This window comes from Clinocottus analis, unplaced genomic scaffold, assembly GCF_023055335.1.
Source record: "Clinocottus analis isolate CAN_PGR_092001 unplaced genomic scaffold, fCliAna1.0.p SCAF_13, whole genome shotgun sequence".
Lineage (NCBI taxonomy): Eukaryota > Metazoa > Chordata > Actinopteri > Perciformes > Cottidae > Clinocottus > Clinocottus analis.
In genome coordinates, this window is record NW_027175854.1 from 1,100,304 (window position 1) to 1,244,482 (window position 144,179).

Consider the following 144,179-nt stretch of genomic DNA (forward strand, 5'->3'; position numbering starts at 1 on the left):
TGACGACACTGAATTCGAACGTTAAACATCAAAGAGTAACGTTACTCGCGCGTGCAACACACCACGTAATGCCCACAGAGCAGACCAACACAGCGGGGGTCTGCACAAAAAGTTTGAAAAACTCAAAAGGAATTGAAGTTACCTTGTTTATCTGACGTAGAAACACCCAGAATCGGAGGGGAAAACGCAGTTTGTCGGGGGGTAAATACGAGACTTCCTCCCTACGCAGCCTAAACACGGAAAACTTCGTCCAGACAAGCCCCTTTGTCCTGCAACCATCCGAGGAATTTGACATTCCTGACGTCACGCAGATTTAATTACTTCCTTTTTTTTTACAGGTGCGTTATTGTGGCATTATAGTCATTGCCATTAATAAGATAGCGACCGAACATTGGAGAACTGTTAAGAAAAATATACAAAAAAAATATACTAACTCAGTGTTGCAGTGGGTTTAAAGCCAATAGCTGTGCTGGCTCACTCGTTCTTAATGTTTTGCTGGTATTTAAGAGATTATTTGTTTCTACATTAAGAGCAGGACTTTACCAACCTTTTAGAATCCTAAACCCACCTAAAATGGTAATGTCCATCTATAACACACTACAGGCCATTATTGTACAGGAGTTACAAGCATTTAAAAGTAATAATTTGAAAACCAAACGTTTAAACTTATTTTGAAGCATACCTTGATATGCTAAAATTATTTCCCCAAAATGTCTGCTTTCACAGGAATTTGATGCATGGTTTTAATATGACAAAGTGAGAATACAGAATCAACAGTACATTTATGAAATCACAACTGCTTTATTTCTTTTCTTTCAATAAGCTCTTTTTTTCCTTTTTTTCTTTAACAAGGGAGAGTAATGACCAAATATCTGAAAGGATAAAGATCAGGTAGGATAAATAGAATGCTGGATCAGCTGTAAAAAGCACTGGTCCTTTTGACAAAATGAAATATGCATCTTAAAAGTAAAAAAAAAAAAGAAGTCAGGACAACATTTTGATGCAGGTACAGTGATGAGAAGCATCAGGATCTTTTTGCGGGGAGGGATGAGAGGCAAAAAAACAACACTTCAAGCCCAAAAAACCGAACAAGTGAAAGCCGTCCATTCTGAGAACACAGTGACCTTTTCAACGTTAAATCCTTTATAGTGCCACAATATCTAAAATTAAATGTGGGGTTTAAGCCTCCCCTCGCTGACGAGGCTTGACTGTACAGTAAAATATGCATATACATATATACCAGTGAAACACTGTCAAAGATAAATCGCAACATTTTGTAGTGTCATGGAGCGTTATGGTAAGCAGTAACATTTAACCAGTTTTGGCTTTGTGAGTTTCAAAACGAGTGTCCATTACAAAAAACAAAATAAATGGTTCCAACAGCTTCACATTTTCAAATAGAACAAACACTTTAAAAGTCCTTCGTAGTCCTCTGGAACTGCAGCGCTCACAAATAAAGCTTAAGCAAATTGTATGTTAATTCAACAAGCGATGCTATGCGCCCCATCATTTGTGATCCATTTGCTTCTAACAGAAAAAAAAAAAGATTTGGACCCTGATTGTGATTATAGTTCGGCTGCATTTATTGCTCGTGCCAACTCAGAGACCAGATGCTGAATAATCAAATGGGGATGAATCCGTTTCTTCACAAGTCTCCACAGAACTGTTAAATGGGATTTTAACGGAATTAGAGAAAAGTCTTTTAAGAGCTTTTAAAGAAGAAAGCTAAACGCCCCAGACTGAGGGATGTAAAAACCATCACTTACATCACATGTTCATTAACAGATTTGATTCATTACAACCCAAACACAGCAATAAGAAAGCAAACATTTCAATTAGCTATTTTTTGGGGGGGAGGGTGGGGCGCCTTTACAGCAATTGCTAATGCAACCCCCTCCCACCTCCCCCTCCGCCCACACAAAAACTTCACAATGAGCCCAAAAAGAAGAAATTGTTGCCAGCTTGGTTGAGCAACATCCACAGTCGATGGCAGCACGATGAATGCTGAGTTCAGGTACAGTCTTTGCGGAAATGTTGCTTGGTTCTTAAAAAGGTGTCCCGCAAGTTTACACACGTTCAGCACGTCACATGCACACGCTGTATCAATGCCGGTGAAGTTTCATGGAAGCAACATGATTTTGGTAAAAATGTTCTACCTTTTAGTTTCAATTTACATACAGAAGAGAGCGAGCAAAAGAATGTAAATGAAAAGAACCGAGTTTCACCACAGTTCATGGGCTGGCTTGAGGACCCCAGAAGATGCATTTCTAGAGCGATGCACTTGACTTTTTGCCATGATGACATGCAATGATGGCCAAAAATTGAAGGATTTTTTTCTTTCTTCCTGGGTTAATAAAATAAGTCCTTGAACAATAGCAGGAATGGGTGATGATCTTTATAATTACCAGCAAAAATGCCAATGAAAAATGAGGAAAAAAAAGTGCCCCACTGCATTTCAAATTTGTTTTAAAAAAAAAGAAGATGTGAACAGACTTTGCTTCTCATAGTTGTATCAAGAGTCTGCCTGGTCTTAACAGCTCCAGTCCATAAAGAGGGAGTAAATATAGTTTGGCAAAATGGTATGAAAAATGAACCATCTGTCTGAGTTGGCCATTTTCCTTTCTCCCATTTGGAGAGAAACACAACAAAGAAAAAACAGAAATATCTTTTCTCTTAACCAATCTCTTAAAAGTGACTAATAATAAATTAAAGAGGACCTTGAAGAGATCTGTTTAAAAGACTGTGTGTGTCTATGTATATATTTATATATATATTTATATATCTCTATACGCGGTGTGAAATAATAGTGTCCAGTTCTGATAGTTCAAGAGGGGTATTTCATTATGGTGTCTGCATGTATGCCCCTTGCCACGGTGCCTTTGGGATAAGATGGGTCTTGGAAGGCTCAGACATTAGTCAAGGGGCTTGTGTCGGCAGGCTGAGTGGTGTTGAGGATTTTAAGGTCCATTGTTATGCCTTGCCCTCCTCTACTTTGACAGCCTGGGGTTTGATGGCTCCAGAGCGTGCTGGTTTGGCTTGCCCCGTGGGGGGTAGGGGCTCCTGGAGTTTGCTGGTCATGCCCCCAGATGGTGTCTTGCCCTCACCCACGGCCTTGCGCACTTCTCGCATGGTTTTATTCTGCAAGAAGACAAAGGCAGAGTGACTGAGACCAACAGCAGCACATTGAAAACACATTCATGCAACAACACTGATAGCCCGAGGCTGATACTCCGCCGTCCGTCTGCATAGTTTGTCAATTTCAGCAGTTACTTTTCCAATTCATGCTTCGTCTAGACAAGCAGCGTTTTACAGCGTCATGAAGCAGGAAAGAGTCTCGGCCGTTCACTCCAAACCTAATTTACCCTTAAATGTTAATGCAGCGTGAACACCACAAACTCTACAGAGATAATTATTTAGTCTTATCTCTGACCTCATTTTTAAGACACTAACAAACACAATGACCACAACTACTTTACACTCGTAAAATGTTACTGCCAAATTATCACTTAAAATAAAATCAGCCTCAGACTATTCAATAACATGTGGACATGTATTCATATTTGATTATATACAGGTTATATAGTGTTACCACATGGATTAAGAATGCTGCAATGCATATTTTAGATAACTATTTGTGAAACTCTTTTATACAGTTTACTCTAAAAATACATCAATATTATTAACAGTACATATTTACACTATGGCAGATACAATATGTTCACTATAAATCTACACCTGAAGTCAAAAGGCGCACACATACAGGTAATGCAAATAGAGAAAAAGAAAATTGATGAAATTAAATTACCTATATTTATAGTGGGTGGCTCACCTTCATGCCATCCTCTGGCCCTTTAATAGGGGGCTCGGGGACAGAGGGAGGGGTGGAGTGGGAAAGGTCACGGCCAGGATTGGGGTAAGGGGGGGGGCGGATGAGGACAGGCTTGTTGACCTGCATGACTGGTCTCTGAATGGGGTTGGGGAAAGGGCCAGTGTGGGGGGGGCGCATGTGCATCACCATGCTGCCCTGAGCAGTTGGGACCTATTGGTGCCGGGTAAAGGAGGGGGGTAGATAAGGGGCGGGGAAATAAATGAAAACACAAATTTAATTAGCATGCCAGTATTGAATTGGTTCAGGAATTTTTGTTCATCGGTGCAATTAAAAATATAATTTTGCATACTGTATTCAAAACGGCAAATAAAGTCAGGTGAGGATGCGTTTAACCAATCATGTTATTCAATTGTTATTCTTAAAAGTGAACCCTGGGCTATAATTTTGAGATGCAGGATGTACACAAACAAGAAAATACCTGCTGAGCATAATGTGGAGGCAATGGGCCTAAAGGCCCGCCAGGACCAGAGGGCTTCCCACTGGGGCTGGCAGACCCAGGCCTGATGAGGGGAGGGAGAAAGTAAGTAAAAGAAAGTGTTATTACCAGGAATTTCCATAAATGTGCCTGTGTGACATGCAGTCTGTCACTTGTTGATGAAACAAAGCTTCATGTCTGACAGTTAAGGTCTATTATTTGTAATAAGTAATAACTTACCTGTAGGATCCGGACATGCCGTGGGAATGATTGGGCTTCTCAGCAAACTGAAAGCCTTTCATTTCCATCTGTGAGCCCTGAGAAAGACACATCGTCAATGAAAATAAACAATATTGCCTTTTTAATCGAAAAGATATATGAATAATTATACTGATTTGTCTGCATGTTTTTGTCTGACATCCATTTTTACATTGAATGAACAAGTATTTTTGGTTGGGCATCATAAGGTCGGTAAAGTCACACCTCTCGGCCGCCAGTCATGACCGCAGCCTGGGAACCAGGTGGCAGCATTCGACGTGGGCCACCGACTGACAGGTTCGGTCCCTGCTGCAGCTGGATGGACTGCGGGAGGATGAGATGCTGATGCTGATGTTGATGCTGCTGAGCCGAGCCATAGCGCAGCTGAGAGCCAGGTAGGGGCATGGTCACCTAGTGAAAACAAGGACTTCAATGCAAACGCTGTTCTCCAATGATGGTGCGATCATGCCATGGAAGCTTATACTTGGGGAGCTGACAGGAATGTTAATTAACAGCATCACTAGGAACCACTAACCTGGATGAGCTGAGAGTCCATCAGCTGCGAGGAACCCATACCCGGGCCTTGGTTCATCTGGTTGTCATAGACTAGCTGCTGGCTGCCATTCATCGGCTGATAGTGGGAGCCTGACTGTGTCTTGACCATGTCTGAGGGCTGCATGCCAGGGAAAGCAGAGTAGGGCCCCTTGAGAGTGGCTCCGCCTGACAGCACCATGGGGCTGGGCTGTGACAGGTTGGGGTGCATGTAAACCTGGGACCTGAAAAGGAACGAGACACAGCAGGCCAGCAGAATGAGTGAAATGAAAACTAAAAAAACTAAAATGGTGGTGCTACATATGAATGAGACCATTGGAAATTCTATAATAGATTGAGGTGACATGAGGTGGCAGTACCTGAAGGGGGGAATAGAGTTGAACATCTCCTGGGACTGAGAGACGGGTAGACCTCCCCGAAGCCCCAACTGAGCCTGAGCCTGAAGCGATGTGTGTAAAGAGATGGGAATCTGCTGGGCTGCGGCTGCCTGGATGGATAAACAAATGGAACATGATGACAATTCTGCTAAAACACAAACAAGCCTGTTTGTCTGACTGTGTGTGTGTGTGTCTGTCTCGCTACCTGTTGGTAGGTCTGCTGCTGGCTCATGCTGGAAGGTACCATGCGGGGCTGGCTAGGAAAAACATGACCATCCAGATACAACGGGGGAATATGACTACCTAAAAAAGAGAAAACGGGCAGAAACGGACAGTTTAGTTCCACTCAAAGATTAAGCCCTCATCAAGTAGAGAACATTAAATGCAGTTTTACCTTGCATGGACATGGAAGGTGCTACTGATGCCACAGGCATCGGAGGCATTGAAACGCCTCCAAAGGAACTGTAGCTAACACCACTGGAGCCGATGCTGCAGGGCGGCTGAACACCAGAAGCAACTCCGCCAGGAGAGCCCTGCTCGGGTAAGGACTGGGAGTTCTCCCACGCTTTGCGTGCCGATTCCATCTGAAGAAGAAAAAAAAAACAATTACGGATTTGCCTTAAATGTTCACACTATGTATTATTTTACAAGGAAGTTTTTGCATTAATAGACAATTCTTTTTTTCTTATTTTTCATATGTATGAAAATGTATAGTTTGGTGTTAATTGGATCGTAATTGAAATACCTTGAGAGTGAGGTCAGCACTGGGGAAGGACATGGGGTTGAGGTTGATGCCAGGCTGCAGGTGGTTGGAACGCAGCATGGGGATACTCTGGTTGAGAACAGTCTGTTTAAAAACCAACAGAGGTTTAGGATAAATCAGTTGCAAGTCCTGTTTTTAAAGCAAAAAAAAGCCACTATTCCATAATCAAAGCAATCTATTCACAATTCCTGTGGCTATTGTAACATCAATTGTTAATGCATTTGGATTACCATTGGTTATTGTATTTTAAAAAAAGCCACCACAAAAGTACAGATATATTCACTTACATTAGTATTTAGTGCATCCTGAAGCTTGTTGACAGGATTGGACACGGGAACTTGGGTGGAGCCCGGCGGTAGGCTGAAATCTGAGTCTTTGGCACTGACGCCAAACTCAATCGGAGGCACCGGCAGCACAGTGTCCACGTGGAGGTCCACGCCATTGACAGGCGTTATCGGGCCACCTTCCAGCCGATCAACACCTTCTGATCCCTTGCGGTGCTTTAGGGAGCGTTCATTTCCAATGGGCCCTGGCTTGTGCTGTTCTTTACTCTGCTCCGGACCAGCATCAGAGTCCTGGCCAAGAACAAGACAAGGCAGCAATTGGTTGACATCTCGCAAGGTTGTAGCCAACTTGTTCATTTTTAATAATAAAAAAAAGGCAAAACAAACAAAAACCAGGATTCACAAATATATTTTAACGGCAGCAAACAAAGCAGGTGCAGAATATATGCAGTGTAAGTTACAATGAGCATGGTACTACCTCAGAGTTGGGCTCGCTCCCAGTGTAAGACACCTGCTTAGTCCACGAGTCTCCTCCTGAAGACTGCACTGAGAGAGCTAAAGAGAAGCAGGAATTTCATTAGTAAACAATGCAATCAATGTGTCGGTTTTAACACAATTTCCCCCAAAATTGATACGTATAGTTGTGACTTTGTGTGTTACAATAAAACAAATGTGCTCTGAATGTGGTTACTGCTTCATAGCACTGACAAAAGCATCAAAAACAAAGCATTGCAACATAGTCGGGTCTTTCTTCTACCGGAGCTGTTGGTCTCCCAGATTTCAGTTCCCAGGCTGTTGGAAGACAGCGCCTCCTCCGGTTGTTCGATGCTCATGCTTCCCTGCTTTTTTGCAAAGCGTGGCGGTATCTTGGATGCGATAGTCCGGTTCTTTACTGGAACCTTAGACAGGAAAGAAAAGAACAAGTTGAGAAACTACAGTTTGTATTTATCCCAGGCATGATTACAGAGCATATGTGAACTTACAGCAGATCCCTGCTCCTTCCTCCTTCTGTCATCCTCCTGTGGGCGTCTTTGCTTTTTGGACATGGCATCCTGGTATCCATCTTGATTTGAAACTGGTCCCACTGAGTCCCCCTCAACTACAGAACAGACAGGTGGTCAATGCAAAACATTATCTATGTTTAAAAATGTGTGAGTCAGCTATGCAATATACATTATAAGTTTGTTTTTAAAGTCAAAATAGAGCAAATATTTTAATTTTTTTAAATACAGAAATTTGCTCTAAATGTCAGTTTTGAGCTTAAATTAGAGCAAATTTCCATCCTGGAAATATAGAAACGTAGCAGCACCAATCATCTAGGTTTTTTTTCAAATGTATGTATCGTTCAATAGTTACTTTTTAGAATTGTTCATTTAATTTCTATCAACATGGAGAACACAAAAAGAGAAATAAAAAACAATAGACTCACTTGGGTAGCTGTTGAGCTCATACTGGGACAGAGGTTCAGTCATGTCCGTCTTCATGGATCCTTGCTTCAGTTCCTTGTCCAATTTCTTCCCTGAGGGTTCATTGGGTTCCCGCTCCTCTGGTTGCTCGATGCTGTAGACAGGGCTCGACTCATCTGGGCTTCTGCTGAAAAACAGAAAAAAAGGATGCGGGTTGTGATTAGAGACTCTGAAAAATAACCAAATATCTTAGGAACTTGTGGCGAGTCTCATTTTGGCACAAACCTAAAGATCGACAACATTTCAGTTTGCAAATGAAGTTCAGCAAAGGCTACAGGGGCGGCCAGAAAAATAAACGGGATGACTTGACATTCAGGCTCAGGGGGAACGCTCTGGCGAAGCACAGATGAGCTACAGCCCCATCTGGGACAGACGGATGGTTAGAAGTGCTTAGTACCTCAGGCTTTGCTTAATAGCAGGGGAAAAGTACAAACTATAAATACAATTTGTACTTTCTAAAACCATGGAGCGGAATAGAAGCGTGTAAAAATCGGTGTTCAGTCACGTCACTGTGAGCGTGTCAGTCAGACTATAATTAGGTGAAAAATATATAGGAGAAACCCTGCGTCGTTAGTTTTAAAGTAGTTATAACTACCAGACCGTAGGCAAGGCTGGTCCGCAGCACATATATGCTTCATTCTTAATGACCATACATATGGGTACAGCATACTTCAAGTTTGTTCCATTATATTCACCTTTTACAAGAATTCCCTCCATTCTGCCAACTGTCACTCCTGTTGGAGGAGGTGGGGGGATTATCAGACGTACGTCCCATCTTGCCGACTTCTAGCAGCGACGGCTCTCCTTTCCTGTTCTGCCGTTCCACCAATGGTCTCTGGCTGGAGAAGCTTCTCTTGCAAAGTTCCCTCTTCTCGCCAGAGCCTGGCTCACTATGGCCAGAGTCTGAGGGGACATCACCATGTCCTTGTGGAGCTGTGCCTCCACTTCCACCTCGCTTCTCCCTCCAATCGAAGTCGCTGTTCTCAGATCCGGTCTCCCATTCCTCTGCCTGACCATGCTGGCTTGGGCGTCCACCAGGGTAGTGGCCGCTAGGCCAGTTTTCTTCCCCACTGCCTTTGGGGCGACCAGGCCAGGGGTTGGCGGGGTTGGCAAAGTCTCCATTTATGTACTCGTCACTTGTCCACTGGTTTGTCCCGGGCTCAGGTTGCTGTAGACGACGGAAGCGCGGAGGCTTGTCTTGACGGGGTGGACGCCGTCTTCGTAACATCTGCCGATCAGGGTTGTCATTGTCAAAGTAGTACTCGCCTTCACGGTCTTCTGTGCCGTTTTCCATGAAGGAGCCAGTTAATTTAGGCGGGTACTTGAGGGCCTCGCGTTCAACAGGGGGAGGTCTGCGGGAGTATGTCGGCTCAGGTCCAGGAACATAACCATTTTCTTGCATGGAGCCACCAGTGCTACTAAACTGGGGCCCGCGGCCTCTCCATGTAGAAATGTCCCTGGGCCCGCCAAAGCCTCGACTGTAACTTCCAGTGGTGTTCAGTCTGGGAGGCAGGATGCGACCTCCAAAACCCCTGCTGGATTTGGGATTTTCTCTGGAATCTGGGGCTGTCTGGTCGTCTGCGTACACCTTGTTGGACCTCCAAGAGTCTCGATCGGCCTTACGGACTTCTCCAGACTCGGTGTAACTCTCTCCATTTTCAGATCCCTTCTCGCGGCGCCTCTTGGGCAGTTCCTCATACTCGGAGGCTTCACTTAAGGTCTCGCTGACATTGCGCCTGCGGGGCTTGCCCCTCTGGAACTCCTCCACATTGACAAGGTCCCTCGATGCTCTGCCTCTGCCCGACCGCTGAGCGCCACCACTGCTGTTGTTATTGTTGTTATAAGCCCCCCTGAGATTGTCTCCAACTCGGCCACCACGGGTTCCACCTCTTGAGCTAAATTCCCTGAATCCTCGACTGCGGCCTCTACCTGTTCCCCTGACTGCACCAAAGGCCTGTTCTTCGTCAATGAAGATCCAGTTATTGCGCCGTGGTGCTTGAGGCTCCCCAATTTCCTGGCTCTCTCTGGGTGACTGGTTCTTGCCAATGTCCCATGCGCTCTCTTTGGGAGAGTCGACACTGTGGGTGCTCAGAGGCCTGTCCGTTTTGGTGGGAGCTGGTGACTGCCGCTGCCTCTCTTCGGGCTGTTTCTCGACGACAGGTGATGCTGAACGCCTGTTGCTGGCAGGCTGGCTATCTTTCTTCAAGTCGTAAACATTGGTAAGAACTTCTTTCTCCAAGCGGTAAGGGACAGGCTTCTCCTCGGGCTCAGGTTTAGGCTTCTCGTTCTCTTTATCTTCGACTTTGAGAGCCTTGAGTACTGGCTTCTTGATGGGACCAGTCCTGCGAGTCAAGGTGCGCCCACTGCTCTCAGATGGCTGGCTAACATTACTACCGGAAACGGATCTAGGCTCGGACCACTGGCTTTGGACATTGAGTCCACCATCTTGTTTCTGGCCTCCATCTCTTTTCCAATTGTCCTTTGAGCCATCCGAGGTCTCATCGTGAGATTCACTGGTGTCTTTCTGATTCTTGTCTCTACAGTCTTGTTTTGGGTAATCACTATCTGCATGAATCAAGGAGTGGTCCTGAGCAGTGGTCAGCAAGCCTTGGTCATGGTGTTGGTGTTCTCTGTCCGGGCCTCGGCTCTGGTAAGCATGATGGGGGATATCATCTCGGGGGTGGGGCAAGCACTCATTGGTCCTCTCTTCATAGGAGTCCTGTTGGGTGCAGGCCATATCACTTCTGTGGACAAATAAAAAATAAAAATGAAGAATGACAAAAACTGTAAGCAGGGTTTTACATGGCAATAATGGTTTGTGAATCCAGTTCCAATGAAAGAATGCCCTAGTCCAAGCACTGCAGAAGTCTAATATCTAACCTGTCATCTTGCTGACCACTGTCTGAGCTTTCGTGCGGTCTCTGGTAAGGTGGAGTGAAGCTGCGCAAGGGGTAGCCATCTTGGTTCCACATCGGGTAAGGCTCAGTGGAAGGGGCTCTCCTCTCCTGGTGCAGGTTTGAATGGCATCCCTCATCAGAACCAGGGCTGTTCAAGTGGTCTTGATGCATCATGGGTTTCATCATTCCTGCTGGAAACAATCAATTTTTGAATTTCAGAGCTTTTCAATGAAAAAAAATAAATCAGAGGAAAATGCGATTACAGATTTGAAAGCATCTGCTCCTTTTAACGAGTTATTGCTCACCTGAAGAGTGGACAGCACTGGGGTAGTAGTCCACAGGAGATCGTCCTTGGGTCATACGGGGATCCATGAAAGGAGGCATCATCATCCAGCGGGGATCGAACCCGAGGACATGTGGGGGATAGTAGCCCCGCTGGCTGTGGCTTGAGCCAGACGGAGCAGGGTGACCTGACTGCTGCCAGTGCTGCATCTTGTATACTTGTTCCTGTAGGATGTATGCAACAAATACACTTTTAAGAGATTGTGCAATTTAAAAAAAACTGATTTCTAACATTTAGCTAAAGCCAATGTGAGATTTTAGAGTCTTCAAATGTGGACTTTTTAAATATGGACCCCCTTTTATTTATTGAACATTTTATGAGAATGTGAACCAATCCTTTAACTCCACATTCACAATTGAAAACACCCGATTCTCTCCGCAAGAATCAATAACTTGCACTATAAACAATACAAAAAACATAACAGATGTTTTGACACGTTATAGGTGGAAAGGTTTTCTTCTATTCATGTGTCCCAGTAAGCCATGGTAGTGAAAGAGTGCGCCAGAGCAGTAAAGTATATTTCATCCATCATCAACTGTGAAACATCTAACAAAATGTCTTTTGTTAAAATGCCTTTGAATACTTAACCAACTCTTGATGTGAACTGGAAAGTGGAAACTTTGAAATATTGCAACGTGTATGCATCTACTTTTTACAGAATCCATTTCCTGTTCATCTTGCATGAGATAAGACATTAGCTCCAAAAAGAAACCGACAAGAATATAGACAATCCAAAAAAAAAAAATAGGTTAACAACCTTCACAAGGCTGTTTGCATGCGATGACATAGAGGGGGCTACTTCCATGAACTCTTGAGAGCCCTCTTCTCACAAAGCAACCACTGTGACATTGACGATTAGTCCGTTAGAAGGAGCATCAGCCGGTGCTCACCTGCTGTTGATGGTGCTGTGGTTGTGGCTGCTGCGACTGTGGCTGCAGCTGCGGCTGCTTTTGAAAGCGAGGTGGGATAGGTTTGGAGGGTTGACGTCCACTGTAGTCTCCGGAGGGGGAGACGGGCTCCTGGACATCATCCTCACTGGCACGGTAGTTAGAGAAAGCGGGTTCCTCGCGATAACTATGGCCAGGAGAGTTGTCTTGGGCACACTCACTTGCATCTGGAAAGCATGACATCACAGTACAGGCTAAGAATTTGCCATTATGATCTACAATAAGTAGACAAATGTACACATATACAAGCAGTTTTTCTCTTACCTTTTGTGCTGTACTGCCAGTTCTCATTGTGGCTTTTACTCTGTTCTCTGTCTGGGGAAAGTGGAACCTCTTTGCCTTCTCCCTCTTTCTGGCACTCCTCTGTTCTTGATGTCTGCCTTTCAATCTTCCCAAACTTCTCATCCAGCCTTTTGAGTTTTTCAGCACAGGCTGCCAGCCGTTCCTCCCGAGCACGCCTCTCCTCCTCGTCCCGGCGTCTGCGAGCTCTTTCAACAGCCTCCAACACCTCTGGTGACACAAACTTTGCCCTTGCTGGAGCCTGAGACTGGCGCTGGTGATCATCTAGGTCAGCCAGCGGCTCACCTTGGATTTTCTGCTGGACCTAGAGATATAACAGAGGCAGTTAAAGGGGGAGGTGTGTGTGTGCAGATATCTATATTGTCTCCTTTTAAATAGGAAATAATATTATCAAAGTGTTCATGTTTGAAGGTGATCATCTGTTTAACAACATCCAACATTGACAATTTTAGGTAACAAAACAAAAAGGACCCCATTTCTTTAAAAATTTACACCGATGGTTCAATTCTAATTTAACTTTCAGGAAAATTGTTAAGATTTAGCAGTCATATAAATTGTTAAAACATGGGGGGGAAATGGAGGATGGATGACATGTAATCTATGCACCATAGACCATTAGGCCTTAAGGATATCCTAAATGACATCGTCTGCCAAGCCCATCCACTCACATTAACAACTAACAAGCCCGAAAGACTTGTTTAGTGAAAGAAAAAAATCAAAAGGGCAACTCGGCTTGGTTATTTTAGGGACAGATTTTTTTCACATTGAAAATGGCCCAAAAAACAGCTGCATAGTCTGCATTTCTATTACGTCTGCCACATCATTTTCAGTTGCCAAACAAGAGGCATGGCACGGGAAAAGTAGTCAGATGCACATCTCTATGGTTACTGCAAGGTCATCCCTCCCAATTCAAAAGGACCGTCTAACTCGAGGGTGTATGAAGGCACACTGCTACTCATATGCCATGCAGTGTTGCCTTATCCTACACAGCCACAGAGGGTTTAAAGATGACCAAGAGGTGTTATAACTGTGAATAAAATCACAATAAGTTAATCTTAGAGAAGTCCTCTCAGTGGAGGAGGATGGGAGTGGAAAAACACTGTGTGTTGTTACCAGGGTGTCCGTAGAGAGATATCTGATGTTGGTCTTCCTGGGCTGCTCGTGATGGTGGTGTTGGTACGAATAGCTCTCCTCAGGGCCCTCCGGAGGGTAAGGCACCTCACCTGAACTCAGGGAGGATATGCAGTCGCGCTGGCTCTCTCTCTCCTTCTCCCATTCAGTCCTAAAAGATATTGCATCAAAATTGAAAAAGGAAACCTTCAAATTAAGTAAACAAAACAACAAAGGGTATACTCTTATTTAGAGCAATAATGAGCCATCAGCAAAGAGATCTCACCACATCCGTTTTTTTTCACCAGAGGGGTCTTCTTCGTCATCACTGAACTTAAGCTTCTCACCATAGTCAACTTCCTCATGGAGTCCTAGACAAACAACAAACTAACCGTCAGCAGCAGTAATGCAGGATGGGATGTAGCACATTGGAAACAGGCATTGGTGTCCTATCTGCGAGCTCTCAGCTGGGGAAACCGGAAAAACAATGTGGGAGTTCCTGCATGTAAACAGAGCTCCATTGCATTCATACGGCCAGTGATTGCGTGGCATTGAACATTCAGATCGTGACGAGAAAACCTAATATGGTAAAAACTACTCAAGACAGAATCGAATGTAAACTTTATGGTTGGCCTCCGAAAAGAGGGGGATGAAGGAAATTCACACGAGTCTCAGAAACACTGACCTGCCCACCCATCCTCGGTGTCATTGTCAAGCTCATCCAGATCCTTCAGGTCCTCTGCATTGATGATAGCTGGACGTTGCGGTCTTTCACCAGGCCTGCGGATGGGCTGAGAAGAGGGTCGAGGTGGAGCGCGAACAAAGCGGTTCTCTCTTCTCACATCACCACTGCAATCAGAGATGGTAGGTCGACACATTAGCCCGATCTTGGAGCCCATTGGCATTCGCTCTGACAACAGAAACCTCTGGGGGCCGGAGGCTTTATTTCTGTGCTTTCGGTGTAGTCAGCGGATATTTATTTTTTTCCGAGCACTGCTTTTTTTTTTTTTTACAGTTTGATTAGCATCAAGCTACAAGACGGGAGTAGAAGTTGAGAGATGACATCTAGAATCTGTTTGTTTCACAAGTAGCCAGTTTACTAATCTAAATCATTGTCACACAGCAGATGGGATGCATTTCTGCCTTTTTTGCTCTCCACACGCACTGTTTACCTGCATTCGTCCAAAGACAAAAATCCAAAAATCCTGTCTAGCCTTTAGATTTTACATGTTAATTGTCAAACGCTGCAAACGTTTTGGGTCAAACTACTAAATTAATGCTCTCACATTGTGACTGTACTTACTTGACAAGCTCAGGTTTGGCGTAGCCCGGTCTAAAAGCAGGTTTGTTGTCAAATCGGGCTGGAGCTGCTACAGTGGCAGGAACGTGGTCTGTACCTGGGGCTTCACGTGTCCCTTTGGAGCACATCTGAAAACAGCAGGTTGAAACAATGTGTTTGTAGCAGAAAAACAATGAGCTGTCAAAAGGATGCGTATTGTTCTGGATATTTCCAACAGCTAATGTTTCACAAGTAAAATCAGCATACTGTCTTGGGAAGATTTCTTTTCTTTCTTCACACAAACAATGACCTAAAAGGATAGTACTTACAAATGCGGGCAACATGTCATGGTAGACAGCATTCGAAGTGTGATTAAGCTGATACTGCAGAGCAGTAGGGACGGTTGTTCTGCGGATAGGCTGGGCGGGTCTCAGCGAAAGCTCCTTGGGGTCAAGGACTGGTGACTGAGCCGTCACCACACTAGAAGAGGTCGTGCCGGTGGCAGAAGGGGGGTGAGAGGAGGCGGGAGGGCTGCCGCTCTCACCCAGGGCAGTGAGCTTAACCTCAGGATCTGCTGGCAAGCCGAGGGTCAGGGACGAGGGCTGAAGGTTCCTGCCACCACCTTCCCTCCAGCTCGTCACATCTTAAAAAGTGGGGAGAGTTTCATTTCAGAAACAGCTAATCTTCCCAAATGGTCACAAGAAACTTTTTAAAGAGACATCTATTCTCCCCTGTACCTCTTCCTTTTAGTGTAACAATAAGCACCATTAAATTCTAGACCTAAACCTTGGTGCCAATTTCAGAATTTGCTTTCCAGCAGACATCATTTTATCTATGACATGGCCAGAAATGTTGGAAGTTCAGACTTACTCTGGGGGCGGAGGCTTGGTCCGGGCCCATACGACGGATCGAAGCCGCTTCTTTCCTTGCCAGCCTTGTCCTGTTCGCCAGCTGCCTTCAGCGTGGGAAATTCCTCGTGAGAGAAGGGCTGAAGTCGGTTTAAGGCCCTTGAACCTGATGTTGTCATTGAAAGAAGTTGGATTTAGAAATACATTTGTCTGCTACATTCAAAACCGTGGGTCACAATCTGGACCGAATAAAATTCACCAATAGCCAGTCATTTCATTTTAAACACGCATCACGCTCAACTATAGATTAAGCCGAGGCAACTCACCATCTCTTTCTACTGCCCTTCCATTTAGCTGGGCCCATTGCTTTGGTCCACCTGCGTTTGTGTTCTGTGGAAGTTCAAGAGGGACAATGTACATTGATGATGAAGTAAAGGAAACAAAAGTCACAGCCTAATATCCAAACACTCTCTCTGATTGTTGAGACGTTGAGAAGAAGAAATCCCATGTTGTACAGAACCAAAGCAACACATACACACCTCCTGGTTGGCTACCGGTGAGGGCTTCTGAAGATTGGAGACAGATTTCTGTGAAGCCAGCTGTGGCTGCAACTCCGGCAGCTGTGGTGTTGATGCAATAGAACTACAAAGAAGTTGTCAAATTTTAGCCACAGCGGACCACGGGTACAATGACTTGGCAAACGGCAAAAGAATCACAAGACTTTAGATTGACTTGTGCCGACAGACTGGACCTGCAGGCAACAACTATCTCTCATCATAAGACAAAAGCTTTGAAACGGCTGACTTTTACGAAGCTCAAAGCTTTATTAAAATGTTTCCTGAGGTTGCCTTCTGATAAGGATAAAAGCGTTTCAAGACAATATTGGTGTCTTAGAACGCAGCTTTCCCTTGCACACAGCCGAGTTAACTTGTTTTCTTTCATTGCTCCACAGCCTACACCTTTATCACTGAAAACCATAAACTAAAATGTCTATGATATATGCTAAAGTATCTTAAAATAACAAAATAATTACTTGTAGTGCAGTGTATTTACCTGAATGGTAATATAATGATATAAGTGGGTAGTTTAGAGTGTTTGAAACATTCTACCCATACCTCTTTTGATCGGGTTGTTCCTGCTTGTTCGCCCATCCTGTACCGTCTTTCGGCACAATAATCACGTTGGGATCGTTTCCTTTGTTTTCTGACTTCAAGCTCGGCAGATGAGCAGGTGGGGGCATGCGCCGGGCTGCGGCCACTTTGCCAAGACTCTGCAAGCCATGTCGCGGAACTACTGGGAGAGAAAACATAGATGGATGAATCGATAAAGCAAGGGTACTGAGATTAACAATGGTATTGACAAGAGATGCGAAGAAAATTATGAAGTGTTGAGGAGAGACAAAAAACGTACCTGCGTTTTTTTGATTTTCTGTTGATTTTCCCTTGTACTTGTCAAATAGGCTAAGTGTGGAATACTTGCTTTTCCCATCCTTGGACTTGGTTATTTGCCCCAAACGATCGGACATTGCGATGTAATGTCATCGAGTATGGAAATTTTTTGTTGCGCCTCTTCCCAGTGCCTTCTGATTCTATAAAAACAGGAAAAAAAGAACTGTCAACATTAAGTACAAACTGCAAGAAACACTGCAAGAAAAACAAAAAGAGGATTCAACCTTCGAGGAGGAAGAAGTTAATCTTCGGGGCTCCAGACGGCAACCATTATTTATAAGTGTGCAAGTAACAATTTCACGTGGTCGCATTCATGCGGGGGCATGACGTCATCTATTTCATATCTGCCTCTAAATTCTTTGCAGTGTAAGAGTTTACAAAACAATCAATTTAGCTGGTACCATGTTCTAAAAATGAAGCAGCCTACAGCTGAAAGAGGCTGACGGGAAGGTTGAGACAACGTTATGTTCCGACTGAGACGTCACTATTGATGAAGAGAGACTGACATACATCTATCTGCCTATAGTCTGCACATTGGCAGTCAGAGGGATGCTGTATATAGCTTTTGCAACTTATTAATATGAATCTTTGAACACAAAATGCAAACTAATGTGTGGTGAAACAGTAGTCGCCTTTCATTAGTGCTAATTCTTCGGTGTGTAAGGGCCCTTGGCCACACATTGATCAACTGCTACCTCAGCATATCAGAGATGCACAGAAAACAGCTTGTGCCATAGCGACTCTGATCACAGTTGACACAACATGGCTTGGAACAGGTACCGTAACAAAAAAAACAAAAAAACTTTTGTGCTCAGGTAAACAATGATGTGATACCTTTTTTTATGTATGATATAACAGCTCACATGTGTGGATTATCCAGAGTAAAGGGGAACATTGTTTCTATTGCTTCTGGACATTTCAAAAATATTTGTTCTATGCTTTGATCACCACAAAATAAACCATCTGTTTGGCTTGATACCACTAATAGTAAGGGGTGGTACTTTTAAAAAGGAAATGTTCTTTTAAAAGGATTCATCATCTGACTTGCTACTTAACGCAAACAAAGTTAACTAATACCATATTAGCAGAAAAGCTTTGGATTGTGGGACATATGTTCAAGTTGAACCATGCACTCAACACACAAGGTTAAACCTATACAGTAATGAGCTTATCTATAGTTCACGTCTGACAAAACCCTGAAGTTACATACTTGAATAACATGAAATTGTTAGCTCTAACACACTTTGTTACCACAAAGAAACTTTATATATTTTCAAGAATATGCAACAACATACAACACTTACTACTGTGGCTTATAATAGCACTAACTACAGAAGAACAAAACATGTAGATAAACAAAATTATGCAAGACGCTGTAAATACTAAATTGAAATAAGACAATTCATTCATTCAGTTTACAGTTGAGCTCTTATTTATCGCATATTTCAGGACTAAATGAAATATTAATATGACACAATCGTCAAGTGGGTGGAAACAAACTACAACAAAACCAGTAAAACATGAGCCACCAACTTGTTATGCATAAAAAAAATTAAATGTTGCGATACGTGGCCAAAAATGTTCTTAAATAAACATTTGTATGATGGCAAACGTTTAGGTTGCGGTGACATTTCGAGGCGATATATTCATACAAGAACCAACACAAGGCAGATAAAGACACAAGGCTTCAATAATCTGGACTAAATGCTCGTGTTTCTTTGTTTGTAAAACTCTCGTTAATGCAATAAAAGCCCTCAACGTATGTTTTAAATAGCATGTACAAAAGCATCTGCAAATAATTATGGTCGCTTCATCCAAATACCAGACGACCCATAACGTTAACTTAGGTTATCGAAGGCCGCTCCTTTGCAGCTCCGCATAGGCGTTTTTACCGGGATTTACCAGCATAAATATCAGCCCATCAAGGTCGATTTAATGGAATATTAAAACAGATAACGCCATTCTATTATATTTTCATTTCAGATGAAACCCTATAATTTCGATAAAGACCTCCAAAATGAAAAAACCTCGCGTTAGTTGACATTTGGGTTAGAAATGGAAGCTAACGTTGTGACAGCGTACGTGAGAAATAACTTAACGTCGTTTACCTTTGCAGGGTAATTTCAAATCAGACCATTAACAAAAAACTAAACAAGTACCACACATAATTGTATAAGCTGTACGTATAGAAAGATTTCAACTGCAAGCAAAATAACGTTTGACCTCCTTCACGTTAGCTGGAGGTGGCGTTACCTCTTTCGAAGCTAATGCTAATTCCGGCACATGACATAAGACAGCAGCCAAATCGCAGCACAAAAACAAAAACAGAATCTGTTCCAAATGTTGTATTGAATATAAAAATTAAAAAACAGACGAAACATAGTAATGTCAAAGTCCCTTGAATTAAAACGTAGAAACACAAACGTCACAAAAGGACCATTGCTAGCCATCACTGGTAAAATAAGCTAGCTGGAGACTGGATTCAGCGGCTATGTAAACATGGTCAACAGTGGAGCAGTGTATCATATCGTATTTTATTTATTTTACCACGTATTATGCTGTTCACACACGGCCAAATGTACAATGTTAATTATACCCAAGCTAGCTTGTAGATATAACAACACACGGCCACTTGTTCTTATTCACGTTTGCTAGCTTCGCCAGTCTTAGATTTTTGGAAAACTGGTGAAACAGCAATGCAGTTTAACTTCAAGTCAAGCTAGTGTTTCAAAAACAACCCCAGCAGGCCGGGGGGTTGCAGAGCGTTTGCGTTGGTGCATGTCAATAATAAACACACTGGCTATAAGGGGAAATCTCTGTAAAAACACTCAGACCGATGTTAACATTATTCGACCGTTCGTTTTTTTTTTTTTTTTAACAGAACAGTCTCACGACAGCGATGGGAATGTAGGGCAAGGCGATTAAAAATGGCTGCTGCCCAGAACAAAGCAACAATAAAACTGGGCAGCAGAGAAGACATGTAAAATGGGAGATTTCACACAACCACCTGCCTCCATAACTCACCAACTCAACGACTTAGTGTATCTTCTGATCAGTGGCAGTGATATAGTTCCACAAAATGTTGTCTATTCAAAGGATGGATGGAGATTGAAAAGCCCAATCTTCATAGGTTGAACCGATTTCAGCGGTGTTGCTGGGGTTCTACCCGGCCTGGAAATGATCGCGGCAGTGTGTAGGCTGGCTCGGCTCGACTGAAACGTCATACGTCACCAAACGTCGTTGGCACAACACAACGAGCGCCCCTGCTGGTTGACTTCAGCAACTGCAGAAACGCCAAATTCAATTTTTAGCTCGCTTCAATCATTTTTTAATCAATATTTTATTACAAACTGCTCTAAATGTCATTGCAGGCATATTAACATTTAATTAAAAATAATAATATAAGATCAAATAGGAAGTACCCAGTGAATAGATGAGGTAGATAACTGCAGGGTAGGTAGAGTCACATACTGTTAACTTATATTTATCTATAATTATATGAAAGTAGGCTATTCACAGATCATTTGTCTGTTGCATGAACTGCATAATTACATAACTGCATAACTGCAATAAATAACATATGCTCTGCTGTTGAAATACATCACCTGTTCTTTTAATAATATATACATTTTGATGGGGATGGCTTGGACTGCATTTATAGATCACTTTTAGTCAAAAACTAGACGTCATTTGCCTCTCATTCACAACTACATTTCTGTAGCCATACAGTAATACTGTAATTTAAAAGACGTGTGGGGAAATATTCATCAAATGTAATAATAATCTAAAAAGATCTGTATTGAATACACTCAAAGATATAGGAATCCATGTCACATGTATTTTTTTAGTCATATCTTGGTTGTGACTGACCCTTTTCACTGGTCTCTTACAGAAAGTGGTCTTTTTATTGAGTTGAAATATTTCCATCTAAAAAAGGAAAAGGAATTAAAATGTGTTCTGTATTCTAGCTTTTACATTCAATTTCAGTGGGATTAAATGGTTTCCTCTCTGTATTCTGCATGTTTGCTCAATTGGCTGATATTCAAAGGTTGGGGTCTGTAACAGTTTTTTTGCTGCTTTGAATCCTTAAGAAAATCTAAAACAATATTTTTCCAGAGCATTATAGTCAAAACAAGCAGACGCCTCTAGAGGGAGCACTTGTCTTACCCTTCACCAACCATTCATTTAAAATATCCACCAGCAATACTGTATGTTTTTATTAATTCAAAAATCAATAATATTGATGTTGTTTTTGCGAAATATTTCACATAAGTAACATTGCACTCATTCAAACTGGAATGAATGGACAAATTATGTTTATTTAAGCAGTTAACAGTGTTTCCAGTGCAAATCATTTTTTAAAAAGTTAATTTACAAGAGATGTCTGTATGCTATATTGCAGACTCTTGACACATGCTTTTATTAGCCTGCAATGCTTTCAATGGCCACAGTAGTGGTCTTATCCTATAATGGAGGAATCTTTCTGAAAATACAGAACATGCAAATGTCACTGACAATTACCAGAGTACTTGTTTTGGCATTATAACACGCTCAGAACTACATACCTGCAGCAGACACAGAGGTCAATGGCACCTGGAAAAGTTGTGGCGTCTAATGTTTCCCCATAGCATGACACAGACAGAGCACCAAGACACACCAGTAGGACGTGTGACCTTGTTGAGCGAGTGCACATGAACGCTGCAGGAACAGGCCTGTAAGCACTACCATACCCACAGGGATATTTTTGGGTACATTCAGGGTTGCAGAGGCCTTGATTTTGGTGCAAAATCAAACAAACATGTACTGGAACAAGTTCTAAATTAGTAATAATTTTTCATTTAACTTCTTTTTTGAAGAAGAAGAGACAACGGCTGGTACCTTTGTTTTTTTGTGATGAAAGAACATTGCCTTTGTTTGGTTTGCATTTAACACTAATCTGAGGTAACAGTGTGTATAAATCGTGTCAAAAGCAGACTGCAGATGTTTAAATGCCAGGGCAACAGTGCTTGCACAACAATATTGAATGATACCATCAGCATAAAGAATGCATCAATATTTTGACCCTTTACATAATCAGTGAAAAGGGTGGGTCCTGAAGCTGAATGTTACGGCACAGCTTTGGTGAACTTTATCCCAACACGAAGTTAAACAATCCACACACAAACAGTAACACACACACACACACACACACACACACACGCACACACACACACACACACACACACACACACACACACACACACGCGCACACATCTCTCTGACTCCTGATTCTCTTTGCCCTCTGACTCTGTCAGAGTGTTTTTAAAGCAGTTTCTGTTCCTGCTGTGTGAACTGTTTCAGAACACACACCACTGGTCTCGCTTCCTGTCTGTTTTCTGTGGCAAGAGTTGTGTGACAGGAAACTAGCGGCAAGTGCTGTGAAAATACACAGACTAAATGACATTCAGAAATATTGTTGCATCAATACATTCCTGTTTGCTCTCTCGGTCAGATAAAATATTTGGGCGACAATTACGTGGATGCAGTTAACGGGCAATCATGAGACTAAGACTGGAACACTATAAGTGGATAAAACCACTTTACGTCAAGTGAAACCCTACTTTGCATACTGCACAGAGCACTCTTTTATAGTTGCACTGTGTAATAAAGGATCTTTACAGTTCTTTTTTAAATTGATGGAAGGAGGTAATGTGTTAACATTTACTATTACCTTTTTTTTTTTTCAGTAAACCAAAGCCAGAAAGTGTAAAATGCCCATGTCAGCGCTGTCTCGTGCCACTTCTCTATTCTTTTGTGATACTTAAGTCATTATGATTATTGAAGCAATAACAACAATTTGTTGCAGAAAGCCGCCTAATAAATAAGCAGTTTAGCTTCCGATAGCGTTCAGCTGATTCATTAATGTTCATCAAATTATGTTTTTCTCATTCTTGTTTGCACACAAATTTCAATTTAAGATATTTGCAAAACGATGTTTTGTAGAGTGTTGCATGTTAAGAGATGCAAAACAACACCACACACCCACACCATTCACCTGGAAAATGATCATAAAAAATTTTCATCTTTTTATGTAAACAACCAATAAATTATTTTAAAAAAACACGAAGGCATCCTTGTTTTACTGACAGCCCACCTCATTTTTATTAAAGCTGGAAAAAAACAAAGTACAAACATGACATACAGAGCTACGCAAATTAATGTAGGCGACAACAAATTGTACTTACACATCAAACCACAAAAACAGTTTGCAAGAAACAACCCAACAGTTGTTAATCAAAGGTCCATAAATGACATTTGAAAAATGAAGAGTAATTTGTTCAAACTGATTTTTCCTAACTGATATTTTTTACTTTGTATGCCAATATTCATGCACGCACACACACACACACACACGCACACACACACACACACACACACATACACACACACACACACGCTTCAGTTGTTTTGTGGGGCACAGAATCAGCATAAGTGAGCATCTGTTAGGCTGAAATGAAAGAGCTGAAGAGAAATATCTGCGATAAAAAAATAAATAAAAGTAATTAAAGCATTAATGGCATAAAAGGAAATGATACTTGACCCCATATGAAAAATATTCAATTTTTCAAGCATCTAAATTTGTCATCCAAATAGGTTCATATTTGATAAACATTTGATAAGAAGAACAGAATCCCCTCAGAAATATACAAACATAATAGTCATGCCAAAGAAGGAACAATGTTGAATATCCAAACAACAACCACTGTGTATATTTTAGTGTTGCGTCCAATAGTATAGCCTTCCAGCAAGCTATTCAGTGTCCAACGTATATCACTATTCCAAAAAAGAAAGACACGAATATTTTAAACAAATGAGAAAAGAGGAAGTGGTGGAGGGGAAGGAGGACGTAAAAGGAAGTAAGATGGCAAAGAGGAAGAGGCACACAGACTCAAGAGAGCATTTGTTGAGTCGAAAGGGGTTCAGTTATGGATCAATGGGACCAGCTTTTAACTGCATAAGTCGAAAAAAAACAACGAAAAAAAATCTTTAAAAATCCTACATCGTCACCAAATCATTGTGAGTTTGCAGTAGTCTAAATCTCCTTTCATCATTAGTACTTAAATGAGGGTCAGGCACAGTAGAGGCGTGCTTTAGTAGGTTTGACTGAAGCTACTGTGAAGCATTACGAATGTTTCGTGATGTCATGTGACCTGCCTGTCTCCGGCGCTACATGCAATCCGGCATCAAATTCCTAAATATGAATGCTTCTCTGTTGACACCCTGCAATATGAACTTCAAACCCTTACAAAAATAACTTCATCAGACCAAAGTCCTTGACATTGCGAGGTTAGTGTATCAAATAAGCCGCGTGTGCTAGCATAGCCTGCTATCAAAAGCTCAGAAAAAGGGGCTCCAGCTGAGCGTGCTGATGGAAATGAGATTCTGACAGGTGGTTGACGAGAGCCACACCGACTCCATCAAGCTGAAGTGGAGCAAGCCCAGCGCAAAGCCACACACCATATCAGTTAGGTGGTGTTTCCCCAGCAGCACCCGGGACATGCCCACCAGGAAGGCCCACAGCACCAGCAGGATGCGCAGCGGCACGGCCAGCACCAGGTGAGACAGCAGGAACTTGGACACCATGGCGGCCCGGCTGGCATGAGCCGCGGGGAAGGAGTAGATGTCCATGGCGACGCAGTCCATGAAGCCCGGCGTCATCTCCCAAGGTCCTTTGCGCTTCACCAGCCTCTGGACTCCAGCCACCGTCAGGATGTCGAGAATGAGGGCTGTGGGGGATAAAGGGAGTTATTGTAAAGGCGACAAAGAATTGGTGAAACGCTACGAACTAGGCAATTCTAGTCGTGAAGGATTAAGACTTTTAGTTTTGATGAATTGGTCAATAATACAGGAAAGAAAAATAGTGAGAATAGTACAAAGATTATTAACATCCAAGAGTAACAAACTGCCACAGTGGACCACATTTGATATAATCCAGCCTTCAAATAAAGCATAAAACAACTGTAGTTTGAGGAAACAGATGTCTTGACCAAGAATAACTAATCAGGCATACAATACTGTCTAGCGTTTGCTTTGAGTCCACATACCGGACATTTGCAGATGCCTTTTATAGCTCCATGGCACTCCCAAAAATATCCCCACCATTGCTGTCTTTAACTTGTGTTCGACTCTGCCATCTTTATACACACTCAACCTGCGACGCGCTAAATAACTGTCAGTTGTCTGACAAATTTATTATTCCTAACAGGGCAGTGTTTTTCCACTTATATTCCAGTTCCTTAAAGACAGACTGGTGAGGTGGAAGAGACATCTAATTGCCAAAGGAAGAGGTGAAGGGACAAAAGAGAGGTGAGCAGGCCTGTTGAAAAAGTAAGAAGTGTTCAGGACTTAAGGGAAGCAGACTATGAAGCTGATGAGATGCGAGTGAGGACTTTGCCGCAGGGCCCAGACGAGGCGAGCCAAGCAATGAGAATGAATATTATCAGCTGTGAAGAAGAAGAAGAAGAAGAAGAAGAAGAAGAAGAAGAAAAAGAAGAAGAAGAAGAAGAAGAAGAAGAAGAAGAGGATGAGAACATCCTCTGCAGAGTCTCTGACATGTTCAGTAGTTGGTCATTTCCCTGCATAGTTTCTCTGCTGTTGGCAGTAGAATCAAACCTGACCGTCCAGTCTGAGCTCATTACTTTTCCATTAGGTGAAAGCAAAACAGAATTTCAGTCAGTTATAAGAATTCCCCACCACTCTTCAGCATGTTTGTAAATTTTCTCCTGACAGACCTCAACAGACTATAAATGATCCTGGACCGACAAATAATCAACAAGCATTCGGAGCAGAACAACGTCCCAAACACAATGCAGCAGAGTCCTAAATCCAGAGATTTACTGGTTTTCAATCAGAGCTCAATGTAGCCACAGCCAGGAGATTTGTACTGCTCTTTTGTCATTAATCTGTGTTTGGCTCCAGACTCAGTGTGTGTGTATGTGTGTGTGTGCAGTTGTCTGCACACACACGCAAGTCCCACAATATATTCATAATGTCATAAACCGCTGCATGAACCGTATGCAACGCTGCAGAAAATACCACCGTTGGATATATTTGCCATTTTGAGTCAGTACTTTATGCATGGTATCTATTGTTACATTACATAACTCATCATAATAATAAGTTGAGTTAACACCATGAAGAAACACATTATGAAACTCCTCCCCCTTTTAATACATCATATTGACTTTAACTGAACAAAAATGACACATGTTGACATTCTGTCTTTTTCTTCTTACAAAGTCTAAATTTGCAGATGTGTTTATGTTCTGTGTTGCTGAGGGACACGATGGTTGTAATGTGTCAATCAGAAGAATAATGAACAAGGACTATCTTTTATAATTGAAGTGTATCTTATCCTATGTTATCTCATCTTATCAGTTTGAGAAACACAAAAAGCACTTTCTAACAAGCCACACTTTAGATTTAAAGTTTAAGGCATTATAATGGTAAATAAATCACTCATCAATACTTTATAGAGCAGTAATAATCCATCAATGAGTACACTTTGTATATGGTAATGTTGTGGAGAACCATTTATCATCCCATGATCGATGAGTTGTGTACAAAACATGTATTAATAATTCAAAATACAACATTTAAACCCTCATCAAACTGAATATGATTGTATGAAGGACACAACTGGCTGATTTCACCAGCCAACCTTTACAAGTATTACCAAGATTCTGATTACATGTCAATCTCTTAACTCGCTCCTCCTGTGCGGTGCATTCTGGGTAGTGGCTATACCGAACTGCTACTGAAGCGTTGGAGAGATTACATGGTGAGGTGTGGTGTGGCATTTACCAAGCAGCAGGTTGACCAGCACCTCTTGCCCTGCCAGAGTGTTACTCCTCACGAGACACACCACCGTGCCAATGATCCACGTGATGCCGTGCCCCGTGAGCGCCAACATGGCCACCATGGAGCGGCAGCCTCCCCAGGAGGAGGTCGTGTTGGCGCACGCCCCCATGCGCTTGGACAGGCAGATGTCAATGGCAAGGAGGGAGTTGATCGCTATCCCCTTGAAGGAAGGGTTCAGCTGCATGCAGTCTTCCTCTGGCATTTTGCTGGCATTGTCGGCGGGTTCCTCGCTCGGCTGGCTGGTTTGGTGCTTGATTGGACCGGGTCGCCTCGAGCCGCCTCGGCTCTCCGAGGGGCCGCCAACGCCACCTCCACTGGCACCGCCGCCGCGGGGAGGCTGGTTCAGGGACACGAACTCGGGTCTGCTCAGGACGCTGTTTCTCTCCCGCGCCCTCGCTCTGTAACTCGAGGGCATGTTTTTTTTTTGGATAGGGCCAAGTTCTCCTCTGTGGGCGCAACAATCGATTGTCAATCTCCGGAAGAGAATTCAAGCGCTGCGAGTTTACCAGGACAGTGAAGCGTCCCAGGATAAACCCCCTCAACGAGTCCTCCCCCTCCTGTGGCCTTAATAGATATATTTAGACCCGCTGGAATGTGCAATGGCCATGCTGTTTATACCGCAACTCCATGCACGCTGGGAGAGACTCTTGAATGACATTTGCTTCGGCCAATCCAGTGAAACTCGATCTACAGCATGGAGATGAAATAACAACATGAGCATCTCGTTACGCCACAGCATGGCACCAGCACACGGCGAACAGGTGCTTCCACCGCGCGTATTGCTGACAAAACAGGCTAGATGTTGGAAATGTGCAAGAAATACGCAGCACACGGTGTCATCTTACCAAGCGGAGGATGAATATGAAGCACAACACATCGCTCTAAATCTGCCCCGCAGCCTCCATCACATCTCTGATATCCCAGCAGCGAGGAGAGAGAGAGGGGGATGTGTGGGGGGTCCAGCATACAACCTGAAACGGTTAACCGTCAGCCAACATCATCAACAAAGGGCGAAGACGAGGCAGCCCATCAGCCAGTGCGGATTTGACGTAGTTTACGCATAAAACCCGATTCCGCCTCTGCAGTGCGCTCTGCTGCGAGCGGAGTTCTCCAAGGTGCTTAAACAGACATGAGCGAGACAGAGGATGCTGCAATGCTCCGAAACAAAAAGATACGAAAGAGGAAATCACACCACATAATCAACATATGATTGTCAGACTGGAGAACATATTGATTATTTTTGTATTCTTTTAAAAAAATGTATAACTGAAACACAAGAAAATATCCAGCGTGCCCCGAAATCTCGAATCAAATAAACGTCATTGGCATGAACTGAATCTTAATGGAAATTACAGTTGAATATTCGAAATTTTACAATTTGATGGATACACAAATATATACAAGTAAATAAAACACATGAATAAGCACGAGTTGCTATTATTTATTTATCCCCAAGTTAATTATTTAAATGAATGCGATCAAGTCAGTAAAAAATACCACTGCAATAAAGACTATATAGCGTTTGGTCATTATAATACATCATTATAATTATAATAACGTGTATTGTTCTGCATCAGGCTCGCAGTCTATGGAGGTAGTTTGAGGTAAACTGCTGAAATATTCATAACGTTATCCTCCTGTTGGCCGAATCCCGCTCGCGCCTACATTTCCCAGCATGCCTGCAACTCAGAGCGGAAGTGTCGCCTCAAAGATACTTATAAAGCTGCTTCCCCGGCAGCTGAAATAGACCAATACGTAGCGGGGTGAACCTGCCGTGGCAGCGATGGGACGAGCACGGAGAAATGACAGCTTGTGCCGGAATTTGGGCTGAACTGCATCCCGTCACTGACACGAGCTGCAACTGTCCGCTCGGTCGAACTATGTGACGGATGGCTTTTTATCTCCCTTCCGAGGCGTTATAGGCTGCTTTCATTTAATTTGAAAAAGAATGGATCCATTGAAACGGGTGCTAAAGTTGACCCGGCGGTGTCCTTTGGATGTTGCGGCGCTCCGTCTGAAACTCGACTAGATGTCAGTGCTTGTGGACATGCTTCACCTCTCTCTCTCCCTTTCTCTCTCTCTCTCTTTGGGACAGGGGAATAATTTGCAGCTGTAAATGACGGGCGCGCGTGTGAAGGAGATAACGGAATTACCTCTCGGACCGACGAACTGTGTGCGCCGCCGTGCACTCTGAATTTCTCCAGGATTTCACGCCCCACGCTGCAGACACTGGAGACTTTCCAGTGCACTGTTTTATAGGTAGACTTTTTTTTTGCATGTTGTTTTTGTCCGCCAAAAGATAGACCATAATTCATGCAATTGCACCGCATGAGCCGTTAATCCGCACATGTATCCACTCGTTCAGCCCTTAAATTACACTTTTTTTATCGTGAGGAATTGAGTCTATTGCGGATTAAATGGGCATAAGGCTGCTCCACATAATATGAGCGTCCCCTCTGAGCTGCCATTAGTCGTGTGTATGTGTCCGCGTGCACTGTCCGGCACAACATTTTTAATTATGCCTCTTGTCGCCAGCTGGACAGAGAGTATTAGCTGTGAATGACATAAAGAATCACACAAAAGATAACATGACGCCAACATGTAACATTAGTAGTATTTGTTAATTATTCAGCTCATAATTAACCGGAGCCTTTTACGCGCACCTCTCCAATGGATGCATGTCGCCAAAAGGTCAAGTCCTTATGTGATAAAAGCGCAATAAGGAGGCGATGACTTGTCACTTGACCGCATGAAAACATCAGGGCACGGATAAAGGAAAGTTATTGTACCTGCACTTGTTTGATGAAGTTGCGTTTACGCACCGGAAAGCATGCGCTCAAGAAATATGGAGATTGTCTCGGCCTGTCTCCTACTTCTGTTCTCAAAGTAGATTTGCATCAAAGATGCATGGCTTCCTTTTTTTCTTCTTTTTTTAATGAGGCCGTCTGCTATGAATAAGCACTTTTTAACCTGGTACATTTTTCTTCTGGAAAACATGATGTGGATCCACCTGAGGTGATTTTCTTGCTGTTTCCATGCGTCTTTCTTCTTCTCCAGACCTCTGGACGTTGTTGTGGATTGTGTTGCTATTTAATGCAATGGGCTGTATCCAGAGTATCAGGTGTAAGCCCAAGAGTTTCCGAGACAGTATCATCGTCCTGGAGGTGAACTCTTCCATCGACCCCAACCCTACCAGCATCGACGAGTCATCCAGCGTGGTTCTGCGCTACCGGACACCGCACTTCCGAGCTCATGCCCGGGTCCTGGTGCCGCCAGTCGCCAGTAAAGAGACGTGGACTATTGGCTGGATTCAAGCCTGTAACCACATGGAGTTCTACAATACGTATGGAAACAAGGGGAAGTGAGTATCGTGGGCTCTTTGTTGTGTTGACCTTTTACTGTCTTCATCATCACAAGTGTGTTTGGACTCATTAACAAGGGATTAATAAGAAATATATGAACACGGATCATTAGAACTGATGAAGTCAGTAAAGCTCTGTGAGGATAATTTGCTGCAACTAATTCAATTCAGTCGTTCTCCTATTAAACATTGTTTGTTTGATCAAATATCAAATTATTTTGATGAGATGGCAGTCAAAACCTTTCAGAGCCATGGGGACATCTTCCTCATATTACTATTATATTTGTCAAAGAGCACCTGATAATGAGCGAAACTTTGTCTGTTATTAAATAGTTGCCAAATAATTTTCTCTTGATCGACAAAGCAATAACTGAATTAACAATCAAGATATAGTTAATAGGAGGTAAAAGGTATATTGTATTTTTTTGGAGGATGTAAACACTAAACCATGTTTTTGTTTGTCCCTTCAAACATGACACACGTTTGGAGAAATCTCCCAAAAAGTTTGTTAGAACTCACATGAGACACAAAGACAGAGTCGCTGTTAAAAACACATTGTTCAATAGAAATATTCTAGTGAAACTTGTCTCGTTGCAGCTGAGTTGCCCAGTGAAACGTCAGCATCAGTCTGTGTGATGTGCACTACATTAACATCTGTAGCCAGAAAGATATCAAATAAACTGAACGGTCTGTAAGTGAACTTTATGTTCAATCGGTCTCTGAGCTGTCTTCAGTATGTGGGCTCGCGGCTGCAGGCTACTTCAAAACCTGACAGATATGAGAGCAGGACATTGTGATGGAAAATAATTGCTCTGACCTTTCAGATCGCTGCACTTGTCAATACACAGTTATCTTGCATCAGCGCTGACAAACATGGACAACACCAGCGTTAAGAAAGACGCTTATGACACAGTTAAGAGGCCTCTTTCTCACTCTGTCTCGTTCTTTCTCCTTTTTTGTTTTCAGATGAGAGTGTGTATGTTGTGAGTGCACTATTGGTACACACATGTTAGGAAAGTAGCATTCTTGTATCCTGTAGTAAGCAACCACAAGCTGACTTGTACCCAGAATACGCTTTATCTGTCGACATTGCAGCTGCACGGCTAAGATTAGAGACACAGTCCCCTCCCCAACACCCCAGTATACATAGTCCTGTGTGCGTGTGTGTGTGTGTGTGTGTGTGTGTGTGTGTGTGTGTGTGTGTGAGTGAGAGAAAGAGAAAGAAAATTCTCCATTACTTTGTAAAAAGTCCAGTATAATCAATGCCTTTTGTAAACTTCACAGTAATTGCTTTATTTTCATCCAAGCTTTCATATTTACTCTTTTATCCTGAGTTGCTCTTTTGTGAAGTGATGTATTGTTCATATGAAAGGAACATAGACACGTTCAAAAACGTACAATTTTGAAACACAATATAGAGAAAAAATAGACTTGCTCCCCACTTTGAAGCCCAAAAACATCAACATAACGTTTAAGTTATTAATATAATAATTCCTTGTGTTCTTGACTGGACTCACACAGCAGCAGCAGTTTCTCATCTTTCAAAGTGTACAAGAGTCCTTTTAAGATTGTATTAAAAACAAAACACACTCATTAAAAACCGCTGGCACAGAGTCATTTAAGGGTTAAATGTCACTTTTTCAGAGGTATTTTTTTGGTTCATAATCAGCACTTTCACATATGACACAGGCTTAGAAACAAAGCTATAGACAGGAAACACAAAGAAGACTCATCACAAGCTGAAAGCAACCAACATCTACATTCTGCCCCTCTTAAAAAACATCCTTCCTCTCGTGCTCCCCAACATTAAACCTGTTAAATTTCACGACCACATTAAGGCCACTTATTCTCAATCTTGACTTTTGAAGCCGCTCTTGGGATGCGAGAGACGATCCAGCTCTCGCTGCTGAGACTCATACTAAGTAGTTTCTTTGATGGCAATAAAGCTTCAGCGCGCTGTAATTGGACATAACGGCTGAAGACGGGAATGTGCATGGTGTCTCTGTTTGGCTCCGGATGATCTGGATTCATCACATTCATGGTCTCTCCTCCATATTTGTTGGACCTCGTCTTTCAGAATGTTTTTTTTTAAACTGTGGTACAGTTTTGTGTTGTTGAGCAGCATGTGTGTGTTCATCAACAGGCATATGTGGATTACATGAGGCGTCTTGTGTTGCCCTAAAAATGTCAGCGTGCTAAAAATAGGAGCCGTGGCAGAAGTGTAACAAAAAAAAAGAAATGAATATCTGTCGTAACAGTTTGAATTTCTTAAAATGAATGTAAAGACTCGACGTGTACATTCATATCACAGACAGAACTTCCTGCCAGTATTCATGGCAGTCTGAGACTTGCTAGACGACACACAACACGTACAAGTGGTGAGGCTTAAGCACGCTTTAATTGATTCATTAATTGCATTGGCGCCCGATTTCCTCACTCCTGCTCCTTCAAAGTTGATCCAATCTTCAGCATTTGGTTTTATGTCTCGTGGACAGAATTCAGATCCTCTAAAGTCGAAACCATTTGCTCGCAAGATGCAAATGAGCTGCGTGAATCCTTGTTTCGAGCCATGTTCCAGTTGTGTTCATTTGATTTGAAAGTGGTTGTTATTTAACTCGATTAACTAGAAAAGAGAATATTGTAAAAAGAAAATACATATTCTATACAATGAAACTTTGTCATGTTTACAACTCACTCCCAGTAGCTGAAGACAGACGAATCAACCATGTGTCTGTTTGGCAAACTACTTCAACCACAATATGTGTAGCTAAACCCTTAAACTCTTTATAATCCTTTATTAAATGTTAGCTATCTATTTCAACCAATTTGACAATTTATAATCCACAATCTTTCCACGTTTCCTGGCAGCTACAGAACTACTCCCTGAAGTATCCCTGAAGAAATGACTGTGCATTGCATGCAACATTTGCAATGTATATATATATATATATATATATATATATATATATATATATATATATATATATATATATATATATATATATATATATATATATATATATATCCTATATAACAACATCCTTGCGGTTCACTCAAAAAGCTTATGTCAGACCATTTCGCTGTGACAAAGCAGGCAGTGAAGAGAAAAAACAGGAAGTGAGCCATGTCGCTGCAAAGCCTCCTCCACTTATGATGGAGGTTTGTCAGCGGGGAGACGGCTGCACATCCAACCAGAGCGCTGAGGACTCTGCTCCATGTGCTCACTGACAAAACGGAGAATTACTACAAATTGTTTTGGCGACATCAGTTGAGAGGATTAGGTGATTTCTATTTTCTTTATGAGCAGAACTGCACACACACACACACAAGGGCCAGCTATTATCATGCATGCCATGCTAATCCCACCCTCTGGGTAAATACATGAATCAGAATGCGAGACCAGGCCGAGCAGACAGGAAGTCATGCGGCTGGTGATCACACTGTTATCGGCTCTGTCCCGCTGACCCTCGTCTCCGCTGAATAAAAGGTAATCTTATTCCTGCTGTGGGCAGAACATCCACAGACGGATCGGGCCAGAGGTGCCAGGTCACTTGAGCCGTTCAGTGTCGGTTGCTGTGTGTGTGTGTGTGTGTCACAGTATTTTATTGTTGTACTCTATTTTTCCTCTGCAGTTGCAAAATTGGCGGGAAGATCCAACTGTGAGGCTTTGAGTCATTTCCTTGTGTCTGTCATGTGTTGTTAGTCATGACATCAAGAAGGAGACTTGTCACACTATTAAGATGCAAATTCTACGCTATTATACGGGGAGGATTAGACTGGAGAGCTTTTAATGTGAGGAAGCCAGAGATGAACTTAAAGGATCATTCTGGTTTCTTACAACTTTTGTGCTTTTTGGGGCATTTTTCATATCAGAAAGAGAAATGATGACATCAGATTGAAATGACGACAGACAAAATAACAGTGTTAACCATCCATGTCAGTTTCTAGTTTCCTGGATTAACGTTGGCTGCACTTGTACAGTTCAGCTGTGCAATTACGCAATAGCATACATTTCACGACTGCTCGCTTCCAGAGGAAGTGGTTCAAATAAAAAAAACCTTGACTGTCGTTCGGTAACGTTTTAGCCACGTCAGCTATGAAAACTGATGAAGAGGATGAGCAAAAGTACAAATAGACCAAACGTGTAATACATTGCAATTAGCCTATAATCTCAACAGCCACTGTGCATGTACTTAATCTTGTATTTTGATATTATACAATATTACACACTTTGCACAGTGTTGTGTTTCAGAGGATCTTAGAGACATTTAGTCTCTGAGATCCATTTCTGGGTGAATCCTCATCTGTGACTTTCAACTTCCAGGTCAAGTTGGGAGCTGCCCGACCTGCGAGATGGCAAAATCCAGGCCATCAGCGACTCGGATGGCGTGAACTACCCCTGGTACGGCAACACGACGGAGACCTGCACTGTGGTGGGCCCCACCAAGAAGGACAACAAGTTCACTGTTAGCATGAATGACAATTTCTACCCCAGCGTGACCTGGGGCGTGCCCGTCAGCGACAGCAACGTGCCTCAGCTCAGCAGCATCCGCCGCGACCAGAGCTTCACGACGTGGCTGGTGGCCATCAACCAGGCCACCTCGGAGACGCTGGTGCTGCAGACCATCCGCTGGAGGATGCGGCTTCACATCCAAGTGGACCCGGAGAAGCCTCTGGGCCACAGGGCCGCTCTGAACGAGCCATCGGCCCAGGAGCAACCCCAGATCCTGGGCAAGAACGAGCTCATCTCCTCCAACGCCATGGTCAAGCCCAACGCCAACGACGCTCAGGTGCTGATGTGGCGGCCAAAGAACGGTGACCCCATGGTGGTCATCCCGCCCAAATACTGACCTTGCTTCCCTGACCGGACTGGCCTTGGATACCTTAACCCGTATCATCTCTTACTTCTTCTCTTTCTTTGTGGTCCTGCTCGTCACCAGCTCTCACTGCTTTAACCCTTTTCCCTTTTTTTTGCCTCAAAATTCTCCTCATTTATGTTTAAAACAAAAAAAAAAAACAGGAGGAGAGGAAAAACTGGCAAACGAAACCACCTCTGAGAAAAAGAGCAGCTGTTGCTCCGAGGTTGGAGGGGCGGGCGGGGACTCGAACACACTTTCCAAACTGGAGTGAACAAACTGCAACCATTCTACCTTCAAACTGGGTCGGATCGCACTGTGCTAAACGAAATCATTGCAAAAATGAAAAACAAAATAATTTCTTTTTTATTTTTTTTTATTTCTTGTTTTATATTTTTGGCTGTTTTGAGCCAAGTGCTACGGGGTTTGTGAGTGTGAGTGGATCTAAGTATTTACATGACCATGTATGCACACATGCTACACACATGGATGTGCACAAACCTTGTGTATGAATACCAGTTGTGTTTTTAATTTATGGGCTGGGAAGAGTGCATTTAATTTGTTTGTTGTTGCATTTACTAGATTTTAGAACTTTTTTAAAAAAACAAAAAAAACATGCAAGACATTCAATCCATGCTGCCTTAAGTTTACATTGCTTTCCATTGCAACCTTTCTAGCCTTAAACACAGTGCAATGCAGTATTTTTGCTCAATCGTCCAGTCGATACCACAGAAGAAGAACCCGGGGGTCTGAAGGCTTTTATGTTCACTTGCATTTACATGACAGATGTATTGTCTCACGAGCACGACCAGCATTACGCGTAAACACAGTTACACAACCGGGCTAACTAGTTGTGTTTCAAGAGCGTTACGCAACAGTGGCGCTCTGTACCGACACAGAGAACACCAGTGAAGCCAACCCTCGTCAATAGCACTCAACACAACAACGTGCAATAACAACTTGGGCATAAAGTACTCAACAGCACCCTCAGCTCACCTCATTTCATTCACTTTGTTGTGTTTGTGGGCTTTGCCTTCAGCATCAGAACACTTGCTTTCCCTTCTCCGCATCGCTCCATCTCAGGGCCTCTCTCTCCACTTCCGTCCCGTCTCTTGTTGCATCCATCCTCCTCTTTCTTCCTCGCCGCAGCGAGTAAACTGTGTTTGCACCGCTCACGTCGAACGATCAATACTTTGATTAATAAGCAGCCGCACTGACAGGAGGAATAACCGGAGACTTAATAACTGGAGGATAAGAGCGGCGGGATATTTTGCTGGGCTGTCAATCTGGACGACCTTCGACACATTTCTATTTATAATTGCCTTCTTTCAAATCAATAACACCCCTTTCCTTTCTGTAATACTAAAATCAAAACATGTCTCTCATGCTGGAGGGGGGTGTTGTCCCTCATCCTCGATCACATGTGATCTTCATCCGGCCCAGAGTTCCTCTCGCCCTCTTCTTTCTCTCGTTTTGGTCTGCATGCATGTGTGATCCCGACTGCTCGGTTGGCTTATAGATGACCCACTTCCCTGCCCTGCCAGTTGACGCTCTGGCTGCAGAAATAAGGGGGTTTGTCTCCCTTTATTTTACCTTAAGTAAGACAGGAACGCTCCCACACTAACAGCTCTGGTCCGCTCGACACCAACACCAAATGAGACGATGCCTGTTGAGCTGTTCGTCTTTGAAAAGTGCTTCAGCTGCAAACTCCAAACACTTAAAAGCAGAGAGAAAGCCTGATTTCGGCATCATGGTGAAGCTAAAAGTATGAGTACAAAGTTACTCATGCACTCATACTCCTTTAAAATCTGTTCATGAGCTTGGTACATTTTTTTCTGTAAATGGCCAGTTTCAGATGTTCCAAACATCTGGCGAGCTCACGGCTCTCACCAGGTTCCCGTGTTTCTCAAACCAAAGAAATTATTTAGGTACAACTCTGACCTGCTCGTGTGTTTTACAAAGATCAGTAAACTGCTGCTAGTTCAGTTCATCAGCATCTCCTGACTAGCAACGGAACAAAGCATTTATCCATCAAACTCAGTCCAGTTCAGGGGAGGAGATTGACATCACTCTCGTGAGTGTAAACTAAATATGTTAGTTAAAAGGACTTATTTAACATGCAATAACAGGAGCTAAGCTGAACCAGAGCTCAAACTTCTACCTATCGTGTTTATTCAATGCCACAAACTAAAAGCTCGCTCATGGCGACGCGTCAGACACTCCTGCTCGGCTCCTTTCAGGCCTCGCCACGGTCGCCTCTGCTCCAGGCCGGGTCGCAGGCCACAGGGACAAGAGAAGGGAGAGGCTGTTGGAGGGGGGGGGGGCTGTCATAATTAGATCTGCAGTGACACACTTGCATGCCCTAGATGGGCAGAACTGTGCTGAGTCTGTGCCGGGCAACGCGACGGCCGGCGCAAGAGTCAAGGTCGCGGTCTAAGTGAGGTCAAACAGCAACAGTCGGGGTCAAAGGCGTTCGGGCGAGGCGACTGCAGACTGTCGAGCGGCATCAGCGGAATGAACGTGAAGGGTGACAACCGATTAGATCCATTTCGGCATTATAGCCAGCCTAAAATAACAGCGGCGTTTCAGAGCCCAACTTGGACGTCCGCCACAAGTTATTTTAATCTGAGGTTTTGTTTTGAACGCAGCAGAGAACGCTGTGAACTCTGGAAACCTTGCACCTGCAGTCGGGTTTGCATCGGCCTTGTCATGTCTTGCGGTGAGCTATGGACATCGTGGACTACATATAATGTCGGTAAACCTTGACACGCAGGTGTTCCCCGCACACACAACATGCATGTGTGTGTGTGTAAGTGTGTGTTAAATCCCATTTAAGGGATTTAGGTAGGATGAGGAGTTCCACTGATGTGCTTCTGCTGTTGTTGAGTCATGATTCTCTCTCTCTCTCTCTCTCTCTCTCTCTCACACACACACACAAACACAGTGCAGGAGAGGGTACGTCCTTGTCATAAAACAGGGACAGAGCTTTCCCGCTCACACACACACAGACACACACACAGACACACACACAAACACCCTGGGGGGAAAGGAGCAGGCCTGGTGTGGTATCTGATTGTCACAGCAGTACATTGGCAGTGAGAACTCATCCATCAGGCCTGCACGTGGACCGTCTGAACACACACACACGTGCACAAAGCCATACGCAACAACACACCTGTTATACTAGTGATCAGGAAGTGATACGTGCTTTAATGTGAAAGAGAAACGGAAGTATTGAGGTCACTGAGCGGGTGCCTGTCAGCTATCAACAGCATATATTGTAGGATTAGGACACTCATTGTCTTCCGTGTATCTGTGTGTGTATGAGTATGTGTGTTTATGTGTCTGGGATGTGTCAATGATGTGTGTTGTATGTTAACACAACAGAAGCACTTCATAGATGCTTTACGTGCTTCCTTAATTAAGCCACAGAAAAACAAAATGGCGCACTGTTTGTTTGCTGTATGGAGGGACAAAGGTGCCAAAATTGGACAAAGCCAAAACTATGCAGTAGGACGTTGTTAGTAACTCGTGAATTCTTGGCATTTAATACCAGGCCTGTCTTCAGCTGTTCTCCATCATTAAATGCAATGCGCATATTTGTGTTTCCAACATTAACGATGCAACGTGCAGCCATGTGGGAGATCATGTGTTGTCGTGTGTTCTGCTCGTCGGGCTGAGCCGAGAGGATGAAAGGGAGGGCTGCGAACTTTTGCTTCTGCTCGTGATGTAGCTCGTGAACATCAGTGAGTCAACACCCATTTAAACCAACAACACACCCCGCGTTCACACTTCATTTCCTGACTTTGACTTCCATCCCATGAAATATAAAAGTTCCTCTTGCTGTTTTTTGCTGCAGCCCCATGGTTAGAACACAACCCTAAATGTAGCACAGGAGATCAAATGAGTGACTTTGTATGTTTCTCATTTCGTTTGCTGGTTTTTTTCCGGATGTAGAGCACTGGAATAGTTCAAGCAGTTTGCGTACTTTTGTTTAGCTTTTGACTTTCACACCAATACTTGAAAATGGGTCAGTTCTGGCAGATATTTAAAACTGTGAAAATGCACAAGATTGGGGAAACAAACCCGGGAAGAAATAGCTATATAAAAAAAGGTATTTTTCATGAATGAATAAAACGAACAAACTTGATCTGTTGACTTTCCTTTTCTTTTCAGATGTACTTTCCCCTCACTGTGATATTCAAACTGAAACAACCACAAGCATCCATTGCCGTCGCCTTCTTCATGACTAATTATACTGAATGAATCTCCTGGTTTCACTTCAGGGGCGCTTTCCTCTGCAAACATGTTGCTCTGTGTGTTCCTTCACTGCATGAATCAAAGAAGCAGACGGCGTCTGAGCCCGAACAGAAAGAAACGAGGCCCTGAGTTCCCAACTGAAAGACATCTTGAACGCTTGTATGAGAACAAACCCCGAGGCGACACATACATGGCCGAGCACATGATGTACTGAACGCCCGAGCCAGTCCAGAGATTTGTACAGCGTTGGAAAGGACCGCTCTGTAGACTCTTTTTGTTCACAGCTGTGATTCAAAGCAGTGAAAGGAGGTAGAGTAGAGAAAGGGAACATAATAGAGCGAGAGAATGGAGGGAAATCAGAGGAGGAAGAAAGAAAGAGACAAATAAAACAGCTAAGATCTATTTCAAGACTAATTTTATTTGACATACTTATAGTGGACAAATAAACTAAAAATAAAAACAGCAACTTGAATCATTGAGACAACTTTAAATGTTTGTATATTATCAAAAAATACAAATAAATGAAATTCCCATTTTCCATCTAAACCTCAAAACTGTGACGACTTTAGAATCTGCAGCGCAATTTATTTCCGTGGTGTGTAGTGTGCAGTGTGTAGTGTGTAGTGTGCAGTGTGTGTCTGCCTTTGCAGCCTCCAGTGTCGACTCCTCTACAGTCACAAAGGGACTCTTTTTTATTATCTCTCCTCCATCTCTCTTTATTGAATCATTCACAGTTATTTTCAGCCGTATTCTTTTCTAGTTTTCTGGGTTATACTCATAAAGATAAAACTGGCAATATATTATATTTTTCTCATTGTCTGTCAATCCCATTAAAGACCGATACTGACTTCCCTCCCCTGTCTGTGGCGAGTAAATCTTTACAAATGTCAGAAAAAAGTATGAATGTGAATGAAGTCACTGGAATGCAGGCGGGTGCACAGGTCATATCAGTTATGAGTTATTTCCCGCTCTTTCTGCACTGCACGATTGCAAAGCGCTCTATTTGAGGTTGCTTGATTTCCAGTTCATGACTTGCTATTTAATATTCCCACATTAAGCACGTAGGTGAGGGCTCAAAGATAATCTTTAGTCTTCAGCGGAAGCAGGGGAGCTGATCGCGTCCCTTTCTGTGCAGAGAAGCGCTGCAGATATGGAGGACAGTGACTCACAAATCTGAAGGCACCTTTGGGATTTAGCCACCGGCGGCTCGAATAAGAACTGTGGAAAGTTAACGGTGAAGTAGAGAAGGCGGAGCGGCTGATGAGGTGAAGTGATGCTTTACGATTCACTGGAAACGATGGATCCTATGAGTGTGAGGGCTGCGTTCAGTGCAGCACACAGCTTCTGCCTGGCCGGACCGCGGCCTCGACTGTCGGTGCTATCCTGGTCACATTCCTGAGCCGTGCATTCACTGCTATATTTACTCGACTCAGAGTCTCCCGACATACATCCACCTGTCTCTATTTGTAATACCAAATAATCGCCGTGCCACTGTATCTCCTGCACCACCAGACATCACTATTAATACTCCCACGCTGCAAATGCTAGAGGTGAAATAGCTCTCCGTCATTCTTTGTGATCTTTCGGACAGTTTTGGTGGATTTATTAGCCACTGATCCACTGAAATGCACCGGCTCAGCTATTTTGAGTTTGAAGAGTCGAGATCGACCTCTACGTCACTTTGGAGTTAGACTTAGTTTACACTTTATGTCACTATCTCACCTCCAGTGTTAAAGAGATGCAAACACGGAGGTGTAATGCAATACAATGTAATATTTGGCATATTTGTGAGCCATATTGCATATTTTCAGTTTTCTTTTTGTTCAATACTGGTGACACAAACCTAACACAAAGGTGGAGCTGTGTGCGTCAGTGACAGCTTGTGCATTTCCAGCGCTAGCTAGCGGTGTTTGCTACCGTGGCTAGCCCGACAGCTAAACTAGCTTCAGATATTACAACTTTGGCATATAAGCAAAACACATTTGAGACTTTTATGAAACTAAATTTGATGCGTTTTACTTGTTTTTTCAGGGCCCGCAGATGATAATATGTAATATTTCATATAAAACGTGAAACTGCATCAAAGTGCATGAACCACTGTAGCGCTGGAGACATGCACTCACGTTGCAGCCGCAGTTACACATGCCTGGTGTGTAACCAACAAGAACATCTGCACTACATCTGGACACACTAGACAAGCACAGCAGCTGCTTACTATACAGAACGCTGTATTTCCATTTAAATGAATGATGGCTCTTAAGCACTGAGCATCCCACCAGCAGGACGAGGTACTTACAGGCAAACCTGATGTGCCATCAGTGTAATTGCAGCATGTGACGCTGGCTCCCACACCTCCCACTCGCTGCCAAACGCAGACATCACAGGCGGCTCCTGAGGAAACGCATCATTTACACAATTATAAGCTGAACTACTTGATGAGAAGTTAAAGTGAACACCTCGTCTGACCTGTGCCCGCCTCGTCCATAATTAAATACTGTGAATATTAATACCTTCACTCACATGAATAAAACATCTTGGTCTGCTTTCATTTCATAGCTACTTTCATTTATCTGTACAGTTTAAAGCGGCTCACAAAAGGTCGGATGTGGTCTAAAATAGATAAGAAAAAGCAGACGGAGCAACACTTTTTGAACATTATTAATTAGACATTTCTCTAAAGAGACATTGCTCGTTCTTCACGCCGCCAGCGTCGGTTCACGCGTCTTGGCTGATGAACCGTTTTCCTTTGTAATCTCTCAAGTGGTTTCTGACTGTTGAGAAGAGTAAAAAAAGAAACATCAGCTGTGAGGACAGAGTGTGAACACAACGCATTGGTGTGGACGTCACGTCTTTCACACTGCACCGTGTCCTTATGTCCACAACAATCCTCAAACTAAATGCACTGAATGCACTTTGATATCACTTTCTATTTGCAACACTTAGCTTTAGCTTAGCTTTTGTTCAATACCTAATATTCTTTTATAGATTAGTGCAAGCCACAATCCTAATGGTCTAAGAATAAGTCTTTAATAATTGGTTTTAAACATCAAGTCTACATAATTTATTATCAAGTAATCGTCATTAGTTATATAAATATTACTATACTTATAACAATTTTATGAGGGTGTTCAGCCAACAAAACGTGCATAGGAAAACATTACTTTACGTAAAAAAGTAGCTAAATATGCCTTATTACTGAGCAAAATAATCTTTTTATTGTATAGAATAACTGTTATCTGTGCATATGACAGTAAAAACATCTTGAATCTTTATTTTGTTATTGATATGCAATTTAAATACAGGCACAGAGCATTTAGCCAACATAAACGTCTCAATCCTCTGTCAGACCGCTCATATGTGCCATAAATATAAACAATATCTGTTTATATTTATATCTGTTTATATTTACGTTGACTGGCGTACTCGACGTTATCCACCATCAAACATGGATGTAATTCATGTGAAAGCTCAGCGAGCATCCGGCCTACGATTGTGACGCTTATCCTCTTCGACCAATCAGAAAGAAGAGCCATTGGTGACCGCGAGTTTGTCCACGAGCCTGTTAAAACAGACATAAAATATCAAATTAAGATAATGTTATTGGAGCAGACCAGAGGGCTGTACGCATGACAAACTGTCTCAACAAAAGAAAGCAAAAGCTGATACCGTCTGTGACGTCTCATCAAGTTAAAACCATATTCCATACGACGTCACAACCACTGCAATCAAAAGAAATGTCCAAGAGCTTGGAGAAGCAACGTGACCTTTGAGATCAGTTAAGTTGAGCGATGACTTGGGCCTTTGAGCTCAAGCTCAAACTGGATGCCAGCGCTATAGAAACAGGGAATGCTCACCTGAGTGGGACATTTAGAGGCGCTGCTGGGAAGCCAGCGGCGCCTCGGCTCTCACACTTTGAGAACATAACAGATTTCGTGGCGAAAGCAAGGCGCTGATGTCAAGAGTGCTGGAGACGGCGTCAGAGCGAGCCACGCGCTTCGACAGGTCGGTTTTTTATTGTCTCATTTTAGATGTTACCTCATGTTTACGTGTGAATGGTGGAAAAAGGAAACCGCGTGGCGACGCTCAAAGCAACCCAGACATGCGTGACAATGCCTGACATCCACGATTAAAAGTGTGGAAAAATGCCGTCACAGGTATGTGTTTTTCTAGTGTAAATGGAGAATGGGGGGCGTCGACTTTCTCTGCAGAGGCAGGGCTCACTGTCTGGACACCCTGTGTATACTCAGAAGACAAACTCTCAGTACAAAGCTCCTTTGAAGTATCAGGATCAGTAATGACACTGAACTGCGTAATCCCTGTGAGTCGGTTAAAGACAGAGAGGGAACAAGGGGGAACCGAGGCAGGTGGGTAAATAAAGGATGGGACGGCCCTACTGGTGTTATCCATCATGCATGAGGCTGGTTTCAGCGCTGCTGTGATGCTCACAGCGGTGCGGAGCACTGAATAATGAACACGGGCACACAAAGTAATCACGTCCTTACGTCCTGAATGTTATAGGACATGTATGTGGAAAGGGCAGTTCAAGAAGGGACACACACACACGGGGCAATTTGCACATTTCTTCTTGGAGAAGACTGGAAGCACCTTAATTCATGTCACACACCACTAGAACCCCCTCTTCCTTTTCCTGAAAACATCCCAAAATTACATTTTGTGACTCAACAACAGTAGTATTCAGAGAATGTCAACTTTCCGTTGTGAGTTTTCTCATCAAGTATTGAGAAACTGCCGCTGGAGGCATCTTAACGCTGATTGGCCGAGACTCGGTGGGTCACATCAAAGATGTTCTATTGTGAAGATGACAACATGATCTTTTCTCCGCGTCTCACAGTCCGATCTCAGAAACTAGCTAAATGGCTAAAAAACATTCTGGTATAATGTTATGAACACAAAGTGGTCTGAATCCATTTTTGTTGATCTGCGGAGGCACAAATTTGTATCATTCGGACCACACAACTTTTTTTCTTGGAATATTTCGCTACATTGTGGCCACCGGCTCCGTGTCGGTGTCGTTATCGCGACAGGCGGAGGCCTTAGCTCTGCAGTGCGCCGCCATGTCAGCATAGTGTGCAGGGAGGAGAGCAACCAGGGGGCGAGGCCCTCGTCTGTTAGTGGATTATTGGATTTGGATTATCTGGGAAGGACAAAATTACCCATTAAGAAAAATTGTAGCACGCTCTTTCAGAGGAGGTGGCGGTCACCCCACGGCATGAACAAACATGGCTGCCGCATGTATGAGAGACACCCGAGTATCTAGAAACTGTGGTATTCATCGCTGTTCAAAGGAATGCCTTAAAACTCCTGAGAAGCACACAGCACATGGACTGATGATGACTGTCAGCAATGCAGGATGTGCTCAAGAGCTGCTAATCATCACTCACTTGGTGGAAGTGTGTGTGTGTGTGTGTGTGTGTGTAGAGGGGCACAGAGAATGAAGGTGGGGTTGGGGGAAGGGTGGGAGGCGGTTTTGACTAAGCTATTTTTATCTGGATTCCACGAAGACAGCTGACATCCTCCAGAGTGCTGGTGAGAGTTTCCATCACCAGGAACAGAGCCACAAGGAAGAAGTACTGTCACTGCGGAGCATTTCTGTTATATTTGTGATATAATGAAAAATAATAAAAACAACAAGTCTGTCATTAATGGCTTTCAGAGAGGCCAGTTGTGGATTGGGTGCTGAAAATCTCATAAGCTCATCCGCTTTAGCTGAAAGCATTACAGACTTTGTGCTGTGTAACTGCCCGTGTGCCTCTGTAATCTGCCGGTGTCCAACTGTAACTCTTTACCTGAGGCGTCAAATGGAGCTGACGCTGATCAAACATCACTGTGATAACACCCAGACCAAAAAAAACACACATTTATCATTTAGTTGTAGCCAGTGGCTCTCGGCAGGGCGGTGCATTTTTTATTTGATTATATATTAGACTATCGGGGAATGCGGATTTGAACACATGAGCGTGTCGGTGGGTTCAGGTCACATTTAATGACCGTGACCTTCCCGTGACCTTCCCGTGACCAGGATCCTGTGCTTCCCAGTCCGGCGAGAGAAACACGATGAGGACGGACAGCGACATGCTCCGCGCGCCGTAAGCCGGGGATGTAATTCCGTCGGTTTTGTGGCCAAATGCCACAACATGGAGTCTCTCGACGCGCCACGGATCCCCATCAGCATCCTCCCTCGGCCCAAGTTAGCTCTGTATGCGAGTCAATGAATTCCTCACTGAAGACGGAGGAAGGAGCTGCATATCAAAGGATTTAACATTAATTAGTGAAGCGTGGTCACACGGCCTCAGGGCTCGCTGCCATTCTTCATGTCACCTCGAATTAAACTGAATTCTGTATTTACGACTGTTCTGATTTTCCTCCGTATTAAGGAAATACTTAGCAAAAGCAAGTCAATAAAGTACCATAGCTGTGCAATATAATTTATCTAAACATGCTGAAGATCATTTACTGCTTCTAAGAATGTAAAGACATTTACAATTTCATAATTACTCCAGCATAAACATCATAAATGAGCGATTAACACTGCTGCATGAAGAAATACAATGTTGACTCGACAAATCTTTTGAGAAAATTTCATTTATTTCCAGACTTTCATGTAAAAATATATCAAGCGGGGATTTACTGCAAAAGTCATCTGAAAAGGAACTTGTTTCACCATTGAGCACAATTGTTGTGTTACAGTTTAACATGTTGGGCTTTTGGTCAATTCAACATGGGTGTAGGAAATATTTTTGACATTCATTTACAACTTTACTGACAGACACGACTGCACTGAACATCAATTTGTAAAGTCATGCAAAGGACACAACTTCCCATCATTCAACTCACGACTGAACGCTTTTGCAAAAGCAAAAACGTACAAATGCTACACACAAAATGAAGTAGAAGCAAAGATATCCCTGCAGTATGAATGTCTGTAAACGGCATAAATGAGCAACAACGTACTACATTTTCTAAAGGAGGTCATGGATCCTTTTACCAAAAGATGATTTTGAGTTTTCTATCTTTTAAAACCTTGTAGAAAATCTGTTTCTCCATGTTCAATATTTGATGATCCTGTGTCCTAAGAAAATACTAAGATCAAGGATAAACTTCCAAAATGAATACATATATATATGTAAAAATAAATTGCAAACTGAAAGCTGGTTGAAAACTTTTTCTAAAATATACAAAACCTTTCTAGAAAAAGAAAATGCACGTACATCTTCTAATTCACTTTTTATTCTTCAGCGCAGACACACAATCTTGGCTCTATTCCCTTCCCCCAATATGTGGCACGTAGAGCTTGCTTGCAGAAAGCGCTGTCGCAGTGACGTGGAAGTTTAATAAAACTAGCTTCTCCAACTGGCAAATGTCTGTGGACTTGATCTGGAAGAAGAAATGACAAAGCAGAGAGGGAGAGATTATTGAGCAGAGTTTCAATGCTTGAAACGGCACCAGTCGTATTATTATTATTAGTTTTAATCACAAGATCTGTACCGTCTTCCATTTCAAGTTATGACGCCGTTATTAACATATTGGATTTAAATATTTCTGTCAGCATGAGATGGAAACGGCTTCAATAAACAGTTGGAACCACAAGACCGATGTTAAGTGATGCCGAGGAGCTTTTGTTCATTTGAAATGGGACAAAAAGCAGAAAATTGTAATTTTAGGGTTAAAGAGGAAAAACAAACCAGCAGTAGAGCTGCACGGATTTCTATTAAAAACAACAAAAACTAATATCTTTTGTAATTTATGAAGAGAGTTTCATGTCGCTCAGCACTCAACATGATGATTTATATTTATTTGATATTTCATTTCGATGTGTTTCTTGTTCTGGGGCATGACATTGTGGTTTCAGTCAAAAAAGATCGAGGTTTGTTCTGCATATTAACTAAAATATATCATAATAATGTAATGCAATGCATCTGGACAGTTTAGCAAAGGAGCATTGATATGAATGTACTCTGCAGGGAAGAGAACAACTAAAAACGACGGAGAGGCGGATTATTAACAGCGTGTGAACGCGTCCAATAGGATGAGCGTCGTCTCCAAACACTCCTGCACACTTCAGAGTGCATTGCACTGGAACGCACCCCGGGGAACTCTGGCTGCCATGTGACACGCGGCAGCGGAGGAAGAAGAAGCAACATAAATGAAGAAGAGGTAGGAAGTGGGATTAGGGGATGGAAGACCGAAAAGGAGAAGCTGTAGGATGCGAATTTAAAATATAAATCACAAAGGGGCAATTAGTAAGGAAGCGCTAGGAGAGCTCTCCACCACGCACCACGCATGTTAGGAGCACTGACTTCCCCTGTGGGGTCAGAATAATGTATATTTAGTATGAGTGGCATTGTGCTGTACGTTTTATTGCATTATCGATTCTATTGGACATTTTGGAAGCAAGATTTTAATACAGTAAAATAGCAATAAAGCTCAGTTTTATTCTAAATGGGAAAAGGCAAATAAAAGGAAATAGATGAGGTGGTTTTAACCCTGAAAGGTTGTGTGTGGAATCGTGTTGTTGTAGAAAGATGAGAGCTCGACACACTGCTGCTGGGGAGGAACAGGGGAACGTGTGTGTGTGTCCATTCATTAGTCCACACACATACACACACACAAATAAATAGATTAAAATGAAATGTGTCGACCACACTTACTGGTTTGTAGAGCCAAAAGTGTTTCCAGAAAATCCTAACAAATAAAAGAGAAAAAAAGTGATTAATTGGGTGATTGTAGCAATAAAACATTATGAATGAAAACAAACAATTGTAATGCAATTCTCAGGTCACAGCATAAGTTATCAATAACATGTAACCTGACACAGGCAGATCTCAAGGACAGAGAAGGAAGTAGACATGGATGAAAGCAGCTGGAGGGTCTCTGATGTACAATGTGAATATGGTGTTATGACAAAGCCATTAAAGGAGACGCAAATGTGACAAATGTGATAGAAGTTAAGCGGAAGAGTGAAAAAAAACCCCAAGGTAAGTGAGAGGAAGATTGCAAGAGAAGTCTGAGCTGCTATAGGACTCAGAGACATGCATGTTGATGGGACACATTGCTATATTAATATTGCGCTGATGAAGAAGTGCGTGCCGACTACACCCGAGCGCCTGACGGTGCTGCTTCCAACATTTGACTGAGTGCTGGTCAGCAAGGGGACACCTGAAGAGGACGAAGGGAAGAAGAGAAGTAGAAGTCTCACCTCCCGGCTGCTGCTGCTGCTGCTGTTGCGGTTGTCCGAAGCCCGAGAAGCTGGTGGGCTGGCTGACAAACGAAGGGGCCTGTTGGTCCATGCCCCCGAACGACGGAGCGCTCTGATTGGCTAGAGCGCCAAAGGACGGGCCGCTGGGCGGGGAAGCGAACCTGAAAACAGAAGCGGACACAGAAGGCTTGATGTGATCGACGGCAACAAAAAGACACAACTACGACGAGTAAATTACACATAAATATCCAATACTGAGCTTATGACATCAAATGAGTGAACATACGAACCCATGAAGACCGAATGTCATGAGAGCAACGATTTATTTACATAAGAGACACTATAACGTACATATTCCCTGTTTAGCTGCTACGAGCTAAACATGCCACAAAGCAGAAGGTATCAGATGGTGTGTGTGTGTGTGTGTGTGTGTGTGTGTGTGCGTGTGAGAGAGAGAGTGGATTGGGAGACGGGGGTTTAAAATGGGTTTAATCCCACTCCCCTTGACTCCCAAGGGAGAGAATGGGCAGAATAAAGCAAACAGAGGAGAGAGAGGATGTGCAGGCCAGTTTAATCTGCAGGCAGCTTGACCCCGGAGTGAGATTATGTGAGGGAAATAATCTAGTCCGGCACAGTGCGCCAAAGTTTTGTCTCATAGCCGTGCTCAGTGTAACAAAACACATGGATCTGGTGGACACACCATGTTGATAAAGTGGAGATAATGACAAGAGTTTTCAGTCGTTTAAAAATTCAATTTGGATTAAAATCTGACCTAATGGGGCTGTAAGGAATTTCCCATTTAGTAAGATATTTCTGTCAAATTCCAAACTCAGTCGGTGGACAAGGTTTCAATGGGGCTTCTAAAATGTGCTCCATTTGGTTGATTTTATCACGCCATCACTATAATGTTAATAGAGGGTTTAACAATGTGCTGAATGGGGCTCTTCAGCTGCTTTATGCGTTCCTGACGGCGCTCTGAGCGAGAGAGAAAGCAGATGTTCAGAGTCCCAAAGAAGCTGCTCGCTCGGATCAACCCTCTGAATTGCAGAAATCGGCCTCTTGGCGCCGACAGTCTCCATTCCCACAGTAAAGAGTTGGTTTAATGCTTTCCACTAAAACGGTGTGCCACATAAAACATTTTGAATTAAACCAAGCAGGAAAAGAAAATGTATACACTTGTATAATAGGGATGTAATTCAGGAAGAAAAAAGTAAAGCTCTTACCCAAATCCCCCCATATTTGAAGCCGTCGTTCCCTCTCCGAACACTTTTCCAGGTGAAGGAACCATGTTGTTGGCGAAGGAAGGGCTCGAGCCAAACGTTGCTCCAGCACCAAAAGCCTGGGAACTCCCAAAGGAAGGAGCGTTCCCAAACACCGGAGCGCTGCCGAAACCACCTGCAGGGAGGCGAAGGGAAGAGGAGGTTTAGTAACAGAGACCATCGGACTGTAACAGCGGTCCTCAAACTGTGGGGCGCGACCCTCTAGTGGGGCACGGAGGTATTACAGGTGGGGCGCCGGGGGAGATGCATATTCTTAAAAAATATCTATATATAATTTTTTAAAGAATCCTTTATTAGTCCCACAATGGGGGTATTATTCACTGCATTTCCCCCCATCATCCTTAGTAGTTGAAGAGCTTTGTGCTGCGGTGAAGCTCTGGGGCTACAGTGCCTTGCTCAAGGACACTTCAACATGAAACTATGGGGAGAAAACAGGGATCCAACCGGCTTCCTTGGCTGTTATTCTTTGAAATCTATAAAATAACTACACATACATTCCACATGTGGTTTCCCAAAATGATGATAACTCATTTACGTATTGTTGTTAATCACATCTCCAAGACAAGTGGATATTTTTCCCCTTTCGTATTTCACTAGAAGATGTCTGAACCTGATTACAGCGACAATGTGTCTTGCTATGTACAGAACATGTTTTGCAACAGCACACAGTGACAGCTCAAAGACAGGACGAGTACTTCACACCAACTCAAAGCCTCGGAGGTGGGAGTGGCAGGGGAGAAAGGGAGGACTGAAATTACAGCCCGGCTACCAGCATGCCCCAGTAAATAATTGATTGGGCTAATGTAACAAGATTAAATTCCCTGTACGTAGGCCAGTGACAGAGCATTAGTGTGCCGAGTGGTACCAATATCCCAGTAGAGCTGAGAAATAGCTGCCACACCGACCAAGATTTATTTATTTAGTCTTTCTCCAGGAATTAAAACAAATATATTAAAAGACAGAAGCCCAATTTAAATCTTGAAAACCAATAATTCCCATTAAACTCTATGACTAATTCATTTATTGACTGCATAGTCTTGTGCCTGGCCATATAAAAGCATTGTGGTTAGTTTAAATCTAAACAGGCTAAATGCCCTTTTTCTTGGCCACGACTCAACTGACCAACGTAACAGTTACCGACAAATAAAAAAGCTTTAAAATCAGATCTTTCTCTTCTTCTTTTCCCCAGAGCACTGCCGCTCTATTGAATGGTGATGATTAATCAAGTTAAAAATGACTTGCATAAATCACAGTTTTGAAATAACACATCTTAAATAACTAACTTGAAGCTGCTGGGTATCGGATGTACATTTAAACTTTGACTTGTGCCGTTGAGGCAACACTGCATCAGCAGGCATTGATCACGACTGCCTCACTTTCTGCTCTGCTGGGGCGAGGAGATAAGAGCACCTGCTGTACCTCAGGTGATAAAGGAGAACGCAATGTCAGCTGATGTGCAAAATGTCATTATGAATAGATGCCAAGGATTGCTATTATAGCCTTCCCACTATCACTGAACCAGAGTCACGGAGGCAGACCCCCAAAAATGTCAAGTAGAGAGTATCTCCAGTACAAGCCATATCAGGTGAATGTGTGTAAGCGTGGCATTACAACAGTATGCAATTACTCCACTATTTACATTTACTTGGCCTTTAGCACAATCCTCATGATTTAATTATGTATTAATTCCTCCCTTCAGGACGTATGGAAACGAGGCTGGTCTAAAAAAGTCAGCACTATGACCATCTGATAAACTGTTAAGTGCAAAGTGCAAGCATCAATTTCACAGAGTGGATGGAAGAAGGGTGAGCCAATAAGGACTAAAGGACTATGAGAAGGAAAGGAGTACGAGGAAAGCTTTACCTGCTTTTGTCGGACTAGAGAAAGAGCCAAATCCCTGGGAGGCGACAGTCCCTGCTCCAGTGCTGAAGGTCCCGCTCGGTTTCTGCTCACCAAAGGTGGCGGGCTGTCCGAAACCGAAGGTCTTGGCACTGGTACTCCCAAACAGAGTGTTGGCACCTAGAGGAGATTTAAAAGGCACTTCAATCCAATGCATTGTTCATGGCTGTATTCTCCAAAACGCCAGAAGGCATAGAAACAAAATACACTGTGAGGAAAAAAACGCCATAAGCTAAACTCCTCAATGCCGAGGAGGAATTGTATTTAACTGTAAACTCATAGATCGTCTTCATGGACGAACTGTATCACAAGCCCCGTTTTTGATTTGTCCGTTTTTCTAAAATGAGACGTTTTAATGGCAGTTTTGTGATGAAACCATTTGTGACAGTTGTCTGAAAAGCTCGGAGCCGCGCTACAAATATTCAGAGGTGCACGACCAGAACGCCACGACATCTCCGTGCTCGACGCTCAAGACGAGATGATGTTATGGTGCTGCATTAGGCAGATAAATGCACCTTTCAGGGAGAGTAAACTGGGAAGTTGTCTCCGCTTGAGTTGGCGTTTGGCGTCCAGTATGATAAAGCTGTGACACTCACTCAACAACATGTGAAATAAAAATATATGAGCAAGCTAAATGAATTCCCTACAGATTGCATTAGCATACCTGGTTGAGCAGGCTGCCCAAACCCTCCGGTGGCGACACTAGTGCCGAATGGGTTCTTGTTGGCAGCGTCTTCGCTGGGTTTTCCTCCCAGGCCGGTGAAGAACCCTCCGGAGGCAGGTGAACCCGCTGGATTGGCTGGATTTAAGCCAAACAGAGTCCCACCAGATGACGGCTGCTGCTGCTGCTGCTGCAAAAACAAATGTTATGTGTCCAGAAGAACGGAATCGGCTGCTCATCCATTCAATTTAAAAGCAAAAACATCTGCGGATGATACCTGTCCAAATACACCACCGCTGCTAGCTTGTTGGCCAAACGCAGGTGGCGGAGGAGCAGTGGAAGAGCCGAAAGCTGTAATAAGAAGAACAATAGAGTCAAGCCCGAGACATCCTCAGCGCTATTCATCTTCTTCCCCCACTATCATAAAACAGATTAAGTAAAACTCTGGAAGCTCTGAGTTCCCTGAAAAAGTGTAAAGACAGGAAGATATGAGTCTTACTGCTGAGCTGACACATGAACATCAGCTGTCCAGAGACACAGACATTCCCATATTATGAGAGGTATTTAGAGAATCTTTGGGAATGCGACAACTCCCCTCATGCCACCCTCTTTACTCAGACTACCACAACGCCCCAAACCCCAAAGCCAGGAAGTTTACTACAGACACAATATGATGTCTTCTCAGCTGCAAGATGAGGAGTTTTCATCCAGAAGTAGTATCACATTTGACTTTAAATCACCACAAAATGTGCATACTGGTCAGGTCAATGCTTCACGGACCTTAACAGACATAATGCAATTTAGCGGTTGTCTGACATTAGCTTAAACATTGTTGGCCACAACGTACCTATTTGCAGCTGTGTAGGTCTGATAAGTAAATATAACACAACTTTTGAGTGACAATAACGTCTCCAGCTGACTTGTTTTTACAGCTGACTGCTTTGAAATTGAGAACCTTGTATACCCAATGCCTTTGAAAGCCTGGTGGGGGCATTTTCCTTCATTATAAATAGGCACAAGATTTCAATATAATTTTGGTCTTGTAATGTGTTGTGGTGAAATAATGTAATGACTTGACACAGTCAAGTTCAGTGTAGCATTAATGAAACTAATGACTATTGAAACTAATATTTGCATATGCCACAGAACATTAAAGACAAAAAGGAGAATCGCATGACAAAAAGACTATAACTTATTCATAACAATAAATTGCAAGTAGAATCATGAAAAATAAGCTTTAGCTACGGCTATTTGTTACCAATATATCAGATGCACATGCAACATTTACGTGTATATAAATATTAGATCAGACTTTGTATTGGCAGGTCCCAATGTTAGAGACCCTGATCAGGCCCAAATAAACTTAATCAGGAGTCTGAACATCTCAAATCTGTAAAGATACACCACTATTATATACCACTATATATATATTATATATATATACACACTACCACCCACAGAATGAGCAGTAAGAAGTCACACTCACCTGACTGCTGTCCAAAGCTGAATCCTGTCGATGAGGATGTGGTGGTGTTACTCCCAAACACAGACCCTTGCCCAAATCCTGAGCTCTGGCCAAATGCTGGTGCTGTGGTTTGACCAAACAGTCCCGAGCCAGTGCTGCTGGCTGTGTTGGCGCCGCTTGTGCCAAAGGAGAAGGAACTGGCATCGGTAGCAGTAGCGGCGCCAAAAACACCTCCTACAGTCGTCGCGCTGTTAGAACTTGCTCCGAAGGCTGACTGGCCAAAAGAAAAGCCACTGGATGGTTCGGTGTTGCTGGCGGGCTGACCGAAGCCGCTCACCTGGCCAAACACAGATTTGCCGAATCCGGTTCCAGCTGGCGTACCGAAGGCAGTTGAGCCAAAACCCGTGGATGCCGGAGCGGCTGGGGTTGAAGAAGCAGGAGGAGCAACAGGTTGTCCAAACACAGCGCCGCCGGCTGTAGCTGCTGTACTGTAAACCACATCAGTGGAGGGAGTGGTGGCTGCAGCAGCAGCAGCAACTGTGGTGATGACTGGTGAAATACCAAGGGAGCTACTGTCCGTGGTTGCAGGAGCTGGTTGAGTGAAAATGGAACCTGGGTTCTCAGAACTGGGCACCTGAAATGCTGCTGGAGCCACCTGCGAGACAGGTGCTACAGCAGGGGTGGCGACAGCGGGAGCGGGCGCAGGAGCAATGGTGGTGGTGGTGCTGTCTGGGGTGGCTTCTATTGTGGGAGCCGCACTGGCTGCTGCTGGAAGGGTTGCTTCAGTTGGTGCAGGGATGTAAGGGGGAAGGTTTGCGGTAGGGGCCGACGTGGCCAAAAGAGGTGCGGGTGTTGGCGCCGTGACTGTGACGGCAGCGGTTCGTGCCACAGCTGCATCTGCTGCAGGCTCAGATATTACGAGGGGACTGGCGCCCTCGACAGCTGGCGCCGCGGCAGGTTCGTTTTCAGGGGGCGGCGTGGGTTCTGAAGGTTGCGGGGAAACCTTTGGTTCCTCTGAGGAGTCTGGAGACGCTGCGAGGAGACTACCGAAGGAAGTAGGTGAAGCCGAGGCGATAGAAGAAGCCTGGGGAACGGAGAAGGCCTGCTTGGGCTGGCTCGGTTCAGGAGGCTTGAACAAACTGCCTGACGCTACCCCCTTGGACAGGTCTGCTACCGGAGCGTCTTCTGCAGACTTTTGGTGAGCGGAAGCGAAGCTAAACTGCGCTGCTCCCTTGGCACCACCGAGTGCGGTTTCCCCAAAGCTAAATGAGCCAGGAGCAGGTTTGGTGGCTGAATCTTTAGCCTCTTCTCCGTGGCCCACACGTAGTCCAGAGAAACTGCCCAGCGTCTCTCCTCCAATTGTCTTCAGGGGCTGTGGCTCTATCCTGAGGGGAGCTGTAGACGCAGAGTTATCCCCCGATGCGTTTGAAAGCTGGGGGGGAGACCCTGTGCCAAGACCAGGGGTGGTGGATTTTGGGGTGAGGGCGAAAGGCTCTTCTGCAGTCTGGCTAAACATGATCTTCCCATTTCCACCAAAGGAGAATTTATTCACATCTTTCACTGGGGAGATATAAGAAGAAAATGATGAGTGTGTCTACATCTGACATTATAAGGGGCCAGTCACACCGTGGCGGGTCTGATTTTGTGCAGAGTCGCATCGCTTGTCAATGCCACAATTGACCAACGCAACCAATCAAATCAAGCAAGAGGCGGGCTTTACTACTTCACTACTGACGTCCTGATTTTATGCCTGGAGAAATCGTTGTAACGGACATTGATATTAGCGATAGGTTATTGCAATGATATATAGCATTCCCCCCCATCCAATTTTTCGCCTGGTTGCACACGCACCCTCTCTTCACCTGCGTATCGGTGTGATTTGCCCCTAAAATGATCTGGTAGCAAGTTGCTGTATTATCTTACCTTGTGAGATTCCAGCTCCCTGCGTGACAGAAGCAAAGCTGAAGCCTCCAGACCTGCAAGAAGAAAAAAATAAATAAACTAAATAAATCTGTTGTACCACAAGGGAAATTGAATATATGGGCAGGGGGCACACGCCTCCCTCACCTGTGTGGTTGGATTAGGAGTTATGGACAAAGGGAGATATTCATATTTTAGACCTTAAAAACACTCCTTTGGAAAGTTATACGACCCAAGACATGCAATAGCCAAATGCAACTAATGGCTACTACCACAGGCTGATGGGCAAGTGCATTTCTTTTATTTACGGAGGTGATAAATACATTGATGATTATGAACATATAATATTCAAAAGATCAGGTAGTCTTTATATTTCAGAAAACTACCCTTTAATTGACTCACCCTGATGCAAAGGAGAAACCTTTGCTGGTGTTTGGATCTGCTGAGAAAGCAGGAGCCACTGAACCGTCCATTTTAGGCGGTTGAGCTGAAAAAAAAAACAGAAGTTCATTGCTGACAGACAGAAGAGGCCTCCACTTGAATCAATTTCTAATCATTAGAGATCCACAAAGTCGTTCTAAGTCGACATGACAACATACTTTGTGCCAGTGTTTTTGTGTCTGGCAATATTGAGAAAACATGTTGCATATATAAATATATCCCTTTGTTAATCAAGCGGGTCATATCATACTCAAAGCTATTGTTGAGCAACCCAAAAATATCCAGAGATGTCGGGGTGAATTCTCTCGTATAGGATTTGTGTAAATATTTAAAATGATTTGTAAGGGATGGAGATTCACCCTGTATTGTAAAGAAGTGGCAGTCTGAGCTTAACACAAATAAGTAAGGCAAGAAAAGAGGAGAGCGAGCATAATAATAATAATAATGCATTTTATTTATATAGTGCTTTTCCTGGTACTCAAAGACACTTTCCTCAACATATTTAAATCATCCTCAAAGCTATACAAATAAATAAAAAACCATAAGCACACAATCACACAAGATACGCCAACAAAGATCCACAGAAAAGGAGCCATGCCAGAGTCTCAACTCGGCGTCTTGTAGCAGTCCAACAGAAGTAAATAATACATTTTCTTCCCAGAGATCAAAGCCGAGTGCTGTCTGTATTTCAAAGAGATGAGTTTATTTTAAATTGATTTAGAGCAGCCTTAATAGCAGCATCAGTGTTGTCATTATTACTCCCCCGGTTCCAATCAAAATCTAACATGGAGGTGTTACCTTGCAAAATAAGGATTTTGCACAGCTATAGTAAAAAAACAAAGAACACAACAGTTTGGAGGAAACCATCTATGTCTAACTTGGTGCTTACCAAACACAAAGCCTGTTTGTGGGGCGCCTTCAGTGGATATCTTCTGGATACCTTGGGTAGAATTCTGTACAGACAGTGTTTAAACAGGCATTGGTTATTAAAGTTTAATTCTGCAAAGTCTGGATACAAACAAACAGTATATCCACTGTGCATGATTAAAACAATCAATGTGCAGGTTCCTTTGAACACAACGCTCCATCCATGAAATCTTAAGGCCGGTGCGGAGCAAAAGCAAGTGTTTATGTGCGCACACACACACACACACACACACACACACACGGCTATAGATCAGTATGCTTTGGGTCACTCTCATTATATTGAACAGTGCCGAAGATTTGTGCAAGGAGTTCCATGTCACCAAACTGCAGTTTGTAACATGAAGATGGGAGAGAGCTGGGGCATTTCTCACCCATGTAGTTAGTGGTCTGTCTTCATGTAAAACTGTCAGCAGTCTGTGAATTCTCACAAGTTCAACCATCTTTAAAATTGCAGGGATACTAATAGTATATGTGTTTGTTATAAATTGTTGCTTAAAAAGGGCAAAAACTAATACCCTGATATATTTTCAGTTATTTTGACAACGCTGACATCTTCATGTTTCATACATAGCCGAGTGGGTGTACAAACGCACGACAAGATGAAGGACAGCTTGGTGAGTGATGGGTAGATGTAGGACTCACTCGTTTGGCCTGGTTGGAAGAAACTGTTGCAAAGACCGGGGCTGCTGGATCTGGTATTGATGAGCTGGGGAAGGGAGCAGAACAAAGAGCTGAGTGTTCAGGGTTTCGTTTTTTAATAAATTCTATCCACGTGGACCAATACAACTCACACCTTAAAATGTAGTGAGCTGAGGTTGTTTATGCCTAAAGGAAGTATGTACAACAAACATGCTCTCTGCTACCAAGTATTTCCATTGTGCAGGATTGGACAAAAATGTAATATTGTAGTTCATCATCTCTCTATATAATAATATTAAAATAATATGGATTTTGATATTCTTGGGAGGATGTTTTGATAAGACAAAAATATATCTAGCTGGGAATTATTTTAAGAAATGTCTGCACCATTACACTGCTGCGAGATAAAAGAGGTTGGAATCAGGGAAAAGCCCACATTCATAATCATCTTACTCTCACAATGCCTTGCTTGGCTTGTTTGTTATTGTGAGCAGGCTTTCTTTGGGATGGCTTGCCGAAATATCAAGCACAAAAGTGGAGCACGGCCCAGTGAGGCAGAAAGAGGAAGGTGCAGGAGACTGAAGGGGCTGAACGAGAGCGTGTGAGTCATGCAGTGAATTAAGAGTCAAATGAAAGACATTAAAAAAATGGAAGTGAAAAGAATAATGGTATTAAAAAAATAAGACAATTAGACCGTGCGCATACAGTGCAGTCTATTCACTGTTCTGCATTACATCATAGTCACCGTTTAAAATGCTGGAGTCATGACATACAAACACAGATCACAGTTAATATATTGAACAGGCTGCATTGTATTTGGTAAAGATGGGATCATACACAATATATTAGAATAAGGGAGAAGCTAAAGGAAATGGAAACAGAATTAAAAAGGTGACACAAAATACAAAGTGATATTTAGTGGATGATTTAAATATGGAAGAGATGGACTACTTGAGAAAACAAGCAAGATTGCAAAGGCTGCAGGCCGAGGCCAGTTGTGAGCATTGGCTAAGATAAGGTTAGGTTGAGTCAGTGACCTAATAAATCTTTGGCAGGGAGACACATTCAAAACAAACACCGTCCCCCCTCGAGGACTCCTAGTGACAGACTGTCTACTCTCTGTATCAGAAATAGATCATGTGTATACAGGCGTGATTTAATGTCATATAGATAGTATATAACATGTTTCACATTAGACAGGACGTACATAGGACAGACTTAATAAGATCGATAGATTCAAAAACATAAGACCCAATTGCTTAAAATTAGAAGATTAAAATATGACAATAAAACTTGTAGAGGAACCGAACCACGAGCAACTATTTAGGGGCAAAACCCACTCAAATGTGACATCAGTAAGTCACATCATAATTAAGTGCCTAGATTTGCCAAAATGTGCAAAAATTCTAGCAAAAGCTGCCTGACAACTTATGCTAAACTTAACAATTAAAGGAGAAATGCCTAACCCCAACCATCTTGAGAGAGTATCGCACATCGTGGGTTACCATCTAGACACAACCATTATTAACCGTTAACCATTATTAACCTTTAACCAGGCCTTTTCCCTTGGCTACTACATTACACATGTTTTGAACCACATTACCATGTAGCTGGTTTAAGTCCATCCAATAATAACTGGCTGACATACATGCAAAACTGCTCCTACATTAACACAACTGTCATTTACTTAAGGACATCTCAAGACATAGCTGTTTTTTACCTCATAAAATTGGGAGGCATTGGAGGCCCTTTGTCCTTAAGCTCCTGGACATTGATCACCTGAGGAACCGTCTTCAAATTGGACTCCGTCAAGGAAGTACTGACCACAGCTGGAACACACAGAAATGTATTCGTTACCATTTCACATACAGACCAATAAAGACAAATGCAATGTTTGTATTAAAAAAGGCAGGCAGGTTTATTTAAATTCATGTAATGCATCTTTTATGAATTAAGCCTGGTTTGAGTTGCACTGAAACTGTTGAGTAAGTGATAATAAGATATGATGGGGCAAGTGCTTTGACATTAAGCTACCAGTTCATATTATTTTGTCTGGAAGTCTGTGTCTCCCCCTGGTGGAGTAAAGTGGGAATAGCATACAATGTGATACACACAGTGTTGCCAATACAAAATGAATAGATTTGCCTTTGTCATTTAAAAATGTAATATTTTAAAATAGCAGTCAAAGTCACGCTCCCCCTACCTGTCTTCTGATTGGCCATCTGCCTGCGTAGAGCAGCAGTGGCTGCAGCCTGCTGGGCAGGGATGGTGACAGGGATGGCCCTCTCACTTGGTGGGGCTCCATGTTTTACCGTCTTTGTGGCAAGAGCAGTGCTTTCAGCGCCGCTGAGGTTGATCCTATTTGTTGGAACTGAAATATCAACACAGTGAGCAACAGTTATGAAACAAAGCATGTCTGCTAGTGTTTGGCAGCTGTTTCATGTGACTTTAAAAAGGCAGTCACCTCCTGGCTTTGAACGCCACACAACTTTAAAGCAATAGTGTGATTTACTCACCGGGGCTGACAATAGGGCTGAGTCCAAAGCCTATACTCTGTACGGAGTGAATTTTTGTTAAAGGGGTTGACTGGATTGCCCCGAAGCCGGGCTGGATAGATGGGGTCCTCACAACTGTGGGGTGGCGGGGGTTGGCCAATGCTGGAGGGATGGCCGTGAGGTGGAAGGGTTCTGGCTGGAGTTCCTCCTCCTCCTCCTCCTCTTCTTCCTCCTCCAGCTCCAAGTCGGCTGGGTGAGGCTCCAGGGACTGGGACAGGGAGGACGTCGAGCTCACATCATCCAAGTCCTCGTAGTATTTAGGGGAGAGGAAGGCCGAGCGAGACAAGTTGGCTGGATGAAAATAGAGGAAGAACGTCTAGTTCGCCAGTAATTGTGGTATTTATGGTAATATTATTAAACAACCGCTAACACCATTAAAATTTGCATTTCTGATAAAATTACTATAAACACCATCTCCTGACAAATAATAGAGGAAGTTGGCCAAAGTTCCTTTTGGAATCCATGTGATAGTTTTTGTTAAAGCTAAACGACATTTAAAAACTTTTTATAGTCAGTAGACTGAATTTACACAAGAAAAATGACTCGTAACCCTTTTTAAGCACCCGTTTGAGCCGGATGTGTGTACCTGGTGCAGTGGAGCGGACCGGAGGCATCTGTCCCTTTGAGAGGAAGTTACGCAGCTGGGACTGTTTCATCGGTGAGATCTTGACTGCTGGAAAAACATTTACACAAAGTATGTGTTAAAAATAATACATTTGATTTTTTTTAAAATAAAAAATATGTAAAGATTGATACCTGGAGACTTGGATTTGGTTTTAAGCGGAGTGGTGTCCAGCCTGGCTTTCAGGAGTGCGTCCCTTAAACTCTCAAGCTCGCTTTCCAAACTGTCACAAAACACACACACAAGTTGTTGTCGGTTGTCAACGGCACATTGTCTCAGAGCCGTTTGCCGTGCACGGATGCCAATAATTAAAAATCAATGCCCATGTCCCATTCCACACATTAGTGCAATCTTTGTCATTCTTGGACAACAGGGATTATTTTCCTAGCTATTATAACAAACTGTTATGATACTTAGATTCATTTTATATAATTAAAGCAAAATACAGCCTCTCACCCGGCGGTTGTTTCAGTAGCAGCGCTGCGGTTTACAGTTGGAGCGGTCGTCTTGTTGTAGAGGCGCAGTGACGTGAGTTCCTTAACCAACTGGTCCAATTTGTTCTTCTGCTGGTTGATAATGTACAGGTTGTTGGCCAGTGTGGTGAACAGACCCTCACGCCCCGGCACGGCCATGTGTCTGTGAAGAAACATCATTATTTCATCACGAATTATACTTAACGCGCAAGCTTTCCAGTATCAAAATGCTCAACTAGCTCCGTGCTTACTTCTGCTTTTTCTTCTTCTCAAGGTGTTTCTCCCATTCCACATCCAGCACGTCATTGACGTCTTCCACAGCAAAGGTAACATACTGGTAGAGCCTGCGAATCTCCTAAGTAAGGAAAAGGATGATTAAATAAATAAATAAAATAGAAGAAATGCTGGGAGTGTGTCGGTGAATCATTTAAAGGCTTTACAAAGACAATCGATTCATGCAAACATTTCACCTTGAGCTGTTCGTCGCTGCGGGGGTCCAGAGACTTTTTGTACAGCAGCTGTCTGTAGTTTTTGTCTCGGCTCAGCTCACTCTGGGTCTTGGCTTCTTCAGCCCCAGCAAAGCCCTCCAGTAAAGTCGTCTTCAGTGCACCAATGTCCCCATGGAGAGACTGTGAATCAGGAAACAATAACCTCAATGCAACAGGGAGACACCAGATATTAAACTAAAAGAAAACCACACAATTATCATGTATTGTTTTTGTCAATATACATTTGAAAACAAGACGTTGTGCTGAACAAAATATGTTGGATGTTTTTTTTTAAAACAAGGGAGAGAAGAAAATAAGATGTATTCACAAACGTGGCTTCAAAAAATGTCCTGTTGGCAAAATAATAATATCCAAATATAGAAAAGTTATCCATCGTTGCCACAAGAGGGGAAGGTTGTACACATGTTGGTGGTTTGAAAAGAAAATGATACCAGAGCAAACGTATGACTGCAAGACCATTGCATTCTGAGTAGGAGGCAGTTGTTGGGTGCAGGATTTAGCTGGCGAGTGTGTTCAGGGAATAAGGTTTTTATCGGAGTATGTTTTCGGTTCTTACCTCTGTTGTTTCCTTAATCTCCAGAGTGAAAATATGGAGGTCCTCCGACTCCTTCCTTAACTCCTTCATCTCTTCACCGGTGCCAACCTTGAAGTCAGCTCTCGAGCTTCGTGCCTTAAGATCATCTAGCTCCTTCTGGAAATGTGCAATCTGATGGCAAGTCAAAACACATGTTTGGTTACTGAAGCATATCATGTTGTAACAGAACTTGAAAAGCTAACCTTTTGAGGAGGCCAAATAACATTTAACTTAACTGGCAATGCTTTGAAAATGTAAGCATGACTTTGCTTTATGTGTGTTTCAGAGTTGTCGTATTTATGCAGTTATGAGTGAGCAGGAAATAGTCACTTAAGCTAAACTAGCCAATATTAAATATTTAGTCTTTTACTCTGTCATGAATATTTACGATATACTTTATAATTTAGGGTATTTTGCGCTGTTTGTAAACCAGTCTACCCAGTTTACAGTGTCAGTCCAGATATGTTGCTAACATTCAATTAATAATCTCTTTTACTCTTTTACATTCTTAACGGGTTTATTTAAAAAGTGGTGTACGGTACTTCAGTGTGCACTGGATGAAATGTCTCACCTCTTCCAGTATACCAGCCATAATGGGATCAGAGTCTTTCTTTTGTTGTAGCTGCTTCTCCAGGGCCTTCACACTAACAGCTGCCTGTTGAGAAGAAATAAAGTACATTCAAACCTACACTTAAGTCAGTTGGAAACACACACCAACAAATACACAGAAAAGCAAAACATTCTGATACCTAATTAACATTTTTTGTTAGTTAGTTTCGGGCGCACATGTAGAAGCAACCACTACCAGCACTAACTTCTGTACAAACGAAACAGCCTCACAGCAAGATGTTGACTCACTGAGTTGAGGTTTTGCAGTAAGTACTAAAATGAAATGAACAGGAACGAGAAGCAGAGTAAAGAAGTAAAATCTAAAAATGTAATGCTTCACCCACACACGCGCCATTTTTTTGTATTCGTCAAATGATCACGGAAAGTCTGTTCTAATCTTATTCTATATATGTGATAGATACATTTATGTTTGAGCAAAATATCTGCACATAATAAAAGAGGTCTACTTAAAAAAAATAAATCGTTCATAATAAACAGGACCTGTGGAGTTTGGACGCGGCCCTGAGCAGCAGGAGCAGGTTTCTGGATGACTGTGGGCGGCGTGCTGGTTTGAACTGGACGCACTGGGGCTGAGACACAAACCACAACATTAGAATCACAACCCAAGCCATCAACACATGGGATTTAAATAATTGCTTATGCAAAGAAGGAAAGTAAAAGGTACTGAATCGAGCTTACCCAACACGGCAGGTGGCTTAGTGGCTGAGATTGGAGGGGCGGTCAAAATACTGGGAGCAACTGTTTTGGGCTGCGGGGAATTGAAGGAGAAAGACTGTGGGGATGGTGCCGGAGTCTCCAGCGCTGAAAACCTTGTGAAAGAGCAGACATATTTGTGTATACAAACGTCTCCATTGGAAAGCCGTCATAAGTGATAGGTACAAACTGATTTACCTCTCATTTAGATTAAGTTTTACTGTTGATGGCGTGGCAGCGGCAATGCTCTGGGGTGTTGGAGCTGCAACTGGAGTCGCCACCGCAGATGGTTTGATCGAAGGGGTGAAAGAAAACGCTGAAGGAGTGTCAGAGGAAGGAGGCTTGGAGGCAAAGGGAAAGCCAAGGGACCCAGAGCCATAAGGTGGGGGAACCCCCAAGGAGAACGGTGGAGGAGCAGAGGCGGCGCATGTAGTTGGGACAGAGAAACTGAAGCCCGATGACGATGCCGTGGACGTCGCAGGAGCTGCGGGAACCATGCTGAACGGGGCAACAGCAGAGGATGCAGCAGGGGCCGGAGGGGTGGAAGCGGCTGCTAAAGTAAAACCAAGGCTTGGGAATGTTGCTTGGGAAGGTGGGAAGGCTGCAGCTATTTTGGGTGGTTGGGCTGCCAAAGAACCTGTGAACACAAAAGAAATTGGCTCTGATTTGATCTCATTGCATGCTGGGACAGTTGTGTCTACAAGCAGATGTTGTGAATTCTAGACGTGACTGGATTAGCCTATGAGACAAGACCAAGCTCACATTTCTCATGTTTTTTTCTTTCGCGCAAAGAATGTTGAGCCTTAAGTAAAATTAAGCACTTCAATCAAGTCAAAGATTCCTGCCTTAACAAAACAACTGGTGTCATTCTACAAAAGCAAGTGGATAAAAAAGACATAAAACAATAAATTATTAGATAAAGAATCTTCACAACAATCCAGAGACAGAAGAAAGAAAACAAAACAATGCCCAGCATGTATAAACAACATTTTGCTTCCAAAAAGTGTGATCAAGGATGATGATACTTCCTTTTCACCCTCATCAGCACCACATTCAAACAACTCAGAACTTTATCGGCCCTGTTTCATGGTGCGAAGTGCAATAAGTCCTCCCAACGTCATTGGTGGATTTGTAATTAATTGTAAATGTATAAAAGTAATTGTCCCAGCTCGGACCTAAGGCTAGCCTTCTGATGCCCGGTCGCAGAAATAGAAGATGGATGAAAGCAGCGAGTGGTGGGTGACTGTTGAGCCCACATCCGCAGAGACGTGGCTCCATCGTTCATCCCGGATCAAGCTGCACTTAACGGGCGGACGAGAGGACAGCGTGCAGGATTGCGGTGAGCCGAGAGGAGGTGGACTCTGTGTTTACATGATGCTCGGTGCTCAAACACAGTCAAAGCCGATGGACCATGTTCTCCTCACGTTAAATCTTTTATGTGAAGATGTCCGCCTCATTATCTGCCCAGAGAATTGTTTTTGTTGCTGCTGTTAACATCTTTGTGATGAAAAAATTAAAAATGCATGACAGGAATGTACTATTTTTGTGTTTAGTTTTTCATGTGTTTTTTGTGTTACAAATCGGCAACACAGGTAGTTTGCTGTGCATCCCAAGGTTGCATAATGCCAATAAATGATCCTTGAATTAAAGATGGGTTAGCAGGAACTACGTCTAAATGACGGCCGCTTTCAGCGCTACTTCGGGCTGACAAGCAGAAGTTTGATTCAGCGACGGCAGGACGGCAGCGATGACAGGCGGAGCTTCTCGACGCTGATTGGCTTCTGCAACGCGCAACGTTATGTGCTTCATTCGCGCCGTCCGGCGGACATTTGCATTGTTCACAACCATTCACGCATGTGAATTGGCTTTGCATGCAAACTATTCGCAACACTTCTGGTGTGAACATAGCATGAGAAGCGCCGAAAATAAGTTTAAAGAGAGGGTGATTTAAAAATTACATGGTGGCTAGAGAATTGGGCAGTGGAGATGCAGCGAGCTCACCTGCAGGCATTTAAGTGCCAGCTCTGGAAAGTCGCCACAGACATGAGACAAATCCGCGATACTGCGAAATATAGAGCTTTTTTCTGGCGACGATAGGCTTCATCAGCATTGGGTGCCCTTGTCCAGCATTGGGTGTCCTTGTTTGGTAAGGGCTTGAATCAAAGAGGCCTTTGTGTACATGCTTGCACACCAGCTTTATGTTTTAAGAACTACATTGTTATGCTAAATAAAAGCCATTTGTAAAAGACATTAGGTTAAGCTTAATATATTTGGACGTGCATTTACTTGATTGACAGGTCTCTCAAATGGATGGCCAACACTGACTGACAGGACTGCATTAGATGATTATCTCTTCAGGAAATGTATCATTGCAAAACCTTGTGCAGCCTTCTCAACAACGTTTTAGACCAACACATCTATTGGGTCACCGGCTCTCTTACCTGGCTTGGGCAGCCTCTCCCCCTCCAAGGCGAGGCCAGTGGGAGCTGAGACCAGTTGCTTAACCCCCGGATTGAGGTTGAGCAGAGCAAATGGGCAGAGTAATCCCTCTGTGGAAAGCATCAGCATCGTGGGTGCTGGAGGCAAGGTCTTCTCTTCACCTTTGAGAGGGTGGAGAGACGAGATACAGACATTCAGATAGAGAAATACTTAAGAGCACAAGATGTGCAGAATAAGATTCGACTCACACCACTGCACAAGGAAATAATTAACAGCAAGTGCTTTGAGCTCACTATATGTGGAGTGTCTATTTTAATGAAAGCCTGTATGTTAGTGCTGTTCTAGACCATGGCTCATTTTGCCCCTCAGTGGTTAAAATAAGGGTTCAGTTAAAAAACAGTGCTGTGTAACCGTGTGCAGAGACAACCGTCTTAACATGCCTCATTTGGTAAAACAGTCCATCGCATTCCCGCAAACTCTTTCCTGCTCGCCACACCCACTTCCCTGTCCTTTCCAAAAGAAATCATGCAGTGCGCTGTGGGCCGAAGAAGCGAATGGCAAAACCAGCCTAAACCGAAACGATGACTCTCGAGTGTTCACACTCCAAATTAAATATGCATTAGTCAGAGTTGGAACAAGTCATTTCAGACACAAAAAAAGTACACTGTGTCCTCTATACAGCCGCCTCATATCTAAAACTATTCTGAAAGTATAACTTTCACTGTCATCTGCGGATGACAGCAGCAGCTACTCTTCCTAAGTACATTTCAACGTTTGATTAATTACCACTGACTCACCTCCCTGACTCGTATCGCACACTTTACATATTATATATGAACACGCATTCATGCAAACACAAAATGCTTCATGAAATAGAATAATCTTAAAAAAACTAAATAAGCACACAAAGCAGAAAACAAAACACACAACAAAATAGCATCTTATGTTTATGTTTATGTTATATTCCAGTTATGAAACTCAAGTTAAAAGGTAATGGGAAGTAAAACTGGTGACAGCGAGTGAACAGAAGGGAGCGGCACATGGTGAACCTCATCAGCATTCTGCAACAGGATTGTCTGGGCTTTGTTGTTTGTTGTGGTCCTCTAGCTTGCCTGAGCCATTTTAATGAGGGCATTTTTTTCTCTCCACAGATAACTCTTGTTTCTCTCCCTTTGCGTTCCCTTATCTAATGTCTCACTTTGGATAAAGGTTTTGATCAGACTATAATCATGTCAAAATGTTGCTCCACATGCAGGTTTTTTGGTTGCTGGGGAGGGAGTTCTTGAAGTGAGCGTGGAGCGCTGGGACTAGACAGCAACAGCAGCTCTACGTGAGTGTCTGGCAGACTAAGCCATTTAAGATAAAACAGTGTACCGAGACGGTAGCTTATCTATATTCTTTACACACGCTGCAATACAGCACTGCAGTGGATGCTGTATGCACAAAGAAACCCGACAGATTTCAGCTTCATCCGATCACGGGGGAGCATTGAACATAATATGCTTTGGAGCTTAAACAAAAGGAACGCTGTTTAAGACATAATACCAACTGTAATGAAATTAAAGTTAACTTTAATATGACAGGAACCTTCTTGATTCTTGAACGCTTATAAACAACTTAATATCAAGACATCATGAGACAAACAGAAAAGGCTGCAGTGCTTTTAAGCATGAAAACAATAACAGTGAATCGCATATCTTGCTGACTACAATATGGAATACTAAAAGCTTATGGGGTGGGCGGTATAGCTGGCAAAATCCCATTAGATTCCACACAATTCCTTTAAAAAAAAAGAAAGTATTTTAGCCCAATTATTTATTTTTTTGAAAAGCGCTAAAACAGACTTTACTGGGCTCCTAAATTGGCCAAATGCCAACAATCTCTGAGTGACGGCTTTCCTGAAGAGATTTAAAAGCAAGCGTCGGGGAAAGTGTGATTGTTTTGTATAGATGAGCAAATATAGTTTGACAAGTGACGAGAGGAAGTAAACGGAAAGCCAAATTCACTTACTGATGTGGATCTCATGCTGGCTGGTGTAGTCTATGGCTAAGCCAAGGGGCAGAGTGTCTTCATTCGTCTCAGTCACTGGAAGCTCAGCCCTACTCGCATCTTCCAGGATCCACAGCTCCCAGATCTGAAAGGATAACGAGCAGTCGTGGTCATCACAGTCGACAGGGACTTGATGGGGTTTCCTCACACCGGCATTAAGCATTACAACTGGTCAATTAAAGCTAAATTAAATTATCTAAAAAAAGTTGTCACGGTTAAACAAGACCTGCCATCAGATATTCACGTTATCATTCGTAGCTTTGAACAGACCCAAGATACAATTATATGTTTTTAGTCGTGTAATTGGCCTCGCTGATCTTAAGAGAGCTTGTTAAGCAATTGCCATAGCGGTTTGTTGCATGTAGGTGGGGGAAGCTCTGCTAGCATAAATTATTTAAACGAATTTTAGTGAGATGAACTTTGTAGAACAGTTATGTAAGTCTGATACTTTGGAGCGTCTCATAATGCAGGGCTCAAGACTAATGTCTAACATTGTTTTTTTCTCCATGCGGAGGATGTCTGCTTCATACTTTGTATGAATCAGGGAGGCAACATTGAATCTGACATCTGTAATGTTTGAGCAAGGCAAGACAAGGGGTAATAAAAGCACAGTAGTTACCAGGAACGGTCAGTGTGAGCCCGGCCAATCTACCCCCACATAGAGGCGCTTTGGTGTTCGTCATGATAGAGCTTGTCCGAAATATAAAAGTTTAGCAAAGACAGATGCGGCCAAAACAAGCTTTACTACTCTGATGTCACCAACGCTTTTCTGAAAAGTCCAGGATTCAACCTGTTATTAAATGTCCAGCGTCAAACACATTTTGCGCCTTCTGAAATGAATGTTGCCGCCTCTGACCAGGATTGAGCCTCTTAATGTTGACAGGAAAGACGGGTGGGGAAGTAGTTACCGGCGTTGATTGGCGAAAAACAATTGATAGCTCTATTTATTTTGTATTACCGGTTTGTTTTAAGGTGTTGATGTTGCTCGAGGAAGAGGACAAGGCGCGGTTTCAGGCACACACAGAGACAGACCTGCTGAAGGCACACCGGTGCAACATATTAAAATGTTTTGTCGCAGTTTTTTGGCTGTGTAATGTCATATTTTTCTTTAAAAATTATACGGTTCTCAATTTACTTCACCCCTGGAATTTAAATAGAAACCCAACATAGTGAAATACCTCTTTCAGTTCGAATTGTATTCAAAACAATGTGTCACTTCCACTTGTGATTTCAGTAACATTTCCAGTGTTTTTAACTCAATTAGGTACCTTGTCCTCTTGTCTGGCGGCGATGACGCTGACTTCAATGGAAGCCGCTGAAGCCGCAAACACAAGGTCCCTGGATGAAATGAATAAATTAAGAATTACATCAATTTAACATGACATTGAGATAAATCAAACTGAAGAGTTTGCACTGGTTGACAACACATTTAACATGCTTTTGGGCACCTCCGATACCGTCCATGCCTGGACATCGTGATCATTACTTACCAGTCCTCTACATGGCTCAAAAAGTAGTGGTGTTGTCGCTCGGTGCAGCTGCCGTACACCGTGTCACTGAAGTTCAGGTACTTTGTCTCCACCTTCTCATCTTTCTTCTACAAAAAAAACAAAACATGAACAAATCACACTTTAACATATTTGCTTAATGTACGTTCACAAGCTGGAACAACAGATAAAAAAACGTCTGTATGATGGAAGTGTAGTATATATACTTCATTATCCCACCATTGAAGACTGGAGGGGTGAAACCTGATAATAATACAAATGTGATGAGGCGAATACAGAGGACTGTGGATGTAGGGCGTACTCACAGGAAGGGAGATCAACACCAGCTCAGGAGGGGTCTCGAGGGACCCATCAGCTGCAGCATATACCACTGCAAACACAAAGGTTCTCAGCCACAGCACATCCAGGACTGTGAGAGAGAAGGGGAAAGAGAGACATGAGCCACAGCAGTAATGAAAGTAAAACTAGAATTACATAACATGTGATGTTCTGGCTACAAATGAAGCCTTTCTCATATGCGTTTCAGAATCAAACTCAGTTTAAGAGCGTACAACACAAATGTTGATACATTTTCATTGGTACAGGATTTGTGTTACCTTTGACAGGTTGGTCAGAGGTGTAGAAGTGTGGACACGGGATAATTTTTTTCTCTTCCAGTGCCTTTTCAGAGGGGAAAATCAGTTATCTTTCAGAGAAAAATTCACTCTACATTGTGGAGTAAGATCATTAAATCAAGCACATTTATTCTTCGTAGAAGTCGGAAGCACAACGTGACAAGCAACTTGCATATCCTGGACTGCTCAAAGAATGAGCCAAACGGTATCATCTTAAATACATAAGTTTATCAATACACAAAAGGCACACACGACGTCTTTATGGCTTTATCATGAGCTCTTCCTAGTCATCTGACAATCAGGCCTGTCACGGCCAAAATCACAAGGCAACGGGCGCCATATTTTCTGAAAACAGAGACATATTGACACTTGCTGTCTCATGACTTATCAGGAGACACAGCAAGTTGGTGTGTCGATATTAATATGGGAGAGCGAGTTCAATGAAAAGTCACTGGCCTTCTAATACTACATATAATGAATGAAACTAAGATATGACTCTGAACTCAACAGTACTCAATCAAGAGTGAATAAGTTTTTTTCTTCCAATAATCGATCTGGTCAGTCATTGAAATCTGCAGCTCAGATGGAGGAATAAATGCTTGATTTTTAATTATGGTGAATGAGATTCACTTACCGGTGTATACTGACTGACTGAGGAATTCATTTTTCCTGCAGCGACTTGTTTTCCTTTTGGACTCCAGCAAACTGTGTGAAACAAAGTACGTTAACAAAAATTGAGCCACAACAAATATATGGAGAAGAAGTTAACTCAAATATTATTCGCCGTCTATCACTCACTACATGTGATGCCACTTGAAGCTGGTAGCTCAGCGTGCACTCTGACACCGTCAGTAACATCCAAGATCATCATCCGGCCGTCAGACAGACAGACAGCCAATATGGACGCCTGACCAGGATTCCACTTCAGGTCTTGCACTACAGTGCCAGCGTGTACTGCTGGCATCAACGATGCAAAAGGTAGCTTCTGTGGTCTTGCCTGGAAAGGCAAAAAGAAAAGTTGAATAAATTAACATCGGAGAAAGAGAAATAGTGAAAGGTCTAAATCTGGAAATGTATTGCTGATCTGGAGTAGATGTTATTTATAACAGGTTAACATAAATAAAAAAATAAAAAAAAAAGATAGAATAATTTGCAGGAATTATTAATTACTAAGGATATATATATATATATATATATAAAATATTTAATTCAAAATCTGCGAGTCTGCTACTGTTCATAAAGGATAGCACTTCATAATGTCAGCTTAAAGCTGAAAACATTCACCAAATGTTTATTAGAACAGTCATTTATTTCCTTGTGAACATTGTTCTTTTCAGCAAGTTAAATATTTACTGGGGTATTGCAGTGATCCCGAGACCTGCAGTACTGCACAACTAGCAAATGTTCAATCATCTGTTTATGTTTGTTCAGTAAACAAAAGAAAAATCCTGAAATAAGCATAACACATTTTTATTAAACTGACTAACGTAGTCACCTTGTTCACGAAGGTGCGGACATCATAGAAAGTGAGGAACAAAGCCGGCCCCTCGGACATGCCACATACTGACAAGGTGAGTTCATCACTACTGAGAGCCAAGTGGTGCAGAGTCAGATCCACAGTCACCTCCGCCAACGCTGAGACCCCCTCGACTACAACAAAGAGGAACATTTTGATTGCATTAAGAGAAGATAAGAGAAAAGATAAGATATTCCTTCATTAGTCCCACAGTGGGGACATTGCAGGATGACAGCAGCAGACGGGTAAAGTGCACACAAGAAACACATTAAAATGACAAAAACAAGTAATACAAATAAAGTAAAACAGTAAAGGATCCACAATGTCAATATTATATGTATATACAGATATAATAAATGTGTTAAAATGTATTTTGATGAACAAGTTGAAGTGATTAAAGTGATTGAAGTGTTTGGTGTGAGAGACACAAATGGGAATTAAGATGATGTATTGTTAGTAACGATGAATAACACGACAATGTAGTAAAAACTAGATTGGATGAATATTAAAATTTAAACCTACACGTGCATACCTATTTCGTTGGCGTTGCCGTTGAATGTATCAGGAGCCAGAATGTGTTGAGTTTGGTAAACTTTGAATGTTCTGTCGAGCCCGACGAAAGTTAAACCAAATTTGTTTGAGATGGCAAGCAGAGAACTTCTTTCTCTTGGCAAATCTTCAGCAGGGTCAAAGACTCTCGTTTTCTTCATCTGACGAAACTGAAAATCCTAAAAAGAAAAAGAAAAACGAGTAATGATAGTTACTTTAGGGTAAACAGTGAGGTTTTTTTTAAATAAACATAATATGTGGATCCAGGTGGACCTGTGGGATGAAAAGCAACACTGTGCAGTAAACATGTTTGACAAGCCTGACAGACATTTATTTAACATGAATGCACGATGCTTTTCTTTAAAACAAGCAAGGCTACTTTCATCTTGACTGGTTGAAATGAAAGTAAAAATCTTGCTTGCTGAGCGGACATGTTTGCTAACTAATGATGCTAGGCTGCGTTAGCAACTTTACAGCAATCTGTCCACAACGTGACGAGCATGTCACGTCTTAATTTTACAAACAGAGGATTGTTAATTTACATGTCACGTTAACGTTCAACTCTCAATGAGGAAAACGTCACAAACTGTAGCTGGCCGGCTAACAGCTAAAGTGTTAGCATAAGTAGCTACAAAGTCAGAAGATGCAAGTTGTTGTTGTTTTCTTGACTTAAACTGCTACCGACGTCTTCAACTGTTATGCGCGTCTATGATATTAATTTGAAACGGTGCACTCTGTGTTATGGTTATCCAAACATAACACATAAACTAGGCGAGAAACAGAGAAAACTAAAAGCCTCATCGAGAGCAAACGTTAGCTTGCACATGCTAACTTGTCAACACAGCTTGATGATAACGCCATACCTTCATTTCCCTCTCAGGGGGGGAGTCCGTGTCGTCACTCATTGTGAGGGACAGAAGCGGTAGCTTCTCCTGGAGATACTACTGTATTAGTTTATTCTTTCCTTGTATGTATCCGTGACAATCTTCCGATTCAACATGAGTCTGTCAGCAGCGCAGCTGAACACACGCCGCGCGATTTTGCCATAGAAAGACGTCACAGCGACGCAGGACGACAAGTCGATGCCAGAGTGCCCTGAATGCACGCGAGCTCGTCCACGAGCTAACCCGACTAAACCTGCTTTACAAAATGAGGATAATTTCTGACATATTTTGTAATTATCTAAAAACAAACAAAACAAATTAATAAGAAATAGCGTTTACAAAGCCATTACTCCACTTTCTGTCCTGCAAGGATTAGATCAGTATCAGTCAAATAAACACGTCATGATTAAATCAGTCAAATAATATCTGACAAATAGGCCGGCACATCATTTTTTAAAAGTCCTTATCAGATAATTTGATAATTGGTTTGAGTAAATTAAATAGGCTAAATAAATATTGTAGAAGTTGTCAATTTATGCCTCTGGTGAAATAAATCTGAATTCTTGTTGTGGCTTTCCAAAAAACGTTTTAAATTAATAAAGTGCCAAATTTGAAGATTTTCATTTAAATTACTTTCTGTTGGGTCAAATCTATTGCCGAATGAATTATAATGGTGTTCGAGCCAATGGTGCACTGATGACAAGTATTGCACCATTTATATATTTGCACTGTTGCAAACTGTTTATATGGACATTGTTCAGAAAAATAGGACACAGTTCCAGACTAACAAAACTTTAAGCACAATTTGATTGTTTTCACTCAAATAGAAATAGGCTAGGACATGAAATCGTAAGTATTGTGATTTACTAACTTGTCCAAATGAATTTGATCCGCCTCCTTGAAAATGTTGCATTGTATTTTATGTGAATTCAAATATTACACATCTCCATAATGCATCACAACTTGAAAAAAAAACGTTTCAAACAAGGTTGAAATTAGATCCTCTTGTGTAAAGGCTACTTGGGAGACAGCTATAACCTGATAGCATACAAACAGATACAAAAGAAAGAGAAGGGCAGGATATGGTGAAGTAAGGACTTTTATTAGAAAGCAGAGTTTTCTGTATTGCATTTAAAGAAATCAGGTACTCTTGGACTACATAACTGAAACTGGTGATGGAAAATACCATGATGGGAATGGAAGGTAGATTCTTATGCAACATCAAACGTGGCAACTTGCATTTCTGTTGTATATATTATTGATGCTTGAGTCAGAAGGCGCATAAACATTTTTAACATTAATCATTTGAAACATAAAGCAGTATCAACACTGAAATTGTCCCATCCCAGTTTGCCTGGTCCAAGCCCTGTTGATAGTGAAGAACATTACCACAATCAAAGTGTAGGGTTGCGCGATAAGATCTTTTGTCGTATGGACTATATTCTCCATTGAGAGGTTACCAATTAGCCCAGACTTATAGGATCAAGTCTAGCACATGCTTACCAGAGCAGTACAGATATGGTCCATGTCAACATAGGACAGCTCTGTTCACGAAGCACCAAGGTATCAGTCAAACTTCAGTCAGTCCTTGTTGCAGAGACACACACTTATAACCAAGAAGGCTGGAGTTTATCATGTCCCTCCACTCTGGAAAATAAGCTAGCACAGACCAAAGCAAGCTGGAGAAAGACAAAGCAAATAGCAAGAGCACAGCAAGTCATGTCAGATCTCCCATAATGCACTTTGGGTCTCATCCCTATTCTGATTGTCAGTGCTCTGAACACATGGCTTTAAAAGTTGCATTTTCTCATCGTTCGCCAAACCCTCCGTCACTCTTTCCAATCATTTGTTTTTCGAAGTTCTAAAGTGCTGGCATTATGTTCAAGGACACATACGTACACATACAAACTTTTAGTGCATTTTTTCTGAGTCTGCTGAAGGTTCAAATGCACACTCAACTGGGTAGTTAGTCTAGGAATTCCACTTTTTATCACTACTTTGCTGTCATTATTATAAGAGATTAAACTTGACGCAACAGTCGATAAAAGGCCAGGGTGTGCGATAAAAATACAACCCTTCTCGTTGCGAGACTCCACAGTCTTTGTTTGCTAACAGTGACAACAGTTATTCAGCTTAAATTACATGGTGCATAAAGATCAGAGGTTTCATTGGGTTAGAGTGAGTGTCTGAATGGCATGCATTTCATAATACAAGTGTCTCTTTGCATATACATGGTTTTTTCAGGATGAACCCCTCAGTGGAACAAAAACTACTGCCCATCAGTTTGTACAGTAATGGGGATGAACGGAGCACTATGTAAGGTTTTAGAAAGTAAGTAACAATTTATTTGCAAATAAAAGGTGAAAACAGGTTCTTTTCAAGCAACAATCCCATTCTATCTATTTTCTTGTTATTTTTAATGAACATCTAGGTGAATGGCAGATATTGCAAAAGACACATTTCTATCATTAAATTAAAAAAAATAAAAAAAGAATTTCTAACTACAGAGTTTTATGTGAAGTAGATGCTGGTTCAATCAAATATATATATGTAAAATACACAACCTTACATATATTTTTACATTATTTTTTGCTTTTAGCCACCTCAAACAGTTCACCCTTCCCAAGGCTTATAGCCATGACATTCACTGAGAATATCTCAGTTTATAGTGCAACATCATTCATGTTTAATTCACCCTGCGCAAGACAAATAGACCCTTTGCAGAAGAGAAGGCAGAGGAGTTTTTCCGAAAAAAGGTTGGAATTGTTTGTTGGCCAGGACAGTCAGACATATTTTGCTGTAAGGCAGAAAAAAAGTGAACAAGCTGAAACGTGAACGCATCACTGAAAATACATGTCTATGCATATGGGACTGCTCCAAAGCGAAGTCACTCGAAGACCTCATCTTAAAATGTGAACAAAGGATCGCTATAGATCTATTTATTCAATATTTATTTTGAAGGTCAGTCAATTGTGTAAATAACGTGAGGATGCCAGTCCAGGAGGTTGTTGCTGATTAGCTGTTGAATGCTAACGTACAGTAAATCTGTTATTATGAGTTCAACTGGCAAACGTAAAGAGTGAAGATGAGTGAATACAGTATTAAATACATTGCACCAAGCAAAGGTTCTTGAAGGCCAATTTACGTAATGGAAAACATCCGTCAGTGTCTGTATCCGACCACTTCGCGCACTTTGTCTCTCTCGTCTGCGATCGTAAAGGTTCACATCACAACAACATCCACACAGTCACAGTCTAAGGCACTGCTCCACACCCCTTCGTCCCAGCAGTGGAGTATATCAACGTTTCCCACCACATGTTCGTTCCTGCTTGGTTTTAATTAGAGGAATATGAATTAAACTCCAAGTTAAAGAAGTGGCCGTGCAAAAAAAGTAAAGTAATAAAGAACAAGAACAACAAAAAAAATAGATTGTGCATGACATAAGGTGCAAATAGTTACTTACTTACTGCACAGTTTAACAGATTTTTTGGGGCATTAGGCTGATCAGGTTACAAGCTATTTGTTCGATCTAAAGTAATAATTGTGAATTTGGTTAACATCTAAAATTATATACATTTTGGGAAGACTTATCTTAGTTGACAAAGTAAGAATGATCCTATAAAGTCCAGTAATCACGTTTAGTGGTTCCAATAAACAGCATATCTTAATTTTTATTATGAGAGCAACATTAGGAACAGAAGCTCAATAAATTAAAAACAAGATAAATATCGTATTTGTAAAATCTTGAAGTCTGTAGATTTGTGAACAGTCATTTTAACATTAAACACATAATTGTCCCTGCTGCTCACTACCTTGGAAGACCAAAAATCACTAAAGCATCCAGCTTGAACGTCATCCGGCTTCATGCGATTGAGGGAAACTTATATGATGTAAAAAAAATAATTAAAAACAAGTATTTGACCATATTCATATTGGACCCCGCCCCAAAGCAGTGCTTCTGTTTACATCCATTCATCATACCAGTCATCCCATTACAGCTGTTTCATCTATGGTAGATCACATTTCCTCCAAAAGAAAAATAAGACACCTAGATACTGTAAACGTTATTATTATTATTATTAATAATAATACCTCGTGCTAGAACTCTGCGTTTCTTGTGCAGGGCCGTCTTAAAGCTTCTCCTAAAGAATTAGACACAAGACGTAAAATAACCTTTGAGGTGGCATAGCACTACAGCATAACACAAACAGATCAAATATCTGGGGGATTTTCTGTATTTTATGCTTGGTTGTGAGCATATGCTATCAATCTTTTATTACAGAGGAAAGGTAATATGAATTTTGCCAATAACTTTGGGGGTTCACTAAATTTGAGGGTCTGACCTTGTGATTAAATGAGCTTTGACTCAGAAAACAAAGAACAACAAATAAAATAAACAGAGAACAGTGCGTCTCTTGAAATCAATACACAAACAAGGTTGTTTGGACTATGTCCCTATATGCGTGGCAGAAAAGCATGACAGCAGAACAGATATCAAAAAGAAAAGGAGTATGACACATACAGGTTTTTGTCCCTGTTCGACATCGCTTCACTCCGCCCCCTTTCGGAAATATAGAAACTCATCTTTAAAAGACCAGTTTTCTCTTTACAAACCCACAATCTTCTCCAATAAACAATCAGGGTGATGGTGGAGGACATTTTCAGTCTTTAGTACAGTCACATTGTTTTTGCCAAACTCCGTAGTTTCCCCATCATTGAACCTCTTTTTGAGTGCAAATGCAATAAGCCAGCAGAAATTGCCTTTATGAGTTTTATTCAATAATTTACCCCGCCCCTCCCAACGCCCTACCCAGGAAAAAAAATAAACCGGATGGAAGCAGGACTACGTAGTCTTGGTGCCGATCACACCACCACATCAAGGTGAAACAGTGCTTCTCTCTTCCACCACTCAGTGTAGTGCGCTTCCTCCTCCTCCTCCTCCTCCTCCTCTTATTCAATCTCTTCACGCGTGGCGACAGCACACCCCGCGGTGAGGAAAGAAAATCCAAAATCGGTATCGTGACACACACAGTTGATCCCGCGTCACACCCGGGTCAGTTCTAACACCCGTCAGACTGAGTTCAGATCCCAGTGAGAAATGGCAAAAAGTCCTTAAAATGGCTGGAGGCGACCGCAGCCGCTCGCTTATTGAGATGCAGGTTTTGTGGCTTTGCTGTGGTTTACAATAATTATCTGGATCCATTGTTTGTATTCATGCACGCAAGCTTGGTTTTTAGTGCATGTTCTTGTCCGCGTCTCTCTCTTTATCTCCAAGACAGAATGATGGAATCAAAAAGGATTTTTTTTTTTTCCCCAAAGTTAAAAAGCACTGTTACTTTTTTTTTTTTTTCCCGGACAGTGTTGTTTTTAATGCTTTAATGCAGATATTAAAGGCTAAGTATCATAAGGTGAGAGATGTGCGCATGTGTGTGTGGATTTGTATGCGTCTGTGTGTGTGTGTGTGTGTGTGTGTGTGTGGTTGGGAGGGGCGGTCTGGAGCAGACACAGGCATCACATTGACAATCTAATTCAATACGTCACGGGCAGATATGCATGAAAACCCAACTCCATGTGATAGATTATTGGTTGGATGAATCAAGAGATCTTTAGCTTTTGCAGAAAAATGTTTCTTTGTCTTAATCCTAAACAGCTGATCAACTCAGACTGAAGGCTCAGGTACAAAATCCACGGTCACTGGTTTTAACTAAACGGAAAATGGTTCTCTTTAATGATGGTAATGCAGTTGTATATATATATATATTCATAAATATCTATCATACAACAAATAAGCTACTTTGTAAAAAAAGAGCTTTGTTTTTTTTCAGAGGTTACTTGGGTTATTTTGAAATGTGGTTTTTCAAGAAAGCAGAATAATTATATAAACCATTATACCACAATCCATAAACTGCCAGCAAAGCAACTGTTGCTTTTGTATAACACCGAAATGATTAATCATTCCAGCCATTTGTTCTGCTATCAGGCCTTTGTGATATTGCTGCAGGTGCCGAAAACACTGAGTAAATACTGACTATGCTAAGAAAAGGGTGGAGCAGGAAGAGTTGATTATCTTAGTGCGCTAATGCCATGCCTGTGTCTACTTCTACTATGAATGATCTACTTCCACTATCAGTAAGTATTTCGGTAAGTATGCGTGGACACGAGCACACGGGTGCGCATGCATGTGTGACAAATTCCTGTATAGTAAGATCTACGAGCGCAGCTCTTTGTGCTGAATAATTCCCGTTGAGGAAGCACAGAGGAGGAGAAGAAAGAGTGGTGGACGAGATGTTAAGAGTAAGGAGCGCAAGCCAAAGAAAATGCAATGTTAAAACAGATTTCACAACGCGAGAGGCAGCCCCCCCCCTTAAGGAGACATTCACTGTCCGTTCACCCTCAGACCTTGTCCGAAACTTTCCATTTCCTGGTCGGGCGGCGTGTCGCCGCAATTGCCCGCCTCGGCTCCCGGGATCGAAGTCGGCGCCCCCAGCGATCCGTCGGCGCCTTCTAACCCGGCGTCCTCCTCGTCCTCCTCCTGATCCTCCTGGACGACTCCCTCGCCTTCGCCCTCGGCCTCTGCTCCGGCTGCCCCGGACCCGGGGCTGCCGTCCGCCAGCGGTGGGTGAGTCCTGAGTGGGTCCTTGCGATCCAGATACAACCTTTGGTCTAGGGCTTTGAAGTCAGGCTCGAAGGGGAGGGCCACCCCGGGTTGATTGACACCCAGCGCCAGGCCCAGACCCACAGCGGCGCCCATGCCCATCCCCGCGCGGTACACCTCCATGCCGTCGGGCAGCATCGACTTGATCTTGGGCAACCATCGCTTGCGGACACGCCTCGCATTTGTGCACATGTCAGCAGCAATCACATTCATTTCACTCTCCTTGAAGTTGGGGTTGAAATTTTGACAGTAGACTGCAAAAGAGAGAAGAAGAAAAACAAACTCCATGTTGACACCTTGTGCTCTTTTGCAATCCCATCACATATATTCTGGGGATCCAGACGGTTGACCTACGTTTGACAGCGTTGAGGACCCTGCTGTCCAGGGGTTTCCTGCTGGGGTCGCTCGTGGAGGAGCGGATACCCGTCCCACAGCTGTTGGCTAAAGTGTTTCTGCAGGGACACAGAGTCAACACCAGGGGGCAGAGTCAGCAGCAGGCACGTACAGTAGGCAAACATGGGAACACACACATAACTAACCGCATTGCACAACATGGCCACAGATGGAGTGTGAAAGTTGGTTTGAGACAACAGCGGCAGTGTTGGAGTCATACAAAGAACTTGGATCTTACAATAAGCCCTTAAAGACTCATGCAAACTGTTCTGCTCAGTTAGTGCACGTCTTTCCACTCACCTATCGAAGAACGTGGCTAGCAGACGGCGAAGCAAGACTTTGTGTTTGATACCAGCACATAGATGACAATTCATCAGCTGTCCTCGAGTCATGAACACTTGTGTACCTGGTGGGGAGAGAGAGAAAGAGGATTTGCTGAGAAAACTACTTGTATTACCATCCATTTGTCTTCTCTGGTTTCTAGGGCTTTGTCCGATTGACAGTTGATCATTTATTCTTCTGCTGCATTTGAAATTAATGTTCAAGGAGATGTTTAACGCCGTTAAACAAAGCTTCAGTTGTAAAAACTCGAACCAGAAATCAGGAGAGGAATCTGTGGCGAAGGCCATAAAAACAGCATCCCATTAAATGACTTGGCTCTGCTTTCTTTTGAGAACCAGCTCTTTCACATTCATGTATTGTATTCTGTATCTTTCATGCAGACTACAGAATGTAATAATCTGTTATGTTCTGCTATGTTCCATTGTGTTTTTAAATTACATCACAATCTGATTGAATCTGAGCATGCGGGAACTTTTTTGACCTCTTGTATCACAAAGTTTTTGGAGTGATTACTCAATACAACTTGCAGCATTCAGACTATATTCCTTTGTCTGAAAATATTCAATACTGAATTGATTAAACCTCCTTCACATGAATTATATTATCTACATGTTGAATGGTACCTGGACTCTTTGAAAGTTAATGGTCTGGCTGCCAAGAGCGATGTCTGGCAGTCAAACCCAAAAAAAAGTTCAGTTTTTTGTTTCATCATACCATAAAATCTATTTTTCCGCATGCTCTCAGAGCTCTGTAAGGGCAAACTCCTGGCAGGCTGTCATATGCTTTTAACTCTAGAGTGACTTCTGTCTAGTCACCCCACCATAAAGGCCTGATGGATGAGCACTGCAGAGATAGTTGTCCTTCTGTCACGGTCCTCAATCTCTGCAGAGAAGCTCTGCAGCTTTGTTCTGCCTCTTCCACCTCACCACAGTGATGCGTCTCAAAACTACTATGGGCGGCCAATCAGAATCGAGGGTTCATATGCTACCAAATGTTTTTTTTCTCCATGGTTTAGCGCTAATTTATATTAGAGCTGGAGTGGAGGCGCTGTAAACGGTGATGGATAGAGATCTCATATGGGTCAAATACAGGCCTCTTGCATAAAAGGGGAAGGAGTCGCTCGTATGTGGGGAACCTCCCCGAGTTAAACATCTTCTGTGAATAAGCAGCTTTGATTTTAAAGCTCTTTAGGAACACCTCTAGTTCGCTCATGCCCTGTAGAAATGATCTAAAAGTGCTAAAGGATGGCGGTAGGAACGCTTTCCAAACTCACTGCATGCAAGTTACTCTCCGCATGTGTGTGCTAGTCAATAGACACAGGTGTTTTTTGTGTGTGTGCGTGCCTACCAGCTACCAATTCCAGCTTCTCCCCGGGGTCTCCTTCAGTGTAGAGCTTGGGGTGGCAGCGGTAGCCTATCTGGCTGATGAGGCTCGCGGGCAGCGCCACCAGGTCCCTGCGGATCAGCACACAGTTGCGGCTTTCCAAGGCCAAGGGCATCGCTGCCATCTCTGGCTTTTCCTGGACTGATGGAAGCAAGCGAGAATATTATAGGATAAGAAAGCTTTTGTTGCACAACACAAACAGAAGCAGATGAATATGGATGCGTCCATATGAATGCTAGAAACTACATCAACAAAACACTACTGGCATCCATACCCTTCTGTGCCCTCTGTCTAAATAGAGGCTGCAGAATTTAATTAGCAAATCTGGTTGCTGTAATCTCAGACAAGCTTGTTGTGTTTCATAAATGTTTTAGAGCATTGCAGATGTATCCCAAGATAAGTCATGATGCTGCATCCGCAGCTTGAGTTTTGGACGGGGACAGTTCTGAAAGCCGGGTGTTCGGTTCCTACTCACAAAGTGATTCCCCCCTAACCTCTGGGATGACTTGTGAGAGTATGCACACGCACGCACACACACACACAGACACACACACCTCCTGTGCACGCACATGTACACATGCACAAACGCACACAGACAAGAGGAGAAATAAATCCCTCAATTGTCCCACACATGCGCCTAGTGCATAGAGAAACGTTGGATTAATGCATTTGCATTCACACCCCCCCCCCCCCCACACACACACACACCTCTCAAATATCCCACAATGTCACCCTGGGGTGCTCTGATTGCAGATAGAGTGGATTTCATAAATATCTGAAACTCTAGAATTTGACAAAGCTGCAGGATGCTAAGAATGATGGAGTGCGCGCGCGTGTGTGTGTGTGTGTGTGTGTGTGCACATGCGTACACTGTTACTTTATGTGTGACTGCAAACACAAGTAAGTGTACTGTAGCGTCTACGCCTGCATGTGTAGGCAAACCTGAGCCAGCGTGAAAAACTATAACGAAATGTAGTACAGACCAGCTGTTGTATCTGTGATAAAGAGTGTGTTGTTGGTCACGATGCACAATCATAACTCCATAAAGCTATCTTTATGCTGAAAGAACCCACACACACACACTGGAGGCACAACATCCTGCTTTTTCAAGATGCTCAGGATACATGATTTATGGAAGATTAAATAATAGAACTGAGATAAAATGAATGTGCACCAGTTGTTTTTTTTGGGAAAACTTATGAATGTCACATATATGTAGTACATTTGTGAGTGTGTGTGTATGTATATATATATATATATATATATATATATATATATATATATATATATATATATATATATATATATATATATATATGCAAGTCATGTCGAGGAGTTTTACTTTCATGTCTGATATCAAATTAATGTGAAGGGCAACTGAGAAAGTAATTCACTTACACAGATCTTACATGAATAGATATTGGTGAGAGGATATTGATGCCGGCTTGACATTGAAATGGTCTCATTTTCTCATGACTAACTTTAATTACTGGAGTTTAAAATGAACGCAACAAAAAAAAAAACATTCAGACGTTTTGTCGTAATAAACCAAAGTAACATTAGCTTTTGACTTTAACTGAGAACATAATGTATTTTTAGAAGTTTTTAATGATGACAAATATTCAAGAGTGAAGCTTCAGCGATGAGTGCTCTACACCAAAAACACCAAAAAGCACTGCAACACTTCACAAAGATTTCATAAAAGCATCAGTTCAACGTAATACTCACTCCCGTAGGGGTTCGCTGAACGCCCGTAGAGATGACTGTAGGAATCCTCTGTGATCCCATCGTAGGGCTCTTCCTCGAACTCTTCATCCTCGTTCTGGTAGGACGTAGGACTGTCGGTGGTTGGCAGGCTGGACGCTCCAGGACTGGACCTTTCAACTCCTCCTCCTCCTCCTCCACCTCCTCCACCTCCTCCTCCAGCTCCACCGCCTCCACCTCCAGCTGCTGCTGCTGCTGCTGCTCCACCGGCCCCTTGAAGGTGGTACGACGGCAATCCGTGGATGGCGGTCCCGCCGGCCGTCGTGTAGAACAGCGAGCTGGCCCTCGCCAGCCGACTCCCCAACTCCGAAGACGAGATCTTGCTGTGCGCCAACGTCAGTGGCGTCGGGTCGCCCCCTTCTAGTTTGATCTTACGTTGCGACATGAGTAGGGATGGAGACCAGCCCGGGGTTCCCAAAAGGGCGGCCACCGCTAACCCGTTTCCGTTGTTACAAGGACTCTGGGGCTCGGATCCTGGTTCCTCTAAGGACCCTGCGGTCTGCGAGTCACAGTGAGGCGAGTTTGCCTTGAACATTAGGTCCATGCCTCGTTCAACTATATGCTGAATTTGGAGGTAGCCGGCTGTGTACATGACCACCAGCTGTTCACTAGCTGCCATTGTTAGCTTCCCTGTGTAGCAGAAAGTGAGGATCTGCTCAAAGCAAGCAGGTGTGACTGAGGAGGGCAACTCAAACTGGCTCTTGGTGGAGCTGCTGAAGAGGTCGCGAAAGTAGAGGCTGCTGGCAGCCAGAACGGCCCGGTGGGCTTTGAAAGCCTGACCTGGTTGAAAAAAAACAAAAAAAATTGAGATACAACATTCTAGTAGCGTTTCAGAGTTGCTGTAACTAAAAATCGCCAGATTTTCGACAGACAAACCTTTAACCAGGATGGATACATCGCAGTAGTGTCCCAGCAGGCGCTGCTCATTAAGGGAGCCCAGCACTGTGGCTCCAAAGTTTGGGATCTCCACGTGGAGCAGCTGGGACATGTTGGCCACGGGGGAAGAGGAAGGTGGGGTTTCAGATATTTACTGCAGACTCCGCCACTGAGAGAGGCATCTGTAAAAAAAAAAAAAAGAAGGTACGTAAAATGCGTTGGCAAAAAAGAAATGCAGCGATAAGGAAGGAGTGAAAAGACAAAGCGTGATAGATGAAAGACATGCCAGAGGGAGGCAGAGAGGCGAGAAGGGAAAATTGAGAGAATCTTGAAATGGTAAAAAAAAAAAAAAAAGCGCAAGAATGAAAATAGAGTTGAGATGAAGTGAGAAAATGAATACAGTTGAGGGAGAAGTGAGAGGTGTGTGAAAGAGAGATGAATATGCGGCGATAGTGGGTGAGACAGTAGAGGCAGGAGAGAGAAAGGAGGAGTCAAGGCAGTCCACAAAGAAAAAGGAGGAAAAAAAAACACACAATGCCGTGCCTACTGTACATGAGGACATTGTGAAATGCCTTGAGGCTACGTTGTTTTAACTTTGGACTTAAATTCCCCCCAAAAACCCTTCAGCTCCTTCCATGTCTCGCTGCTCTTTGCACTTTGCTGACCTGCAGATCAGCCGTCACAACAACTTTTCTGCGGGAGGAAACCACACGGAATACAACCAGTTTTTCCATGTCAGAGTTTGGAGCTGCTTCTTGATTTTGCTGACTCTCTACACCGTTGTCAGCATTTATCCTCCTTCTAAACTCTGTCTGGGAAACCCAACAGCACAACTCTCGCCATACACACAATTTCCCCCACTCGCTTTGATTTCATCCTTCTCAGTAAAAAAAAAAAAAGAAACACTCTGGGCATGTTTTGCACCATCTTTCCATCCCTGAACGTTGTGTCATTGTTGTGTTTTTTTTCTCCCCGCCAACCCCCCCTCCTGTCCACCCCCCAACCCCCCTCCTCACACACAAACACGCACACACACACACACACAAACATATACGCACTGGTTTCATTATTAAGCAATGCTGCAGAACAGTTTCCAGGAATACAAACTGAAAAAAAAAAATGTCACCGCCTCTCTCACACACACACTCAAACACACACACACACACACACACAGTCTCTCTCTCCCACCTCATGCAGTCCATACAGACAGACATGCACTCTGGCTTACTTACATAAAAGTGTTCACGCCTAAACACACATAACACACCACACACACACACTACAGGCTGCATAGGGAAATTACTGTGTACTCTGGCACGCAAGCGCTCACCTGGGGAAACCAGCGCACGACACTCTCTCACACATGCACAAATGCAGAGAAAAGCGCTCTCTGTGATCCCAGACAGTCCTGACCTGTGTGAGCCAGTCTTCTGGGTGAAACGCACCATGGAGCCGCGGCACTCGCTCGGCGCACCGGCAGCGGTCGGGACCAGGACAGGAGAGGAGTAGTTTAGGAGATGGAAGGCGAGCCCTGTGATGTACTCCCGTCTGGTCGACTCTCTCTCTTTCACTTAAAGTGTCATTCCCACTGTCTTGAAGATGATTTTCCTCCCTGCTTGTCTGACTGACTTTTTCCCCGTGTCTGTCTCCCCTCGGCCTTTCCTCTATCACTGTATCCTCCAAAGCCTCATTCTCTTTGCTCACTGTCTGTCCTAGCGCCGTCTCAAAGCCTCCCTCTGCTTCCCTGTCATTATCTCTCTCTCTCTCTGTTTCTCTCCCCTCTATTCTCCAAGGGTTGAATTCAACAAGTGCCGCTGTGTAGAGAGAGAGAGAGAGAGAGAGAGAAAGGAGAGAGAGAGAAAGAGAGAGAGAATGGGGAGAGAGAAGGAGAGCAGAGCAGAGCGAATCAATGATGAAAGGAGTGGGAGGCTCACTGTGTGAGTGTGTGTGCATGTGTCTGCGCGCGTGTGTCTGATCAATGCAGTATCTATACGTCGCAGGGAGTGGGAGGGAGAGAAAAACACAGGCTACAGTTACAGACAGAGGCTGGGCAGAGCGAGAGAGAGAAGGAGGGAGGGAGGGAGGGGAGTTGAGACAGAGAGAAAGTCATTTGAGGACAGTACGAGTAGAGAAAGACAATTAGGTTGAAGCAACTTCTGCCACTTGCCCCTGGACACAGATGCCTATATGGTCCAACAGAAAAAGGGGAGTGGATGACTAAGACAAAAAGGGAAATGAGAAAAAGCTGACAGAGGTCATGGCCGCCGTTGATTAATTAATGAATTAAAAACGTAGAATCGTGAAACTTTTGAAATCCCTGTTTGACGCAAGTCTGGAGAAGAATGCGTCACATTGAAACAAAGCTTCACTGAACTGGAAGCTGGAACACATGCTCTCATCAAGAGAGGTTCATCAAACACACAAGCTGTCATTTCAAGGTATTTTCCCATTGTCTTACAATTTTTGGAGGACAATAGTTTGGAAAAAAAAACAAAAAAAAAAGGCTTTACTTTTGAGCAAGTGTATTTTCTCTGAATCATGCCAGGAACTCTCTGCCAAACACCTACACACACACACACACACACAAACACACAACGGAGTTCTGGCTTCACGCAAGACTATTTTGTATTTCTTCTACATGAATCGGTAATTTAAATGATTAATTCACGCCTCCACTTTGCTGGCTCAGCTTATTAAGGTGACACTTGTGTGTTTTGTGTTGACCGGCGCGTGGAAGGCATCCCTAAACGTAGCTTGATGTGGACGAGAGAGGACAGGAGCCAGATGTCGCAGCCCGTGACAGGGAAAGGAAAGATAAAAGACAACAGCTAACAGAAAGGATGCGTTCCAGAAAGACGTGTGTGGGAGGATAAGAATGCAAATTGCTGTGACAGATGAGTAAGTGCATTTGTGCAATACTGTATGTGTGCGTACACACATGAATGTTGTGTGATTCTTGCATGCAGGAACAAAAAGAAACCCGCTCTGACCTCTGCACTGCATTTCGTTGGAAGAGACATGAAGACAGCCAACGTTTCAAAATCTCATTTCATCCTTTCACCTCGCGACACGCAATCTGTTAAAGAAATATATAAAAAGCTGATGCGGAGCATTTTTTATTTTATAACCGAGCGTGTCCCCAGAAAGACACACTGGGCTTCATTTTTATTATTTTATTTTTTGCCAAAGAAACCTCGAGTGGAGAAAGTTGTGCTAAACTTTTGCTCCTCAGTCACAGCGGAAATGTGAAAGGGAGGATATCACAAAGCGTTGAATGCAGTGAGTCAGACTTTGGTTTAGAGAGCTTTACCCCGGCAGTGTGATATCTGCATGGCACATATAGCCACACATGAGTGAGCACACACAATAAAGCACAGTCGAAAAAACGCAGGAGACACAATTCTGCAAACACACTAATGGAAACAGACGTGTACACATCCCCCCTTCTCCTAAACACACGGCAACACAGTCAGGTAATCTCTCTGTGCACACTCAGCAATGCACGTTCTGTCCGTCTGTCCCTCTGTGAACCTGCCAGACAGCTTGTCCATCGGCCCATCAATCAGTTATTGTGACCATTGTGTCCTTACGTCGCCTCTCGCTTCTCTCCTCGCTCCCTTTTCTCCTTCTCTCCTTCCCGCCCTGCACACCACATACCCGCTGTCTCTCTGCCAATTAATGCACACAGGGCTGCATTGCAGTGAGGTTGGCGCGTGCCACGGCAGCGAGCACAGTACAGAGTCTACAGACATGCATGTACGTGCCAGCCGGGCAGAAAGAGAGGGAGGGGGGGGTGAGGAGGAGGAGGAGGAGGGGGAGCAGTGAGGGAAAAGAGGAAGAGGGAGGGGGAGAGAAAGAGAGCAAAGGAGAGTGAACGGAGTATATGTTGAGTCAGGCAGACAGTGTGGCACACTGCACACATGTAGCCACACAGACATGCCGCATGCTCATGTGAAGGCATCAAACATGCATGTGTATTAGGAGCACTGCCACACACACACACAGTGATAAGCCCATAAAAGCACACACACACACACACACACACACACATTGCAGTCTGCTCCTGCCTGCATTAAATATAGACTTTGCACATCCATGATGAAAAAAAAAAAAATCTAAAAGGCATGAACTCCGTCAACGAGTGATTACATGTGTGCGTGCCTCTCTGCTGCCCGCGCCCTCGCTTCCTTCTGTGTTTGCATTTTCACGTCAAAGTTTATCGCGTATACCCGGGCGTGTTTTTATAATCAATGTTATGTATGCGGCGGTGACTTTTAGCACTACAGAGACTCTGTTAGGCGTGTGTGTGTGTGTGTGTGTGTGTGTGTGTGTGTACGCCAACGTCGTTCGTCATTTGAGATATGAGATCTGAATGTTGCTCTGATTGCTTTGTTGGAATGTGTTACATCCATTTTAATCAAGGATTCATACCTACGCACAGTGTTATTAGCTGTAGCAGCAGGTCCAGGCATATTTGAATAATATCAAGAAATGAAACGATTCGCCAGATGGCACACACACACATACATGCACACAGATTTAATTACTAGTTGTACTATAGCTACACCACGTAACACAAGAGTATTGTTCAAAACATAAGACTATAAAAGTCATACACAGCTACGATTAATGCATTTGCTCTTACATCACTTCATAGAACAGTTTGAGTAAGTTGAATCTTGAAGTTAATGGCGTCACGGTAACTTTTATTCAAGATGCACATAATAAAAACATAACTAAGCTGAACATGCATCCAGAGGACAAACACAGAGAGCGATCGCGCTAATTGATATTTCATAACAGTACGGCAATACACAAATAAAAAAGGAAATTGGGAGCCATTTTTGAAGTGAGCTGGATAGGAACAGCTCCTTCCTCTCGTGCGTATGTTGCCTCTATACAATCTCAATATGAACAGTCCCCTCGTTATAAATATTCAGATCCTGCAGTTGTTCTCATGTCTAAAGTGTACCAGACAACAGATTCTATCCACGTTGAGACGGCAACGCTCCCTGGCAACAGTTCTACCAATCGGGACCGAGCGGGTGTCTGCCTGAGTCTGTCTGAGTATCATTATGGGATGTCGAGCGAGAGCGAGAGAGAGAGAGAGAGAGAGAGAGAGAGAGAGAGAGAGAGAGAGAGAGAGAGAGAGAGAGAGAGAGAGAGAGAGAGAGAGAGAGAGAGAGAGAGAGAGAGAAAGAGAGGATGCTTATCACTGCTTTTAATGCAACATCATTCTCTGTGTATAGACCCTGCTGGTTGACGTCGTCTGCACAGTCAGGATCAAAATCATCTTCTCTTTTAAAAAAATAAATAAAAAAAAGAAGAAAAAAAAACTCCCTATGATTCATGCAGTTATGTAACAAACAGACAACTATGAAATGATTTGTTGTGGGCTGAATATTGTCTGGTATCTTTCCACTTGTATTCACTTAATATGCACCAATAATCTAACTTGTGGTCTGAGTAGGAGAGAGAAAAAAGGCAGAATTTCAAGTAGAACTAATGTCACAATGCTGTCTGTGGCCATGTAAAAACGCTGACGTGAATATAAAGTCGAGAATGAAATACGGCGAGATGATTTGACCTCAAAACTGGAGAGTAATATTGTGTCACAATTTGTTTCAATGCATCAGTACCTGAGAATGGATTTATTGTGCTGGAAACGGTGTGATCACATACAGTGTTCTGCACTGGACCGTAAATAGATGGATTTGTGTGATTTCTGGTTATTCACTCATACATAAATCAGTATTTTCACAATAACAATAAACAAATGACTATGTGTAATGTAAAAAGGGGGTCGCTCCAAGTGACCAACCCAAAAAGAAACATCGCACAACTCTGCCGTTGCCCTCATTTTTACGACACGTTATAGCTTCATTAAGCGCATTGTTCTTTTTGTCCAGCCTGCAACACAAACCCCCTGAAACCAGAATGTTCTGAACTGGAGAACAAAGTGGAACATTTAGCAGTTAAAGAGAGTTGTTATACACCAAAAGACTGAGCGAAAGTCGATTGAACATTCCCCACGTGCCCCATGCCTATTTTAAATCTGATGTATGTGCAACTAGCAAACTGCATGCTAGCAAGTTAGCATAGGCTAGCAAGTTAGCACAGATTGTTTGCTAGCAGTGGACAAAATCAATTCCACAAGGTCATTTAGAGTTATTATGTAGATATATTAATACTTATTGCTACTGTAATAAGTGGTCACTGTTTATTTCTCCTCAAATCAATCTGTTAAAGGCCGACTCGTCATTTGAATAAAATGACTAACAACATCCATTCATTTTCCAGTGCAGAGACAAAAGGGGAAAGCACGCACATGAACACGTACAGCCATACATACTCTATGTAAAAATGCAGCAGCTTCAAGGAGGAAGACGACACTGCAGCAAATTACCGACCTCTTCTTGCACCTTAAACTCTGACATATCGGCGGCTGGAGACTTCACCCAAAACACAAAGTTATGACAGGAAGCGCTGTGACGGCGGCTAATCGACTGTGTCGATTGTAGTTGTGGGGATGTGTGTGAGGGAAGAAGAGATAGTGGGAAAAACAGAGGAAGAGCACGTCTGTGTGTGTGTGTGTCTGTGCGCTTGTGTGTCGATTATCCTCCTGAGGCAAAGGCATTGCTAATGAACTCCAAGTGGCTGTGGGAGGTAAACAAACAAACAAACAAACAAACAGTAGCAGCGGCTACTATGTGACACCAAACTCCAGCGACTAGGTCATTGGGATTTTGACACACACACACACACACACACACACACACACACAAAATGGCTTTCGGGCAAACAGTTGAGAGCTGAAGAGATAGAGGAGGGAGAAAAATTGAAAGGTGCATTAGGGGGAGAATAAATTGAGAGAAGCGAGAAGGAGTGGTGGAATAGAAGAGATAGACGAACAAAAGGAGTGAGCACAGAGAGAGAGAGGGAGTGTGTGTTAAGATGCAAATAGAAAAGAACAAGATAGAAGTTGACAAAGCACAGTCACAGTCACAGGAAGAAGAGAGCTAGAGAGCAACGGGGAAATCAGTCGGAGTGATAGGGAAAGGTACGTCATGCTCAAAAAGAGTTGTGGATGAGGAATGATACAGCGGGAGCCAAGATGACAAAAAATACAATATGCTAAAGATAAAAAGAAATACAATACTATTCAGATAAATAGTCCTCGTTGGCCGAATTGTTTTTTTTGCCCATTCAAACATAGTTTGGTATATGGTGTAATTCTGACAGTGATATCAACAAACTGACACTTTGTTCTAATCAAAAGACATTCCACCTCCACATTATTGACGCCAAAACGTCAGTTACAAAGAGTCTTTCCAGACTGCTATTTTCTGGGAAACAAAATCCTGCTTTATGACAGCGGAAAAAAAAGATAGATACGCAGGATGAGCTGGGAACAACGGTGTAAAGTGTTAAAAAGGACAAAAGGCAGTTGGATTTTTTTTTTTTCTACAGTGATACTCGTATTGCAGAACCACAGAGGGGCTGGCAGGTCGTTCCAGTTTATAGCAACACATAAGTGTGACGTTAGAGCAGCAGGGAAACTCGGGCTCAGGACTCACGCAAGACTGAGATATTTTGAACAAACACTGACACAAGACCGAAAACTCCCCCGACTTTCAACTTTGAAAAAAAAAGGAAGCTACGAAAACAGCACAAAAAGGATGGAAGAGAGAGTACAACAAGACAAATGTGTGGACGTTAAGCAGCAGCATTTGTGCGTGAACACAATGATACAGTATGCTGCACCATGACTGCCATGTGATTTTTTTGAGGGGGGCAGTTTCATACTGATAAATCCTTTACATTGACATCGGCTCCGAGCTGCCATGTGACTGCCGGGTGTCCAAAGAGTAACACACAACTGTACATTTTCCATGAGCCTAGGGGTGCAGATTTCATGCTGGTGTGCACTTATCCTCTGCCAGCAAAGTATCAGCTTCGATGCGCTCAGCCAGATTTGCCCATTTGGTGGTGACATTACTTAAAAATAAACTGATATTGGTCTCAATTTTGATATGCATGGCATATCAAATTACAGTTTCATTGTAAAGTTGGGGACTGCATGAAAAATAATTGCTCTGTAAAAAAAAAAAAAAAAAAGGGAAGGTGGTGCAGTTTTTATCTTATCTTACCTTCGTAAAGTGAGGGTTTATTACGAGGCTTAGAGCTAGGTGTACCGACTGGCGGGAACAGTGTGAATGCATATAAAAACTGTAAAACTTTTTCACGGTGCATGTGAACAGATAACAGCCTTTGCCCTCGGTGTCACAGTCGAGGTGTTGAACTCCCACTTTGACAAAGACACCGGTCTACTCTCCTGAGACGCTTTTTGTTGCGTCTCGAAACGCACGCCCCTCATTTCTGCGATCGTGCCTTGGCAGAAAGTAGACAGGTGTAAGACGCAGCCGATTGGCTGGAGTCGACGCCTGCCTTTTACAGCTCCTTGATAATTTATTCTTGCAAGTACAATTACAAAAGCAAGGGGTGTCACTGCTGCGCTCGCGCTCCCGGCCACAAGACATCCGATACTCGAGGATGCTAAAAACACGGCAGATTTGTGCAGTTGCTTGCACTTTGTTTCGAAAAAAGAACAGGGCCCTAAAACCCCCATTGATATCCTCCTTAACGTGACCTTCATCTGGGGACAAGGGCCGGGAGTGGCCTGCCGAGTGTCACTGGCTGTCACACAAGGACTACAATTAGGTTACATTTCACAGGAGGCCCGCCTGTTTGCGAGTGCATGTGCATCAATGGTGACACTCTGTATGTATTTTTCCCCCCCCTCAACGTGATTTGATTTTCATGGTGAACGAGACAGTGAAAAATGGGAAATGGGGCGAATCAGTATGAAATGAAAGCACGTCAGTGGTGATCCTGCACATGCACATACCAGACGGAAAAGAAGTGAATAGAGTGGGTGAGGAAATATTTCATTGTACAAACCGTCTGTATTTTTAATATAAATATGTTGAATAGATTCACTACCAGTTCAAACTATAATCAAAATGTTTACTGCCATAACACATTGTGTGTATCCTTATAATAATTTAAAAATGTTATCATTTCAAATCTTAAATTGTTTACGTTGCCCTCATCTCTGCATGCTTGTACGCTTGCGTGTGAAAAACATTAAAAACAAAAAGCGGGAGCTACTATTAAAAACTTGGTTCCAGGCTACTAGTCGTCAAAAGCTCTGCTCGGAATGATTATTTTCCTATTATTAGGTTTTCAGATTTACCATAACGTTGTTTTTCCACTCCTCTCTTCGACTTCACACTTGGTCTTCAAATGTGGTCGGAATTTCTGTTTGTCTTCATGTCAGCATTGTGATTCTTGTCTACAAAGATTCTTAGTCATCCAGGTCAAATTCGATCTAGAAGCTGAAGCGTGTTGGATTTGCCGTTTTAGACTCATCCAAGGAACTTCAAAGGTTCTGGCGGGTGGGGAGTTCCCGGGGTTTGAATCTCAAAGAGCTTAAGTGTTGCTGGGGGAGTTTCAAGCTGATAACAGAAACAAATTAAAAATGGTTTGAAATGTGGTTTCAAAACAGTCAAGAGTGTTTCGGCTAAAATTACATATATTTTTTTAAAAATCTGAGCAAAATAGTTGGAGCAATTTCACAGCCTCGTCAATCCAAGCCCTCTGAACTACCAAAATGTAATTAACGTGAACATGACTGCACTGTAACGTGCACATTTTGGAGAGTGCCTGGGAAATAATAACTAACTTGCTACACAGTAAAATATAGCAAACATTTAACATAAGGACTGGTACCAAAGTCCTAATCTTGTAGTTCCTGAGGCACAGCTCTATCCATGAGACTGAGGGGCTTTGCAAGTTCTTCCCTTTTTGATTCACGCTAAGAAAAATAAAAGGTTTAGAGGTTTTTACCGGCTGCAAAGGCATTTAAACGATAAGGTCTTTATGCATCCACGTGTTGAAAGAATGTGACACATGATGCCAGTGGATGTTCATCCAAGAATTAAAAATGGTGGATCGCAGCTGCTGCAAGAGAGTCAACCAAACAGGGGCAAGGCCAGGTGAGAGGAAAGGGATAGTGGCACCTTTAAGTGTGAAAGCAGCGTTTGAGTCCTCCTCAGCAAAGACGCTGCTTCAGTCCCCCCTCGTGGGACGTCCATCTGAATGAAAAACTCATTTTTATGTTAAAAAGTTTCCGGTTGAAATACACAGCGAGTATAAGAGCGAGTGACAGGAAGAGAGTGATGGAGGAGCAGAAAGAGGGGGGGATATGGAGACTATGGACATGCCATTTTGATCACTGTGCTGAATGTACTGCAGTGACACATGCGTGACATCAGAGCAGCCCAACATGACCGCCAGAGGAGCCCAGTGCAGCGAATAAATGAGGACACATCTTTCAGCATCAGTGCCCCACTGTCTACAGTCAGGCATACACAAACACACACCCACACAAAGACATATACAGAGAGAGCAGCGCCCACGTCGACTGAGCCATGTACATTTTGTTCAATTAGAGCAGACAGAATGCTTTAATTCATCATCTTGCACGCAAAAAGAGAAAAAGAACGGAGTGGGGGAACGAAACGCTGTTTGATATGATTATCAGGGTCGACAACATGGGACATTTCCCATAATAATAATATAATGCCGTCTAGTGTTATAGTGTAAAATAAAAGCCTTGTTTGTTCAAGTGCAAAGCAATACATTCACATTTATTTTGAGTGCATAACCCCCCACCCTCTTGCATGCCCAGGCTCACACACAAACACCCTTTACTGTGACCCAAGAGTCTCCCCGTCAGCACCAGACTAAGCTAGCATACATGTGATCAAATAACCTGCCACCTTGGTTAACCTCATAGGCAGCAGTAAAGAGGGCCCCAGCTGACCTGCAAACAGAGCTGGCTTATCTCCTTCTAAAGTCAGAATTAAGAAAACATTGACAACATAAAAAGAGATTTTTTTTTTAAACAAAAGGTTATATGTACATAGTTATATGTGGGTCAATTGAGGATGAGCAAACTGTCATTGCTTAATCATGTGATAGTTCCACACAAGGAACAGACACACACACACACACACACACACACACGCACGCACACACACACACACACACACACACGCATACGTGGTGTAAAGTGTTGGCTGTTGCGTGATCCTGTACAAAAGTACCAGAGCTATAATAGTCTTCCTTAAAGGGCCACAACATCATGGAGACATGAAACAGGACGGCTATTTTCTTCCTTTAAAAAGGTCGGGACTTTGATTTGTTGATGGACTGACAATATGGCCTGTACGTTTTTTTTTTATGGAGATACAAATGTTTTAATGAACATTTTAAATGCATACATCTTGACTGAGCTACCGATGCCAGCTGGCTAACCTAGCTTAGCACAAAGACTAGAAACAAGCAGTAATAGCTAGCCTTGCTCATTCCTATAATATATATATATATATATATATATATATATATATATATATATATATATATATATATATATATCCAGCACCTCTAAAACTCCCTAATAACCATGTTGTATCTTGTTTTTTGTGCGGATGAAATAAACGGACGTGTTAAATAGTGAGCTTTAGGGAGCTGGTACACAGCACATCCGTGGATGATTACATTAATTGTCGCCTTCAGAACAACCACACAACAAGGGACTTTTCTATCTTTCAGTACGTTACCAAACAATACATTTCAGGGCAAAATTTCAAGTCAGAGTATCTTTCCCTTTCGACAGGGAACAACTGCAAGCATCAGGTAAGTAACGCTGTGATTCTACAGTAATTGCAAACGCATGTTAGCTGTGGAAATGGGAGGAGGGGTGGGGTGTTATGTGTGTGTGCGTGTGTAGGGGGTGCAGGGGTGGGGGGTTGTGTAGTGAAAACTACCCGCCTCAGATTCCTGTCTTTTTCCATTGGCTCCTGCCCACATTCTGCCAGGCTGGTAAGGACATGAAGAGCACATACAGGACAGGTCACCGCCACAGAGAAGGGGTCAGCCTATTTGCTTTCCTCGCGTACTACCGTACGCACTAATTAGCGAGCTTAGTCGACTGGCACAAGTCTAGAGAGACTTGAAGTTTGCAGCAATTTAATTATGTACAGCACACCAGCGAAAGAGCATGGAAAATTGAGGTGGGCTGCAAGGATAAATGCTCTCTCTACTTCTGCACAAGTGTGTGTATCTGAATGATTCTGTGGGTTTTATTTATGCGTTTGTGAATTTGTGTGTTTGTGCATGTCTGCGTGCGTCATCCCCCGAATTATAGGTTTGACTTTCACAGTACGTCTAATGTCCCCTCGCTAAAACTGAGAAGATCTCCTCTGTTACGATGAAGCCCTTGCAAAGACATAGGGGGTTTAAAAAATAAGTAGATTCAAGCTAACACAGTCTCTCGAGGTATTTAAGTGAGTGCACATGACCTTATGGTTGAGCCTTGACGTACTGTAAACTAAATACACAAAAAGGAGTTCAACCAGAGTTCCCAGATTTGGAAATGATATGCAGGTTATACTGGCTTTTCAGAAGCGCCCTTAATGCATAGTGCAATCTGCTCGTTGTATGGCTCCATAACCTTCATGAATGTTTTATGTGATGATGCCAAAAATACCATAAAAATCAAGCAAAATAGCTTTGACTATGAAGTATTAAATCTAATTTTCCATCCAATTGGGGAATGAAATCTCATGACCATCAGAAACACGTCCTCATCATACTTCTCAGTACATAATTCTTCACTGCGGCTACGTGCTCCTATTCATGCTGAAAATACTTGGAACAATCAAATGTGCACATGCTCCCTTTCTTTTCTTTTTTTTTTCTACTCAAGCACAAATGCACGCACACACATACGCACACACACTCAACACAGGCACGACATTCATGCCATGTGATCTTGCTAGGCATTATGCCAACGGCCAAACATGTCACTTACCAGAAATCTCTGAGACAGAGTGAGAGAGCGAGAGCGAAAAAAAGAGAGAGAGAGAAAGAGAGAGCGAGAGAGAGTCTGCACATTGGCAGTTTGTGAGAGCTCCTTCTTGTCAAGTGTAAGTACAGTATACACATGGAACATGAGATTTAGTTGCTGCAGTTATAAGCAATGTAGTGTGTGCGTGTGTGTGTGCGTGTGTGTGTGTGTGTGGGGGCAGTTGATTCTGAGAAAAGGAGAGACACGTGATCTGTGAGATCTAATGTGGAATTGTTCTGAGGAACATGCCATGTTTACTGTTCATTGTCTCAATTCTTGGAAGGCTTCCTGAAAAGGACGCAGCAAGCCAAAGTAGCCCAAATGAGTTACACTTTAAGGTTTCCAATGGCGTTTGCTGATCTTCTCTTTCTCACACTTGCTCCCTCGTGATTTTTTCCCACGTTTCTGCATGTACATGAAAAAGGGACTGTGCATGTGTATCCATGCACAGTAACAAAAGAAGTAGTGATATTATTATTATCTCTGTATCGACTGCAAACCACTGGGGGATAGGAAATGTATTTTAAGGATGCATGAATAAAGAAAACACAGATTGCTGTTGTGTTTTTATCTTAGCCTTAAATCTGTGTGAAAGACTGGGAAAGTAAGAGGGACTAAGAAAAAGGTAGTAGTGAATTCCAGGAGTCTGCTACACTACTTATTCATTTGAATGAGCGGCGTATTTGAGGAACAGCCCAAAACTTCTCTGGCAATCAGCTTTTAGATCATGAACAGGTTGTTCGGTTGCAAACTAATAGCGTCACGCAGGACAAACGCAAATCTTATGTCGGCAACTTTATTGATTAAGTCTTTTTTTTCCTTTTACTATTAATTAAGGTGGGAAACCTCGTCTACTGGGTAGTTATATCAGCGAGAAGACAGACCGGGGAACACGAGTCATTTGGACTTAATTTTATTTATCTAACTTAATCTATTTTTGTCAGCAGTGCAGCCAGATTCACCTATAAAAGCAGTCAATCTGATTTGATGCAATTTAATTTGGGCTTTGATAAGAAATTATGTGGACAAGGCAAGGTCACGGAGGTCTCCAACTTTGTTTACGATAAATCTGCATTTCAGGAGATGAGGATTTATACCGCTTTACAAAAGAGATGTACGTAACATTCAGAGTACTAACACTTGAATAAAGAACTAAGTCACTGTGTGTATTGTTCGAAGTGCGCTGGTTAAAGCTGCCGGCGTCATGGAAGGGTAACCCCCCCCCTCCTGTCCCACCTCAGGTAAACACTGTGAGCTCCGTCAGCACTTTCGCCATAGTTTGCACTTTTAAGAGCTGTTAGCAGCGTGAGATAAGACGTCAACATGTTCTCAAAATTGCCTTCCAGATGCAATCGAAATGCTCCCGATCCCAGATCTTGCACATTTAAACCCACACAGTGTTGGTTCTTCTGTTTTGTAATCGTTTCAATATAACATGTACCTTCTTCTGTTTCTATCTTTCAAACCTTTTTGCGTGGCTAGTCTCAGATGTATGGACATACCAGGCTTTACTAGTAACAGAGCCCATAACCACATTAAGAAGCTAGAGGACCAAACTATCGTATGTTTCTTTTGACATCCAATTCAGTAGAAAGACGCTCCATCACAGGTAACCTAATCTGTTGGAATATCAGTTCCAATAACAGCAACCAACATGCCTGAACACACCAGCAGCAGTAGTTCTGTGCTACAGTGTGGATACAAGAACATGATGTATGACTGGTGCCCTGTATTGCATACCATCAGCAATGACTCATTACTTTCTCAGGAAAGGAAAATCAAACACACATAAACACACTCCCCACACGAGTATACACGCATATAGAGTGCAGATAAAAGTGCACCAGGCGGGCGCAATCACAGAGCAAATAAAGCAGCACCGGGAACAAAAAACTCTGGGTTTTAAATATTCTAAGCGTGCTTTTGTTGTCCTCAAATATCTGTGTTCTAAGACATTAAGATACCATAGCTTGTATAACCTGAATGTGCTTTTCATGTGTTGAGACAACCTCAACTCTGGTTCATTCAGGGATGTAACAAGAGATGAGGCAAGTCCCTCACGGTCTTTGTACGTTCCCCCCACACCCACACACACACACACCCACACACACACCTTCTCTGTCAGTATCTGCATCAGTTATATTTGAAACTGTGTTGTCGTTCTCTCTCTCCTTGACACTCCCCACTTGCACACAGCCCCGGGCCCCCTTGTGGAATGCTGTATAATGTGAGGCCTATGGAGGAAGGGCATCCCGGGACACAGCCAGAGCACACACACACACACACATGCTCTAACGCACTCACCGACCATGCGCTAACACACCCACCGAACACATGCAAACACGCACACACACGCACACACACAGACAAATACAGCTGTTGAGAGCCATCACAGCCCTTTGGCAGACGTCCAAGTCAAAGCCGAGTGGCGTTGGAAGGCCTCCGTTTAGAGAGAAAGAGAAAAAAAAGTCCCACATTTTCCATGTATGTTGTGTTAAACACGGAAGATAAAAAAAAAACAAAAAAACTTGGCAGTAAAAACTTCCATTACACCAATTTGACTTCCCCGTATTGGGGGGCAGGAGATGTCATAAACTACCTTGTAAAAGCTACCTTTGTTTCCTCGGGTCTGCCGAGGACACCTATGGATTCATACTGTGTTAGTTATTCAAAAGGGAAGTAGAATACATCTTGTTATCCCCCCATGATATTTCTACTGGGGAGAAACAGATGGGCACTAAAACGCTCAAACACTCTGAAGTGGGACTCAAAACTGTAAAATGTTGAGGAACGCTAGACACTTCACACTACCTAAATGATTCATATGACTCCATAAGCCAAGCTGTCGTTTTAATAGCCAACCTGTGCGACACCTGTCCGGGACCAGGATGCTGCATGTATACTGTAAGTGACACACTCGGTCTGTATTTAAAACCACACAACAGAGATTAAGATTTTGACCATAAACTAACATGGAAATGTTTTTTTTTTAAATTCTTTTTATTTCAGTCCTTTTGAGAATAAAAGAAGACGCACCGGAGAATAAGAATAAGAGTGGCACAAAAGAGAAAGAGCGTAAGTGAAAGGGAAGGAAAGGGACAGGAAATGAAGAAAATTGCCACAAGTTACATGCCGGCTAGCCACAGATACACACACACACACACACACACACACACACACACACGTATGCAGGAGAAAGGAGGGGTGGGGGGGGGGGGTATTGCATGTATACTCATATGACTGCTGCAGGGTTCAGGTGAGGTAAACCGGGCCACAGCTGACACTACAGCAGGCAACAGTAAAGTATATAAACTACACTAGTTTTGTAATTATGAAAATGTAATCTTAATATTCCAATCACTCAGAAAGCATAATTATAGATTAAAAAAATGTATCGATCCATTTTTGGTTCACAATCCTCACAGTCACAAATATTTGAAAGCCTGCATCATGTCTTTGTTTCTTTTTTTTGTCTCTTGTACTTTTAAAGACTAAACCACAATTTAAAAAGAAACACATTGAACTGGCAGTGCTGACAATTTAATGCGTGGAAAATAAATGCCAGCTGCATTGGATCATATGGGGCTACTCACTGCTACACTTATGCAATACTGACCCGGACAACAGCAGCAACTTCAATTGATTTTTGTAAAGTAGGCCCATTCCTTGACGCAACCATGCAACATACAGCACCACAATGGATCCTTATGGGCGGAGATACGTGAGTTTTTTTGTTTGTTATTTGGGCTTCATCGTGACGCAAGACCTATAACATCGTGCCACCTTCTCTCCTCATACAGTTGCAACTAATGACAACACTATTTCCTGTGGTTGAGAGTTTAAAAGTACCGCCCGGCATTATAATTTAGACGACAACAATGTGTGGATGGGAAGAGAGCAACTAAAATTAGTCCTTTAAATCGGATTAAATCACTCTTAGTAGCGTGTGGTACACATATTACCCTCCGGGTAAAACCTTAACATTTCGCGATATGACTTCATGAAAGTTTAAGAGTCGGATATAGTTTAGCTGGTTGGTTGTAATCTAAAAATCACCTCCCATGCTGTAATGTCAGCGGATTGTCGGGGTATGCTGCTGCCTATTGTGCCTCTAAAGAAGGAGCAGCGAGGGAATAATGCATGGTACAAAAAAAAAAAAAAACTATGCGTCACACAAACCAGGCATTGTAAACATCAAGCCAAGACAGAAGGGGATATATTTACCCGAGATATGTCGCTATTCCATAAACTGCGGCTGTCAGCTGGCGCAGATGTGGCAGGCTTTCTCTTCGGATAACCTATAAAGTTTGCGGGGTGTGTGTGAAAAAACAACCCAGCAGCAGCAGCAGGGCCCGGTTTCCCCTCGTCCGCTGGCTCACTCTATATCACTCCAGTCCTATCTTGGCTGCTCGCCCCCCCTTCCCCATCCCCACCCCCCATCTCTCTATCCCACTCTCTCTTTCTCTCTGTCCGCTCCTATTCTTTTGCAGGAAGTGAACGCCGCTCACACGAACAGTGCATGCAGCCTGACATCGTGCACCACCCGGTAAATAGTTCTTTTTAAAGACGCAGACATTTTTTTTTTTAGGAGAACTCTGCCGGGTTACTGTAGTATGCACACTGCCCCACTGTAGTCTGGGCGCTAAATGGACTACCATCAGCAGTGGTCGGTCACATCGTGCGCCTTTACGGACACGCGAACCCGGTGCACTCTGCGGGCTTAAAGGTGCAGACTTCTGTCTGTGCAAACCCCCTCCTCGCGCCGAGTTAGCACCCGCTGCTAACCTACCAAAAACGCACCGCGTTGGCTCACGATCATGCTAAACTTATTGGGGCATGGGGGGGGGGGGGGGGGGCACATTCGTCGTGAAAACGTACATGTGCGGTTCGCCTCACGTGTCCCGGTGTGATGACAGCACAGGCTGCACGATGCGCATGTGTGCAGTTCTGCTAAATTATAAGCGCCAACTGGCGGCGGTGTGACCTCAAGTCAACTTTTCCTCACTGCAGGCAGCATGCGATAACACAGCGCCCACCAAACGCGTCACTGCCTCGGGGTCTGCTGTCCGTCGGGGTGGCCGGATGTTCCCCCCTCACATCTGTGTGACCACCATGGCTTCCGCGTAGGATGTAACGTTATATATATTTTGCATGTTTATTTGACCATGTGTATTTCTTTCCTACATGTTCATGGCATGATAACACTCCCCATTGCATTTGCACACTCAGAGCCACACCTGTACATGGTGGTGGATAATGTATTTATATTCTGATTGAAAATATTTCATCACATATCAATGAGGCAGATTTGTGAATAATTGACTTGGGTTCACTTTTTTCTTTCCTTGGTTTTAACTAAAATGCGAACAAGAAATGCAAAAAAAGAGAGAGAAAAAAGCAACCTCTTGCCAAACTGAACATATTTAGACATGTCATGGTTGCATGTTAAGAAACATCACTATCCTAACTCCTTAATCATCGTGACTCCTGCCATCACATGATCATGTGACCCTCATATGATCATGTGACGGGGTCACGACCTCTAGTTTACCAACCACTGTTGTAAGTGATCGAGGTTAAACTACAGCTATCTGTCATACTATAATCTCGTCTGTTTTACAAATCAAATCTTTTCTGAAAAGAAGCATTCATCAGATAAATGTTCAGTAGCCTAACCAATTTAGGAAACGTATTTTGTTATTTCCCACTCGTGGTTGTTCCACTGTAAACTTATCTGTGTAGGCCATATCCCAATTTGCTGTGATTCAGGATGGCACTGGATTATCTTTAATTTATTTATTTCTCTCTATTACATTATATCTCACAGAGTCAAAGTTTTGTTAGAATTTCAAATGAAGTACCAATGTATGTATCTGTACCATGATGAGGAGTCCTGTGATATTCCTATATGGGTTTGACGTGTGCTGATGGCATTAGATAAAATTCACAGTGCACTTATTGTACCTCCTGCTATTGAAACACTGTATGGTTGCATTGTAATATTCCTACATAGACTATCATAGGTCTGTGATACTTAGTAGCGAGCTTATAATGATCTCATTTTATGTAGGTCGGTGCCATAACTACAATTTAATTTACTTTTACAAGGAAATTAAAGATTCGCCATAATGATGACGTCTAGCTTAACTTGTAAAACAGTAACTGTGGCCTAATAAAACTGATTTTGTTTGCTCCTGTTGTTAACCGCAATCTAGTAGCAACGCAGTAGATCAAATTTTGGATGAATGAAGTTGACATGTTATGACATACTTCATGAACCTCAAAAGATAAGCAAACACAGAACAAGTGTCGACGTCAATCAAGGAATCTGGACAAAAACAAAAAGGAAACAAGTCATTCAGACATAAGCAATCAACTTCAGCTTTTCAGACAAAAAGAAGAAATGAAAATGAGTCTGCCATGACTTCATCATCCCGCCTACCTTCTGCCCCATGTTAACATCACAAGACAACTCATGTTCTCTGGCGCTCTTCTGGTGTAAGTGGGCTGTCAGATCGGCCCAGTTCTGAGCATGAGGCAAATTATGTGTTGATCCTCAGGAACAAAAGCTTATTGTTTCCCCACTGATTATCTAATTACAGCCTGAGGCCATACCAGTTTCAAGCATGTCGCAGTCAGGCCGCCAGCCTCTGTGCCGAAATCTCCCATCTAGAAAGATAAATTACACACTCTTCTGCTCGGTTTCTCGTACAAGAGGGCGAAACCCAAAGCTGATGCGTGTTTGTGACGGCGCACTTACCCTCACAAATGCCAGGTTAAGTTTAAAAGGCTTCTCCGAGTGCCTCAGCCCTCCTTGGACCCTGTAAGCATACCCGATGCCATGTGAAAATGAGGCTATATAAGGTGATTGGGACACAGCCATTGCCATTGTTATGCTTGGCAGAGACGGTGGGGCCCAGAGTCGTGGCCGGCGTTCGCGTGCTGGGGGAAGCTAAACAGAGAAGTCTGTCAGAGCGGCTCTGAAACGACGAGAAGGGAGCGACTGACGGGACATTTGACCCAAAGACCAGATCTCAATTCAAGTTGAACTGTCACACACTCTTGTGACACAGCTCGAGGTACGCGATCATGGGTGCCAACACAGTAAACACATTCAGTCAGCGGCCGTGCGATTTAAAGCCCCAAACATTTCATCAACAGAAAATACATTTAATAACTTTACAAAAGAAGTTGAGGTTTAGTCACTTATTCTTCTTCCACAAAAATCACATTACACACACCGTTGACAACTTGTTTTTTTAGGGGGGGGTCACTTTATCCGCCATAGATTACTCTGAGTCTCTGTGGTACATCTATGTTTACGTGATATTGCGTTTGTTTACACAAATTAACTGTTGTAATTATCTCAACCTGCGAATCGTGGTACACTTTTGCGATGGGGGGCGTCATTTTGGCACAAATTGCATGTCCTATATCAGACAAGCAAGAGTCACATCATTCCTATGTTCAATCTCTTTGCCATGCAACATCGACATTTTCCATCAAATGAGTTGAGTCAAGATTTAAAAACTTGTGCAAACGGTTTACAAATGGCATGAAAATACAGTTGAAATTGAAGCGATTTCGACCCTATCCGCCTCTCGAGTCCTATATATGACTCTTGACTGACTACAAGCATCGGTGTTGATATTTATCACCCAGGTAGTCGTCTCTGAGCTGTACAGGACCAACCACCTGGAAGGACGGTACACACAGTTGTTACAGAGATTCTTAATGGATTCTAACATCCGAAACTAAACCGTAAAGATCTTGAGTTGACGTCAAAGTGGCCTTTTTTAACTCGAGCTGACACAGAGCAGTCCGACAGGACACGCCGAAGGTAGACGTGGTCCCATCCCGCCACAGATTGCGGGTTTCGGTTTCCCCCACGCCGTTGACATTCGGCGCTACATGTCCACGAACACCATGAAGCACCAGCCGAGGCCCCCCACCAGAAACATGGTGATCTGCATGCTGTAGATGATCAGGTCGTTGAGCACCCCGAAGTCCAGCCGCCGGTGCCCTAACAAAAGCAGAATGACGGACAGCTTGTACTGCAGCCGCAGGAGCACGCGCACGCTGACGTACTGCAGGAAGAAGAGAGCGGAGAGCGCCACCCAGAGCAGGGAGGTCAGCAGACTGCAGCCGAAGTAGAGGAGGAAACGGAGGAAGCTGTACATGCAGCGCGAGCGCATGTAGAGGTCAAAGTTATTGTACTTGGTGCGCACTAGCTTGGAGGCATGAGTCGACCCACAGGCCGAGTGCATGCAGGTGGTGTGGGGGCCATGGAAGCTGCGCACCCGCCGTGGGATGGGGATCAAAGGCATGGGTGGGCTACTGGAGCCCAGCACGGTGCGCAGGAGTCCCAGCGACAGACGGAGTCCTCTGCAAGAGCTGCTCCCGGGGAGGAAGTCGGCTTCATTTGGTTGCGGCAGCGAAGAGCGGCCCGTCGGTGAGCCCAGAAACGAGATGGAGCCGCCGGCAGTGCACGTCTGTTGGGGAATCCTGTCAGCAACGTTTTCTCCTTTTTGAACGCGACAAGAAACAAAGTTGTTAATGTGTGTGTTTGCAAAATACCCACGCACAGCACATTGTTGCACACCTTAACACAAGAAATGCAGGCCCATACGTTGCAGACAGTAGGCAGAGATCTATTTTAACAGATGGTGGAAGCTTTTGTCTACACATTGTGTAATAATGGCTACAACATAGCGCAGTATAACCTGCCCCCCCCTCAAAAGGGACCTTACGTCCATATTCTGCACGAGAATAAGTGATCGTGCAAAACCAATGGCAACCTCACAGGCAACACTACGACGACTTCCGCCTCACCAAGAAAGCTGGCGTTTGAGTCTCAGGCGACTGGAGCATGGTTTCACATTATAGGCAGCTGACTGTGACGGAAACACGCGAGGTTTGTTTTCGTGTTTTTTTCCACGATGCACTGTTTTATGCCAGCGGAGACGAGGCGGCGACGGCGAGCCGGTGCGTGTACGTCGTGTCGCAAAAGATACGAGTCATCCTGTTGTGACGACAGCTGCCCAGTTAAAGGGGAAGTGCTCCGGGAAAAGAAAAAGGGGACGTTCGCTTTGGGTTTACGCGGCCATGTGTTCAGCAAACTGGGATTGTGTTGTTTTTGCGTGTGTAATTTTTCCATTAGGGAGATGATTTGAATTTAAATCTGATTGGTATGGATAGTATTTCCTACTTGTTTTGCAGTAAAGAGAAGAGGTACATTTCACCACCATTTGGCATATGGAACTATGTTCTGACACAGTTATGACATTAATTAAGCCTTAAGTCACGAGAGGAAGTACATTATTGACATACAGTACTGTCTAGAGTACCTTATTGCTTTCATAATACGGTTGCCTGCAACATTATAAATCAAAAATATTCATATTACAAACAGTTGTAACTGTCATGCTTGAAATGACAACTAGTGGTCACGCAAAATGTACCTGTTATTTCACTCAGGTCAATGTAAACAGGTGTATAGTACATTATGGCTCAATAAAGTACACCCCATGACTCACTCTCAACCAATCAGAATGCTACCTGTATTATAAAAATATATAATACACAGTTAAAATATATGTCTTACTAATATGTCACAATATTTGTGGATAGGATCCTTACTGTATGAGATAAAGAACATTGACTACAAATACACAAGATTCATGGACTAAAACACCACAAAATAATATATATATAAATATTCTCTGATGAACCATATACTGTATTTTTGATAATCCTTATTTCTGCCATCACATATCTTTGGGCAGCACTAATGTAAGAGGGCTGGGTAACTTTTCCCCTTCATTTCCAAGAAAGACTTGCACTGCAAAGGTCATATGTGCGCGTGTAGTCACGAGTGTGTAAATCTCACAAGGTTACACAGTGTGTCTACACACACGTGTGTGAAGCCTCTCACTCTGTATATCAAGTAACCTTCATTGTGCAGATTTATGGGTTGGCCGAATGATTACATGCCAGCTATCTTTCAGCAAGCCAGATGGCAGCAGGTGATGATAAATCGTCAGACAGCATTTTTTTTAAAGTGAAAAAAGAGTTTATTGCAGTTGTTAATAGTGTGCTAGATCACTTTGCTGGGAATTTAAAGCGGTATTATACAAACTAAGAAAACAAACCTTATAATGTTTAATCAAACACTCATAAAACTGTCAGTTAGGCTAAAAATATGAATCTGTGTACTTTGCTTTCACACTTAATGATCAAATATATCAAATAACAATTCGAGTGGCAGCCAAAGTCTGAAGTTAGCTCGGACCATACACTTTACAATGGCTGTATATAGAATGGAGGTCCTTCTGTCAACAAGAGAGTGCTCACTGTGCATCACTTATCTATTTTAAATGATCAATTTGCATTAGAAGCAAAGTGTGAAGCGTCAGCTGCCACCTCAGTTAACATCAAAGCTACTTAAAACTGGCTGCAGCCTAAAAAAACACACACAACACCAGCCATAGTGTGGTGTGTTACATGATGTGCTCATTTTTCCAAGTATTCTCCGTAAAGGTTTTCTGATAAAGATTTTGTGAAAGCCTGAGGTCATATGTTGAATCCATTAGAAGAGCCGCTGACAGTACTCTCTTTCTTTTGCTCATGTAATCATACAGCCTACTTGTGAACTTTTTGGCTTATCAATTTCATCACTGTGACAAACAACCTTAAACCGATGCATCTTGCTTCAAAAACGAAGCTTCTTCATTTTTTACATTATTGGCCATTACATCAGGGTACTCGTCATAGAAACCGTGAAGATTAATTATGGCATCATCCATATCGTGTTCATTTTATGGTACTATCTGAAAATATCATGAGTTATCAAAGCGCATTCATGGACTGGTTAACTCGATCACTATTCGATCATAGTCCACCTGCGGCAGTGCCAGTGATTGCAAAACATTTGTTTTTTACTTTTTAGATTGCAGTTTAAAAAAAACAAACAACTCAAACTAAATTGGAAACTGAAAACCTTTTAAAAACTCAATATCTCATACAGATACTGTTGATCTTAGTAATCACAAAATACTTTCTTACACTGTAAATCGCTGAGTTATCAAACCCATTAGGCAGTAACTTGGTTCAGACACTTTCTTTTAAGAGGCATCTTTTTTTTCTATCTTTGGTCTGAATTGGATTTTTGAGAGAAGTGCAGGTTGTTGCCCTCCTCGTCCCAGGTGAAGCAAGAAACTTCTCTGCCTGTCTTCCTCCGAAACTCCCCAGAGAAGTGTTCTTGTAATGGGTTGCACTATTTTCTGGTTAGAAGATTAATGGTGGTCTTTTGGAGAAAGAAAATACCTTGAGGGTTATCCTTGCTTGTCGGGTAGTGAAGAACTATCCCTCCTCAAGGATAAATAAGGTTGACCCAGTACAAAAAGACACTTGATAAAGGCCGAGGCATCAGAACGATATCCATGCGAGTTCACATTTATGTTGGCCAAGTGACAAATCTGAGAAATACGGATTTATTGAAAAAGTTGAGGACAAATGTGAAACTTCCAGGCCCGAGGAAACGTAGAAGGATAAGTTGCTGTTAGTTTAATGACATGATTGTTAAAGAATGCAAGTTTAAGTATATGATCTGTACAATGAGAAGTTGTCCAACGCAGATCAGCTGTTTCTTTTTAATGAGTCTAAATCACACAAGTTGACCTATTTACAAGGCTCACTGATCAAACAGAACAAAGCAATGTTCGAAGTTTGTTGCAATGCCAAGTTTCAAATTGCTGTTTCACAATCTCGGGTCTGAAATAATCTGCTCACAGGAACACGGATGTGCAATAGGATACGTGTTTTATATGAATAACAATCATAACGTACATAGTATTTGCACTTATTTTCCATTTTTTCACATGTTTATATTGTCCTCAACATTTTGGTGCATCTGTATTCTTTCGTGAGAAACAGTTGGATGAAGCGAGGCTCGGACGTTGGCCCTGGAGATGAGCACACGAGAGAAACATGTTGACTGTCCACCACTGGAGGGAGCTGTTTGTTCAGGTTTCAGTAACGCGCTCTCCAATCCTGCTTTGAAGAGGAGGAGCAGCACATTTAAGTGCATGGCACCAAGCTGTCTCTCTTCCTTCTTTTATAGGCTTTTTTGAACGAAATCCAGCTCTGCCATCTTTGATAAATGGACACACGGAACACTGCTAAAGCTGCGAATGCTTCTAAATAGTGCCAAGTTTAGATTTGGCCTTTTCCCGACATCTGGCAAATAACTGCTTCCAAGCTGAGGAAGCTCCTCTGTCTCGGCCCATTATGAAGAAAAACGATGTCAATAAAGAGGATGCTAGAAATTTAGCCATCCAAGTGCCCTTGTAAAGGATGTGTACAGGTTGTAATCATACATTATGGCAATATTATTGACTCATATTTCTCTCCTCTAAAACATGAAGACCTTTTGGAGTGTTGCCTCATCTTCCTGAAGGTGGAGGCTGGTCAGGGAAAGCCGCTTCTGTGCCAGTTTAAGTGATTTTCCGAAGTTTGAAAGCAGCTGAAGAATGGCACCTTTAAATTGTCAGCGCCAAGGCTTCTTCTCCACGCACTGACAAACTGCAGAAGGCCATCTGCCCTGGACTGGTAGCCTTGTGGAGGGGCAAATTGCGATCCACATGCTATCCACCCTCCACCCGCTCAAACCTTTGCCATCATGACCAAAAAAAAGAGTGTCTGGAGTAAGCAAGATTAAAGGGGCAACATGTCAAAATCCCCTTTGACTCCTCCAAATACACTCGGGCTAAATCAATTAATTCATTAACTAAGTAGAGGTCAAAGCCAATAGTTGAGCTAAGACAAATTGAATCAATTAGTCGGGCTAATAAGATGAGGGAGACTTTAATTAGTGAAAGTTTCTCCAAAGCCATGTTTGTGCTGCGCTGCGTTATGAAGCAATGGATCTCCTGGAGAAAGAGCCATTAGGCCCGTCAGAGCAGACTTTGGCCCGTTTTTATGTCCGTTCTTTTATTTGTCTCTAAGAGATGTAACATGTGTCGGTTTTCTGGAGGGGAATCAAATTATACGTGAAAAACATCTTCTTTTTTTTTTTGAAGTAAAGTAAATGAAATGAAAAGATGTGAAAAGGGCCTAACGCTGATCTATTTCCAGGAAAAGCTAGGTGTGCGGGCGATGCCAAGCCTCGGAGAGCACATTAAGTACCCAATTAAACTAATTAAAATAAATCAGGATGCAGGCAGTCGGGTCAGACAGTTGCTTCCAAGTTTTTGCAATATAAAGTTGAATTATTAAAGAAATCGCCCCAAGCCTGTCCAAACACTTTCAATCTACCGCAGTGTTTTTCCTTCTTCTTGTGGTTTAATCATCTCTTGTGTCTGTGAAGTGCATGCATCTGTGTGTGTGTGTGTGTGTGTGTGTGTGTGTGTGTGTGTGTGTGTTTCATAATCCTGTCAAGCCATCTGTTTTCATTAAAACCTGCTCCTGTTGCTCCGTAGATCCCAAGTATCCATCTGGCCAGATGTTACTTTGAACTATTGTAGCTCAAAGTTTTGCTGGTTGTTTTTCACAAACCTAAACAACAACAAGTTCAAATGTGTATTTTTTTTCTTTAGGGCTTTGAGGACACCTTGGGAAAAGACTTAAGTTGGAAATATAATGTTTCTATCCGACATATTAAATTAAATAATACATGATTTGCCTCTTAATAGTAAGCTATCAAAAATAATGCAGAACACTCTTCACACTGAGGAGATCTTCCCCTTTTGGTTCGTATTGTCTCTCCTGCGTGTCCACCACATGTGGCTGGATTGAGCCGCATGGCTATTGTTAATCCTCGGCATAAAGGGGTTAGGCTGGATCATCGATTATCTGTGGAAACATCTGCATGCGTGAGGATGGTGGTGAAGCTGCATTTTTACAAGACATTGGATATCATGAAGAGCATCACCACATCCACGCTCAGCCATTTCAGCTCACAACCGAATATTTCATCAGCCATTAACCAAAAAAATCAAGGGTTTAAAATACCTACAGTAAAATGTCAAACATTATTTTGAAATGTTTTTGGGTTGTGCTAATAACTTGGTCACTCCAAGTGCAACACAAGACTGAGTTGGTGACTTGGATCAGGATCTCTAAAGTCCACTTTAACTTAACTTTTTTTTTGCATGTTGCATATAGAACCCTTCTATCTGCATAGAGACATTAGTATGCAGGGATGATTTAGAGGGCAGGGGAGACTGGGGGATTAAGCCTGATGCGGTCCTCACTGGGGGAGTTTGAGGAAGGAGGAGGTTCACATCAACAAGCTCTGATTTACGTTGGTGAACAGATGGCGGAGAAATTGCTCTGTTTGGAAAAGATGTGCAATTTATTTCAGTTGATATTGTAGAAAGAGAGAGGGAGAGGTTGTTCGTCACTGCTTGTTGGGTGACGTTGTCTGCACGTAGTCGAGATCAAAATCATCTTCTCTTTCAAAAAAGAAAAAGAAAACCCTCCCTGTGATTCATACAGTTATGTAACATACAGACAACTGTGACAATATTTGTTGTGGGCTGAATATTGTCAGCTATCTTTCACTGTACGGTGAAAAAAGGTGGCGGTGGAAGCTTTTCTGAAGTATTGGCCGATGTTTCTATAATCACATGAATCACGATGACGAGTGCAGCGCAAGCACATTTTCACATTGTAGTTATTTTTCATACAACTTCATCAACTCCAACATTATTATTATTATTTTTTATCTCGGTTGAAACCTATATGTAATTATTATTTCTATGATAATGATTGATGATTGTTAAAATGGAGTTATTTAACTACATTATTGTATGTAGCCTGCAAGCTGACATGGAGGGAATGTTTTTATAAAGTTGCACACGCTAATTTAAAGAATATTCCTGCTTTACTAAAGCAGAAGGCCATCTGTTTAGCAATTTCTGAGCACGTCGCAATGCATTTTGAGGTGTTTTTCCCTGTATAGCGCTGTACTGGGGAGCTACTTGACTCCATAATCAAGAACATTTATCCATCCATTTAACATTACGTAAACACTTTTATTAAATTCGGATTTCTTCGGTGACGTTGCATATTCAAAAAGACTTGGTTGATATATGTTGTGTAATATAATGGGAGAAATTATGGATGTAATGCGTGTGTTTTGTCCTTTTTTGGCTGCTCCCAGCGCAGTAACATCCATTGAATTTGGCACCTCTCAGCTACTTTTCCAATTTAATGACGTGACGCTGTGATGTGGGCCTGTCGAGGAAATCCCAAATATAAAACCTCATGAGGGGTTTGTTGAACTTGCTTCTATCTATCCCGCATGAGTTTGACCTGTCCGCCCCAGAGTGTCTGGAACAACACCCCTGATAAATACCCCCTCGTCAATTAAGGATCCATACACTACCATTACATCAAATAAGCGGAAACATGATACAGTTAACACACACTGAATTTGATCAATACAGCCGACTGCCACTTCTCATCCCCACACACACACACACACACACACACACACACACACACACACACACACACACACACACACACACACACACACACACACACAGCATTTTAGTATCTAATTGATTTATGGAGATTCAGCCTGCAGAAGCGTATTGATCCACATGAGGCAGTTTTGATGGAATATGGTGATTCAGCATTTTAATGATTGATATGAACGAGTGGTCCCAAACTGGCTGAGAATTGTGACTAAAAGTTATTTGTGAATCCAAAACAGGCTCTCGTGTTACCATGTTGTTGTATTATAAAGTGATCAAGGGCAGAGAGAGAAAGGTCAACGCTAACGAGAGTACCTCAGTGAAGGGCGTGTCGATACAGGCAGTTAAAACTGAGACGGGTTAGAAACCTATAGTGTGTGTGGGATGAGACTGCATGTCAGTCTGTGTTTGTGTGTGTTCGCGCAGTGCAAGTGAAAGCGTACCAGTGCGGGAAAGCTCCAGCCACTAGCTGCCATTAGCCTGATTGGCCTGAGAGGTCAGCCGGGGTCAATTGATGGGTCAATCACATTGTGGATTTGATGACCCGACCGCATTGGTTTGGCAAATAGGGGGCTGAACGCCGGACACGCTCGCTCTCCCGCCCTTTTCGTCTGAGTTATTGTGCACGCCAGGGCTACGTTACATTAACACAGAAAAATCTATCCGATCACTTATGCTGATTTACGCCTGGACTGCACTGCCCCATCAACCCTCTTGACCAGCCCGAGAGAACATTTTTAATGCAGGGAGATTTATGCTGCAAATTACTGCACAGTAGTAAAGTGCGAGTGCATGAGATCTGACATCAGAGCAGTGTGTTTGTGTTGGATTTTTTGTAAGGAATTGGATCAACATCTTTTCTCTATTATCAATTAAGGACATCAGTAAAAAAAAAAAGAAAAGAAGCCAGACCTACATGTGTTGTGAACCAAAACGTGGCCTAGATAGAAAACACAAGATAAACGCATCAGTTTTCAAAGCCTGTTTTCCAATCTGTAGCAAAGTGCCAGGAGATCTGCGTATCTTTATCGGCGCCCCATTAATGATACAGCAAGTATAAAAGTACCCCAGCTCAGATACCACTCTTCATTCAACCAGCCGGATCCAGATCCGTCTGGGCCACCAGAAAGGAAAACCTCCACACGCCGCTCCCAACGGCATGATGTCAGGGGTCAAAAGGTTAAGGGGCAGCGAAACAGGTGACCTAACCTCATTGCATCACTCCCACCAACATACCAATGAAAGGATTAAAACCTGTTAACCTAATTTATTTTTTTGTTTTTTAGTCAGCACCTTTTCTTTTTTTCTTTCTTTTCTTTCTTATTATCTGACTGCAGAGAGAAAAGTTAAATTAACGAAGATATTCTTACTCATCATTATGTCCAGTAAGGCGTTCTGAATAAATGATGCAATATCATGGTTTTATTTTATCTTTTTTTAAAACAATATTTCCCACAAGCGGGTTGAACGTCACTGGCTTGACAGAAGTAATCAGGACATGAGCGATTGAGTAGCTATTGTTCAGTGAAATAATTTGGTGGAAAGGTGTTTTAGACAGTAAAGTAAAGACGGGGAACAGGTCAGCAAACAGTTGCACATTTATGCAAACAGCACATAAGAAGCAGAGTTTGCATTCATTTGGAGTTATGCTTCTGTCAACCTGATTAATGCAAGTTCAATATTCACGTCTCTGGTCTGGACTCCTATTCCTGAGAGAAATATCTGCCTCTTTAGCGGATAAATGCTCCACTGTGTTCAACAGCTAGTTTCTAACCTGCCCTGCCTGCTGTTCGATGCTGAGCTGGGAGAGTACAGAGAGTTTATTAGAGCTTTTCCCTCAGGAAGAAGAGTCTGGAAACAATGCTGATGAGTAGTGAAACCAGACTAAAGACCTGAAAGATGCTTTAAAGCTGCGTAGGACTGAGAGGAACTGTAGAGTATGTGAATGAGTCACTTAGCCACCTGTTTCACATGCATATTGATATAGTATAGTGATAATTTAACTTTAATAATACTAACTTTAATATCCCTAAACCCAAAGAACGCTCCATTAGAGATTGCAGTTGAGTTTCAGAGGCCGGTGGGTTTCGTCTGTATCTTCTGCTTCTCGCTTATTCCGGTTTTTTTCTTGCAGAATTCACGTCTCATCGTCACTCTAGTGGCTCTTTTTCTCCACTAACCCGTCACCTGGTGACTTCCTGCTGAGCTGTCCACCCTTTCCTTCCTACATTTCCCATCTCCGCCTTCGACTCCAGACAGAGCGCACATAAAATGCATCGGCGAGGGAAGCAAATGGAACAAAAATCAGGTTTAGGATATCAGTCCTCTTTTGACAATAGCCGTGTTCGGCGGTGCTGCGGATCGGGTGTCCGGCTTCACACACGGTGACCCCGGGTCTGCAGGTTTGCGGTTACCTCCAAACTCCTCCAATATTAAACACAGACGCCTATTATCTGCAACTGGTCTCCCTTTACACAGGGACACACGCAGAGACACACACACACGCACGCACACACACACAAGTGTCCACCTTTGCCCACGCGTGCCTCTGTGTGAAGTATGAGGACAATGGATTGACTCACAACTAAATATTTTTTTTAAAAGAGCAGCAGACAGCCTGTGAGGTGTGAGAGGTCACATCACCGGGAGAAACAGGAAGAAATATAGAAACATTGAACTGTGAGTTATGTGCTTACAAGTGGACTGGACCTGGCAACGTTCACCTGCGTTCCTTTCCTGCAATTGTTTCCTGCTCCTGTGGAAATTCCCGGTGTTTAGTACATTTTTCTATATTATTGTTTTCCCTTTTATGTTTCCTCACATTGATGCGATACACTTCTCGAAGAAAACACATTCTGAAGGAGTGACATTTAAATGTCTCTTTCCGCACCAAGCGACGGTTCCTACCAAGCTAACACACTTCCTAACGTGTCACAACATTTCATGCGACAAGAAGAGACTTGCTTCAGAGCTCGTGGTGGCTTACCCTGCCCAGGTGGGTTTTGTCCCAGTCAGCTAGCTACAAAGAGCGTTTAGCCTCTCCTAAATAATCCAACGAGAGCATCCGGTAGATGGAGGCCCGGGGTTCGAAACCCGAGAGCGACATCCGACACACAGAAAGGGACCTGGGGGACTGGATGACTTCGGGTGGTTGTTGGGGTGGACATGTGGACATGTCACATAACCCACACAGCTCTCTCTGCCTCCCTTTGCTCCCTTGTGGATGCCTAAATGGGGGAGAGTGGGTAGTGATTGCAACAAACACACTCTCTCACCTGGCCTTCAAGGTTCTAGTTTCCACCAAGAGAGTCTCCGGTCTGGTTTAGATGTCTTTCTGTTGACGTCCTCCTCTGTATTGATGAAGTAATGTGGTGAAGACACTGCCGCAATATTACCTCATGTAATAAACTGCAAAAACTGCAAAAAAAAAAAGTGCAAATGGCGAGCTAAAGCAAACACAATATATGATTAATGAATAGGCATTTACGAAATGCCATGTTGCACCTTTTTCATACATTTCTCTCCAAATACGTCATGGTGTGGTCTGGCCGTGACAGAGGTCCATGTCCTCGCTGTCAAGCAATCACAATTACGGTATATTTGTTGGCCACCTCTACGACTCGCCCTGAACGCGGCGCTCAGTAACTTATCGCCCCGTCCCCTAACCTTTCTGGGCAGAGGGAGCATCCATCATCTTAAAGTGCCATCTATTCCGGTCCACCTTCAGTCAAGAAGGGAAAGGCCTGAGCAAGCGTGTGTGTGTGTGTGTGTGTGTGTGTGTGTGTGTGTGTGTGTGTGTGTGTGTGTGTGTGTGTGTGTGTGACACGGCACAACTTATGGGCTGTCAGCACAAAGTGCAGAGCCTTGCCGGAAACTGACAAATACTGAATGACTGACAGGGACATTGCGCCATTATGCTCCCTGTATGTGCATGTGTGCATGTTTGTATGCTTGTGTGTATAATCACGCACATTAAACCTCCCTTCTGTTACATTTCTCTCTCTGCCCGAAAGGATCTTTCTGTTTTTTCTCTGCCACTCGTCACGTAGAGAAGCAATGTGCACAGCCACCACTTATCATGATGATGGCTTCAACGCTGTCGCCTGGAAATGCGGCCGTGGCAAATTAGACATGCCTTCTTTATTAATCATTGCTGTGGCGGCGACGGCGTTCATCCTTTCTCAAGAACCCTATAATTGTTTCTTTTTACATTTTAATGTACCTCTTTGTATTTTCATATCCTGCTCCTAAAACATAATTAATTTCCTTCACCAAATGCCAGACAAGTAAACATGTAGCTGTCGTCCTGCAGCTTCATCGGACCTTCTTGCTCTTATGCTCACGTTTTCTCCTGACTCCTCCTCCTTCATTTCTCCTTTCTTTTTTACTCCTTTTTACCACTTTCTCGCCTCCTTTTCTACTCCCTCTCTGTACTATGTGATCCCTCGCTCCATCCCCCCCTCAACCCCCGCCTCCCTCGCTGACCCTCCTCTTTCCCATCAGCACCCTGGGGCTGATGAATGCGTGGCCTACTATTGATCGCGATGGGTGATGGATGATGGCTGGGAGATGAGTGATGGGGTGCAGGCAAAGGTGCCAATAAGGGGGCAGCCGGAGGGTGGGGTCTCCCCTACTGGCGCTAATGGGAGAAGACTTGGGGAGACGGGTGCCCGGCCCCGCCTCCTCAACCCCCCCCGACCGCGTCCCGCGTTTTAAAGCTCCGCTTTGCATTTTCCTCCCACGCACAGCCTCCGTGGGTCCCGCCTTCACGTCCTGTTTAGGGACGGGGCCTCGCGTTGCATCCGGTGTGTGTTTTCACGCGTGTGTGTGTGTTCGGTGTAATTGCGCGAGGCTGCAGGAAAGTGTTCACGCGTTCCTGTATGTGTAGCCATGTAGGATGCAGAGGGTAAGGGTGTATAAGTGTGCCTGTGTGTGGGTGGAGGAGAGGCGGAGGAGGGAGGGGGGGGGGGGGTGCCCAAGTGGTGGTTAGTACGAAAAGATGATGGATGATGGGGCAGGAGGGGAAGACTGCTTCGCGGCTCCAAATTGATATCCCAGCAAATGTTTTTGTCTGCTGTGAAAAATGGTGCCGCAACCCTCATCTCCACTGCACCCCTCCTCCCCTCCACCTCTCCTCCTCCCTTCCTCTCCCCCTCCTCCTCCTCCTTGGCCTCTCTTCTCTCTCTGCAGTGAATCACACCCTGCAATCCATTTCCTGCACCCAAAGCTTTACTTCCCGCTTCCCCGGGACCCTGACGGGAGATGATCACCGCATCAGCCTCACGGCTTTCCCCTCGCTTTGTGTACCGGGCTCTCGCTTCCTTGTTGTCATAGAAACCTGCCTCGGATTATTGTTCATCACCCCGGAGCATTTATTCCCTTCTTTGCCCCCCCCCACCCCTCCACCACACACACACCTTGTCCTGGTGCAGCATTTAGAGAACAGCCTATCGGAGCAGACTGTCAGTTGTGGACTTTTTAATGTGGCTGTTCAGGGAGCAGTGGAAGAAAAGGTGAAAGGCCTCCGGGGAGGAAGGCGGGTTCTCTAATTGATTGGGATGATGTGAAAGTTTTGGTGGCCACACAGTTTAGAAAGGCTGTTCAGATTCTTTCATGGCATCCTTTATACAACTAAGGGTTAAAGTAGATGATTCACCTTTTGGAAACCGTGTGCGAAAATCCTCCTGCGCCAGTTTTGGCAGAAAGTTTTGGCATAAAATAAGTAATTTCTCAATTTTTGAACGACAGTTTTTTTTGGCTGAAACTCCTTCCTTACAGGCCAATGCTTTGTTTTATTGTGATTTTTGTTGCAGATTCAGATTCTTTACGTCTTAATTTTTCTAAAAAGGTATTTTATTGACTGCTTCGGGAGGCATTTTTGGGAAATCTGGCTCATATCATGCTGAATGTTCATCGTTACGATCCAAATATGTTTTTAAACAGATTTTTTGCAGATATACATTTTTTTTCCCAAGACTTTGCTGAACAAATCCATACAATCTACACAAGTATTGGAACTAATTTGGGGTTCCTACGACGACTCAAACACAGGGAAAAATAAGTCCAGAGGCTAAAAAGAAGACGAAATAAATTCAAAGTATTCAAAGATAACAGCAATTCTGTGTATATTTACTAATTCTGTGTAGATTTCACATGTTCTCACCGTTCCAGCAGACACTGTCCTCAATGTTTCCTGAACAGTAGGAACATTGATGAGATGACTCATGAAGCTTGTTTGGGTTGTGTAATTCTTCACAGTAAACATTGAGTCTGCATGTCTGATGACAATGATGTGACAAAACTTTCACCATGGTAATGACTCAAGCAGTCTGTTACTCATGCAGTCTGCTCGTTCACTTTCATATTGCACACAAAGGAGTTGGGACCGTTGGCTTCCTGGAAAAGTACAGAATAGGTAAATCATAAGCAAACGCTATCTTGTGCATAATATAAATTATGGTTTTAGCCCCAAATAAAGTGTTAAAGATGTTCTGGCTTGTTGACAACCTGCACCACTTGTTTTTGCAACACATTCCCAAAATTCAGTGATTACTTTGGTGAGGACAATAAAATCCCAATTGATAAAAATGCTTAAAAAATCTTTCTTGAATAATCTACTTCAAGTTTTATTTGGGTTGCTTTTTCCTCTGGGTATGTGCAGCCTGGGTGGGTTTAAAGGACACATTCACACCATCGGAAGACACACTCGAAAATGCTCCGTGCTTTATGGCTCTGTGGAAAATCTAGTACTCGGGATGAGAAATGAGAGAGTAATGTTGGGAGAAAGGGATCAGAGAGTTGAGAGATAACAGGAGAGATACATGCAGGGATGAGCTCACTTCTTTTGCGGTGCTTAAGGAGAGAACCATCTGCAGGAGAGATTTTGCCTCAGATTAGGAGTGAGGCGAGGCTCCAGTGGAGAGGATTACGCCTGCGAAACAGAAGCAACACTAATACAGGACAATCCAGCTGCCTGGCTGGAACAAGCTCTGCCACCCACCCAGGAAGGAGAAAAAAAGAAATACAGACATAGAGGCTAAAAAACACACATACTTTTATCAAAAGAGGATTTAAGAATTCTTGCATTCGGCAACATGAGGCAGTGGGCCAAGAGCAATATTTGGGCGACAGGTGATAAATATGTGTCTCTGCAGACTTCATAAATCAGACGTATTAATTATCATCCTGACTGTTTTGTGTCTGGAACACCTTGTTAATGTGTCTGTTATGAGGACATTGTTCCACTGCTGTTCATCGCTCAACACATTGACGAGGTGATCAGAAATTGGGCCGAACAAAAGCTTTGACTGCATCAAAGAAGTGAACACTTTGACGACAGCAGAGTCTTTCCTACAGTTACAGTACATACTCTTAATCTGAGGATAGAGTCCGGCTATGTTTGGCTCCAGGATATGTCGTAACGCTAATCCTAGTCCGCTAACTGGGCTGCCCAGTAAAGGGGCCAAGAATCTTACTCCCATAAGACCAATCTCTCTGACATCTGGGCCTCTGCCTTTCTCTGGGCTCCAGACAGATGTTGGATGATTGTTAAGCTCCCAGGGTTCTTAGGAGAGGAGAAGTGAGAGTTGCCTGTGGTTGGACTGTGTTCTAAAATAAGCTCCGGGTCAACCAGACATGTTTGCATGACAAAAGGTTTGTGGATGTTGACGTCAATTGAAAGATTATGTGGTGATCTCGGTTTGGAAATTGAGATTTCAATATTATGACCCTCAAACTTTACCGGTGAGATTAGTGTTGAAGGTCTATTCCAGGCACCACAGCCATGCGCTCAATTATTTCTTAGAATTTGGGGTTGAAGTGCATTTTTAGCATTTTTTAGCGACGTCTAGGGATAGAACCCACACTGTTTAGACTTAATCTGCTTTAACTGCAGAAATATAAGACAGGCCCAGCCGGACAAGCACAACGAGCTTGGACTCAAGGCTGTTTTCTAGAGCCAAGGCCCTAAAAGCCATTTTTAAACCAATTCATCATGATGAACCATAAACACATTTAGCTGTTTATTGCTTAACATGCATTAGAATATTAGAGTATTGTTTATGGATTAATCAAGTCAGTGAGTATAAAAGTCACATTGTGCATTTTTGCAACGGCAAAGGTCACAACAAAGTCCAAGCAAGAAAAAACCTTCTGTGCTGCCTCCTCAGATCAGTCAGCTGTTTTCTAACCACAGGATGACCTACTATGTGAGACATTCAGTCAATGTAAAGGTGCTAAAACTCCTATCAGGGTCGTTTTCCTGCCCGTCCTCACTTTAGCACTCTTCTCCAGATTTACAGTTCGGGGGTCAGACGACTTGTTATTCTCACTCCGAACAGATTTATGGACTTTGGGTGAGTGTCTCTGGTCAGCCGGTACTGAAATAATGAACACATTACTGAGAGTACACACACACACACACACTCACACACACACACACTCACTCTCACTGCTCTCATAGCGACATTTTCGGCGGCAGCAGGTAGCTGTTTTAAATGAAAAGGTTAAAAGAAACGTCCCACTGTTCTCTCGCTGCTGAGCAGCACGACGACGAGCTGGTGACCACAGTGGAGCTTTTATCAGCTAAAATAGCCAAACACTAGTTCTCTTAGGAGTTGGAAGAGATGGGAATGGGTTTCCAATTGTAATCCCTTACTACTGAAAGAAATAATCATAATTATTATTATGAATTACTAAGTCATGACGCTCCATCCCAACATGATTCCACAGTACACACATGTCTTGATTAAACTGTGTGGCACTCTCACTTTTTAGTTTCAAGATTTTAGTTTATCTTAAGTCAGATTACTTTAAAATATATAATTATATTTGACATGCCACAGTGGCCATGGATAACATTTGCTCAATGCTATACTGTCGTGGGCTAAAGGACGCTTGTTCACCCCATAATGTCCAATTGTCTCACCATAATAGCCATGATATAGTTTGATTGGTGGATTAAACACTTATCCCTCCCCTCAGTCCGCCTTATTGATTTCTCCCGTCCTTCTTTCCCCCCACTGTTCTCAACCCCCCTCTTAAAGGTGAGGTGGATGCATGGCCTGATAAATGTCAGGGGATTGATTTGTATTTAATTAACAATTTGCTGTGGACTCTCTCTGCCGCCTCGCTCCATACCCCATCCCACCCCTCTCTTCTCCTCTCTATAAGGTCTCAGACGGCTTGTGAGACACGCACTGAGCAGAGGAGAGGTGATGCATGGGTAATTTATAGTCTGATCGATAAGTCCCGGCCTAACATCTACACTGCCCGGATACGAGGGCTGGAAAGGAGGGTCAGGGGTCCACAAGCGGGCAAGAAGGTGACCAAAAACATAATGAATATGACAAGACGCGACATGTTCGGATGCTAAAATAAAAGGCAGAGAGGTATAGAAGCGTTGTGGGAGACTGAAGAAGGATGTGCAAGAACATTAAGAGAACTAAAGGACGAACAAAATCATGAATAAGTGAATGAAAGATTAGTTTTACACTAATATATGTACAGCACATACATAATGTCAGTATATATGTGCTGTTATTCAGTGATCCATCCATCAGGGGGCGATGCTGAGTGAGTCCTCTGAGCTCCTCTCAGCCCACACACAGAGTAGAAAAGGAGAAGATGAAAAACATCTCTTTCCTCCAGCTTGAGAAACAGTGCATGCTCCATCTCTCCGCGCGGCAGAGTGAAGCCCTCGTTATGATAAAATACCTCCGGAGAAAACAGATTCTCATAAAAGTAATGATGCACGCAGACGACACGAGTGTTTGCATAACTTTACAGAGGCAACACATTCATTTACCCAGAATGAACCTGGACCAAGGTGAGAACAAAGACAATTAGTCAGAGCCGCCCCGCCCCTCTCCCATCCCGTCAGGATCACTGGACACTGGACCCCGACCCCCCCCAACACACACACACACACACACACACACACACACACTGAACGGGCCGTTTAGTGGGCACAGTGTGGGATGGGACCGCAGCATTTACAGCCCTCCCCATAAAAGTGTTTTATCACATATCTTGTAATGCAACACATTACGGGTTGCTGTTGTTATTTCCATCAAGGTCATTTTTAGCCCCTTCGCCTGCATCTTACAGTCTGCATCACCGTCTCTCTCCCTCTCTCTCTCTCTCCCTCTATCTCAGCCTCTCCTTCGTTGCCGCTCTCAGTGCGCTGTGACACCCAGCCATCATGGGATTATTATGCCCATAAAGGTGTGAAAATATACACCAGCAGGAATAGCAGCGGGCTCCATCGTGACAAGGTCATCGGTGGCATCGCTGCCCTACATTCAAGCAGTGGTTTATTTGTGTTTATTTTTCATTTAAACCTTTATTTAACCTGGAGAGTCGACCTGGCTGAGATACAAAACACACAGTTACAGACAGAAAACACATAGAAAAGTTCAACTAAACGCTAAGAAACACTTATATTTTTGGGAACCTGCCTCTATTTCTTTCATTCTAGATTTAAAAGTGTTTATTTGTGTGTCTGTGTTTGTGTGTATACTTTTGTTTTCTCTGGTCCAGCTGCTGTGCACTAAGTTTCCTCACGCTGTGTGTCACCAAGTGTGTTTGCACAATCTTCTGTGGCATTGTTGAACTGCTTTTGAGTTTATCTCGGGATTATTATTCTGTCAGACCTACTTCTACCTTTTATCTGTATTTTTTTTTTAGCCATTCTCTTCTTCAGCTTTTTCATCCAGTCATCATCTTAATGAACACATACATGTATTTATTTTTTATTATTATTCTTCCCTTCATATTTAAATCCACAGGCTTTTCTGGTAATCCTATCAGTTCGGCCTTACCCCCTAACCCCGCAACTCTCCTCCAGATCCAGCAGTAATAAAAGAAAAGCATAATCCAGTGTTTAGAAATATGAGATTTGCTTGTTGGAATCCAACGAGCCATGTTGGATTAAGGATGGCCTCGACCGACCCACAGGCGTTGTCTCTGAGCCCCCCGGTGATCGAGGCTCTGGAGGACGGAGAGACGGAGAGGGAAGTGTGAAAAGCACAAGTTAGGAAGAGGACCAGGTGGCGACTTCATCCAGATGAAAAGGTGTCTTCATCTGAAACACTGAGGACCAACCTGGCAACACACACGTATGCATAAATCAACAAAATAAAATTGTTTTCAAGCTGTTTGCTTCTGTGTTTCATGTACAAAATGAACCTTTTTCCTATGCATCTTTGATCTTTGTGTGTATATTTATATGTACATGTGAGAACATGTGTGTGTGTGTGTTCATTTTATTTATGGCTGCCAGGATTTGAGATGATAGAACAGGAAATTGGGCCGCTTTTTCATCCCCCCCCCCTTCCTATTTTACTGCACCCCACTCATTTCTTTAATACGCTCTAAAATCTAAATCCGTATGCACACATGCATCCTGGACAATACCAGCGATGGGAATTTTATGTAAAACGCAGCCATAACTCTAGTCGACGGTGTAACATATGACTCTAGGTAATTTCATTACGTAAAAGGGTTTTGTGTTTGTGTGTGTGTGTGTGTGTGTGTGTGTGTGAGCGTAGTGACGTGTACTGTTTGTGGTTGGGGGGTTAAGAAGATAGAAGAAGTGATTATAAGTAAAGCCTTATTTGTGTCATGCCTGTGCGCATTGTGGGTCGAGGGTGAGTGTGTGTCTGCGTCAAGATCACCAAAATGCAAAGTGGGCTGAGGCATTAAGGAAAGAGGAGAGCCTTTCATGGACATTAGAATAATCCAAACTGTTTTTTTGTTTGGAGATTTGACCTTACACTTATGTAGGTATGCAATCTACATATGGGACTAAATCGAAAAAGGTCAGATCCCAATAATTTGTAATATTCTAAGTAATGTAAATCTCAATTTCAATAAACCTCAGGAGAAATATAAATGAAGATTAGAAATATGCTCTATTTTGTTAAGTATATTATGTTGTGTTGTTTCAAAACAGCACTCACACATACCAGTAATCCCATACAGGATCGTCAAATATTCCATTTTATGAACATGTGCTGTGTGTTTTTTTATTTGTTTTTCATAGCAAAACAAAGATTTTGCATATTTACATGGTACTAAAACAGCAAAAATAAATAAAGCTATTTTTTAAAGTTAATTAGACCATAATGATGTCAGACAAAATTAGATCATAAAATGTAATTAATTCAGCTAAAAAACTGTATGATTCGATTTGTGATGCATAATGTATCTCGGTCACGTTTATCTGTTCCTGCAACAAATATAACAATGTAAATATAATTTACTTCTATACACAAATGCATGTGTGTGTTATCATCTGCATGTCTGTGGGAGCATGCAGGTTAATATCTCTGATGCTGCGCTGCTTATGCCATAATTCTCATATGTGCCGTTGTGTGGATTGCATTCAATTAGTGGAATTAAAGGTTGAGAGTTGGACTGAGTATTTTATCTTTTCCTACATTTTTATTTTACCCAATAACCTTTAGATTGTCCTATTGTGCATGTGCCCATTTGTCCTTTCTGGATATTATTTTATGCATTATATTAAAAAAAAAAAGAAAGTCTTCGACGGTGAAAAAGCCCTTGAAATATAATCTCGAACTGCAACTGGAAACAAAGTCATGTCACTCTCTTTCACTCAGTATCTCTTATATTCTCTCACACACAAGTATAGATCGCACACACACCACACACACACACACGCTCACATCAAAGCACACACACAGACACACACCTTTTCTTTTATTCAGGAACTGTCCGTCTTTAAACGTGGAAATCATGCGCTGCTGATATTGATTGGGGTGTGTGTTGTTCTGTAGCGATGGCAGCGAGACCAGCAGTGTATGTACAAATATATATATGTGTGTGTGTGTGTGTGTGAGAGAGAACTGTACCAGACACTCAGTCTATTGGATTGAGATTCATTCCCTATTTAAGGGTCAGGGTTCGGGCCACGTGTGCGCTGCATGCCTCACTGATCAATACCTCCGCCACACACCCTGCCTGACCCCGGCATTTTGTCACCGTAAATCCCCGAGCTCCCCTTTCTCCTGTTCGCCAACTCCTCGTCCGCCTTTTCTTTTCTTTTTTTTGTTGCTTCTGAAGTCATTGAAAGACGTGATGGATTCGAAGGGGGGAGCACTTTGTGAGATGTAAATACATTGAATGTAGCCGGGATGGCCCTTTGATGGCTGTAATGCTCAGAGAGTCAAGAGGTGCTGGTCTGGTCTCAGGAGGGACGAGCTGAGGAAGACTCCGTTTGTGGGAGGAGGAAGGTGGAAGACACTTTTGATGGTGAAATTAGTGGGACGCTGTGCAGGAAAAGCCTGTTCTCAGTGGGAATTGTACACTGAACCATTACCTAAATCATACCATACGAAGGGGTTGTATTCTGTATTCTTGACCAGTAAAATTGCCCCTAGACAAAAAAAACTGTAGCCTGTTAAGCCCCTCCCCCAATTAAACCGATTTTTCTTATGTTTTTCTTGTTTTCTTGGGTCTCCTGAGACCCTCAGCTCCTTTAAATCCAGATTGAAGACTTTTCTGTTTGCTGTTGCCTTTAATTGAACCAGACTCAATGCTGCATCTAATTTCTTAAACTGCAACTTTTATTCTTTTTCTTTTTTCTTGACTGATTTCATGTTTTCCTAACTGTTTGTAAATCTGCTTTTAATGGTCAGGCAAAAGTCAGGCAATTACTCAACACGGAGAATTTCCAGGCCCCTTTTTCTGCATCTTAAAACCATTAAATGAACACACACACACACACACACACACACACACACACACACACACACACACACATGCATAGGTCACATTTGCCCTTCCTCGGTGTCCTTCACACACGGCTTTCCATACCAAATGCAAACACGCTGCCCCTTCACCTCCCATCACTTCTGCTCTACATATCTCCCGCCCTCCACCTCTACTTCCTTCCTTCTTTCCTTCCTTCCTTCCTTCCATCCTTTTCCTCTCCGGGCCCTCGGTGGCAGCCGTCACATGGTGCAGACTTGTCTGCCTGTCTGCTTTGATATAGTGGCGTAAGGTTTGCCTGATCACAAGGTCAGGGATGCACAATCTATTCAATCCACTCATTATTATTAGGGGTAGAAATAAATTTGGATGGGAGACTGCACCTTGAACTTTGAACCTTTACCCCAAGCTGAAATTTATCTTTTTACCATTTTTTCGCTGTTGCTTGGTGACACAAGGTGTCTCCTCCTCCACCTCTGTGCAGCTCCTCTCTTGTGGCCTGAGGCTGAAGCGTGCAACAGATCCATTAGCTGAATGAGAAGGATGCTGCCGCTCTACATATGCAATATTAAGAGGCGCAGCTTTCACGGAGACAAATATCTGATTTCAACCCGAGTTAGACGGATGGAGACTTTGACTCATGTGTGGCAGTATTATTGTTTTATTTCTTTTCATTGAATCGGTTAATAATAATCTACATTTGATATCCACCGTGAGGATGATTAGGATGCCCATCGGCTCCAAAATGTGAAGTATGAACTGAATTAAGGACAGCATACAGCGAACTTATCTAGCACCTTATTCTATATTCTGTATTCTACAATCGATATTCCATAATCCATATTCTGTATCTGATTACATCACCCTAAAGCGTATGTATTCCTGACAGTACAGGTTCAGAAATGGCTCTTATTGACACTCCTCTCTGCATTTTAATAACCAAAACATTTCAATAACCACTGATATGCTAACTGTTGGATTTCTGAACAGCTCACAGTCTCACGGCACTTTATGAAATTATCTCGAAATGCAATTTATTGGTTATATTTTGTGTCGCACGGAACTACTTTTTAAAAATTTGGGACGACATTTTGTTAAATTCAAGTGAATGTGATGGATTCTTGATCAATTTGACGGTTAAATCCACAATCTGTGAAGTTGGTTGAAGGACCTGAACTGTATTCTGCTTCTGTGTTAACAATAGTTTGCCGTCTCCCTCTTGCTTTTGGCCCTGATCCCCCCCCTCTCCCTCCCTCCTCCCCCATGCCCCCCTCTTCTTCCCCTCCCCCTCCTTCCCCCAGAAAACCAAATTATAAAATCATCGAGAGCATGATGAGATTGCCGCTCGGTTATTAATCTTCAATAAATACATCTTGACCCAGGGATTAAGTGTGTGCCCTCTCCACCCCCTTGTCCTCTCCACCCATCTCACCCCTCCTACCCCCCCCCCTCCCCCAACGCACCCCCCCCAACGCACAACCCTCACTCATCTCACCAGAGATGCTTTGACATGAATTATGAAAGAAAAAAAAAAAAAAAGGAAAGAAAACAACAGGGTTGAGGGAGAGAGGGGCTGGAACAAATGTTCCAACCTGGATTGACTGCTGGCGACCAACACCGACGACCTTGGGGTGGATGGGAGGGGAGGGGAGGGGAGGGGGGGGGGGAGGGGGCAGAAATACTGCTTCTCCCCGGGAAAGACAAATAGCAGAGCTGGAAACGCTCAAATGGAAACCTGGGCACTGGTGTTCAGACAGATGCAATGAATTAATGTACAGACGTGCTGTGGGAACAACGGGAACAACACGCTTGCAGAAATGTAGAAAAATCATTAAAAAAAAATCTAAATTACAGCAACAGAACGTCTTATTGTTCCATCACCGTATTCAAAATAAAACTCTATATACAACTATTTATCAAAACTAATGGATGATACATGAAGTAGAAAGCGTTCTGCAATTGTGTGTGTGCTCTCAAAAGGGAACTAAGACAAAAAACTAAGACAAACAGACCAAATAAATCCATAAACTCTAATCAGTGTAACAGCACAGGTGAGCTGTGGGCCCGTAGTTGCTTTATATTGTGAGAGATGTCTTCCTGCTTTGTCAGGGATAATGAGAGAGGACCTGGCTCCTGCCACATGTTTCTGGCCTCATTGATTTCCCCCCCGCCCGCAGACGCCAGGGGAGGGACAAGGTGAGCTGTGATTGGTGGAGACAGTTTGGGAAATGTATAAAGAAAACCCCACATTGACGTTCTAATTTGGAAAACGTCTGTTAACATGCGCTTGGTTTAACGAAGCTTAAGAAAGTGACACACAATATGAGCTCATATAACGTGTTGGTGTTGCATCACCTGGAGAGCGCTATTGCTAATTTAACATCGTTATTTCCCTTTTGGGTCGTTTTTTTTGAGACAGCAATGACACAAAAAGCCTTTACAAAATTCCATTTGGGAAATTATTGGCTTTTGTGGAGATCGATACGACTCTCATCTCTATCCGTTAGATATGAAGCTACAGCTTAGTTTACAGTTTTTTGTTGTTGTATGGATTAAACATTAGAGGCGCTGTCAGGCTGCGTTACTGTTGGAGTCATTTCCGACCAGTTTCCAGTCATTATCTCTCTTTTTCTCCAACGACAAAGGCTCTGAGTAGCCGTTGCCTAGTTGTAGATGGATGGTGCACACAAAGGATGCGCCTGCTTCTTGCCACACAACTCTGACTCTCGGAGGACAGGTGGCTCGATCACGGGTTGTGAGAAGGAGCATATGGGTGAAGTGATACATATTGAGATCCAACAGGAATGTGTCTGTCTGAAGACAGCGCTCCAAAAGCTTAATCCCCTCTTTCCCCCCACTATGAAGCGACATTCGAATGAGAACGAGCAAACATGCAGGGTTTCCCCTCCTCGTCTCCCCTCCCTTCATTTCAGCCAACAAAAAAGTGAGCCGCGATTGCCTCGACGACCCTCTCCTTCCTTTGCTTCCACTTCAACGGCTGGCTTCAAAACAGCAATTACACTAAGTGATTTATCGCCTCCTTCAGCCTGAAGTCAGAGCAGATGCTGCAGCAGTAAGAGCCTCTTTTGATGGCCGCTGTCACACAATGCATATCCGGTTGGATTTCTGTTGGAAGCCATGTGTGTGTGTGTGCGTGTGTGTCTGTTCTTTGGGTTTTTCCAACTTTTTTTTGGATGCAGGAATTCTCAATCTCCCACCATGTCTCTGTGGCTCCTCCCCGACCTCGCTGTGGCTCCTCTGAGCGGTTGACAGCTGAGCAATGGCCTTTCCCGGGGCGAAGCGATAATTGAAAAAGTGCGATGGCTGCCGGTGTGCAGCGGCCATCTGTGAGTCTGAGTGGTTGGGTGAGTGTTGCATTCGTGGGCGGGGAGGTCGAGGGTTATGCGAGAGCCAGACAGCCTCCCGTGGGGAGCTGTTAACACCTCATAGATGCCGAAAGGCCCCAAGATGGCCCTTTGCTGCCGAGCCAAGGCTCCTAATGAGAAAACGGGTGATTATCCCACTGTGAGGCAAATATAAACAAGGTCTGTTATGAATCCTGACAACAGAAATAAGAAGGCAAAATCCAGTCCTTTCAAGCATCAGCGTTTATTTAAAATTAAAAAAAAGTCTGTAAAAACACAGGTTGGTCCACAACAAGCAGCTAAATCTTTTGGTTTTGTTTGAATTTGTTTGCGATAAATCAACAGAGATGTAGAAGGAAGATTTATCGCCTCTAAAAAAACAATTAATGCTGAAATGATTACTCAATTATTTAGTTGATCCATGGAAAATTAATTAAATCCAGATTGAATAATCATTTGTTTTAGTCATTTATCAAAACAGCGGCAAAATGCAAAAGAGCTGCTTACTTTGCTTTCTATTATTAATAAAAAAAAAATTGCCTGAGAAAATAAAAAATGTCATCTTAAGAAAAAAAAATAAAGATTTGTGTTCCATCCACATCATTCTGTTATTAATACAGATGCACTTGATTTTGCAGAATAATAATTGTTAGAATTATGTCACCTTTTCATGCAATTTGGTAACTCGCCCTGGCTTCATGCAGATCAATGGAAACTGTGAAGCGGCGTTCATGACGACTCCTGAACAAACGTGCGATGTGAACATCAGTATGCTTCTCACAGCGCCGCTAATGCTCGGATGAAGTGCTACGAAGATTGCATAAAAAATGACAAACACCTAAACGCCAGCAGGGAGAAGACGCGCTGAGTGATACATTAGCCGATACATTTCTAATACGAATGTCCCAGGATGCATTTCAGTCAACCGTTGCAGACAGATTACCAGATATTGCATTCCCGTCTAAGAATGAAATGAAGAGATAATTATGCGTCCGGCGGGTAATGGAGAGGTGGAGCCGTGATAGATTTGATTAAAGTTGTCAGTAAAAACACACGCTAATGACCGTGTTGATTAGTTGGATTGCTTTCATGCTGCTGCTGGCATTAATCTACAGCATAAACAAAAGTACCATGTTGATCAGTGCTGTGTTTGCAGTTTGTCTGCCTCTGTGTGTTCACCACAGGCATTGAACATAAACATGAAATTTCATGTTTTTGTGTAAAGAAAATGTCACTTTTTTGCCATCATTTCTTGGAGAAATTAAAGCCCAAATCACATCTTCTATTGAAGATCTCTTTTAGTTTTCCCAGCACCTTTTCCTTCCCCATTTCTGCCTCAATGTACAGCCAAAAGGCCTCAACCGCTGCAGGATCTCATTCATTAACACGTTGCCATAATTGATGGATATCTGTTCCGCAGATGATCCACGGTGCTCCTCGTCGTCTCTCCTCCACATCGCTCCCCTCCTCCAGAGATCCCCAAATGAAACGTCGCTTCCACGCATTCGTGCATACATTTGCACACACACACACAGACACAGACACACACACACACACACACAAATTCACGAAGCAAGCGGCCTCCCCTCCGTTGCCGCTCCATTAGGTCTGAATTGTAGCTGTGATTTGTGGGACCCGAGGGAGGTGTTATTGTCAGACCTGATTTACTCAGCACCATCTGACATGGGGCTGAGGGGCTTGTGTGTGTGTGTGTGTGTGTGTGTGTGTGTGTGTGAGAGAGAGAGAGAGACACCAGGCGTGCTGCCAGGCTGGAGGAGTCCTTTACAGAAAGGACAGTCAAAAGCAACAGTTTAACAGTAGCTGCAGAGAAAAAGGCCTTAACAGTCGCTGGGATACTTTAATTTATATTTCATAATTTACACCTGGTTGTTTATGTCGCATAATTGTTATACTGTCAGCACCGGTGATTTTATGAGAAATCTAATTTCACTTGTGTCTTGTAATTTAGAAACTTAAATGCCGTGTTTACTGTCATTCATTTAAATATCATGAGCTCACTCCTTTACACCGGATCACTTCTGTCAAGAAGAGGCTTCCACTTCAGAATGATTTGCTATTGAGTTACCCACATGGAGGCATGTAGGGATTACATATTTTTGTCATAAAAAGGTCTCGTGGTGGATTCATATTTCTAATCCCATCACAAACTTGTCTCAGCGAGGACCAATCAAAATCCTCTCTCAGAGGTGTCGCAAACCCGAAAGAGGAAAATCAATGATGATGAGATGTCTGGCATGTTGGTGAAACATTAAAATGCAACATATATTGTTTAAGTACTCATTATTTTATTATTTTACGTTCTCAGTTTTGTGCATATTAAACTGATTCAAATAAATAAAAACAGCCCATAAGCTAAAATATGTTTGCTAAATGTGAGAAAAGAGAAAAGGCCGAGACAAAGTTGTTCTCCTCGTCGACCGTTAAGTTTCATGTAAAAATATGTGGAGACCTTTAAGGGGGGAAAGCCTAAAGATAAATAAGATAAAATAAGATAAAAGATAAGAAAAAAGACAATGCAGAAAACAGATACAAGCAGTAAACTCTCCCAGTCGACCACTGACACCAAAACAATTGTTTTTTCCCTCCAAAGTTTTTTAAGGTTTCATGTTTGGAAATGCAAATGAGGCTTTATCTTATTTCATAGATTTATGGAACAGAGATATGACTCTTGGATGAAGTCAGGTTCAAAATGATTGTTTAACTTGTTGTCATTTTAGAGACAAAGGTTTTTTAAGAGGGATTTATGGATACATCCAACGCCATAAATCCAAGAATATTGTCAACAGTCATAAATAATTTTGCCATGTTTTTAGAAATATAGGTTTCTATAAATCAAGGTTTGTGATTGAAATGAACCCTTTTGCTAAAACCCTGAGAATATAGATTGGATTCCGTACATTAAAGGGTCAGATGTAGATATTAGTTATTTATTTCAAAGATTTTCAGATAATCCTGTCTCTATTTATTCCCTGTTTATTATCAAATTATAAATCCGAGATGTGACAAAGTTAAAGCTCAGTATCTCAAAACTATAGCGACTCATAAAACTCACGTGGACCAGCAGGCATGCAGTTTGTGTAGCACTTAGCTTTATTTTCTATTTATCTACGTCTCTGCACATGAAATTGCTTTTAATAACCTTCACACATGCCATTATATTAGACACAGGATCCCTCTTGTATTGTGTGTCTCTCAGCATCCTCATCCTCACAGCTTTACTCTTCATCACCAGGAAGGAGAGCTTCTTTTCTCACATAGTTTTCCCACCATTTACGTAATTATTGTGAAGCTGCCTGCATTCACGTTGTTGTCCTTTTCTCACCTTCTTCCTCCACAACCCATCTGACAAATTGCACACCCAACTTAATCTAATTCCTTACTTGGAAAACGATGGATTTCCAACTCAATCTGAAAGAGTGGGGCGGGGTAATCCCAGATGTTTGCGAGGAAGAGTTCACCGATTGGTCACCGACATCTCACACCTGCTGTGTGACACAGCTTGTCTGTTTTGACTTTTTAATTCCATGCACTCAACACGTTAAAGACTCTTTATACAACAAATAAAAAGCTCTGTACGTGCAGCGACTTTTAACGTATGTGTTGACTTTAATACAAACAGTTCAGAACACTGGACAGGCCGGCTGTCGAGGAGCTTAACACGGCCTTTCACACTTCACTCTCACCCCCTTGCTGTCTTTGCCAAAAAAATCTCCTGGGGTCAAGTTACACACCTGTTGCTTTTGCGAGGCAACACTGATACCTGCCACTCAGCCGGGAGGACGGGCTGGATATCCTGTCTGGTGTTCCTTTCCTTGTTCTGGGAACCTGAGGAGCAGAGCGGGCGGCCATTAACGGGGGAGGAAGTCGGAGATTGAACACCAAAACAAAAGGTCTGAGGACAGCTGGCCGTCACCTTCATGCATTTAAGACGTGATGGAGCTGCTTAAGAAGACGCACAACCATGCAGAACCGTGTGTAACGTTACACAATTGTCTGATTTTGCACTATTGTTCATTTTATATTAATAAAAGCATAGAAGCATATTAACAAATATACTCACAATAAAGTATCAAAAGGAAAAATATGGTCATAATGACAACTACGTTAGATTAGTTGATGCATTTTTAAACAACATTTTAAATACTTTATATTTTGCTTGATAGTTTAATCTATACTAGTATTTCATGTTATTTGTTGATCATGTTTCGTCTGTAATCTACAACATAACTAACACCTAAAGCTGTCTGAGAAATGGAGCAGAGGAAAAGTACATTAGTACCCTAAATATGCAGTAAATGAAATCAATAGTATATGATGTAAATATTGACTGTCAGTAAAAATTACTTCAAAAGTGCACGTACAGTACTCGTGTAAATGTTCTAAGTTATTTTCCACTTTTTATTGTTCAAAATAGACTGATTTGATGTTTAGCATAATTCTTGGCTTAAGAGACAATCAACACTTAAATAAAAAATAAAACAAATAAAACGAATAAATATATTTTAAAGAAAGTCAAATGTTTCCAATATATCACTTGAACTTCACCTTCAACAGTGGAAGGCATCGCTAACACGAGCCGTCATAGAAGCATATAAATAAACTTGCAATTGCACACGCACACACACACGCACACACACACACGCACCTACCTACACATATACTGTTTAATCTACTTAATTGAACCTGACTTTGAATAACTAAACAAATGAGGAAACTCACAAGGGGCACTTGATCCCTGCTCGGCTAATGGATTGGAGATTCCTTTCCCATAGGAGCATTTGGGCAAACAAGACCCAGTAATCTCTGAATTGATGAGTTGACTCTCTGTCTGCATCACATGTCTCCACTAAAGAGCTGTTGAACCTCTGATACAGTGCTGGGAGTGAGCCAGAGACGCAATTTGCAGATGCAGCCAGAACAGTCGCTCTGGTTTCACTCTCAGCGCTGTGATATGCTGCAGATGGATGTCGCATGGAAGACATGAACATAACTGTATTAAATACTTTGAGACGTGTCCCGGTTCTTTCACCACTCGTCCAACCAGAAAGGATCGAACTCCATTGTTGATTTGGGTGACAAATTTATTAAAGTCCTGTCATTTAATCAGGAATCATTGTCATTATTACCAGCGGGAATAAATAAGACATAAAACATTTTCCACATAAACAAACATATACATCAGACCCCCGGGTGCTACAGCAAGTTCATGGTCGGGGTTGTTTTCGGTAGAACCAAACGAACATACATGTGAGAACACACAAATGCATAGAATTGGACCCCTAGGTACCGTTAAGACAACATCTACATTTTTGCCTCTATCCCTGTTAAGAATGTACAAAGTCCTCATATCCGGGCTCCTATTTGCGTCCAGGAAGGGGTTTGTATAAAAATAAAGTCTCCACAATGATAAACCATTATATATATATTTATATATATAGACATTTGGCAACAACCAGACATTTAAAGACTCTGAACTGAATTCTGCACCTGAACACAGTGTAGAAAACAAAGTGATGAGGATGAAGACGGGGAGTTATGACAATCCAAACGATTGAGTCTCAATGTTTTAAAAAGCTCATAGTGGTATCTGGATATTGAACATATCTTTGACAGATTTTTTGCTTTACGCATATTTTTTTTCACTACTGAAGGACAATTGTTAGGCTTTAAATGAAGTTTCCTCCCTCCTTCCATCCAGATCAAAGATAGTGTGAGTGTATTTGTGACAGCAGTCTTTTCCTTTGCACAATCACCGTCATCTGTGACTCATTTCAAATCCCTAAAATCCAACAGAAGACACAAAACTCCCCCCCCGCCCCCCTCTCAGAAAAAGTCCAATTTTATTGTAGTTGACCGATCAAAACTGCCCGTGGTCCACTTCGTCTAACCAGGACGCCGGACTGGCAGGGAAGTCCGGGTATCCTCCGCTGCTGCCGGTCGAGAGGTCCGAGCTGGGGCCGTTGGCGGCGCTCATGGAGCCCCTCACGGCGGGGTTGACCCCGGGCCCGCCGCCCTGGGCCATGATAGAAAGGCCGGAGTCGGGGTACACCAAGCTGGAGATGAGCGGCTGGTGCCGGGGCAGCGCCTGAAGCGACCCCGGCGACTGAGGGAGGCCGTAGGGGCTGTTGGAGCGGATGTCGTGGAACTGGTCTTGAGAGGGAAGAGCGCCGTGCTCCAGTGGGAAGGCGCTGTGGTTGTTGCCCCCTTGGCGGCCCCCCATGGACGGAGAGGACTCACTCAGGCTGCTGTAGATGCCATTGGTGAGGCCGAGCTCTGACATGGGCGGTTCATCTGTGCAACAAGGACCGGATGGACAAAGGTGATGTGTGTTAGTCAGACTGGACAGCAAGTCCACAATGGAAACATGCATTTATTGTTCTTTTCTTTCATGCCGTCTCTTTTCTTTTAAATCAACTACAGTATGTAAACGTATTAGCGACTGAGCTAACTTGCTTTGTTAGCTTGGATAGCTTTACCCCGTCCTCTTTTACCCCCGTCCTCCTTTATTAAATGAAATAATGAACAACGCCCGGAGCAAAATGCCACGCTGGCGTGATCGGCACAGTGCACGGACAAGTAGAAGAGGTTTGAAGAAATATTGTGACTCCCGGGATGCTAATGTGTTAGCAGTTAGCTCATCAGTGACAGAAATTCACCAGCTGAACATCCATGAACTTTGTGAGAAGTTACTACAAGCTTCTGTAACAGACCGTGCATACATGGAATATTTCAAATCCAAACTGTCTGTTTGAGCATATTAACCATGACACAGTGGCAAATATGTTTTAGTATGAAGAGATAAAACTCCTAAAAGGAAAATAGTCTTTTTTCAAATCTTTCGATGGTGTTTTTGTTGGCTTCGTACCGGTAAAAGACACCTCGGCATCGCTGTCCATGCCCTCCTCCTGGATGCTGTCCTTGTCGGATTTGGAGCTTCCTCGCGACCTCTTCATGTTGCGGAAATACTGCCCCCATCTCTGCCGCCCGGCATCTTTCTTCAGCCTCTTCTCTTTCGCTCGCCTGTTCTGGAACCAAACCTGGAGGGCAAAAAGAGGAGAAACGCATGATTAGAAATGCGTTTGACCGTTTGTCACGGAGAGATTATGAACTCAAAACGAGAAATACATCTCAGAGACAGTTGCAGAGAAATTAAAAGAAGGGTTTTCTTGTACATTTATTCTCCTCGTTTACATATTCCTCTCAGTCTTGAGGAACAATAAGCCATAAACCATAAGCAGACACTGTTTTTTTGGTCGTCATGCTGAAGTCCTTTACAAGTCCTCTGCTCTTTCCTTAATGTTCAAGGACGGGACGAGGCTTCCCACCTCGGTGCGAGACTGAAACAAACACTGACCAGTCGTCCCGAGAGCAGCGTACACTCGATTTATCAGGCGTTTAATTAACTTCACGGCAGCTACAAGTTGCCCTCACACCGGGGGGCTGACAGGCTGGAGAGCCACTGGTTTGAATTATTGAAAGTTTAGTCTCTTCACGTTTGGTCTGATTCATGAATTGTATCTTGAGAAAACAAGCAAATAGTCATAAACGTCAACCGCCAGACGCCTCGCTGCTTGGAATCAGATACAAATTAAACAAATGGCCCATTTCTTAATAATCTTCACCTCACGCGCGCAACATGAATCCATTTCAGTCACGAGCACAAAAAGCGGTTTCACATTCTCCGTAATGATATTCCTCCCAAAGTGAACCCTCTTCACCCCTTTCCCTTCCCCTGAATAATGAGCTGCATTTTAGTGGCTTCCGTCTCTACTTTTGTCCTTGCAAATAAAACAATATATATGACCGCCACCCAGCAGCCGGGCGCGAGGCTCCTGAGCAGCAGACAATATGCGAGGGGCCCTCTGAGCATTGTTAACGAGCTCGCACTTAAACCGTGCTGACTTTCACGTGGACTTCATAACACTCCATCGAGCCATAAATCCCCCCACACTTATGCGTACAGTAGGCTCGTGCCAGTTCGGCCGCCGTTGTCCCTCAATAATGGAGTCAGGACACTAATGGAATAGCCCTTAATGGATAATAATATACCTTACCTGCACAACTCGCATATCCAGGCCCGTCTCCGACGATAGCTGCTCCCGGACGTGGCGGGCAGGTTTGGGAGAGTTATTGTAAGCGTTCTTCAGTGTTTCCAGCTGTTTAGCAGTGATGGTCGTTCGTGGCCTTTTCGCAGTCGAATCTGCTTCTGAAAAATGAAGCGACATCACAAAATGTTAGTTATTCTGCTTCAACAGCGGTACATGTTCTAAGGTGCCAGGGTCTTCAGAACAATTGTTGCTTAAATTTACAATACATAAGATGAATTAGAGGATGTAGTAAATGTACTCGGGGAATAATATAATCTGGCTGCTGTAATGCTTGTACAGTTTTTTTTAATTGTTGTCTCTATAAAACGCAACAACATATTTATGATGAAAAATATATTCCTATCAAGTAATCAGAATCAGAATCAGAATCAGCTTTATTACCATGTACATTTTCACATACATGGAATTTGTTGCTGGTTTCTGCTCTTCGTACCGGTTGACAATAAGCGAAAAGATAAATATGAAAAAGACGTTAAAGAAAACAGAAAAACAGTAAAAAATAATTAATTCATTTTTTATTTTTATTTTGGGTAACTATCATGAACATCTTTACTATATTCACAGCGACTAAAACAAGAAACACGCTCGTATAATATCCAACTTTCTGATTTAACATGAATAGATAAATTCTCCTCCGCCTATAAAGCAAAACCTGCTTCCTGTGCATAATTGCATCATGTGTGCATATCTGTTGGCCGGCACAGCAAAACACAAAACCATCATCCAGATGGATGCTGCCCAAGTAATTGCGACCTCTCATTAGTAAAATAAACGTGTGTGTTTTCAGTGAAAACTTGCATTAAGTCGCCGCGTAAATCAACACTTGGTGTCGGCCAGTAAATTCAAACAAACAGATGGGGAGATAAAACCTGACTGTACCGGCCTGCCCTGCAGGAGCAGAGCATGCTGGGAAGTTATTGTGGCACTGGTTGATATAATCAGGGTATCTAATTAAAATATGTTGTGCATTAAATATGTTGGAGGCTACTAGATATTACTTTACTGTAGGTAAGTCTTTGAATTATGTGTTTTTGGTACTTATGTGCTTTGGATAATTCGCCTTTATTGAACTTTTTTTTAAACTACAATTTTTACTAAGAAAATATTAACATTAGTTATTTTTGGCTAAGTAACTATGATTGTGAAGCACAATGATGCATTTTCTATGATGTGACTATTTTCTATGATGTGAGCTAATTTGTTTTTGAGTAACACATGAAAAGTATTACTGCTTTAAGTACACACAAATAAAAGCAGGAGTGTAAATGTACTGCCAGTAATTTAATGAAAATATAATAATAACACCTGCCTTCATGCATTTAAAAACATGTAGATATTTAAATACGTTTTTATACCTGATTAGTAATGCAATTATACATAATAACAAAATGCTCTCTCTCTCTTTCTCTCTCTCTCTCTCTCTCTCTCTCTCTCTCTCTCTCTCCCTCGCACACACACACACACACACACACACACACACACACACACACACACACACACACACACACACACACACACACACACACACACACCCCTCTATATTTCTGTCTCCGGAAGGCACACACGTGACGCCACAATAAGAGTTATTGAAAGCTGATCCGTTCGAGCCGCAGAGTGCGCGTGCACGCGCGCAGCTCGCCTCCACGTGACGCAGTTCGCCATCGATCGGATTTTGCGTGCGGGCAACGACGCAATTAGCACAGGTGGGTCAGAGTTTATGGGTGACCTCATTGTCACGTCAAACGCACAACTCAAAATGCAGTCACTTAAAAACACGTCTGCAGACACGCGTGTCACGTGACATCCAGAGTCAGGTTCCACGGTCCAGGCGGCCCGTGACAGAAACGTGGAGGCGGCCATTGTGCGCAGCTCACCTCTCTGTTTGGCGGTCTCGTAGTCGGCCTTGCACACCAGCCTGCTGTCCTCCATCAGGTAGTACTCGTCCCCGGTGGCCAGTTGCCTTTTGCACACGATGCAGGCGAAACAGTGCAGGTGGTAGACGAAGTCCTGCGCTCTCCTCACCACCTGGGTGGGCGGGATGCCCTGCTGGCACGCGGCGCACTTGGTCCCGAATCTCCTTTTGGGAAATCAGACGGTTTCCATCAATACATAATAACATTTATAACATTTAACTACGTGTATCTCATATTTTTCTAATGAGGGAAATTGCGGAGGAGAAAATGTTTCAAATGGCTGGTATGTTTTGAAAGCTACACTGTAAAAAAAAAAAATTAACTGGCAGCCATTGACAAGTAAGTTACTGTAAAAAAAAAAAAAAAAGTATTTTTTTGGTGCAATGATTTCTTACAGTATATTCTTAGTTACTGTGATTTTCCCACAGCACTACTGTGTTTTTAATATGTTTTTACAGTAAAGCTTTGACTGTAATATTTAAATGAATGGACCGTATTTTACTGGGAAATAGTTTACAGTAGGTTACTGCTCACAAACGCAGTCCACTTCTTTTCCAGTAATTTCTCTTTCACAGTGTACTCACTTGAAGAAGTCCTCTTTGCAGTACACGCTGTCGCCCCTGCTGAAGCACTTCTCCGACAGTTGCGCCTGGCAGTCGCTGCATTTCAGGCACTTGCTGTGCCAGTGGCGATCCAGCACTTTGAGGATGAAGCGGTCCACGATGTGTTGACTGCAGCCTGCACACACCGGGATTTCTGCAAGGGGACAAGATGGAATCAGCTGCGGGGATGAAATAATGATTCACTCTTTTGTACATTATTTTTCGTATTTTAAATTGTTGGAAAATAATATATAATGTTCAATAGGGGATCAAATAATATTGACTTATTCGTGAATAGCTTGTAAGACCTCTTCCTCCTTCCACTATCGTCACATCATCATCACTCTTTTTGTCTCAATATAAATATTCCCCAAATGCAGTAAAATAACAAAATACCACGATAAACACAATTGCATTGCTCAATATAACACACACACACACACACACACACACACACACACACACACACACACACACACACACACACACACACACACACACACGCAATAAAATAAAAACATATTAATTCTCTTCAAGTGTTTAAGACTTTACGTCATATGATATTCATGTATTTCTACTCGGCATGAAACACAAACTCAGACACAAAATCACCACATGCATGACATATTTAGATATTACATGAATAGATTGTTTTTATTTTATATTTTGGAGGCATGTGGAAAAAAAAACTTAGGCTCTCTTATTTATAATAAATACAACTTGACTTTAAAACTGTGTATTTCACCTATTGTATGCCACTAACTGGTGGACATAATATAAATAACACATTTTATCTAAGTGTTGAATTGATAAGACCTGTTATTAGAATTATTTAAAATAAATAATGAATCAGACACTGTATTTAACCAAACTACTTTTACACAAGCATGCCATGAATGACGATGCTCAATAAAATAAATACAAATATCGACTTTAATGTAATTGTGCAGACAAAACGTTTGCAAGATTTAAAAAAAATATATACATTTGTTATAAAATAATATACTATATTGGTAATTAATAGCTCGTCAATCTAATAGTGCTGCTTATTATTTTGTCACGTGCAATCAGCTTTAACAGCCACTTTAATGCATGAAGGTACATTTCAGACACACAGGACAGCAGCAGGCAACATCCCCAAACCCATTTCAGATATTTTAACGTTTCCTTGAAGCAACAGCGACAGATTAAAACAACTTTCTGAGACATTACAAAAAAAAAAAAACGTCTGAATGAAGACAACTGAAAGGCCAAGTAAGACGTCATCGGATCTCTGTATTACTAATTAAAAGAGGTTCAACCACTTCATATTTCATCCGTGCAAGGAATCGCATCCCTATTGTTCTGTTGCGGACAATTCATGAACCATTAATGAACCATTAATGAACCATTTCTTCTGGTATCGCCAGCGAAGCCCTGCACAAGTGCTGGTGGCGGGAGCCACGTCGAACAGGTGTATCCAGGTCATCATTAATTCAACGCGCTCTGTAAAACTAGAAAGCTGCGGCCTGTAGGCTCACCGTGCCAACCAATAAAGGTGTCCGAGCAAATTGCTCGTCTTATGGGGCCCACTTGGAATATTGAGAAAAAAGACGCGTGCAAATCCCAACGGAAGCCTCTCGTTAAGTCACAGCTCTGGAGCAGGTGAGGCTCGATGCATCGATCCAACCTCCTCCTCAAAACTACTCATGTTCATGTACGTTATCACGAGTAACACACATGCAACCAGTCAACACACGTTAATACAACCTTTGTATAGTTTAGGCCCGAGCACGTGATTGAAACAATAGTCTTCGACGTGTTTCAGAAGATTCGGAAGGAATAACAGGTTATGTCACGTTTTTTATGACTAAAAATATATTAAAAAACAGTTTCTAGTGCACTAAATATAAAAATATAATATATCTAAATTTGAACGACCTTTTTTAAAAATATATATATGAATCATTGATCACAAGCCTGACGCGTAAAGCAACGAAAATGAAAAATAAAAAGGACTGAACAGCTGCAGCATCCATCCTCCATTACGGCACCTATTCAACCACACTGAAGGCCTGTTTAAAGACACTAAGGGTGTGTGTAATCACAAGATACACGTGTGTGTTATATCGTCAGTGCAAAAAGCAAATACATTGATGATATTTTGGCTTCCGGTTACGTTCCGCAGCTCCTCACTGGAGCATCTCCGCGTCATGTGCTCCTTCCATCGCTCATGCTTTACGCTTACATGCAACTGTTGTACATGTCCACACTCATACAAGCTATAGGCAGGTGTTGTCAATGTGTGTGTGTGTGTGTGTGTGTGTGTGTGTGTGTGTGTGTGTGTGTGTGTGTGTGTGTGTGTGTGTGTGTGTCCAGTGGAGTTCGCTTGTACGCTTCACGGTGTTGAAGCCTGTGCGGGATTACGCTGCGCCGTTTCCCGGGCGACAGGGAGATAGATTAACGTCACCCACCGAGAGGGCCTCTTCCGGAAGAGGAGTGAACAGGAGGTTGTGTTCAGGGTGGTGACGTTACTCGGAGACGCGTTACAATGAGCCGACATGCCTCCAAATAACACGAGAAGACGATTTATTCACGTGCTTTTTAAAAAAATCGTTTTCTCCAAATCTAAAATAAATGTATTCCCCAAAGTTTTATTTCATTGAACGATGTGATGGATTTCTATTTTGTATTTTTTTGTTGAATACAAAGAGTGTTCATGCTTTTACAGTTTGAAGGATGCATGTTTCACTTGTTTGAAATTCAATTATTGGAAAATATTCCGCAACTAATTCTGATTAGACTTTTAATAATATGAGAAGTTAGCATGCAGCAGAAGGAACCAGATCTACAAGCTCTACAAACAATATTTACATAAATCCAGGAAAGTGCACACCGTCATGTTGTTCATGTGTGAATCGACCAAAGCGGTTTCTATTGGATTCGGATCCATTTTGAATTCAGATTCC

The 144,179-nt window shown here is 42.8% G+C and overlaps 7 protein-coding genes across 16 annotated transcripts in view; 1 reads left to right on the forward strand and 6 right to left on the reverse strand.

Moving 5' to 3' along the window:
- Positions 1-729: 729 nt before the first annotated feature.
- prrc2b (proline-rich coiled-coil 2B) lies at positions 730-20,368 on the reverse strand. 4 transcript variants are annotated; one of them, XM_068573461.1, is made up of 31 exons: positions 20,201-20,368; positions 17,139-17,316; positions 16,844-17,018; positions 16,268-16,370; positions 16,055-16,118; positions 15,751-15,894; positions 15,210-15,523; positions 14,905-15,029; positions 14,287-14,450; positions 13,888-13,972; positions 13,605-13,773; positions 12,456-12,795; positions 12,135-12,358; positions 11,207-11,408; positions 10,885-11,092; positions 8,700-10,748; positions 7,968-8,131; positions 7,522-7,637; positions 7,296-7,437; positions 7,017-7,093; positions 6,542-6,829; positions 6,237-6,338; positions 5,886-6,075; positions 5,697-5,794; positions 5,474-5,601; positions 5,098-5,338; positions 4,788-4,973; positions 4,545-4,621; positions 4,308-4,389; positions 3,830-4,039; positions 730-3,138 (listed from the first exon to the last, which is right to left on the reverse strand). In XM_068573461.1, the coding sequence occupies exons 2-31, from the start codon at positions 17,251-17,253 to the stop codon at positions 2,971-2,973; spliced, it is 6,750 nt and encodes a 2,249-aa protein (XP_068429562.1). In that variant the 5' UTR covers positions 17,254-17,316; positions 20,201-20,368; the 3' UTR covers positions 730-2,970. The 4 variants fall into 4 exon arrangements, with proteins under 4 accessions (XP_068429562.1, XP_068429560.1, XP_068429563.1 ...); XM_068573459.1 differs by having other exon boundaries at positions 10,885-11,089; positions 16,844-17,021; XM_068573462.1 differs by having other exon boundaries at positions 7,968-8,128; positions 16,844-17,021.
- Positions 20,369-23,288: 2,920 nt separating this feature from the next.
- On the reverse strand, positions 23,289-28,288 carry LOC137784232 (inactive phospholipid phosphatase 7). The gene is made up of 3 exons (XM_068574744.1): positions 27,922-28,288; positions 27,020-27,763; positions 23,289-24,942 (listed from the first exon to the last, which is right to left on the reverse strand). The coding sequence occupies exons 2-3, from the start codon at positions 27,489-27,491 to the stop codon at positions 24,554-24,556; spliced, it is 861 nt and encodes a 286-aa protein (XP_068430845.1). The 5' UTR covers positions 27,492-27,763; positions 27,922-28,288; the 3' UTR covers positions 23,289-24,553.
- Positions 28,289-28,844: 556 nt separating this feature from the next.
- Positions 28,845-40,341, forward strand: fam78ab (family with sequence similarity 78 member Ab). 2 transcript variants are annotated; one of them, XM_068574583.1, is made up of 3 exons: positions 28,845-29,335; positions 30,134-30,437; positions 34,762-40,341. In XM_068574583.1, exons 2-3 carry the CDS (start codon positions 30,175-30,177, stop codon positions 35,285-35,287), a joined length of 789 nt encoding a protein of 262 aa, XP_068430684.1. In that variant the 5' UTR covers positions 28,845-29,335; positions 30,134-30,174; the 3' UTR covers positions 35,288-40,341. The 2 variants fall into 2 exon arrangements, with proteins under 2 accessions (XP_068430684.1, XP_068430683.1); XM_068574582.1 differs by having other exon boundaries at positions 28,845-30,437.
- Positions 40,342-46,169: 5,828 nt separating this feature from the next.
- nup214 (nucleoporin 214) lies at positions 46,170-73,762 on the reverse strand. 2 transcript variants are annotated; one of them, XM_068574285.1, is made up of 36 exons: positions 73,597-73,762; positions 72,717-72,912; positions 72,164-72,318; positions 71,467-71,665; positions 71,303-71,373; positions 70,651-70,714; positions 70,360-70,463; positions 70,037-70,143; positions 69,815-69,884; positions 68,508-68,631; positions 66,500-66,658; positions 64,257-64,695; positions 64,044-64,174; positions 63,846-63,934; positions 63,307-63,390; positions 62,718-62,867; positions 62,123-62,281; positions 61,904-62,007; positions 61,636-61,815; positions 61,314-61,402; positions 61,144-61,230; positions 60,519-60,848; positions 60,206-60,373; positions 59,723-59,831; positions 58,006-58,069; positions 57,326-57,389; positions 56,398-56,482; positions 55,999-56,051; positions 54,097-55,635; positions 52,888-52,961; positions 52,614-52,794; positions 51,914-52,069; positions 49,994-50,165; positions 48,771-48,931; positions 48,223-48,256; positions 46,170-46,948 (listed from the first exon to the last, which is right to left on the reverse strand). In XM_068574285.1, exons 1-36 carry the CDS (start codon positions 73,636-73,638, stop codon positions 46,912-46,914), a joined length of 6,030 nt encoding a protein of 2,009 aa, XP_068430386.1. In that variant the 5' UTR covers positions 73,639-73,762; the 3' UTR covers positions 46,170-46,911. The 2 variants fall into 2 exon arrangements, with proteins under 2 accessions (XP_068430386.1, XP_068430384.1); XM_068574283.1 differs by having other exon boundaries at positions 52,614-52,797.
- Positions 73,763-74,706: 944 nt separating this feature from the next.
- On the reverse strand, positions 74,707-102,382 carry LOC137783680 (nucleus accumbens-associated protein 2). Of its 4 annotated transcripts, none has more exons than XM_068573889.1 (7): positions 102,231-102,382; positions 85,031-85,212; positions 84,119-84,934; positions 82,355-82,531; positions 80,966-81,071; positions 80,627-80,724; positions 74,707-80,526 (listed from the first exon to the last, which is right to left on the reverse strand). In XM_068573889.1, the coding sequence occupies exons 2-7, from the start codon at positions 85,140-85,142 to the stop codon at positions 79,994-79,996; spliced, it is 1,842 nt and encodes a 613-aa protein (XP_068429990.1). In that variant the 5' UTR covers positions 85,143-85,212; positions 102,231-102,382; the 3' UTR covers positions 74,707-79,993. The 4 variants fall into 4 exon arrangements, with proteins under 4 accessions (XP_068429990.1, XP_068429992.1, XP_068429988.1 ...); XM_068573891.1 differs by lacking the exon at positions 102,231-102,382 and adding an exon at positions 86,476-87,161; XM_068573887.1 differs by lacking the exon at positions 102,231-102,382 and adding an exon at positions 86,444-87,161.
- A 2,735-nt stretch (positions 102,383-105,117) lies between these two features.
- On the reverse strand, positions 105,118-107,014 carry LOC137784069 (transmembrane protein 250). The gene is made up of 2 exons (XM_068574499.1): positions 106,839-107,014; positions 105,118-106,530 (listed from the first exon to the last, which is right to left on the reverse strand). The coding sequence occupies exon 2, from the start codon at positions 106,331-106,333 to the stop codon at positions 105,914-105,916; it is 420 nt and encodes a 139-aa protein (XP_068430600.1). The 5' UTR covers positions 106,334-106,530; positions 106,839-107,014; the 3' UTR covers positions 105,118-105,913.
- A 29,451-nt stretch (positions 107,015-136,465) lies between these two features.
- The window catches only part of lhx3 (LIM homeobox 3), a 9,534-nt gene continuing 1,820 nt past the window's right edge, over positions 136,466-144,179 (reverse strand). For both annotated transcript variants that reach the window (XM_068574515.1, XM_068574514.1), the window contains exons 2-6: positions 141,214-141,385; positions 140,591-140,793; positions 138,663-138,814; positions 137,474-137,645; positions 136,466-136,899 (exon numbers count right to left, since the gene is read on the reverse strand). In XM_068574515.1, the coding sequence (XP_068430616.1) occupies positions 136,466-136,899; positions 137,474-137,645; positions 138,663-138,814; positions 140,591-140,793; positions 141,214-141,385 (1,133 nt within the window). The remainder of the gene's footprint in view (positions 136,900-137,473; positions 137,646-138,662; positions 138,815-140,590; positions 140,794-141,213; positions 141,386-144,179) is intronic.

Bases quoted from the DNA above. Each gene is read 5' to 3' on its own strand.
- prrc2b (XM_068573458.1), bottom strand. From the start codon at position 17,253: ATGTCCGATCGTTTGGGGCAAATAACCAAGTCCAAGGATGGGAAAAGC. The intron at 15,895-16,054 runs GTGAGTTGCCTC...TGACAACATCAG, and splicing joins AAGGGCAGTAGAAAGAGATG to GTTCAAGGGCCTTAAACCGA. The intron at 13,774-13,887 runs GTGAGATCTCTT...AATATCTTTTAG, and splicing joins GGTGAAAAAAAACGGATGTG to GACTGAATGGGAGAAGGAGA.
- LOC137784232 (XM_068574744.1), bottom strand. From the start codon at position 27,491: ATGCCCTCGAGTTACAGAGCGAGGGCGCGGGAGAGAAACAGCGTCCTG. The intron at 24,943-27,019 runs GTAAATGCCACA...TATCCCCCACAG, and splicing joins GCTGGTCAACCTGCTGCTTG to CCCTCATTCTCGACATCCTG.
- fam78ab (XM_068574582.1), top strand. From the start codon at position 30,112: ATGCGTCTTTCTTCTTCTCCAGACCTCTGGACGTTGTTGTGGATTGTG. The intron at 30,438-34,761 runs GTGAGTATCGTG...TTCAACTTCCAG, and splicing joins ACGTATGGAAACAAGGGGAA to GTCAAGTTGGGAGCTGCCCG.
- nup214 (XM_068574283.1), bottom strand. From the start codon at position 73,638: ATGAGTGACGACACGGACTCCCCCCCTGAGAGGGAAATGAAG. The intron at 63,935-64,043 runs GTAAGCTCGATT...TTTGTGTCTCAG, and splicing joins TAAGCCACCTGCCGTGTTGG to CCCCAGTGCGTCCAGTTCAA. The intron at 60,374-60,518 runs GTGAGTAAATCA...TTGATATTTCAG, and splicing joins CAGCCCTATTGTCAGCCCCG to TTCCAACAAATAGGATCAAC.
- LOC137783680 (XM_068573889.1), bottom strand. From the start codon at position 85,142: ATGTCCCAGCTGCTCCACGTGGAGATCCCAAACTTTGGAGCCACAGTG. The intron at 82,532-84,118 runs GTGAGTATTACG...TGCTTCCATCAG, and splicing joins TTCAGCGAACCCCTACGGGA to TCCAGGAAAAGCCAGAGATG. The intron at 80,527-80,626 runs GTAGGTCAACCG...TCTCTTTTGCAG, and splicing joins GGTCCTCAACGCTGTCAAAC to TCTACTGTCAAAATTTCAAC.
- LOC137784069 (XM_068574499.1), bottom strand. From the start codon at position 106,333: ATGCCTTTGATCCCCATCCCACGGCGGGTGCGCAGCTTCCATGGCCCC.